A 144,179-nucleotide genomic window follows, 5' to 3' on the forward strand; every position below is an offset into this window, starting at 1 on the left:
GAACTTTAACAGAAGATTCTGCTCTGCTAAAAAGGCCTATCCTAAGATCATGAAGGAGACACTCATTATTTATTAAAGGCCTATGTTTGGCAAGTGATAAATAATTTCATGTAACTTCTACTAAAACAATATTTCTAACTCAAGAACGACTTTGTGATTTCAACAGGACATCAGTGAATGGACTGACAAGCAAGTCCACCATGGGGCATAATAGAGGGCCAGTCTCTTGGCCTAACAACATGCAACCAACCTCTTCCCTGAAAGATGAAGGTGGGATGCACTTGTGGCAGAAGAACAAGGCCCCATTTAAAAAATCATTAACTATGGATTAACAAATATTTACTCAAACATGTTATGAAGGGCAAAATACTACACACAACATGGAATTTAGGTTAATAAGTTACCTGCGCCAATCTCCAAACAAATGGATCCTCCACATCTTTGCCAGCCTCTTATGTAGCCTCTGCTTGACAGAGGCTATTACCTGAAGCAACCTGTCCCATAGTGAACCAACTTTTTGAGAACTGTCTCCCTGACATGGAACCCAAATCTGTGTCCCTACAGCCTCATTCAGTGGGCCTCATTCCACCCCTCTGAACCACAGAGCATCTTGCTCTAATGCACTAGTTGTATTCCCCTTTTTTTCCTAACCAAAATCTCCCCAAATCCTTCAAATATTCTTTAAATGTCTTGCATTTAAAATTCCTTCAGCGGGCTAGTAATGCCTCAATTTGTTTTTAATTTCAAAGTATGGCTTCTGGAAATGACAATAACATTCCAACATAATGGGACTAAGGAGAGGAAATGAAATGCCATCTCCCTTACTCTAACATTGCTATATTAACGTGTTTTGAAGGGATGGTAATTTCTTAGTTCAGTATGAAAAAATTACCAGTGTAAAGAATGTAAAGGAAGGTATCTTTCCTTCTAAACACAAATAGGCTCATGTCACAGAAATGAAATCCAAAAAGAAAGTAAAGAAAACATATCCCTCCCTTATCCCAAAATTAGTATTTAACCATACTGCTTAAATGGAACACATTTGACTGAAGGATGAGAAGCAAATGTTGTTTTACGGCTTTTAATTCTTTAGCTAAGTCTCAAAAGTATCATAGTACAAACATGTCAGGACCATGGTTGAGAAAAGTAACCAGTTGCAGTTAAAACAACAACAAAATTCTAGAAAAAAAGGAATGGCAAACCCTAGATGATCTCTCCCAGAGGCTAATAGAACAATGATCCCTAAATACTCATTACCATGAAATACAGAATTCTACAGGATTAAGAAATTAAAAAAAAATTAGATTTTTGCCTAAATGACAGGTAATAAATCTAAACTTAGGAACATTTCCTCACAGTTCAAAAAGTTCTGCCCACCTTGATTAACTTGTTTTCTGAGTACCATTAGTTGCTGGCTTAATGGAGAAGGCCATTGGTTTGCTATGCAAAAAAAAAAAAAGGAAACATTTTTTCTGATTATGATATTTCATTCATGTGGCTTGGTTTAAAGGGAGATGTTTCACTTTAGTAGGAAGACCAATTCAAAACCATTTACAACTGATATTTATTCAGTATGAGTCATGAACTGAACTTGGTGTGAGATCTGGTAGAATTATGGGCTAGCTTAAAGGGTAATATGGCAAATCATTGGCATAACTGTCACCAGTGTCCTCCCAAGGCATATATATTCATGAATGAAAGAAGTTAAGAACCCAGTCCTTTGTTAAATGTGGTGTCTCTGGCCAACAAGTCTAAATGGCTTAAAGTAAATAATCGTGATCCAAAAATCTTATTTTGGTCAATGGGTTCTACCCTCCTTATAAACTCTAAATAAGAACAGACACATTGTCAAATCAATCCATTTAACTTTCATTTTAGTTTTCTTGCCACTTTACTCAGGGAGAGATAAAAACGTGAAATGATTAAAAGACTGGGGGCCGGGCGTGGTGGCTCAAGCCTGTAATCCTAGCACTTTGGGAGGCCGAGGTGGGTGGATCACGAGGTCAAGAGATCGAGACCATCCTGGTCAACATGGTGAAACCCCGTCTCTACTAAAAATACAAAAAAATTAGCTGGGCATGGTGGCGCGTGCCTGTAATCCCAGCTACTCAGGAGGCTGAGGCAGGAGAATTGCCTGAATCCGGGAGGCGGAGGTTGCGGTGAGCCGAGATCACGCCATTGCACCCCAGCCTGGGTAACGAGCGAAACTCCGTCTCAAAAAAAAAAAAAAAAAAAGACTGGGAACAAGAAAGGCCAGAAAGAGCCCATAGCCTAATATAAGTAATCCACTAAAAAGTAATTGGCCATGCAAATTCAAAAAATATTAATATAATTCGACAGATTTAATAAAAGCATACAATGGGAGAAAAAGCCTTCTATGGGCAAAGCAGAAAATCCTTTGAGGATATAGTCTACACAAAGCCATAATGAAGTATCATTATCAGCAAACTTTTATTTCATAGATTTCCCCAAGCCTGACTCCATGACATGAGTATCATGCATTTTTCATTGGAAACTGAAAAAAGTTTTGCCCTATATTTAATAACTTTATTGAAAGAAGAAAAAGATTATACCAAAAATGGAGGAATACATGAACCCTGGTAGTCTTAGCAGACCAAAGCCGAATTAAACTATAATAAAGCAATTTCTCTTTTTTCATCCACCACTAAATGAGAATTCATTTTTATCTAAAGACTCATCTTAGCAAATATTGCCATGGCAATAAGACTGTTAGGCAAACCAATAAATTTAGGTCCTGGCCTGGATTAAGATGACTGTAATTAGTATCCTTTATTAAGTTCTACTTAAAGGAATTTCTGTTTAATCAAAAAGAGCCTCCCCCCGATCTTGGCACTTAAATATTTATTCGACTAATATTTATTGCACCTACAATATTGTCAGGGATTGTTTTCAAACTTGAGATATATTAGCAGACAAGCATCCATAAGGCCTAATCTGGAATTCACACAACTAAGAAAAAAAGAAACAAAGTCCCACATTCTCATGTGTTCCTGCTGATGGGCCATGGATGGTAAGTTATAGAAAGGTTGGGAGGAGCAACAGGGAAGAAAGAGGCCAAGACCACAGCTTTTTAATCCCATTCTCAGTCTGGCCATGGATATACAAAGAAGGCTAAACCCTAGGGAATAATATAAGTGTGGCCCTAAAAGGTGTTATTCTGCAACTAAATCAGTCCAATCTAACACAGCCATTTCCTCTAAGTTCACAAAGCAACTTTATTTTCAGCACTTGCTACTGTGAGACAAAGTTGGGTCATCATGTGCTGAGAGCACTGGATTTTTGCCCTAAATGACAGGTAATGAATCTAAACTTATTTCCTTACAGTTTAAAAAAGTTCTTTTACCCACCTGGATTAACTTGTTTTCTGAATACCTTTAGTTGCTGGCTTAGTGGAGAGGATGGGGAGGGAAAGGCAACAATTATTATAAATTATTTTGGTTTTATTAAAATGACTTTTCTTTCCTGCAGAGACTGATTCTAAAAGAAAAACAAACTTCTGGGATCCCTTTCTCTTTCCCACAGGATCAGGAAAACACAGTGACACCAACCAAAAGTTATCAGTCCCTTAAAAAATATGCATAATCCCATGTGTGAGAGACTGGTCAATCTGGAATCTGCTAGAGAAATGCTAGAAACGCTTTATGAACATCATGTTTCTACATGACTCATTTCTTTACAATTAAATAGCTTTCAAATGTCAACATATCAGGACTGAGATTGTCACCATCTACAGCAACAGTGGAATTACACATCATATCCTTATTCCATTACTCATCCCTCAGTTATGCTAAGCAGCAAGCTACAGAAACATCTGACAGCATCAACAGCATACAGGCTTAATTATTTTCCCAATTTGCATTTCTATCAGTGAACAAATTGGAAGCTATCAAAGTATGGCACTGAAGAAACAGAAACATATTCAGCAGCACACCTTCCATTTTGAGTCCTGTTTTAAAATTGGCTAAGTAAAGGCATATACACCTCCGTTTGAATTGGAGATCGCACTAACACATGCATATAAGGATGGAAGGGAAGGAAGAAGGGAGGGAGGGAGGGAAGGAGGGAAGAAGAAAAGGAGAGACCAGAAAAACAGAGGAAAAGAGAAAGAAAAAATGAAGAACGCATGGTTAAGCATCTGAGGGTAACATTATTACAAGAAGGAGGGGAAGAAATGACAGTTCGATCTGCTTCCACAAGCAGAATTTTTCTAAGGTTATCATCAAAGATATAAAAATGGGTCGTGAGACTTTTCATCTGTTGCTATTCTCACTTATCATACTAAAAAAATCTACAAAATCCTAAGCCTTGGTCTGTCCAAGATGGAGAGTACCAGGAAGTAAAAGATGTGACCTACTATCAAGGACTGTGCTCTGCTTGGAGCCCTGCACTACAGTCCCTTAATCCACAGTATTTTGGTCATATCTGGTCTGTTTCCTCATACTACTCAAAATGTCTTAGAGCTAAGCTTTTATATCAGAATATCATCAAACATTTATTTATTTTATTTTTCAGTTTGCAAACTTTTTCATTTACTTAAAGGGCTGGAGAGACAAGAGAAGAGAATGGTAGAGATTCAGAGGGGAACATAAAGGGAAAAGTATTCTCTTTTCCCAAAAATCCACCTTTAAAAGGTAGTAATGAGACTTTGAGAAAGAGTGCTGATTCATGGACTTCCCCCATTTTTTTATTTCTATATAATACATTTAAGGACGTCAACGTACTAAAACGTTTGGTCTGTGAAATAGCAGAATCATTAGCACCAAAAGGAGTCACGGAGCTTGTATACATTATTAAAACAATGATTGTTACTGTTGGTCATGGGTAAAGGTTTCATTTCATTTTTACATCCCAAAGTTCTTGAAAGTGCCTGTGGACAAGAGAAATAACACTTTGCAAAATCTCCATGGGGTCATCAAGACGTACCACAGAGACTGTACTTGGCCTTCCCAGTTTTGGTTTATCTGGTAGACAAGAAAACCAGGGCCCCCAGAAGATTACCACCGAAGCCCTAAAGAACAGCTCCCACATGCACCCACTGATGTGCAGGAGGGATCCCTACAGTACATTTCCCCCTGGACTCTGTTCGGGAATGCGCTTTTACTTGCTTTTTTAAAAAACAAAAGCAACATGCTCTGCAGATCATGGAGTGCCTAGTGCAATTTTCTCCTTGCTCCAACTCCAGACTGCAAAAGGGTGAAACCATTATATGTTCTGCTAATGCTGGCCTGTGGTCGAGGCCCTTGGCCTGCCATGCTTTTTGTAAGCTCAGGAGCCCACAGGAGTCAGAAGGTCCGAGAGCGGGAGCCACAGTCATCGCCAAATCTCCCCAGCATCTCGTGGCCCATCAGGGCAGTTGCTGATTCCTTTTGCATCTCTGTGCCTCAGCCTTTAGTTGAAATTACAACAAGTCAAATAGCTGATGCTTTTCCCTTCTCCAGGTAAGGGTGAGGATACATTGTTCACAAGTGTGTTCTGTCTGGCTTCACTGATGAGTCGGCATGCTAAGTCAAGGAAGAGTTTCTCCACATTATCAGATTCCTTGGCTGAGGTCTCCAGATAATACATGTCCTGAGCTTCTGAGAATTCTTCAGCTCGCTGCTGGGAGACCTCTCTCCTTTCAGCCAGATCAATCTTGTTGCCTGTAACAGGCGTAAAATCAAATAAAGAATCATCATTTGACTTTTTGCAGGCTGAGAAGCATCAAAATTCAACTCCAGATCTGAAGTCAAACCAGACAGATGGGCGAGTAAAGCAAAGCAAATGTGACTGTGATTACCAAAATGTTTACTTTAAAATATGAGTGCCATTCATAATGGTAAGGAACTGGAGACAACCCAAATATCCATCAGTAGGGCGCTGACTGAATATACTACAGCCCATCCACAAAACAGAGTATTTGCTGTTGTAAAAATCAGTGAGGAGTATTTCTATATACTGCTATGCAAAGGAAACACTGGGATACACTGTTAAGCAAACAAACAAACAAACAACAAAAAAAGCAAAGCAGAGAAAAGTATATACAACATGCACTGTCTATCCAAGAAAAAGGGAAGGATATGAACACATATATCATATGCATATTTTATTTCTTTATCTTTTAATAGAAGAATAAACCAACATCTTAATTTAAAAGAAAATGGTTACCTAGGAAAGGAATAGGGTTGAGGTGAAAGGAATAGAAACCAGACTTCTCTGAATATACTTTGTTGTGGAGATTTTACTTTAGGAACTTAAAAATGCTTTATTATAATTATACAATTAATTTCAAAATTAAATTTAAAAAGCAATCCCTAAAAACTGAAAGCAAAATTAAACAAATGAACATGTTCATCATATGTGGAATAACCACACAGAGTGTAACCCTTTTTTCCTTTTAACTGAGACAAGGTCTGGCTCTGTTGCCCAGGCTGGAGTGCAGTGGTGTGATCTTGACTTGCTGCAAACTCCGCTTCCAGGGCTCAAGCCATCCCCTCCCACCTCAGCCTCCTAAGTAGCTGGGACTACAGACGTGGACTACCATGTCCAGCTAATTTTTAAAATATTTCTTGCAGAGACAGGGTTTTGCCACGTTGTCCAGGCTGGTCTTGAACTTGTGAGCTCATGCAATCCACCTGCCTCGGCCTCCAGAAGCGATGGAATTATAGGCATGAGCCACCAAGCTAGGCCAACAGAGTATTTCAAGGTGTTTGAGATACAGTAATTTAACTGTGCATCCCCAGTGGTATATAGCCTAAGTACAAAAGAATCGAAGGCAAAATCTTGAACTGTTTAGGTAATCATCTTGGTGGTGGTATTGTTGGTATTACTATTCTGAGGTTGCTGTCTGTTTATTACGGGATAAAGCAAATGAGTAATTATGCTGGTATCATTGGGAACTGGGACTTTTGGCATAGGAAAAAGGAAACATAAGATTAATGAGGTTAAGTAAAATTTCTGCAGTCCTGAATTATAAATAGAAGTATCAGTATGAATAATTCATGATGTATTTTATCTTTAAAAAGTTTTCTACCTACCTTTATTCTCCAGGAAACCTGACAAAGATGTGTCAATTTTATTACCCTGCAACACTGCTTATGGTAAAAATGACACCTCATTGATAAATTACTTCCGGCCTGGGAATTCTATCTATGAATTTATAAATACCTAATGGAAAGCCATAACTTTGGGCTCCCCTGAATGTGGTGACTTCCCTGGAAGAGACTCTGAGAGTTATGATTGTGGAGTTATTATAATAAATATAGGCTCCTATGGGGTATTTAGGCTGCTAGGCCAAGGCAGATCCTCCATTTGTTTGACATGAGCCTTGTTCCCTCACACTAGAATTGTCTGGGGGTTGGGGACTGGGTAGGAGGTCCTGGAAAGGTACGTGGACCGCTACTAGGATTACTTCCACTGAAGAGGGATGCCGGATGCTGATATGCTGTTAAGCTGTGCTTCCTGTCCTGTGTCCTTGTAAGTGAACATGATGTCACATGTGGTCTATGGCAGTCTTGTGAGTCGGAACACTAGCAGAACCTAATAAGACAACCCTCTAGTGGATACTATAGAATACACCACACACATGTACACATACACACAAGCTCTGTCCACTGAAAGAAAACAATGGCCAACCCACTACAGGAGGACTCCTAACACCTAGGTTGTGGCCTCTAAATATGACTTCCCATTGAAAAGAAAGCACTTCTTGAAGAAAGGGCTAATTCAAGGTCTGGGGTAAGAAATGCACAAGATGCGGCTGGAACACTTGCCATACCAGAAAACAAAAAAATTATCCAGCATTCCTGTGGTCATGCCAAAAAGGACTCAGGAGTCCATTTGAAGAAGCTCCCACTGTCAAAGTTGGAACAATGGCTGCATCAATTATAATAATTGCAAGGGACTGAAATACCTCAAATTAATTAATTAATTTATTTATTTATTGAGGCAGAGTCTTGCTCTGTCGCCCAGGCTAGAGTGCAGTGGCACGATCTCAACCCACTGCAAGCTCCACCTCCCGGGTTCAAGAGATTCTCCTGCCTCAGCCTCCCCAGTAGCTGGGATTATAGGCATGTGCCACCATGCCCAGCTAATTTTTTGTATATTTTAGTAGAGATGGGGTTTAACCATGTTGCCCAGGCTGGTCTCAAACTCCTGACCTCAGGTGATCCACCTGCACTGGCCTCCTAAAGTGCCAGAAATTACAGGTGTGAGCCACCTCGCCCGGCCCATTAAATTTATTTAAATCTATAAACTTATAATAATATTACAAATATGAACAGATGTCAACAGTTACTCTTAGAAGATACTGGAGAACCAACTCGCTATCTTGAAAAGTGGTGAATAAAAAGAAAGAATCAAGCATTCTTCTTGCCTGTCCTATGAGAACTATACCTCAGAGTATGATGTATGTAGTGTTTTATCTAAAAAGAAAACCAAAGAAACCCTGACTCTCATCAGGCCTCTAGACTTATCTACAAATCTGCAAGAAATATAGGTGATGGAGGTGATGTCAAATGATACCTCAGGGGTGATAAAACAAAATTTAGACTTGTAAAGCCTACAGGACAAACAATGCATTAGCAATAAATTCTAAGAGAGAAAAAAAAAGGGAGTGAAATTTTCAGAAAAAAGGATGAAAAGACATAGCCATCAATTACAGCATATGGACCTTAGTTGGTGTTCTTTTTTTTTTTTTTTTTGAGACAAGCGAGTCTGGTTCTGTTACCCAGGCCTGAATGCAGTGATACAATCATAGCTCACTGCAGCCTTCAACTTCTGGGGTCACATGATCCTCCTGCCTCAGCTTCCTGAGTAGTTGGGACCACAGGTATATACCACCATGCCTGGCTAATCTCACTATGTTGCCCAGGCTGGTCTGAACTGCTGGGCTCAAGCAATCCTCCTGTCTCAGTTTCCCAAAGCACTGAAATTACAGGTGTGAGCCACCATGCCTGGCTTCTGGGCCTTATTTGGATCTTGATTTGAACAAACAAAAAAAATTCATGAGTCAATCAGGGAAATCTGAATACTAAGTTTTTAAGACTACTAAGAAATTGTAAAGATATTTTAGGTGTAAAAATGGCATTGAGGTTAGGTTTTCTTTTTAAAAATCTATTAGAGATATACACAGATATTGAAACATGAATTAATACAACATCTGAGATTTGCTTAAAAATAATCTGAAGGAGAAGGTGGACAGCATTGCTTAGGAAGAGATAAAATAAGATTGGTCATGGGTTGGTAACTGTGGAAGCTGGGAGATGTGTAGAAGGGGATTCACTATACTTTTGTGTATATTTGAAATTTTCCATAGTAAAACTTTTTTAAAGCCAATTCCTCTTTCAGATTGAACTAATTATCTCCCCTCAAATCTTCACTTAACTTCCTTAGATAAAATCCCAAGTAGTAACACTTTGACTCAAGTTCCCAAAGGCTTTCTGTAAAATAGAAGGTACAAATGCAGACCTCTCAAACGCTCCATGGCAAAGGTTCACCATTGTACAAGAGGCTTTTACAGGGAGCACTAGCTCATAGAAACGCAGATGCTTCACCCAGCAGCCTGAAGGAGAAGTCCAGCAATTTGTTACAACATAACCTATTACAGCTGGACAACTACAGGGCTTGGAGTTGATCTTACATGCTTTGTGACCTTGGGAAAAGAACTTCACCTCTTTGAGTCGTGGTTCCTGACCTGTAAATTAGGGATCATGATACAAAAAGTTCCTAGTATCGTTCCTGACACATATATACCAATTACAACACTAAAGTGTTTACTGAGCTTATTATTGTTAACCATAATTTGTAACTTAACAATGCTTCTAAGGCTCTCTACTCAAATTTCCAAAATTCAGGTATTGCTAGACTATATAGCAACGACCGTTTCTAGGAAGAAAATGTTAACAATCAAATGGTTACTAATACTTTTTCACTACAAATAGAGAAGTGTTTAATGATCTGGTCCATTTCAATGCGTATATCTGTCACCATAGAAAATCTATGGTTGTTTTATGCTTTCCCTCATACTAAATAGAGGCTTTATTCTCCTACAAGATGAAATAAACCACAGCATTTCCCTTACTGGATTCTTTGTGAAACACAGAATTTCTCAAATCAGCCCAAATGTTAGGAAGTCTAAATGTTAGGAAGGAAGAATAACCAAAATCCATTTTTTAGGCAATAAACAATTGCTTCAATAATGAATTCCTTATCAACTTAAAAGATAGTTTTCTTCTAGAACAGCCCTTTCTGTCATCTTGTAATTAGACTTTTAAAATTTTTAGCAGCTCACATAACTTTCATGGCCATCCAACTTCTTCCCTAGAGCCTACGTTGATAGAAAAATCAATCAGCAATGTTTTCTACTTTATTTTTCTAAACCATCACCCTGGGAAAGGACCTATTTCATTTTCTCTTCAATTACAGAAGAACTGAAGGTTGACTGCATGAACTATTAGCTATGGACTATATTCTTGGAAGGTACCAATGTATGAGCTTTATGTGATTATAAATCCTCTGATGCCCACAAATCAATTTCCCTCCTCTTTAGCCCTTACTTACCCACTAACACAGTGATGACCTTGTTGCTGGCATATTGTTCTATCTCCCGCAGCCACTCAGGAAGGCAACGGAAGGATTCCTCACAGGTAATGTCATAGGTGAGGATCAAGGCATTGGCGCTTCGGTAATAACTCTGGGTAATGGACCGAAATCTCTCTTGACCTGCTGTGTCCCAGATCTGTAGCTACAAAGGCATAAGAGAAGAATCAGGTAGAGAAGGATCAGGTTGGAGAAAAAAAGAAAAAAAAGCTTTGCCTTGTTTTAGTTTGGAAATGGGAACACCTTTACCCAAATAATTTCATGGTTATTTTCTACCCTAAAATAAAAAAAAATTTTTTAAAGCACTTAAAATTAAAAAAAAAAATTGTTGGGTGTGTTTCTGGTTAGGGAGAGGGGCTTATTTTGTTTTGTTTTGTTTTTTCTTTGTTAAGAGTTTCCTTTTTATTCTTAAAAAAAAATAAAAATAAAAATAAAATTCATCAAGCCTTTATTATGTGCCAAGCTCTATTCTAAGCATTTTACCTCACTTATTCCTCAAAATAACCCTATGAGGTGGATACTATTACAATACCCATTTCTTGCATGAAGAAACTGAGGCACAGTGAGATTAATTAACTTCTTCAGCATCTCATAGCCAGTATGTCCCAGAACCAATTCAACCAGGCATTGTGATCCCAGAGTCCATGTTCTTAACCACAATGCCTTATTACAAAAGGCACGATACAGGGCAAGCTGTTATCCTGTGACTGCTGGCATTTAGTTAGCAACTGGAGGGAGATCCAGCCTCATCACTTTTCCAGTTCAGAATTCAAATGAATGTATTAAAGTATTATCTTTGTTAAAGAAAACAGGAATAATGCCATGGCAGACAATATAATTTCCCTTCAGGTCTCTAAAGCTCTATGACTTTGGCCAAGTCACTTAATCTCTTTGGGCTTTGATAATTTCTTTACAAAAAGTGGTTACTAACACACAACCTGCTAAAGGTTCACTTTGTCTGCAGTTGTCTACCAGTTCTAAGTCCTAATAACTAATAATTCTAATAACAAAGAAGAAGACAGTACTTCTTAATTCTCCCTGAATTTCCCTGCACAGAGTAGACAACTACCGAAAACAACTATCCTCCAGAGAGGCTGCTAAGTGTAGAGCAAATCACAAGGCCTCGAGAAATAAGAACATCAACGAAAATAATAAGCTTTCCTTCTAACTGCACAAATTTTGCAGGTCTCAGGTGTATTCATGTTCAGGGACATAAGACTGCTTCCTCAGGAGGGCATTCCAGAACCTTCAGATTAGGCTAGGTTCCCCACCCCCCATCCCACACAGTCTCTCTTGCAATACATCCTGTCATTGTCCCTCATGGCACCTGACACGCCTGAATCATTTATTTGTAAAATTTGTAATAATTTGTTTAATAGCCATCTTTCCCACTAGACTGAAAGCTTCATGAGGGAGATGTCATGGTCCATTTTACTCATCAAACAGAGCACCTGACAAACAGGAGGTGATCAAATATTTATTGGCAGTCTCATTTAATCTTTACAACAACCCAGTGAGGTAGGCAAGTATACACCTCCCCGTATTAATGGAAACTCTGGTTCCTAACTAACTGGTTACACACAAAGCTAGGACTTGGCGTCTAGGCCTTCTATTTCCAGTTGAGGACTCATTCCATGCTCCCACGCTGCCGTTGCCACCAAAGACTAATTTAAATGTGCATCTGTATCCAAAGAGGATGGAATCTGTTGGTGTCACCCTCTGCTCATAACAGCTTAGCTAAAGAGACTGCTGAGTGACCCGCAGTCCCTGCCATGAATCAGCAGCACACAAACGCTCTCCTTGATCTGAAGTTGCAGCTGCTCTTTGATGATATACATGAAAGCCTGTGTATGCTAAAGGCCACCATACAGATGTTATGGTTTTTGCTGGGACAAAGGCGATTTCTCTTCTCTGCCTCAAACCTAGGGACATGGTTCCTCTCTGCCAGATTGTGTCTTAGAATAACGGACTATTGTTTGAAAGCTGCACTGAGCCCCTAAAACACTTGTGATTGCGATGTAGGTACTGTTCGGCATTAGAAATCAGTGTGTTCTCACATCTTGAGAACAACTTTGAGGGTTAAAGCCGCTGAAATATTTTCTAGAACAGTGATTGTGTGACCGTGACAAGATATGTTACCTTCTCATAGGGGGATGCCTGTTTCTACCTAACAGTTGATTATTGAGGATATTCACATTCTACTGCCTTTGTTACTCAGCTTGGTTTTGCCATTCTCTGCAATTCATTTGTGTGTTTCAGCATGTATAGGACATTAACATATGCAAGGCACTGTGCTAGGCACAGGGAGTATAAAAAGATGAATATAACACAGAGAGGATATAAGGATGAATAAAATCATCCCTGATTTCAAAAAGCTCATAGTCTATAGGAAGGAAACACACAGTTAATTGACTATAGTAGAATATAAGACGTTCTATTAAAAAGGAAGAAAGTGTCCCCTGCTGTTAGTCTCATGCCTGTCAATGTTTTCAGTGCTGCAGCCACGGGCTTTCTGACCACTCTCGCCTCTAGCATGGGGCTACATTGTCTACTGTCTTCTTCACACCACTACTTAACCTCCATTGCCTCACCGTCACAATAATGTACCGCAATCATTGGCTTACTACTCTACTACTGAGTTCTTTGAGAGCAAAGGCTGTCTTCTATTTGACCTTATGCCCCCCGTACCTTCCTAGCATAGTACCTAGTATGGGGTAGAAACAGTTGAACGATGGCTAACTAAATGAACAAAGGATTGTGGAATCACAAGGGAGGAATTGATCAATTTTGCTCAACAGATTAGTAGGGTATTAAAGAAGATTTCACAGATGGAGCTAGATGTTAGTAAGTTCCTAAGGGGCAGTGATGCTTTACTACCGCAGTGCTTGGCACAAAACATTTACTACAATACAGGATGAAAGAATGAATGGATGGACAGATGACTGAAGAAACAAATATATACTTTCCTGACTCCTATCTATGAACATAGATCTGATTGGAGAGAGAGACAACAGATCTTCTATTTCTATTATGATTAACATCCTAAGGTTAAAATGGTTTAAACTGAGTTTAGAGTTTTGCTTATTACTCTAGACCAAGGCAGAAGGATTACTTGAGCCCAGGAGCGATTAACGTGGCAACATAGTGAGACCCCATCTCTACAAAAAATAAAAATAAATAGCTGAGTGTGGTGGCACACACCTGTAGTCCCAGCTACTTGGGAGGCTGAGGTGAGAGGATCACTTGAGCCTAGGAGGTCAAAGCTGTAGTGAGTTGTGATTGCACCACTGCACTCCAGCCTAGGCAAGAGAGCAAGACTCTGTCTCAAAAAAAAAAAAAGGATGACAATAAAACAACAACTGTGCAGTTTTTCCCTTTTCTAAGAAAGGATTAAATAAGTTATTCCTCAGGCCAGGCGCGGTGGCTCAAGCCGGTAATCCCAGCACTTTGGGAAGCTGAGGCAGGTGGATCACAAGGTCAAGAGATCGAGACCATCCTGGTCAACATGGTGAAACCCCGTCTCTACTAAAAATACAAAAAATTAGCTGGGCACGGTGGTGCGTGCCTGTAATCCCAGTTACTCAGGAGGCTGAAGTTAAAAAAAAAAAAAAAAAAAAAAAATTATTCCTCATATGCCTATATGTTAATGAAGCCCTTAAATCAATGTGGCTGAAGAGGGCCATTCTGTATCTTTATTTTATATATTCGGCTTGAAAGAATCACAGGCAAGTGGATTTGGACTGGATTTGGGAGATGAGCCAACTGTCACTTTTTATAGATAAAGTTCTAGAAGCCTGAAGAGGTACTGGAGACAGCAAGTGTGCTGTGAATACAAATATAAGTATGACACAAACCTTGCTCTTGGGAAGCCTGTGGCCTTGTGGTGGAGTCAGATGTTATAAAAAGATCAATTTTTGCAGAATGTAATAAGGACTAAGCACTTTAAAATAAGGTTTGCAGAAAGTAGAATAAATGGAATATCTATGCCTGGGAATTCAGGAAAGAAAAATAAGCCTGTTCTTTAACAGTAGGGACCATTCCTTATTCACCCTTATTTATGGCCAGTGCCTCGAAGGTAGTAGGCACTAGTATTTCTGATAAAATAAATGAACTCTCTCTCTCTCTCACACACACACACACACATACACACACACACACACATATATGCATTTTATATATGCATTCATATATATGAATGGAAAACCAAAACATCTGGAAGTAAAATGCATGAAACAGTAGTTATCTTTACCTAACTTCCTGGGTAACTAACTCCCCTCCACTGGGATAACAGAACGCTACAAAAGACGCTTCCCCTCAATCCTGAGCACGCTCTCCTTCCTGTCCCCACAGCCTACCTAGTTCCTTCTCTCCACCACCCCCCACTATTTTTTTTCACTTTCTAGTTAGCATTTACATGGATTTCATACCCTGCTTTTATCTTCCAGCACTCCTGCTCCCCATTTACTGCTGTATTTGGTGTGGATGTCTCTGCAGTAGGAGCTATTTTAAGGAGTCAGGGCTGGAAGAGACACTGAGAGAGCTTCTGGCCCTGACTCAAGGGCCTCCCCTGTGATGGCAAGTATCTAGAAAATGCTGAAGAGCATTATGGAGCTTCTCTGCTCTTCCCAAGGCACTCAAAGGAAGGAGAGTATGTACGTATGGGAGAAGGATGCAAATAAATGGACCCAAACATAGGATGCTTAGGTTGGGAATAAGGTAGAACTCTAAAATGCCAGTTTTCATTGTGCTGCTGATGTGCTATCCTTCTTATCCTTCCTTTCCTTCCCTCCCTCCCCCACCTTCCTTCCTTCCTTCCTTTTCTTTCCCTTTCCTTCCTTTTCTTTTTCTTTCTTTCTCTTTCCCTCTCTCTCTCTCTCACACACACACACACACACACACACACAGATAAAACTGCTCTATCACCCTGACTAGAGTGCAATGGCACGATCATGGCTCACTGCAGTCTTGCTCTGTCACCAGGCTGGCATGCAATGGCACAATCATAGCTCACTGCAGACTCAACTTCCCAGGCTCAAACAATGCTCTCACCTCAGCCTACCAAGTAGCTGGGACTACAGGCGCACGCCAGCATGCCCAGACAATTTTTTGTCTTTTGAAGAGATGGAGTCTCACTATGTCTCCAACTCCTGGCCTCCCAAAGTGTTGGGATTACAGGCGTGAGCCACTGTACCCAGCATGGGGTATCACTTCTTGCTGTAAGGCTTAGCTCTGAAGAGTGCATGGTGGAATTTCAGCAACTCTGAACCACAGGTAGATCACAGTGCTAAACATCAGTACATCTACCCTCCTTCCAGGTGATTTAGTCTTGCTTCATGTTTCTTTCCATCACCTTTCTCCTTTCCTTGCTCCAGGTGATAGGCCTAGTGTGCCTTTCTTCCCGTCTTCTTTCATGGCAAGGGAGAGACCCCAGAAAGGCAGTGGGGTGTCCTGGTTGGTGAAATGGGTTTAAATCCTGCCTGCCCACCTTCCTATACTTATCTATGTGCAGCCATTGATAAGTAAGTTCTTTAACCTCTCTGAAGCCAGTAAAACAAGGATAATACCACTTAGCTCACAGGTTTACAGTAAGGACTAAGCTAAATATAACACATGTAAAAGCACCCAGCAGAGGCACTGACTGATCACAGGTACTCAGTAAACTTTCTCTCCTTTCTCCTGTTCCCGAACACACCACACTTCTTCCAGGTACCAAACCATCCAGGAGCCACAACGGCTGGAAGGGCAGGAAGCAGGGGGTAGAGAGCATGTATCCTTTCCTGTATCCCTCATTTAGTGTCTTTCCTTTTCAGAGATAAGAATATGAAAAAAAAAAAAAGAGTATGATAGGAGACGGGATCATTTAAATAAGTGATTCAGAATGAAATGACCCATAACAAAACGTAGAAATCAGGAGGCTCTTTCGTGGGGCTGCAGTTTAGAGGAGGTAGCACCTGCTTACTGCGCCAGCTCAAGAGATCCAAAAAGAAGTTTCTTCCTTGTCTTTATGTCACTTGTGACATGACAGGAGACAGGATAAACTTGCCTTAGCCATTCTCTGTCTTCTAATCTGTATACACATCATTCAAAATTCTTTCCTTCCCCCATAAAAAAGACTAGAAGAACTGTTTGAAAATAAGCTATTATGGCTGAGTGCATTGTTTCAATGTGGGTTTCAATTAGGAGATTGAATAAACGTTACGAAAGCACTACTTTCCCTAACCTCTCACACGGCACATGACCACCTTAGTGAATAGTTAGCACCTTACCTTTACTTTTTCACCATTAATCTCCACTGTCTTAATCATAAAATCAACTCCAATTGTGGCTCCTTGACCTGGGGGGAAAAGACCCTGAAGAAGAAATAATAGAAAAGAACAGCTAAGCAAATACTTTAATTAAATGAAATTCTTTCTCCTCTTCCCCAGCACCACCCATCACCAGGTCCTTCCTTCAGCTGAGCTAACTGGGAGAAGAGATAACTCTGGCTCCTGTCAAGGGAGTCCCGTGCAACTTTGTATGTATGTCTTGAGGGAAAGAGAAAGGAGGGAGAAAGTGGGAGAGGAAAATTCTGAAAGAAGAGGAAAGAGATGGGGGACAGGGAAAAGGAGAGAAAGACAGGTGAAGGAGAAAATTGAGAAAGGGCAGGGGAACGTGATTTTAAGAATGAAACAGAAAAATCGGACATGAGGATAAGAAGGGCATGCAACCACAGGGATGAGATCAGAATTGGAAGGGTGGGGGCAAACAGATAGGTTCTTTCTAAGAGGGAAAATCAAGGATACTTAAAACTAGTTATCAGTCCTGAGCATGGACAGCTGCAGGAGTGGGCAACAATATGAAAAAACAAAAACTCAGCATGAGTAAGACAGGAATAAGAGAGTTTTGGGATCTGTCTTTTTGGATCTCCTGAAGCTTCTGAATTTTCCTTTGCCTCAGGGTGATCACTATTTTTCTCAGTGCAATGTACCATGCATATATAATTACATGGGATCAAAGCCAATGACACTGGGAAGATAATCTAAGAAAATTAAGTCATCAAGGAGACAGTGAGGTAGAAACAGCACTAAACCAGGAGGCAGCAGCCTTAGGATCTCTTTGTAACCTCAGACACACCACTCACCCTCTCTGGGCCTCAAATTCAATGAGTTTGAGGCTGATGTAAGCCATTTTAAACCAAATAAACAAAATGCTTTACTTCAAACTGGAAACTTAACCAGAAAGATGGGATTTTAACAAAGTCACAAGTATAATTTATGCAATTTACTGTTACATAATTGTTTCCTACAAGCTTAGGGAGGGAGTTGGGGGTAGCAAGAAATTCTATCAAAAAAGAACTCTTCACCCAATTTCTCCAGAAATTAAAGTAAAATGGACTTTATGAATTCTGGCAACTATGACTCAGACACCTTTAATTAAGAGTTCTTTAATTAAAGTTTTAGCTTAAACGATTGACCTTCAAACCAAAAGAAAATGTTCTACTGCATGTCTGCAAAAGTTGTAAACATAAACATTCATAACTTTACTTTCAAATATTGAACCAATTTTCTTCTGTTTTGGCTTGGCTCAGATGCAAAAGCTGCCAAGCTTCAAGTTTATAGCTCCAGATGTTTTGCAGCTCAACAAATGCCAAAAAATTAAACAAATTCTTCCCTTCCCCAAACCCTTGTGCCTAAAAAACAGCCAATTCATTTTAACTGTCTGCTAAATAACAAAAACAAACATAATTCTGCCTCTGAAATAAGAGTTTATGGTGGAGATGAGGGGACAGGAGGGGTAAAATGTAGACACAAAAGACAAATAAGAAAGAAGAAAAATGTGCTTATTGGCAAAAATTACTATTGAAAATAGAGACATTTTCATATCTAATGACAGAGTTTATGCTTCTTTTTTTGGAGACAGAGTCTTGCTCTGTTGCCAGGCTGGAGTGCAGTGGTGTAATCTCGGCTCACTGCAACGTCCACCTTCTGGGTTCAAGCGATTCTTCCACCTCAGCCTCCGAGTAGCTGGGACCACAGGTGTGTGCCACCATGCCCGGCTATTTTTTGTATATTTTTAGTAGAGGCAGGGTTTCACCATGTTGACCAGGATGGTCTCGATCTCTTGACCTCGTGATCCACCCACCTCGGCCTCCCAAAGTGCTGGGATTACAGGTGTGAGCCACCGCGCCTGGCCAAGTTTGTGCTTTTAAAGAGAATGGTATCAGAAGTTAGAATGTATAGGAGACAGAAATGATCAGGCTGAAAATCTGGAATCCAGGTTCTAATCCTAGCCTTGCCACTCTATCTAATCTCACAATATGAAATCCTAAGCAAGGCATTTAGCCCCTCTAGATCTGAGCTTTTCATCTATAAAGTGAGAGAGGTAGGTTGAATAATGGAGGTAGGTTGAATAATCTCTAAGTGACCTTTTACTACTAAGACAAGGGCAAGGAAACTTTTTTGATAAAGAAACTGAAAACTTCGCTACAGCTTTGCAGTCTTATACTTTTGTCAAAAGCAGAAAATATTACTAATGTTAGGTAGAAGTAAAACCCAGTTGGAGTTTCCAATATATCTCCAAGGTGGCTGACTGAGCCCAGATGCCTATTAGCTTGTTACTTTTGATTTCACGAGGCCAAGGCTTAGTAAGAAGCATGGGTTCTGTTCTGTGTTCACGTATCAGGGAAAAACCCTGATATTTCCAAAGTGACTCTAGGCCCTATAGCTGTTTGTTATTCAATCTGCCTCTCTCGTTTTCCATAAAACCACAGACTGTCAGAGCTGGAAGGGGCCTTGGAGCTCACCCAGCCTCTAATGTGCAACAGGGAGTCCCAGGAAAGGGAGGTAACTTGCCCGGGCTCACAGAGCAAGCCAGGGGCAGAACCAGGATTAAGACCCACGTCTCAACTCCCAAGCCAGTGCTCTTTCCACAGAACCAGGCTATCCTATGCCTTAGATAGAGGAGCAAGTCCCAACTTGCTGAACAAGTACTTTATGAAAGTTCAAGATACATATGTAGTGGTCCTAAAAAGGGTACCATTCATATTTTTCAGGGGAAAACATACAAAAAAGGTCAACTTTGGAATGATTTCTCACTCATTTCTATATAAAAGCAGTATATATTCTCCACCAGTGATTCTCAAAAGGGCAGTCCAAAAGGGAACTTGTACTTTGATCATATGATAAGAATTCAATCCAGAGGGACCGCTCAATTCAGTTCAGATAATTCTTCACTATTCTCATTTCATTCCCACTGAAGAGATTTAGAAAATTGGCCTATTTGGTTCTAAATGAAAATGATTCACTCAAGTTTCCTGGGAGGATGCAAGGGGGCACAGACAGAGATTGGACTGGTTTAATCTGTATTAGAGTTTTAAAAAATTTAATAATAGGTTCAGTTTGATGTCCAGATTCATTTGTTTCCACCTGGGGATTATTAACTAGTATCTTACTTTTATGTAATAATTTAGTTTTGATACTGCACACTGACAGCAAAACCACTTGCCTCTGTCATTAAAGGAAGCAAGAAGAGGCGTGGGAGGGTTGGTGGAGACCCCCAGGGCCATGCTCTCTTGAAGTGGTTTTAAAACCCCTTGTCTAGGCCAGAAAGCAGATGCAGCTTTCAAAGGATGAATTAGGAACTCATAGCTAAGATGCTGGCATTGGGACTGGTCATCCATCTTGACAGATTCCCCCAGTCCCTCAGGCTAGACTGAGAAACCCAACCCCTCGGGCTTCCCGGTTCCCTTACCTGAGTGAATCTTCGGACGAGGCACGTCTTCCCCACACCAGCGTTGCCAATTAAAACAATTTTGAACAGGAAATCATAATCTTCCATACTCATTTACACAGCTGGAAGGCAAACACAGGCAAAAGTGAGAGGGGTCCAGACAGACTTGCCCACAGAGCTCCAGCTGCACCAGCTTTGTCTCCTGGGGAACAGGTCTGACTCATTTAAAGAGCAATTTAAAGCTCCCCTCCGGTGACCCTGCCAGTGAGAAACACAGATGTTTGGTCACAGACGGACTTTATTCCTTCCCAGCTACCTCATGCCACAGAGACTAAATGACGCAGATGTCCTTTCACCTGGTAACCTTTATTCCTCCAAGCTGTCATGGCTCAGGTTCCTCCTGCGATAAATCTGTTTTCTTTTAGCATGAAAAGGAGATTACAAATCTATGTGCAGGCAAGCTGGGGTGCAAAGAAGCAAGGACAACAGCGAGCCCATCCATAGTTTAAAGGAAGTTTATAGAATGAGTATGACTCTGGGAAGAAGTGCTAGTGACTAAAAGACTGAATGAAGGAGAATAAAGAGGAAGGAACTATGAAGGGCCCTTTTAGTCTCCTGCTTCTGGAAGTCTTAGGGTCTTACCAATGGGAGTCATAGCCACCTTTCCCCTCTACCTCCTACACATCTCCTGCCAGCTATGCTGATGCTACAGAGCCTCCCAAAGTGCCTGTCTGTTTCCTCCTCTGGGCTTTGCTATGTGCCATTTCTTCTGCCTGGGATGCCTCCCCTTCCATCCCTTCTGAGTCTTGAAGTCTTTGAAGGTCCAATGCCGGCATCTCTTTTTGAATCTCTCACTGATCTTTGCCAAATAAAGTCCAACACTTTCACCATTCCTCTGTCCTAAAACTTCACTTGCTGTATACAATTGTTTGTTCAAATATCTGCCTCATCCTTCAGGGATGGGATTATGCCTTTCAGCTCTATTTCCTTGCCCCTGAGACAGAGTTACACTTTGTAAATGTCTATCCTATGGAAAGAAAAAATTAATCGGCATGTTGTTTATGTGTAGGCTTTAGTTTTTCCAATTGTGCTAAAAAGACTATGACTAAAAGGGCATACTAAAAGAATGCCCTGTCTAATTCAGTGTCCTGCTATGAAGATTTTTAAAAACTTTCAAAAGAACCTTATACAAAAATTACCCACATGTGGTGGCACATGCCTGTAATCCCAGCTACTCAGGAGGCTGAGGCACAAGAATTGCTTGAACCTGGGAGGCGGCGGTTGCAGTGAGCTGGGAGATCACACCACTGCACTCCAGCCCAGGTGACAAAGCGAGGCTGATACCCATAAAGCCCTATCCTGGTAAAAGTAATTGTAATCTACTGGGTGCCTACTATAGTACTCTGCTATCACCATAAGAAATACAGAGAAAAGACAATGTTGCCCTCCAGACCAACATGAGAAAAGTTAAATAACACTTTGAGCCCACAGTGGAGCTCTTTTCTTAAGGTGTAGGCAGAACAGGCCCAGTAGACTCTGGAGAGAAAGGAAACCGGCAATTAGGGAGCGCATGACGGGGAAGAGTGCTTGGAAGAGTAGAGAAGCCTCAGGGTCACTCCTACCAGCAGACTCAAATGCCTGCAGGCTTGCAGGGCAGAGAGCAGAGCCCAATCAGCGGAACCTGTCAAGTAGCCAGGGGAGTAAATTCCCTGTGTGCAAAGATGATGTCTGTGTAGATTTCAATTAATCCTTGGAAAAATGACTGACCACCAAGCCAACATGTAGGTGGCAGTTCATGGGGTTCCATCCCAGTTCATTGGGACTGTGAAGGAAAAACATTTCTCTGTATAAGAATCTGGGTCCATAAGCAGTGGTAGCACTATACTTGGCCCTTTATGTATATTTCAATTTGTTTCTACAAGTATATAAGGTTTATATTTACTAACATATTATCTATTTTACAGGTTAGTGAACTGAGGTTAAAGGATATTAAGAGGGTGGCCTGAAATCATAAAGCTAAGAGCCAGACTTCATGTTCCAAAGGCATATGGTATCACAGCAAATGGAGCCAGAGAGACCGAGGTTCAAATCCTGGCTACACTGACCTTCTAAGCCTATGTCTTTGGACAAATGACAATTTTTCAAAACCTCAGCTTCCCCGTCACCAAAATGGGGCTAATAACACCTATAGCACAGAATTGTCATGCTTGAAAGAAAGAATGGGAGCCCCTAAGGACAGTCCCTGGTTCTTTGTCACCCAAACTCCTTAAAATGATTCTCAAGTTTTCCATGACGTGGTTCCTGCTGTCATTGCCAGCTCTATCTCCTACTACTGTCCTCACAATCCACAGTTGCTTAAACACCATGGGATTGCTTTTCTCCTCAGACCTTCACATATATTGTTCTGTCTGCACAGAACACAGAACACAACTGACCCTGGCACCCTCCCCACCACCCCAAGCCTCCTCTAGATCTCAACTTCAACATGACTTCCTCCAGGCTGCTCCTCTGACTACGAGGGGCCTGGGCTTCCCTGCTCTAGGCTCCCACAATGCCCTCCTCCTCTCCTCTGTAAACTCACCATATTACCTATAATTAATTATTCACATATTTCACACTCCGGCCCCATCCCTCAGCACCTCAGCCCCACACACATGCACACTCATGAGGGCAATGAGGTGTCTGGTTCAGTCCAGATCCTCACCCCTCCCCATCATCATCATCTCATTCTATATTACTCATTTAATCCTCAGAACGACTCTATGAGATGGATGCTACACTATGTGTATCCCAACTTGGTAGAGGGGGGTGCTGAGACACAAGAGAATTTAAAAAAGCAGTCATAAGGTCCCATGGCTGATAACCAGTGGAGCTGAGATTCACACCCAGTTAACCTGGCTCCCGCATTCATGTCCTTGAACCACTACCCAAGTGTCTTTCACAATGCTGGCTCAGAGCAACAGCTCAAAAAAGATGGATGAATTACATGATGAAGGACAAGCACTTAACTAATGTGATTGCCCTTTCCTTTTTCCCTCTGGCTTCAAATACAAAACTCTACCACCCTGTAGGAGTTTAAATAATAATCAAAGTCAAACTCCTGATAAACACTCACAGACACGGTATGTCAACTAAAATTCAATAAAGCTATTAGAAAGAAAAAGAATAAACTCACGGAAAGGCACAAGGACAGCAGGAAGACACGAGGCTCTGCGGACCACAGCTCCCTGCTTTCACAAGCCCATAAGAAACAGGAAACACGGGACTGGACTGCATTCTTTTTCTGTGCCTAGACTGTTTGACACACACTCGTTTCTACATCTTTGCTGGAGGTCAAAAAACCAAAGCAGGAAATCCAGAGGAGAGTGACAAAAATACATACTTTAGAAACAGGGCTCCTAAAAGAGGTTAATAGTGCCCAAATTATGCACCTTTAGAAAAAGAAGGTGAAAAAGAGGCTTTGTCATAGTGAACATTATCACATGTGGTTACCACCTAGAGCAAGCCTCAGAATAAAAGTTAAGACACTAACCCTTTCTATAAGAAATTACTCAAGGTCGGGCGCGGTGGCTCAAGCCTGTAATCCCAGCACTTTGGGAGGCCGAGGCGGGTGGATCACGAGGTCAAGAGATCGAGACCATCCTGGTTAACATGGTCTCTACTAAAAATACAAAAAAAAATTAGCTGGGCATAGTGGCGCGTGCCTGTAATCCCAGCTACTCAGGAGGCTGAGGCAGGAGAATTGCCTGAACCCAGGATGTGGAGGTTGCGGTGAGCCGAGATCGCGCCATTGCACTCCAGCCTGGGTAACAAGAGCGAAACTCCATCTCAAAAAAAAAAAAAAAAAAAAAAATTACTCTAATGCTGTTGAACGTTTTTGTTTGTTTGTTTTGCTTTCTTTCGAGACAAGATCTTGCTCTACTGCCCAGGCTGGAGTGCAGTGGCATGATTATGGATCAAGCAATTCTCCAGCGTCAGCCTCCCAAGTATCTTGGATTACAGGTGCAAGCCACTGTGCCCAGCTAATTTAAAAATTTTTTTTGTACAGACAGGGTCTCACTATGTTGCCCAGGCTAGTCTTGAACTCCTGGCCTGAATCAATCCTTCTGCATCAGTCTTCCAAAGTGCTGGGATTACAGGTATGAGCCACTATGCCAAGATTTGTTGGATATTTTTTAAATGGAACTCTGGGTAAAAATTGTTCTTTAATAACGCAGACTGTCTATGGCTAAAGCTGGACTGTAAACTCCAGGTTATCTGTTGTAGTTACTGTTTTGCTTCTAATGGAACGAATGAAAAGATCACAAGATTATCTGCAAACTTCTACTCTTTGAGGAAGCCCTTCTGTTTGGTCCATAAAATAACAGCCCAGACATTACCAATCCCCATGTGATGAGATAGCATTTCCTCCTGAATGAGAGAAACCCATTCAGAAGCATTTACGGTCAGCCCTAAATTAACAACAAAAGTCATACCTCATCTCGGGGGAAGACATGCCACAAGATATCTACTGACCAAACACTACTGCAGCATTTTATATTCTATTATTGTTAACAATGATAACAGCTGGCACTTATTCAGTGCTTGTTATGTCCTGGGTACTCTTCTACATGTACTCACTCATTTAATCCTCATAATCCTATGATGTAAGTACTCTTATTATTTTCCCTAACTTGCGTAAGAGGAAGCTGATACAGAGATATCATCCTAAAGTCACACAGCTAGTTAGTCTCAGGACCAGGATTCAAACCTAGATTCATCTGACCCCAAAGCCTAGCTCTTTCTGCAACAGGATGCTGCTGCCCCCTGACTTGTAATTGACATTGTCTCTCTGTCATGAGGGCTAGAGGTTTAGTTGAATGAGTCCCCGGGTCCCTTTGAACTGCAGTGTTCTAGAATTTCCCCGCTCTGGAAGCAACACACCCACACTGATGGGGCCACACACTGACTTCAGATTACACAAGCACTGCTCCTCACCGTGAGGTCCAGCCCAGGACTCTTTCAGGAGCTGAAGTCAGACTTCAGCTGTATGACTCTCACAATTCAGTCATCTTTCTTCCCTGTAACTAAGTACCAGGCACAGGGAATATAAACAGGAACACAGATGAGCAAGCAAAATCCCCAGTATCATCATCACCACAATAGTTCTAAATAAATGGATATAGGGATAAGATTCAAACTGGAAAAAATCAATGAGCAAGATGAAAAAATGAATTTTAAAAACATACAGGAGATGAAATCTAGTATGAAAAGCTGAAAAAGAAAAAAAAACATTCTAAGCAACATGAATTTGGCAACATTTAAGCCATTCTTTAAAAGTGGCCTTTATCGAGCGTGGTGGCTCATGCCTGTTACCCTAGCACTTTGGGAGGCTGAGGCAGGAGGATCATTTGAGCCCAGGAGTTCAAGGTTGCAGTGGGCCATGATCACACCACTGTACCCCAGCCTGGGTAACAGAGTGGAACTCTGTCAATCAATCAATCAATCCATAAGTGGCCTTAAAAAAACCTGTATTCACTGGTGCATTTTTCCTCTTCCTCTTTGGGGCTCAATATAACAGATAAAGTCAGAGGCCAGATCTTCTCCCCAACTTTCTGACACACCTCCAACCCCAGTCCCCTAAAATATTTTGGTGCCTTGTCCTTATTAAAAAACCGTGTGTCTCAGGCAGGTCCTTTTCACTTTCAGGGCCTTCACTTGGTCTGTAAATGGAGGGACTGGGTAAACAGGCAACAAAGCCCCTTCCCACCACAGCAACTGTGGTTGTTTTTTCGTAACAAAGAGGCAGCATAGGCAATGAAGCCAAGAGAGGCTGGGTCTGTTAAAGAGCACTGTGTAAAGTTTCCTTATCCACAAAATAGGGATGATATTAGAACCCATATCACTGAGTTGCGTGAGAGGCAAATAAGATAACACAGGGAAAGGTACTCCTTTTAAAAATATGTAAATGTTTTTTCCCACCATTCTGACAAAAGTCATATATACTGATTGCAGAAAATACAGGCAAGCAAAAAGGAAAAGAAAATTATCTATCATCTCTCCCTACCCAGACCTTCTCTTGGGATTACTTACAGTTAGCACTGTGGTATACATCCTTCTAGTCTTTTTCCTTATATACACTCGTGTCTATGTGTACATTTTATTACAAATCTATTAATTTTAAAAACAAAAACAACATTATAGAATTATATAAATTTTTTCTACAGAATGTTATTTTCCCAAAACCCAAAATCAGAGCTCATGGTCTGCAAATAGAACCGACTACCAGAAACCCTTAAAATTCATTCAACATTGTTCTTATGACCCTAGATACTAAGTGAGACGTGTAGAGGATAGCTTCAAGTAACATAACTTTGAGAAATACTAAATATTACCCAATCTTGGAGGTTTAAAATGTTCTGAAAATTCCCATAATGAAGGCCAGCTAACTTCATTTAATCTAGGATTTACCAAACATAATTTCAGTTGAGAATTCTTTTTTCATATAAAACAACTTTTCTTTTTTTTTTTTGAGACGGAGTTTTGCTCTTGTTACCCAGGCTGGAGTGCAATGTCACGATCTCGGCTCATCGCAACCTCCGCCTCCTGGGTTCAGACAATTCTCCTGCCTCAGCCTCCTGAGTAGCTGGGATTACAGGCACGCGCCACCATGCCCAGCTAATTTTTGTATTTTTAGTAGAGACGGGGTTTCACCATGTTGACCAGGATGGTCTCGATCTCTTGACCTCGTGATCCACCCGCCTCGGCCTCCCAACGTGCTGGGATTACAGGCTTGAGCTACCACGCCCGGCCAAAACAACTTTTAATATGCCTTGCAACTAGGGCTCCATTAAACGTTAGCATGGTAAATACTACTATGTTTTACAGCATTTGAAATAAGAGTTTCCCAGGTAGGGTTGCCAGACACAGTTTTGTTTTGTTTTTTAAGTAAGAAATCCAGGTCATGTCACCCTGACCATGTCAAATTTCAGTTTCAGATGGTTAGATGGCAAGAAATACCTTTTAATATAAATTTGTTCCAAATGTTGCATGAGACATTTAAAGTTTGTTGTTTATCTGAAATTCGAAATGAACTAGACATCCTATCTGAGTACTCAGGCCACAGTAGAAATGGAGGCCCTAGGCATAATACCATGCTTCCCCAGAAGCTGTAGAGGGCAAGGGGCAGGACGTGAGAAACAAGATATCCCTGATAAATCCAAAACAACCGAACAGAGGAATAAAAAAGGGCAAGTAAAATTTCAAGAAGGCATCATAGATCTGAGGGTCTTTAGAATCTGGGCCAGCTCTGGGGGTGGGTTCAGACTGACACAGGATGCTCAGCAGGCGAGTCTCACCCTCTTCGATGATCCCAGAGCACTGTGGACCTTCCTCCAAGTATATCCCCACATGTGCGTCTACCTCATGGAAGGAGCCATGCTCTACGTGTCTCTCACTCCTACTATCCGGTTTTTTTTTCTTTTTAAAAAAAACAGGGTTGGCCGGGCGCGGTGGCTCAAGCCTGTAATCCCAGCACTTTGGGAGGCCGAGGCGGGTGGATCACGAGGTCAAGAGATCGAGACCATCCTGGTCAACATGGTGAAACCGTCTCTACTAAAAATACAAAAAATTAGCTGGGCATGGTGGCGCGTGCCTGTAATCCCAGCTACTCAGGAGGCTGAGGCAGGAGAATTGCCTGAACCCAGGAGGCGGAGGTTGAGGTGAGCCGAGATCGCGCCATTGCACTCCAGCCTGGGTATCAAGAGCGAAACTCCGTCTCGAGAAAAAAAAAAAAAAAACAGGGTTTCACCATGTTGGTCAGGCTGGTCTTGAACTCCCGACCTCAGGTGATCCGCCCGCCTTGGCCTCCAAAGTTCTTGGATTACAGGCGTGAGCCACCACACCCAGCCACACCCCTACTATCCTTAAGGACAAGTACGGTACCTCAACAAGACACCTGTTTCGGCTTAACCCACTGCTGTGTTCAGTAAGTGTACACTGAATTGAAAGCCTTTGATCCATCTTTCACCCTAACAAGATTCTGTCCCTGGAAGCTCATTATTGCTTAATTACTAGGAGGCAATTACTAACCATTACTATAATCAACTGCTCCAAGCTCACTTGCTTTACATCACCTGCTAATTTCATGTTATTGCAAGTTAATTATTCTCCTTGGCCACGAATGTCAAACACCCACCTGGGCTGTGGTTGCTCCCTATTCACCAGATGGTAAACTCCAGTATTTTTACATGGCCCTTTACAGTTTACAAAATTCTTTCACAGACATTATCTAATCTGGACCTCTCAACAACCTCAAGAGAAAGCTCTAATCATTCATGCTGCCAGTCAGGAAACTGAGGGTTTAGGTGACGAAGTGACTGACAAACTCTGACAGACTGGTGAGTCACAAGGTGGCCTCTATATCCTGGCCACCTAGAATTTCTCCTTTGCCTGAAGACACGATGTGTTCCCAGGTTCCTGGCCATTTGGACCATGATTTTAACACACTGTGTGCTAGGAAATGTGATAAAAAATATTTTCTACATGTAATCTTATTTAATCTTTTCAATAGCCCATCAAATGGGTATTAATATTATACAGATAAGAAAATTGAGGTTCAGAGAGATTAATAAATTAGTTTAAAAATCAAACAGCTAAAGAGTAAAAGTACCTGGATTCAAAACCCAGGTCTTCCTGGAAAAAAAAGAAGTTGGAGTTCTGTCTCACTCCTTATATTAAAATAAATTCTGGATGATTTCAAAGTTTAGAGCTAAAAAAAATGAAGGCATAAAAGCACTAGAAGAAAACATTATATATATATATCCCACTGTGTGTGTGTGTATAAAATACACACATATATATATAAAATCTTAAAGTAAAGAAGGCTTTCTAAGAATTACTCAAAATCAAGACTATAAAATAAAAAGACTGACAAATTTGACTAAATGTTTCAAAAATTCTGTATGGCAAAACAATAAAAATGAAGAACTGACTAAATGTCTGCAATATATATTAAGTTCTAATTGATTACATACATAAAAAGCTCCCACAAAATGAATAAGAAAAATTCAATAACCCACTAGAAAAAATAGGCTAAGGATGAACAGATAATTCACAAGAAAGGAATAAAAATAGCACTTACTTTTTTTTTTAAACTGATCAACTGTACCTTACTCTTAAGAGTTAATTCAAACTATAATACATTTATAATTATAAATTATAATTTTAACTATATATAGTTATAATGAGGCCATTTTTCATCTCAGATTGGCCAAGTTCATTCTGTACTGGTGACAGTGTGGAGAAATGGGGCACTTATAAACTACCGGTGGGAGGTAAATCAATGCAACCTCTATGGAGAGCATTATTGATTTAAAACTAAAAATGCTACGACAAACCCTCTGACCCCGCAATCGCACTTCAAGGAATCTATCACATTTATACTCACACCTGTGTACAAAGGGACATGTAGTAGGAAATTTATTACAACAGTGTTTGGGATAGCAATTACAAGAACAAGCTAAAAGGCCATCAGCAGGAAAACTGTTATACAGATTAAGTAACCATACAGCAATGGACCACCACACAGCCTGTGAAAGATATAAGTAACCATACAGCAATGGACCATCACACAGCCTGTGAAAGATGTAAGTAACCATACAGCAATGGACCATCACACAGCCTGCTATGGATATCTGAAAGATGTATTAAGTGAAAGATGTAGGTAACCATACAGCAATGGACCACCACACAGCCTGCTATGGATATCTGAAAGATGTATTAAGTGAAAGATGTAAGTAACCATACAGCAATGGACCACCACACAGCCTGCTATGGATATCTGAAAGATGTATTAAGTGAAAGATGCAAGGCGAAGAATGCTGTGTTTATATCATGAAGAAAGGATAGGGGCACATGATCCTATATCTGTATGTGCACAAGATATTTGTGTAATAATACAAAAGAAACTGGCAACAATAGTTGCCCTTGAGGAGGCTATAATATTTAGCTCTTTCTAGGAAAGAAGATAACCTCTAACTCTTAAATTATATTCTGCCCTTTTATTAAGTCTATAGTAGTGCTTCAAAAGAAAGACAGTTTTCCCAAAACAGGGAGAGGCCCTGTTTAAAAAAAAAAAATCTATTTGGGGTATTGTTTCAATCTTTCTGTCTGCCCAGCTGCACCCCTTCATGCATCAGGGACCCCAGGAAGGAATGTCCCACCCAGACTCTGAAGTTGCTTTTCCAGTTCATTGTGTGGAACATTGCTTTCTCTAAACCATGTCTCAGCATAGTGAGTTTCTACAAGGAGGATTCATTCTTTCAGACTAACTTCCCTCAAAACCAAGTATCCACAGTATGGCAGCCAAAGCCAGTGGCTCAAACAATAGCTTGCTTATGTCATGAATAAAAACAAAAATTCACATTCATACAGCTTAGAAATGACCCTCACTGCATTCTGACACAGAACCTTTCTGAGAAACCTGAAGGAGCTCACCTTTTTCTTCCCATTTTACAGAGATGAGATTTGAAACCAGGACAGTGACTTGCCTCAGGCCAGAGCAACAGAGCCAGAAGAGCAAACACAGGTCCCCTGACTCCAAATCAGAGCTGCTGCCAGGACAGATAAGATCTGCAAGTACCAGTCCCTACAGGGCAAGGCCACAGACATAACTGTCAGGGGTGGCTGGCATGAACACATGCCATGGATTAGGGGTCGAGTTAGGAGGAAGGAGCTCAGAAGCAGCCCTTAGAATACTTTTTAAGATATGCAAAAAGTAAAAATAAAAATGAAAAATAAAGCAAGCCTGAGACCTCTACAATACTATTTTCAAAAATCAAGACAATCAAATATTTTATCTTATTCTTTGCATATTATGTTTGATATTTTCCTAATTCTTAAAAATACAAAACAGATTTGGGATTCCAAACATGTAAGAAAGATGAGAATAATTCTACAAAGCAGCATTTCGTCAGCAATTAACCCAAGCAAACACCTAAATTACCTTCTGGTGCTCTTTCTGCCATAGTGAGAAGGCTGGCCATGGGGAGCATCCCTGCACTAAGCACAGATTTGATATTCCAGATAAGTGAGAGGAGAAGGGAGGGGCCCACCACTTGAGACCCACTCAGTTAACTCCCCAGGGCTAATTTGTTTTGTACCACAGCACCTGGGAGCAGGTGCTTGACAAAGAGCCTCAGATGTGCCTGGAAATACTAGCACTTTGTTTCCTGGGGGAAGAAAAAGGATACCCTTCCCACTCATCAACGCCTTTCCAAGTTGGAGAACCTCTGTCTGCAAAACATGTTTGTGAAACTGCCCTTAAAAAGGCCCTTGCAGACCCAGCTTGCTGTTTCTGTCTTCCCTCTGTTGCACAAGCAGACAGGGCTCCCTCTGTTGTCCTCCTCCAACAATAAACAATACCACTGCAAAGAGCTCTGGGCTTTGCCCCACTGCCCTCCCTGTTGTATTCTCTAAATCAAGGACCGTTTCTAATCTTCGCTCTGCAGAAGCTTCCCTGCGCCTGCTTGGCTGGACCGGAAGAACTTTCTTATCGGCTTCTTCAGTCTCCTCCCCAAGACTGAACACACAATGCAGCCTGGCCAAGTAGCCAGACAGAGGTCAGGGCCACGGCTCAGAACTGGGCTCAAGTCTTTCCCATGACAGTCCTCTCCAGGAGATCAGAGGCCTACCAAGAACAGAGATGTCTTCTCCCTGTTGGAAGACGCCACACCAGGCTGGACCCCTCCTCAGCTGTTCAGATTCCCTCCTCACTGGAAGCAGGAGAAAAAGTGAGAGGGAAGCAAGTGTCCCCATGCTCAGCGACCCAAACAGATGAAGACGAAAAAAGAACTCTCCCAAATTTGTCTCCCAAGTTTGTGACAGGTCCTTAGTCAACCAGAAGAATGACTACTTGTCTAGAGCCCGGGTGCTTTACACACAAACGGCCATTATCACATCCTTGAATCAGCCCCATGGGGCAGAATTTCTTAGGCACTGTTACCATCAATATGTTTTTACATCTACAGAGCACTTTTAGTTTGCTGTTTCCAGCGCATTATCTTATCTGTATCATAGCAAATTCCCATGTAGAAGACATGGTACAAATTTTCCCTCAACAGGACAGGGACACACACATGCACACACAGCATACCATAAGCTATCTGTCACCAAGGCCTGCTTGAATAGGCCCCTGCTTAACCCTTGTACCTACTGCATCAACATGACTCAGGGCCTCATCGGCTCTCCCCGACCCAGGCTACTGTGGACTTCTAACCAGGTTCCCTGTGGCCAGTCTACCAAATGTTTTCCCAAAAGTGCCAACTAATTATCAGCCTTTCGGATGCAGGTAAAATTCTTAGGTTGGTGGAACAAGGCTCTTTATAATCTAGCCCAAAGTCACCTCTCTCCAATTCCCATATACCTTAGGCTCCATCACATACAAAGAACTCTGAGTTCTTTAAACTTGGATTCAACAAGTATTTATTAAAGAAATGGCCAAGAATCGGGAATTTTATTTTATTTTATTTTATTTTATTTTTGAGATGGAGTTTCTCATCACCCAGGCTGGAGCACAATTACAAGATCCCAGCTCATTGCAACCTCCACCTCCTGGGTTCAACCGATTCTCCTGTCTCAGCCTCCCAAGTAGCTGGGATTGCAGGCACCCACTATCATACCCAGCTACTTTTTGTATTTTTAGTAGAGACTGGGTTTCACCATGTTGGCCAGGCTGGTCTCAAACTCCTGACCTCAGGTGATCTGCCCGCCTCGGCCTCCCAAACTGCTGAGATTATAGGCATGAGCAATCATGCCTGGCCAGAATTTGGAAAATTTTTAAGCCAAAATAAGTAGTCTCTTTCAAAGAGTTCTAGATTTCAAAATGTCTATGAAATCAAGAATTCTGTAACCATGCTTCAGGGTACAGTTTGAAAGCTGGGTGGAAGATGTGGGTGTGTAAAATTTACCAATAGGTGGAACCTGAGGGAAATCCTAAAGAAAATATAAATTCTGGGATTTTAATCCCAGGAACAACATGCCCAGGGACCCCCTCACAAAAAACAAAACAGAAAAACAAAAAACAAAAGACCACAGAGTTCCAAACTGATTTCAGGATAAACAGATAAATAAATGGCCACTAGCGTTAACCTAGTGAAAGCAGGGATGGCATTCAAACATTAACAGGTGAAGTAGAAAGAAGCACAACTTTCCTCAATAGCAACTTTTCAATACTCATCAAAAGCCTTCACAAGGTCCACACTCTTCAACCCAGCAAGAGGAAAATTCTGCTTCTGGGAATTTTCCAGCAGAATGCCTCCTAAATGTGCACAAAGATTTATTTATTTACTGATTGTTACTTTTTGTAGAGATGTGGTCTCACTACGTTGTCCAGGCTGGTCTTGAACTCCTGCCCTCAAGTGAGCCTCCTGCCTTGGACTTTCAAAGTGCTGGGATTACAGGTGCGAGCCACCATGCCTGGCCAAGATGACCCCCAAGATGGAGGGTGAAGTAAAACCTCTATACAACAACAATAGAGAAGGGCTAATAGAGAAGCCACATGATACAACATTATGAAATGCATACTTGGACTAGGTGTGGTGGCTTGTGCCTGTTATCTCAATGCTTTGGGAGGGCAGTTCTTATATAGCTTACTAAGATCTGGGGAGACATACCCTCGGCCCACCATGAAGATGATTTGATCTCGGTTGTTAATGTGAGAGTGAGGAAGCTCCCCTTTCATCAGCTCATATAATACGATGCCATAGGAGTAGACATCTGACTGGAAGCTGAATGGGTTGTTATCCTGCATTCGGATCACCTGTGGAGCCATCCACAGAACAGAGCCGGTAGGTTGTTCAACCTGCTGAGAACCACTCCAGCATGACTTTACTGTTGCCAAACCAAAATCTCCAATTTTCACTTCATGGAGAAATACATTGTTGGATTTCATGTCTCTGTGGATGATGTTCTTTGCATGCAAATAGTCCATTCCCTGAGCCGTGGCCTTCATGGAGAAATATATTGTTGGATTTCATGCCTCTGTGGATGATGTTCTTTGCATGCAAATAGTCCATTCCCTGAGCCGTCTGCCGGGCAATGTCAATTAGCTGGAACATCTGAAACTTGGTCTCCTGGACATGCAGGTGTTTGTAGAGGCTGCTGCCCTCGCACCACTGGGTAGCAATTGCCAGGTTGTCCTTTGTCATGTACCCCATGAAAAGCAGAATGTTCACATGCCATGTTTTGCGCAAAACAGCCACCTCATTCCGAAGGCCTGGAACTGCTCTGGGGTTGGGTCGACAACCTTTAGGATCTTTACTGCAACATCTCCGTGCCATTTGCCCTTATAAACAGTTCCAAAAGAGCCTGACCCAATCCGAGTGGAGAGCATCACTTCACTGGCTTCTATTTCCCAATAACAGCTTGAATCTCTCTGTCCACAAGGCCTAATTAAGGAAGGATCACTTGAGGCCAGGAGTTTGAGACCAGCCTAGGCAATATAGCAAAAGCCAACCTCTACAAGAAATTTAAAAATTAGCCAGGTATAGTGTCATGTGCCTGTACTCCTAGCTACTCAGGAGGCTGATGTGGGAAGATTGTTTGAGCCCAGAAGTTAGGCATTACATCATGCCATTGCACGCCAACCTGGATGACAGAGTGAAATCCTGTCTCTAAAAAGCAAAACAAAAATAAGTAAATAAATACTTAGAAGGAAATGTATTTTTAAAATTGTTACCTCTGGGTGGTGAGATTATGAATAGATTATTTCCTGTTTTTCATATTTACATCTTTTCTAAACTTTCTTCAATAAACACGACTTGATTACAAGGTACATTATTAAAATATCTTAGGGGCTCAAGAGTGGGGAGGGCAACATGGGACAGGAACACACATATGAAGCCAGTGACCATCCACATTCAATGGGCTCTTCCAGAAAGCAGGGTCTTACTTGGCACATACCAAAAGCCACAAAAGAGTTCAAACCATTCATGCAGTTAGCTCACTGCTGAGACTTCACTTTAAGGAAATGACTGAATGAACCCCAAATGCCAAATGAACAAAAATACTCATTACCCCTTATCTAAACGAGTGAAGAACTGGAAACAATCCAAATGTCCAAAGGACAGTCCTGTATAGAACATCAACACCAAGGAATGCAAGGCAGCCATTAGAAACGCCAATTATGAAAGCTATGTAGAAAAATGAAATAATGTTGACAATAGGCTGTAAAATGAAAAGAACACACAAAGCTGCATTCGTCAGGACTACAGCTACGAAAAATACGTGTGTATACGAACAAGGGCATTTCAAAAGTAAAAATATGTTGTGCTAGAATTATGAGATTACAGAGAGTTCTTATTTTTGAAGTTTGTTCTTTTTTTTAAAAAAAGTTGTTAATACTTTGCATGTATTATAGACACATTTTCAAAACTTTAGAAACACAGAAAAGAGAAAAATAAAATTGCCAATATGAACACAATCACTGTCAGCATTTTGATGTGTTTCTCCTAGTTTCTTTTTCCTATGTACTGGCTGGTTTGGTTTTGTTTTGATCATTGTTGTAATCACATCAACACTTCTTTAAAGCAGTTACAAAATCATTTCAATTTGAGAAACCAGAGAACTTAATGTAAATCATGTGCTGTAACACGGCGGTGGCTACCAAGAGACCTCATGTAATGTCAGTTTGTAAGGAAAAAACAGAATACTGTACCACTATGACAAAGAGATGGACAAGGTTCCTAACACCTGCAGATGACTCTTAGGCCTATTTCAGTAGCCATAAGCCAAGAGCATGAAGAGTATTATGTATTAAAGCTGCGGTGTGTATAATGTACTTGGAATTAGAAGGGCATTTACCAGACTGAAAACAAAAGATACAATGATGTACAAAGTTTTCAGATCGGAAGAAAGTTGAAGGAAACTAATTTAATTGGTCTTTAGGTCCAGAATATTTAACTTTCTTTATATCTCTCATACCTGGCCTCCTGCCCTGTATAGAACATCAACACCGTGGAATGCAAGGCAGCCGTTAGAAATGCCAATTATGAAAACTATGTAGAAAAATGAAATAACGTAGACAATAGGCTGTAAAATAAAAAGAATGCACAAAGCTGCATTTGTCACAGAAAAGTCACTGTCAGCATTTTGATGTGTTTCTCCTAGTTTCTTTTCCTATGTACTGGCTGGTTTTGTTTTGATCACTAATCGCATCAACACTTCTTTAAAGCAGACTCTGGTACCTGGGCAGCAGCTGCTGTGCTCTGCTTATTTTCCCTGCCTTCTTCCCACCTCCTCACTTGCAGGCTGTCCCTCTTGCACTCTGCTGCCAAATGCGACGCAGACCATCACAGGCCTAACAGGCATCCATATCACTATGGACTCTTGTTAGAGAGAAAAACAGGGGCAGGGAAAAACACTATCTAAGCAATGCACAGGCTTGGCCACGCACTAAATGAGGGGAGGTTGCGTCTGTTGTCACCACTGAGGGGCTCAGTTTCTGCAGGAGTGTGATGCTTTTGTGCTTTTCAAACAACAGGGTCCCTCAACACAAACTGATGATTCATCTATTGTACACGTGTCTTCCAAAGACTCTGCCCTCTGTTCTAAGGATAGAGGAAAAAGCTGCCGTGTTGGGCTGTCTGAGATATGGTATGCAACCACTAGCAGAACAAACATTACTCAGAGGCAAGGAGAAATGGAACTTGGCATTTTTTGCCTTCAATGCTTTTAGAAATGAACCCTTGTACAAGACGCAATGCAACTCCACTGCAGCCTTTCCAAAGAGCTAATCTAATCATATCATTCCCATACTTAAAAGTCTTCCAGGGCTCTGGCTGCCCCCCAAAAGCTGTCTGTAAGAAGTAGTACAGTACCCTCGTTAAGAGGACAAACTTTGGGGCCATGCTGCCTGAGTCTGAATCCTGTCTCTGCTCTTTATGAGTTGGGTGACCCTGGGCCAGTTCCTTGTCCTCGTGGTGCCTACATTTATTTATTTATTATTATTATTTTTAAGAACAAATTCAATACCTATCCTATGTTTATTTATTTATAAATAGGGATAATAACAGTACTTACCTCATACAACTGTTGTACAGATTAAAGGAATTAATACAATGAAGTACAAAGAAGAGGGCCTGGCATATAAGAAGTGCTCAATAAATGTTAGGTGCTGCTACCGTTATTGGTATTGTGGGCGAAAGTTCAAATTCCCCGGCAGTGCATGCAGAGCCCTCCATGGCCCAGCACCTCGCATCTTTCAGGCTTTGCTTCTCATGATCTCTGTCACTACTATCACTGCCACTATGATCACACAGCCCTGCCAAGTTCCCAGAGCATGGGCCCCTAGACAGGTTCATCCCTTCACACCTTGACTCACAGGGCTTATCTCTCTTTGTTGGGTGGTAAACAACCACCTATCTCTCAAACTGTACCCCCCTCCTCCATGTGAATTAGTTACTCCCTTCTTTGTGCCTCCTCTATGTTCTGCAGACTTTTTCCATAGACATTTTTTAAATTTTTTTTTTTTTTTTTTTTTGAGACAGAGTCTTGCTTTGTTGCCCAGGCTGGAGTGCAGTGGCGTGATCTCGGCTCACTGCAACCTCCGCCCTTGGGTTCAAGAAATTCTCCCGCCTCAGCTTTCCTAGTAGCTGGGATTACAGGCATGTGCTACCACACCTGGCTAATTTTTGTATTTTTAGTAAAGACAGGAGTTTTGCCATGTTGACCAGGCTGGTCTCAAACTGCTGACCTCAAGTGATCTGCCTGCCTCAGCCTCCCAAAGTGCTGGGATTAGAGGTGTGAGCCACCATGCTCGGCCAGATACTTTATATTCTTGTTGGTTTATGTATCCTGTTTCCTCCACTTAAGGACAGAGGCTTCTGCGAATTCCTATCTGTATTCTCACTGCCTGACATTTCAGTAGACTAAATATTAAGTAAATGCAACATAAAAACTGATCAGTACAGACAAAAGTTGAGAGTGCTTTTCAGAGAAACTAAACACTAGGATGAGGAAATCAAACCGCAAAACACTTTGCTCTTAAGGAGAGTTAATTGGCAAAGATCATATAACCAAAGAGAAGAAAACTATAATTTCCCAAGAGAAAGTTAAACCTTGTTACAACTCAGTGTCTCTGTGTGTGTTGGGGGAGTGCACACTTTGGAGTGCAGGTCAATTAAATATAAAATGGTGCAGGAGATCCAGACTGCAGGAAAGAAAGAGAACTAACCTTTGTTGAATGTCTAAAGCCAGATATTTACAAAACAATACAGTTTCTATAAACACAATCTGCTAAACACAGACCTATCCACTTTACCTGCATTATCAAATCAGATAATGCTAGTCCTCAAAAACTCTGAGACATAAGTATTGGTCTCTCCATTTTACAGGTGAGAAAAACATTCAGTCACTTCATACATATGTACTAAGCACTACTATGTGTAAGTCACATATCCAGAAGCAGGGGATACCATGATGAGCAAGCGTAAAAGGTCCCTCTCTCATACAGCAGAAAAATAGAGCAATGAATGAATGAATGGGAAAAGAACTGTATACTTAAATAAACAAGAAAAGTATCAGACAATGATAGGTGCTAGTAGAGAATTAAAATAGGAGGAAAAGATTTGGATAGCTGTCACAGAACTCATCTCTGAAGTGGATATATTTAAAATTAGAATTGAGTAAGAAAGAGCCAGATCAGGCTCAGTGGCTCACACCTGTAATCCCAGCACTTTGGGAGGCTGAGGCAGAAGGATCACTTGAGCCCAGGAGTTCAAGATCAGACTGGCCAACACAGTGAGACCTCATCTCTATCAAAAATAAAGAAATTAGCTGGATAGTAGTTAGTAGTCCTAACTACTCAGGAAGGCGAGGCAGAAAGATCCCTTGTACCCAGGAGGTCAAGACTGCAGTGAGCTTTGATGGTGCTAGTGCACATCAACCAAGGCAACAAAACAAGACGTCTTTCCTCTTGAAAGGAAAGAAAGGGGGAGAGAGGAAGGAAGGAAAGTAGGGAGGAGAGGGGAGGGGAGGGGAGGGGGGGAGGGGAGGGAAGGGAAGGGAAGGGAAGGGAAGGGAAGGGAAGGGAAGGGGAGAGGAAGGAAGGAAGGAGGGAGGGAGGAGGGAGGGAAGTAAGGAAGGAAGGAAGGGAGGGAGGGAGGAAGGAAGGAGGGAGGGAAGTAAGGAAGGAAGAGGAAGGAAGGGAGGGAGGGAGGAAGGGAGGGGTGAGTTAAGCACAAGAAGAATGGAAGAAATGCATTTCAGGCATAGAGTTCGGCTAGTATAGGGGCCCTATAGTGACAATGAGCTTGGCATGTTCAAGGAACTGAAAGAAGGGACACTGAGACTAAGTACAAGGTCAACAAGAAGAGAACTGAGAGACTGCTGTGGGACAGGTCACATAGTCCTTGGAAAGCCAGGGCAAGGAGTTGGGATTTCATTCTGAGTGCAATGTAGGCTCAGAATGAAAACCTGGAGGCTTTTAAGAAATGTGACACAAACCAATTAACATTTAACAATTTTTTTTTAGTCTTTATAATGGAGGGTATTATGGTGTGGATACCAGCAGAAACAAACCGACTAGTTAGGAGGCTACTGCAAACAGTCTAGGTGAGAGATCATATGGCTTGGACCAGGGTGCTGGTAGTGGAGATGGAGAGAAGGATATAAATTTGGGAACATTTCTGAAGATAGAGAAGATAGAACTTGCTAAAGGATTGGAAGAGGATGGGAAAGAAAGAAAGAAATCAAAAGCAATACCTAGATATTTGACTTGAGCACAAGGCGGGATAATGGCACCACTTTGTGAAGCTGGGAAGATTGGGAAAACAGCGAGATGGGAGTGGAGTTGAATCAAGAGTCCTCTTTTGGCCATGTTAAATTTGAAATGACTGTAAGACATCTATGTGGACATGAATCTGAAGTTCCAGAGAGAGAAGTCTGAGTGAGGCTAAAGATACAAACGTGAGGGTCACTAGCAAATTGATGTTATTTAAAGCCACTGAATTATAAGAGGATATCTATGGAGAGTGAATTAATAGAGAAGAGAGTCATTTCAGAACCTGAGCATATCACCATTTAGAGATGGAGGGAAGAAGGTGACTGAAGAAAGCCCAGAGAGGTAGGAAGAGAATCAAGAAGTAGAGTGTCGGCCCCGCGGTGGCTCAAGCCTGTAATCCCAGCACTTTGGGAGGCCGAGGCAGGCGGATCATGAGGTCAAGAGATCGAGACCATCCTGGCCAACATGGTGAAACCCCGACTCTACTAAAAATACAAAAAAAATTAGCTGAGCATGGTGGTGTGCATCTGTAATCCCAGCTACCTGGGAGGCTGAGGCAGGAGAATTGCTTGAACCTAGGAGGTGGTTGCAGTGAGCCAAGATTATGCCACTGCACTCCAGCCTGGCACCTGGTGACAGAGCAAGACTCTGTCTCAAAAAAAAAAAAAAAGAAGTAGAGTTTCAAGGAAAACGGTGATCAGTTCTTGTCAAATGCTGCTAAGAGAATAAGTAAGATTAAAACAAATAAGTGGGCTGGGCATGGTAGCTCACGCCTGTGACCCCAGCATTTTGGGAGGCTGAGGCAGGCAGATTCCTTGAGACCAGCAGTCTGAGACTAGCTTGGGCAACAAGGCGAAATCCTATCTCTACAAAAAAAAAACAAAAATTAGCTGGTCATGGTGGCACGAGACTGTAGTCCCAGCTACTAAGGAGGCTGAGACAGGAGGATCACTTGGGCCGAGGAGGCTGAGACAGGAGGATCACTTGGGCCAGGGAGGCTGAGGATGCAGTGAGCTCTGATCATGCCACTGTACTCCAGCCTGGACAACAGAGTGAGAATCTGTCTCAACACAAAACAAAACAAAAACAAAGAAGTGGCCTTAGATTTGGCAACATGAAGGTCACTGGTTGACAGAGACAAGGACAGTCCTGGTGGAATGAGAGGAAGAGATTAGAGTTGGGGGAGTGGAGGGGAAAGTGAAGCCAAAACTATGGACAACTTATCAAAGTGCTCCTGAGAAAAGGGGAAGGGGAACTAGGAGATAGCTATAGGGGGATATCATGTCAACAGATTTTTAAGTCTAAAAAAAAATTTATTTTGCAATATTTAAGAGACAAATTTAAAAAGGTTGTAGGAATTTGGGAGGGTTGGCTTCTTTCCAGATAAGACATATTAGAGTATGTTTATTTGTTACTGAAAATGATTCAGTGATGAGATAAATTTAATCATGGCAGAGAAAGGGGACCTAATTATAAATTACAGAAATCTGTAAGACTTAATCTTAAAAGCTTAAAAATGTGCCCAAGGTTAACAAATACATTGGTAGACAGAGAAGCCAGGACACTAATCCAGGTCTGTTTTGACTTGTAAGTGCATTCTCTTTCTACACAACTGACCACAAAATATACAGCAGCGTTTGCAGAAGGTCCCAACTCCAGGCTCTGAAGATAATCAGAACAGAATTGGAAGCAATCTTCAGAGAACTTAGGAGAGCCAATGCAAACACACACCCTCTTCTCACTTCTGTGTAAGCAAGCTCTGTTCCTCATACAGACTTCTATTATTACATTTTCACTCAAATGTCACTTATGTTTGCACATCTGGCTGGGGTCCTACTGGCTGCAGGACCCTCAGTACTTGCCCTTTCATGTTCAGAGTGAGTTGGAGGGGAAGATGGGGACATGAAAAAAATCAGTGCAGTGTCAGCAGAAAAACTTTAGGGACTAAACTCTCCAGTGACTTAATAAGGTATAAAAGCTGGGCATGACAGGGCCGGGCGCGGTGGCTCAAGCCTGTAATCCCAGCACTTTGGGAGGCCGAGGCGGGTGGATCACGAGGTCAAGAGATCAAGACCATCCTGGTCAACATGGTGAAACCCCGTCTCTACTAATACAAAAAAAAAATAGCTGAGCATGGTGACGCGTGCCTGTAATCCCAGCTACTCAGGAGGCTGAGGCAGGAGGAGGCTGAGTTGGGCAGATCACTTGAGCCCAGGAGTTTGAGACCAGCCTGGGTAACATGGCAAAACCCCATCTCCACAAAAAATACAAAAATTAGCTGGGCATGGTTGGCACATGCCTGTAGTCCCAGCTACTAAAGAGGCTGAGGTGGGAATACCATTTGAGCCTGGGAGGTAGAGGGTGCAGTGAGCCGTGACAGTGCCAGTGCGTTCCAGCCTGGGCAACATGAGTGAGACTCTGTCTCAAAATAATAGTAATTAATAATAATGTAGCAAAGAGGTTTTTTAATTTCTTTTTAAAAAAATTTTTTTATTTAAATAGTTTTTGGGGAACAGTTTTTTTTTTTTGGTTACCTGGCTAAGTTCTTTAGTGATAATTTCTGAGATTTTGGTGCACCCTTCACCCAGGCAGTGCACACTGTACCCAATGTGTACTCTTTTATCTCTCACCCCCTCCCACCTTTCCCCCCAAGTCCCCAAAGTCCATTATTCTTATGCCTTGGCATCCTCATAGCTTAGCTCCCACTTATAAGCGAGAACATAATGATATTTAGTTTTTCATTCCTGAGATATTTCACCTAGAATAATGGTCTCCAAATCCATCCAGGATATTGCAAATGCCATTATTTCATTCCTTTTTATGACTGAGTAGTATATCATAGTGTATATATACCACATTTTCTTAATCCGCTCATTGGTTGGTGGATGGACATTTAAGCTGTTTCCATGTTTTTACAATTGTGAATTGTGCTGCTATAAATAAGTGTGTGCAAGTGTCTTTTTCATAAAGTGACTACTTTTCCTCTGGGTAGATACCCAGTAGTGGGATTGCTGGATCAAATGGTAGTTCTACTCTTAGTTCTTTAAGGAATCTCCGTACTGTTTTCCACGTGGTTGTACTAGTTTACCTTCCCACCAGCAGTGTAAAAGTGTTTCCTTTTCAGCCAGGTGTCGTGGCCCACACCTGTAATCCTAGCACTTTGGGAGGCCGAGGCAGGTGGATCATAAGGTCAGGAAATTGAGACCATCCTGACCAACATGGTGAAACCCTGTCTCCACTAAAAATACAAAAATTACCTGGGCATGGTATCACGCACCTGTAGTCTCAGCTACTCCAGAGGCTGAGGCAGGAGAATCACCTAGTGAGAGAACCAAGATTCCATCTCAAAAAAAATAAAGTGTTTTCTTTTCACCACATCCATATCAACATCTATTATTTTTTTATTTTTATATTATAACCATTCTTGCAGGAATAAGGTGGTATCTCACTGTGGTTTGAATATGCATTTCCCCTGATAATTAGTGATGTTGAGCATTTTTTCATATGTTTGTTGACCATTTGTTTATCTTCTTTTGAGAATTGTCTATTTGTGTCCTTCAATCACTTTTTAATGAGATTATTTGTTTTTTTCTTGCTGATTTGTTTGAGTTCCTTGTAGATTCTGGATATTAGTCCTTTGTCAGACGCATAGTTTGTGAATATTTTCTCCTACTCTGTGGGTTCTTTGTTTACTCTGCTGATTATTTCTTTTGCTGTGCAGAAGCATTTTAGTTTAATTAGGTCCCATCTGTTTATTTTTGTTTACGTTGCATTTACTTTTGGGTTCTTGGCTATGAACTCTTTGCCTAAGCCAACATCTAGAAGAGTTTTACTGATGATATTGTCTAGAATTTTTATGGTTTCGGGTCTTAGACTTAAGTCTCTTTGATCCATCTTGATTTTTGTATAGGATCCAGTTTCATTCTTCTACATTTTGCTTGTCAATTATCCCAGCACCATTTGTCAGGGTGTCCTTTCCCCACTTTGTATTTTTGTTTGCTTTGTCGAAGATGAGTTGGCTGTTAAGTATTTGGCTTTATTCCTGAGTGTAAAAAGTTTTTTTGTGTTTTTTGTTTTTCATTTTGAGACAGAGTCTCACTCTGTCACCCAGGCTAGAGTGCAATGGCACAATCTCGGCTCACTGCAACCTCCACCTCCCAGGTTCAAGCGATTCTCATGCCTCAGCCTCCTGAGTGGCTGGAATTACAGGCATGTGCCACCATGCCCCCTAAGTTTTGTATTTTTAGTAGAGATGGGAGTTTTGTCACATTGGCCAGGCTGGTCTTGAACTCCTGACCTCAAGTGATCCATCTGCCTCAGCCTCCCAAAGTGCTGGGATTGCAGGCGTTGAGCCACCACCCCGGGCCAAAAGGCCATGTCATTTTTTTAAAAATAAGAGTTATGTATTTATGTTCAGCAGAAGTGAAGATGGAAATTAAGGTACAGATTATTTTGTTAATTTCCCCTTTGCCTGGCTAACTCAGGAAGCAAGTGGCTAGGAAGTGACCTTTTGTCACCGATTTTCCATGCCTACTATGTTTACCATGTGCCGGCACAAACCCCCACTCCCCTGCCCCATCTTTCTCTCACCTAGCTTCCTATTAACTGTTCTAGTTTGCTTCTTCCTTCAGGGCAGCAGGGATGCCATTTCCCCCATGAAGTCCTCCCTGATCTTTCCATCTCTGAACGTTTATAACACTAAGTTACTAGTACACACAAATTTAGCTCTTAATCATATTTGGTCTCACAATCATTCTCTGATTCAAATATCAGAGTGGGAGCAAGAGTACTTTTTTCTGTAGGAATTTCAACACAATTGTTGGCCATTGTTACTTACTGTGAGAGGTAGCTTAGTAGCATGATTCACATAGATTTGAGTTGAAACTGTGGCTCTGTTCCAACTCTCACAGACTGAATGACTTTGGGCAAGTCATTCCCTGAGACTCAGTTCCCCTAACTAGAAAATGGGAATAATACTACCTACTGATGACAGTGGTGAGCTGTCTAGATTAGCCACTGCCATCACACTGCCTGCGGCAGAAAGGCATGGCTGGGGCTTCATGATCCCTGGAGCCAGTGAGAGCTGGGGACAAGCAGGAGATCTGCCCCCTCAGAATTGGGGAGGGAGATACCCAGGTGCCACTGCAGCTGCCCAAACCATGGTTGTAGACACAGGCCTCCCCCTCCATGGAGCAGGCAGAAGCCTCCCCCCAAATCCTGGCACAGCTGCAGCCACCCAAACCACAGCTGCAGACCCAGGCATCTCTGTACTCTTGGGAGCCCAGGAAGGCCCCCCACCCTGCCTTGCCCTTGCAGGCTCAGAGGTGCCTGCTTCCACTGCCTGGCCTCGCCTTACTCCTTGTGCCTGCTGTAATCTCAGAATAGGGTTGGGGTCAAGCTCGGGCACTGTCACAGCCTGGCTGGGTGTGCTCATGCTAGGACCCTGCTGCCTCAGTGGACAAGCATGGGGAAAAGCCAAGATGGGGGCTGAGGGCGGCTCAGCACTGGCCTGCAGTTGCCCATTGGCACGAGTAGCCTGGACACCACAACTGAGGCAGGAGGCAGACAAGCTCCTGGACAGAAGGGGCTGGGTCCTTGTTGAGGCCCCAGCTTCAGGCCAGGGAGGGCCTGAAGACTGGGAGCTGAGCTGCCAGTCCCACAAACCAGAGTGGAGATCTGTGATGCCTTTTTTGGCCTGCCCATGGACCAACTGCATGCACTTCTTCCCTTCGGAGACCAATAAAAACCCTGGGCTGAGCCAGAGCACAGAACAGAAAGAGGATGAGACAACCAGCTGTAGAGAGGAGCTGCCCTCTCTGCCAAGAGCTGCAGACAATGGGACAACCTGCTTGCAGAGTACAGCCACCTACTTTAGGGTCTCCTCTCTGCTGAGAGCTACAGAGAGGAGCCACCCACTCTAGGGCCTCCTCTCTGCCAAGAGTTGCAGATGACAGGATGACCAGCTGCAGAGAGGAGATACCCTCTCTGCTGAGAACTGAACACTTGTGGGAACCACCTGCCTGCAGAGAGGAGCTACCCTCTGCTAGGAGTTAAACACTCATCAGGACATCCTGGCTATGGAGAGGAGCTGTCCACTGAAGGTCTTCTCTGAACTGTTATATTGCTCAATAAAGCTCCTCTTTGTCTTTCTCACCCCTCCACCTGTCTGCATATTTCATTCTTCCTCATCATAGGACAAGAACTTGGGACCCACTGAACGGCAAGGCTAAAAGAGTTGCTGTAACACAAACAGGGTTGAAACATGTCCCTTGCTTGCCAGGTTACGGGTGAAGAGGAGAGAAGAGCTGCGGCCCTCCAGGGAGCCCAGACCTGGGAGCTCCCTGATCCAGGGCTGTGACTCCCTCTTTGGGGCCCTGTGGCTCCTGGCACCTCCAAGCTTCCAGGCGCCACTTCATTTCCCAGTGCCAGTTGGGAAAGCTGCTTGTAGTGTGCCTGGTTCAGCTGCAGCCTTGCAGGGAGCTAGCACCCATGCCGGCACCTTGGGCTGCCCATCCTGCAGCGGTAGCTGGCATATCTGGCTGTGCAGAGGCCGGACACCATGCTCACTCACATACCTCTCACTGCTCCACACCTGACTCCAGTCTCCCTTGGAGGCATGGGATCCAGGCTGGTAGCGTGAGCTGAGCGCAGCCTGCCAGGCCAAGTGAACAGAACAAGCCCAGAAGGCCTGAGCAAAACTGGGGCAAAGGCGCTACCAGCCACAGGTTTCCAGCCAGAAAAGTGACACCCCAAAGATCCCATGTCACTACCTCAAGGGCTGTTGTCAAATTTAAATGAGATATTTTTGTAAAGCACCTGTCACAGTACCTGGCATATAGGAAGTGCTCTATAAATATTGATTCCCTTCCTCCTAATGACTTTGTGAATGTCACTTTTATCTCTCCAACAAGACGTTCTTGAAGACAGATCACATATATTATATATTTCATCAGATCATCCACATTCCTGGCACATAGCTCAGTGCACCACAGGCACTTAATTAAGTACTTCTTGGTTTGATCACAGGTAAAAATCATGGCTGTAGGTATGCCTTACAATAGACCAGTGTTTTCTAAACGCTGGTACCAGGTGAACTATATTAAACTCATCCAAAGAGCTTCTTTTTTTGTTTTGTTTTGGTTTTTTGCGGGGAGGGGCAGGGAACAGGGCCTTGCTTTGTTGCCCAGGCTGGAATCCAGTGGCACGATCATAGGTCAGTGATGCCTGGACCTGCCAGGCTCAGGTGATTGTCCCACCTCAGCCTCCCTTGTAGCTGGGACTACAGGCACATGCCACCACGCTCAGCTAATTTTTAAATTTTTGTAGAGACAAGGTCTTACTATGTTGCCCAGGCTGGTCTTGAACTCCCAGCCTCAAGTGATCCTCCTGCCTTAGCTTCCCAAAGGGTTGGTATTACAGGTGTGAGCCACCACACTTGGGCCAAAGAGCTTCTTAGAAGTAAAAGTGCTGGATCCCTTCCCTAGATATTCTGATTAAGAAAGTATGTTCCATTAACTTCCAATAATTGAGAAAGGTCTTCCAATTTTTACTTTAGATCTTTTTATTAGACATTTTGCATTGCTTGAATTTTTAAATAAGTATCTTTTATTTTATAATTTTAAAATAATGACAACTTTTAAATAAAAAAAGAAAAACAGACCAGAATCAGAAGTGGAATCTAGAGTACTACAAAAAGTTTCTTTCATTAGTAATGCACAATTTAAATATAATAGTAATGAAGTAAAAATATCCCCTGGTCACAACTGTGGAAATATGAGCATGGCCTGATAGCAGATGATCATTTTGTTTTTTGTTTTAGATACAATAATTATGTTGTGTCAAATGTCTTTATACTTAGAAGACACATGCTGAAATGAGAATTTCAGATGAAGTGTTATAACGTCTGCTACTTTCAAATAGTCCAGCACATATGTATATACGCATATGTACATGAGAAATAAGGTAAAACGTTAACAATTGTTTAATTTAGTTGGTGGGTATTTGGGTGTTCAATTTATTACTCTTAAATTCTCAGTATGATTAAAATTTTTCATAAATAATAGTTGGGGAAAAAATATTATTAGTTGATTCTGGTGACAACCTAGCTTGGGAACCACTGCTTTACCCAATAGATTTGTCCCTGAAGTTATAAAAATAAGAATTCTGAGATACACAACATATAAATGCTCTGAAGGCAATAGTATTTAAAGAAATTTCATGTCACAATCTCCCCAAAGAACACTGTCTCCTAATTAATTGTTCATAAACCTACATTTCACATAGGATTTGCTTAAGGTCAGCGCTCAGATAAGGCAGCCTTGAAACGTTGCTTAAGGGAAGAAGAGACATGCACAAGCACAAAGCCTGAGGATTGTACTTGAGCCCTGTCTGCTCCCTAACTCTTGTCTTGGTGATTTTACCCGCTGAATATTTATTAAACCAGTCCCCTCCTCTCCTGCACTCCTGCTACTGCCCTGGGTGAGACTTCATCCTATCTCCCCTTCACCAGCGCTGAGAACCCCAGCTGATGTCCCTGTCTTGGGTCCTACCCAGCTCAGATTTATTTCCACTTTGGCTAATATATATCCAAAATACATGCTGGCTAGTCACTCTCCGACTGAAACCCTACAATGGCTTCCCATTTCAAAATCAAGTCCAGAACTCTTCAACCTGTTTATAATATCCTCTCAACTTTTCCAGCCTTAGTTCTCACGAAACTCACACTCTATAGCCCAGAAAGAGTGTATTTCCCATGATACGTCTCACCTCCATGCTTCAGTCCCTGCATTCTTATTCCACCTTGCGCAGGCATCACTCTCCTTCTGAAAGCTTTCTTGGACTCACCACCTGCCATGCTTTCCCTCCCATCTCCCATATAGAGGTTAGAGTCTCCTATTTGGTTCTCCCACAATACCTCCACAGAGCTTAGGCACTGCAGTGACCGCACTGCTCACAAGTATTTACTTATGACTATCTACTCCATATCCTGGGGCCTCTTGGGGAAGGACTGGATTTTATTCATCTCTGTAGCCCCAGTACTTACTTCCGCTTTGCCTTTCCGATGCTCCATTTTCTCATCTAGACAATCAGAAGAATATCACCAACTTGAAAGTTTAAGTATTCAAAGCTTACCACAGGCATACAACAGGCCTTCAGCACATTTGATTAATATTCTCAGCATCTCCTGTTTTTTGCTTTCCAATTCTGCCCTTCAGGACCAGCCTCTTACACTGGCTCTGTGTCCAGCAAGGACACAGCAAGTGAGCTCCCCAGCCATCTACACGCCTAAAGAGTGAGGGTCTCAAACTCCAGATCTGTCTTGGGCTTCCCCACTCTACCGGTGCCCTCTGGACTCTAGGATGACTCAACTAAGGAACCAGCGCAGTACTGCAAACATTTCTTGAGCAGTTTTATGCAAGGCAATATCCCTGCTGCAGTGGAAAGTGATATAACATGTACAAAAAATGTATGACGTATTATAGGGTAGGAGAAGGGTGGGAAGACAATTAGACAAATGAAGGCAGTACAATTCAAAGAAGGAAAAGGTTGTATGTATCTGGGGGTAGGCAGAAAAGCCTTAGAGGAAGTAGCATTTGAACTAGATCACAAAGGATGGATTAACCTAAGAGGCTGTTTCCAGAACACAATACCCAAATGCTCCTGCTACTCAGAAGAAAAGTAAAGTAAATTTAGAAAATGCTGCCTACTATGTACCCCTTTAGATTTGCAATGCACAGTAACAAGCTCTGAGAAGTCTTGAAGTAAGGAATCCTACTTAACTGTGTTTAACCCAGCATCCCAAGTTTGTTTGACTACTAGTTAGTTCCCTATTTCTTTCCTCCTGGAGGAGAGATTTATAGCATCTTTTGAGCTCTGAGATGTCTTGAAGTCAGGAACCCTATATAACTGTTAAACCCAGCATCCCAAGTTTGTTTGTACACTAGTAAGTTCTCCATTTCTTTTCCTCTGGAGGAAGATGTATAGCAACTTGAAGAACATACTTTAAGAAACTACAGGTTAAATGTTACCCTTTCAAAGTTATCCATTTGCATTTTATTGGGACTTCACATTGATAATACCTTAACATCTGATTTTTTAACAAGACAATCAGCAATTTTTAACATTCTCCTGACATTCTGTCAGAAGAGAAAAAGCAATGGAAGATACTGCAGAACTAAGAAGTTTCTCTTGTGAAGCACAGTGTAGACCACAAGGCTTTCTATCAAGTGAAGGAAACAACACATCTCTGACTGAATCCATTCATTCTTTGTTAGGATGTTTACACTCTTATAGCTGCCCTCACTCCCTCTGCAACCTGCTGACTGGGTAAAAAAATACCAGACTTGAAAGCAAAGGGAACAACATTGCATAACAACAAGCCCACAGGGCATGCTTTGCTCTTTATATTTACCAAACAGTTGTGCTTGTAAAAGACAAGAAGGAAAGAGGCATTGCAGCTCATCTGCCCCCACTCCTGAAAGTACGATGCTGAATTAGCCAGTCAGAATTAACATGTTTACTGGGAATGAGGCACTGTGCACATGATACAAAGAAAAATAAGGTATAGTCCTTACTTCACAGGCCAGGACAAATAGGTAAACAAACTGTAATGCAGCCAAGTGCAAGCAAACACTTTGATAATAAGAGGGGAGTACACAGAAGCCGGGACTCCTTACTTTTGCCTGGGCTTAAGGTCAAAAGAGAGGCATGTTAAAATAAGGAAAAATTCCTCTTTGTTCTTAAAGAATTGAAAAGGAGTTTTCCAGGCAAATAAAATACATAGATAGGTATAGATATACAGATACAGATAGATGTTATAGATATAAAGCCAGGCATGATGGCTCATGACTATAATCTCAGCACTTTGGGAAGCCCTTGCTTCAGCCCAGGAGTTTGAGACCAGCCTAGGAAACAAAGTGAGACCCCCATCTCTTCAAAAATATTAAAAAAAATTAGCCAGGCATAGTGGTGTGCATTTGTAGCCCTAGCTACAACGGAGGCTGAGGTGGGAGGATCACTTGAGCCTGGGAGGTTGAGGCTACAGTGACCTCTGATCATGCCACTACACTTCCACGTAGGCTACAGAGCAAGACCCTATCTCAAACAACAACAACAACAACAACAAAAACCCACAAAAACACAGATATAGATACACACACACATATATATATATATATATAAAAGGCCATATGGCTGAGTAGAATAGGATATGTGATATGATTTGGATGTTTGTCCCCTTCAAACCTCATGTTGAAATGTAATCCTCAATGTTGGAGCTGGGGCCCGGTGTGAGGAGTTTGGATCATGGGACGGATCCCTCATGAATGGTTAGCACCATCCCCCTGGTAATGAGTGAATTCTGCCTCTAGTAGTTCATGTGAGATCTGATTGTTTAAGAGTGTGGCACCTCTGTCTTCACTCTCTCTTGCTCCCACTCTCACATGTAACATTCTGGCTCTTGTCATCCTCTGTCACGACTGTAAGCTTTCTGAGGTCTCACCAGAAGGAGATGCCAGCACCATGCTTCCTGTAAGCCTGCAAAACTGTGAGCCAATTAAACCTCTTTTCTTTATAATTTTTCCAGCTTCAAGTATTTCTTTGTAGCAATGCAAAAACGGACTAACAATAGGATAGGGTATGATTGAAAAGAAAAAAAAGAGCAACCAATCTGGAGAAGGTGTCATACTGAACAATGGCTTCTAATTTCACTTATTCCAAATGCCCCACAAAAATTCAGTTAAGTACTTTCTTCTTATTAACTAAACCTTACAAGTACAGAGAAGACAAGAGAAGACAATGGTGTCACATTTTGGAAGCTTGGGAAGCAGATAAATAAGTAGTAATTGACTTAGCATACTGAGAAAATCTAGAACTCAGCTTATTAAAACCACAGAATCCTTAAAAAGCACAGGAACTGACAGTACCTTGTACTCCTAGAGCAGGTGTATGGGATGCTAGAATAAAGAACACAAGATAGAAAGCTACTCAGGAAGTTAGATACCTAGATTCCCCCTCCTCATTAACAAAACTCCAAAGGCTTGTCTCTGGAGAGCACAAAACAGAAATATCCAGCATTTGCTTGAAATAATCTGAGAAAGGGGCTTGGGGGATACAGAGCAAACTAAAATATCCATCAACTGAAAACTAGTGAACCTGAATGATGGGTACATGGGGATTCACTGTATTACCCTCCCTACTTTTGTAAATCATTAGCATTAGCCATAACAAAAATAAGAGTGTCTCTGGCCTGGCAGTATCCAGCGTGGTTGACAGGGAAACATCATAGATAAGGAACAATGTCTACAGAAGGTAGAGTGCAAAGTTTCCCATATTCCTTCTCTTGAGTACCAAAGCATAGTCAGGTAGAACCCACCATGCAGAAAAGAGTGAAAGACTTCTTTGGTGAGAGTACACAAGGGAAAACTTGAAGATGCTAACATCCGGGGATCCCAACAAACAGCCCAACCAGATCACCCTACCATGAGGCTCAGAGCCAATTATCTCTATTCTGTATTTAGAGTTTCCTGATGGCACTTTTTAAAAACAGCTTTATGGAGATTTAAATCACATACCATATAATTCACCATTTTAAAATATACAGTTTTGCTCTAGGAATTAAGTAAAAAAATAAAATAAAATGTACAATTCAATTTTTTTTTTTTAGCATATTCACAGAGTTGTACAACCATCACCACAAACAATTTTAGAACATTTTCCATTCCCCCAAAGAAAATTCTATACACGTTAGTAGTCACTCCGCATTGCCCCCACTCCCCAGCCGTAAGTAAATACTAGTCTATTTTTTTGTGTATAAAGATTTGTCCATTTTGACCATTTCATATAAATGAAATCCTACACTGTGTGGTCTTTTGTGAGTGGCTTCTTTCATTTAGTATAATGTCAAGGTCTTGACAGCTTTTTTTCCTTCCTCTCTTAATCAGGAGCAACACAGTCAAGGATCACATTTTAGAGTGACATCTTGGGAAAGCCTCTAATAAAGATACAGACCGTGGCAAACACACAAAAAAGCAACTTGAAGGAAACAGATACTATGCAAGGGCAGAAATACCACTAATATTCTCATAAAAATGAAATAAAACTGCATCTATGAAATGAAAATAGGGTGCTATATAAAGGAAACACAGAGAACAAAAAGAGCTCTTAGATGTTGACAACATAATAGCAGAATTTTAAAAAATCTTCAATAAAAGGATTGAAAGATAAAATCAAAATCTTCTAAAGAATAAAAGCAAAAGACAAAGATATGGAAACAGCAGAGAGAAGTTAAGAATATTGTAAAGGTCCAGTACAGGAAGTCTTATACCCAAATAAGAGAAATTCCCAAGAAAGAAGAGAAAAAAGAAAAATTATAACAATATAATTCAATTAAATTTCAGAGAACTGAAGGATGCTGGCTGCCAGGTTGAAAGAGCCCGGCACACCAAGCACACTGTGAAATTTCAGAAAATTGCAGACAAAGAGAAGATTTTACAGACTGTCAGAGACGGAGGGAAACAAATAGGTTATATATAAAGAATCAGAAATCAGAACCCTTCCAACTTCTCTATAGCAACAATAAAAAAAACAATAAAGCAATGACTTTAAAATCTGAAGGAAAATGATTTTCAACTTAGAATGCAATACCGAGATAAACTATCAATAAAGCATGAGAATAGAACAAAGGTACTTTAAAGTATATAAGACTCAGAAATTCATATTCCATGAACCGTTTTATAAGATGCTCCTACTTTAGGAGGCTAAGACAGAAGGATTGCTTGAATGCAGCAGTTTGGGAACAGCCTGGCCAACATGGCTAGACCCTATCTCTACAAAAAGTAAGAAAGCCAGGTGTGGTGGCATGCATCTATGGTCCCAGATACCCGAGAGGATCACTTGAGTTCAGGAGTTCGAGGCTACATTGAGCTGTTTCACATCACTGCACTCCAGCCCGGGTGACTGGGTGAGACCCTGTCTCAAAAACAAACAAAAAAAAGCTCCTGGAAGTATACAAGTGGTATACAAGAAACAGTTAGAGATCTAGTCCAAAGACAAGCAACAGAAGACCCCAACGTGACTACCACAGGAAGTAGCCAACCAGACTAAAGACATATAACTTAAGAGACAGACACACTGAAGACAGTCATCACCAACAACCCCGCTGCCATTAAACTCTTTTGTGTTGTGTTCAAATATTTTAAATATATGATACAAAGTTTTCAAACATATATAAAAGTAGAGCCCCTATACTCATTACCAAAATTCAACAATTACCAAGATTTTGACATGTTAATTTAATCTATCCCGTTTTCCCCCTTATTTTTTCTTTGTTTAAATATTTTATTATTATGTTTTTTGAGACAGGGCCTCACTCTGTTGCCCAGGCTGGAGTGCAGTGGTGTCATCACAGCTCACTGCAGCCTCAACCTCTGGGATGAAGTAAATCACCTGCCTCAGACTGCCAACGTGCTGGGATTATAGGTATGAACCTCTGCACCCAGGCTGTTTAAATATTTTTAAACAAATTCTATATCATACCATTTTATTCTTATATACCTCAAAAGTCATCTCTATATTATTCATCTTCTTACATTATACTACCATTCTCACACCTGAATAAAAGCAATTCCTTGATATCATCCAATACCCAGTCCATAAAATTTCCCCCAGCATCTCAAAAATGTCTTTTTACACAGCACATGCATACTTGTAGCAGCACAATTCACAATCACAAAGATATGGAACCAACCTAAATGCCCATTGACCAATGAGTGGATAAAGAAAATGTGGTATAGATACACCATGGAATACTATTCAGCCATAAAAAGGAACAGAATAATGTATTTTGCAGCAGCTTGGATTGAGCTGGAAGCCACTATTCTAAGTGAAGTAAATCAAGAACGGAAAACTAGATACTTATTTTCTCACTTAAGTGGGACCTAAGCTATGAGGACACAAAAACAATACAGAGCAGCATAATGAAATTTGGAACCTGGGGAAGGAGTGGGCAAGGTGGGTAAGGGATAGAAGACTACATATTGGGTATGGTGTACACTGTTTGGTGGACAGGTGCACTAAAATCTCAGGAGTCATCACTGTACAATTTACCTATGTAACCAAAAACCACTTGTAACCCAAAAGCTATCTTAAAAAAATTTTTTTAATGTCTTTTCAATGCCAGGTGTGGTGGCTCGTGCCTATAATCCCAGCACTTTGGGAGGCCAAAGTGGGAGGATCGCTTGAGCCCAGGAGTTCAAGACCAGCCTGGGCAATGTGGTGAGACCTCGTCTCTTCAAAAAATAAAAAAATTAGTTGGGTGTGGTGGTATATGCCTGTAGTCTCAGCTTCTTGGGAGGCTGAAGTGGGCGGATTGCTTGAGCCCAGGAGGTCAAGGCTGTGGTGAGCCGTTTTCACGCCACTGCACTCCAGCCTGGGTGACAAAGTAAAACACTGTCTCAAAAAAAAAAAAAAAAAAAAAAGTCTTTTTTTGACTGGGTTCAGTGGCTCACACCTGTAATCCTAGCACTTTCAGAGGCCGAGGAGAACAAATCACCTGAGGTCAGGAGTTCAAGACCAGCCTGGCCAAAATAATAAAACCCCATCTCTACTAAAAATATAAAAATTAGCTGGGCATGGCGGCACACACCTGTAATCCCAGCTACTCAGGAGGCTGAGGCAGGAGAGGAGGCAGAGGTTGCAGTGAGCCAAGATCGTGCCATTGCACTCCAGTCTGGCCGACAGAGTGAGGCTTCGTCTCAAAGAAAAAGAAAAAGTCTCTGCAATTAAACTAAATTGTGTCCCCCCACAAGTTCATATGTTGAAGGCTTAATTCCTAGTGCCTTAGAATGTGACTGTTCATGTATTTGGAGATAGAGTCGTTAAAGAGGTAATTAAGTTAAAATGAGGTCATTAGGGTGGGCCCTAATCCAATCTAACTGGTGTCCTTATAAAAAGAGGAGTCTAGGACATGTAGCAGGACACTGGGAGTGTGCATATACAGAGCAATGACCACGCAAGGAGGTGGCAAGAGGCAGCCATTTGCAAGCCAAGGAGAGAGGCCTCAGAGGGAACCAATCCTGCCAGCACCCTGACTTTGGACTGCTAGCCTCCAGAGCTGTGAAAATATCAATTTCTGTTGTGTAAGCTACCCCGTGTGCGGTATTTTGTTATGACAGCATTAGCAAACTAATACACAGACTATCCTAAGCCAAACAAGGTTCACACATGACATCTGGTTATAATTCTTAAGTCACTTTATTATTTTTTCCATGTCACTGACTTGTTACAGAAGCCAAGTCAGTTGTCTGACAGAATGTTCTACATTCTAAATTTTTCTGTTTGTTTCTTTAGAGTGAAATTCAACTTGTCATGCTTTCCCCCATCTTTCCAATATATGAAAGTTAGCTCTAGAGGCTTGGTGAGATTTTAGGAGTCAACGTTTGGGTAAGAATATTCCAAAAGTGGTGCTAAAGTGGTGCTACGTGTTCTCTCTCTCTTTTTTTTTTTTTGAGACAGAGTTTCGCTCTTGTTGCCCAGCCTAGAGTGCAATGGTGTGATCTCGGCTCACTGCCACCTCCGCTTCCTGGGTTCAAGAGATTCTCCTGCCTCAGCCTCCTGAGTAGCTGGGATTAGAGGTGGATGCCACCACACCCAGCTAATTTTGTATTTTTAGCAGAGACGGGGTTTCTCCACTTTGGTCGGTCTGGTCTCGAACTCTCAATCTCAAGTGATCCGCCCACCTCAGCCTCCCAAAGTGCTGGGATTACAGGCGTGAGCTACCACGCCCAGCCTGCATATTCACTTTTTAACATGACAAAAAATGCATAGGTAAACTTGGTCCAGGTTCTTTTCCGCCTCTATTTGTCTTAACCATGTGCTGATGAAGCACCTGCTCATCTCCTCCACACTATTCGTTTGGGTTAGTTGGTGACATTCACTTCCTACAGAAGAGTTTTGCTTTGACCTGCTCCTTAAGAGTAGAAAGGAGGCCAAAGAGAGACTGGAAGTAGAAAAGACAGAGCCACCCACTCTCTGTGACCATATTCCTACCAGATGTCCAGTGTCTGCCCACACCACCACCCTGTCAGATGTCTCAATAGTAGTGATCCTTATTTCCTAGGATTCACTCACATCCTTGCCCACTGACTTCCCCATTAGAGTCTTTTAAACCCCCTGGAAATCTAAAGCCAGATTATGAGCCAGAGTTTATATCTAAAAGTGACAATAGTAACTTAAAAAGCTTGCTAGGTTTGTGCTTGCTTCTTGCTTTAAAAAAAAAACCATGTTTTAGTAATACAAACACAGGTAGTTAAACCATACAGAAAAGAGAATGATGAACACAAAAGTCAGGATATCATTATGTCTGTGAGGAGGAAACAGGGTATGATTTCAGGGCAGAGAGTGGACAAACAGCTTCTAGGGTACCAATAATGTTCCATTTCATAAATTGGATGGCAAATTCACAATTTTCTTTCTTTCATTTTTTGAGACATTGTCTTACTATTTTGCCCAGGCTGGTCTTGAACTCCTGGCCTCAAGCAATTCTCCAACCTCAGCCACCTGAGTAGCTGGAATTGCAAACATGTGCCACTGCATCTGGCCACAATTTTAATGTTCTTCTTTAAATTGTAAATATGCATCTAAAACATTCTTTCATATGCACTGTATGTTTCGCATTAATTATTTTTATGTAAGCAGTCCACCATAGCTAGACCACAGGGTTTGAAGAGTAGAGTAAAAGGAAAAAAGACTGGAAAAGGAGTTTACTCTAAAGGCAAATAGCAACCTTAATGATCCTCTCCTGGGAGTAACATCAGGGAACATTTATACACAACATCAATTAAAATGGCTTTCTCATGATCTATCCAGCAAGAATGATAGAAAAATCCATTTTTTTCCCATCTTCAAAAAAAAAAGAAAAATCCATTTTTTCTAAGTTACCTAGATACAAACTACGCGACATCTTAAGCACCTACTTGGGAAACATAATAATATGGTTTTGGTGTATTTTTCCGGGGAAAGGAGCTTCAGCCTGCCCTAGGGAACATGTTTGCTTCTAATTCTTTTTTTTTTTTTTTTGGAGATGGAGTCTCACTCTGTCGCTCAGGCTGGAGGGCAATGGCACGATCTCGGCTCACTGTAACCTCTGCTTCCCAGGTTCAAATGATTCTCCTGCCTCAGCCTCCCAAGTAGCTAGGATTACAGGCACACACCACCATACTCAGCTAATTTTTGTATTTTTAGTGGAGACGGGGTTTTACCATGTTGGCTAGTCTCGATCTCCTGACCTTGGGTGATCTGCCCACCTCAGCCTCTTAAAGTGTTGGGATTACAGGCGTGAGCCACCGAGCTCGGCCTGCCTCAAGTTCTTAAATGATACAAAGCTGGGAGGGATGCAGAACAAATGTTTTACAGGACAGAATTGGAATACATCTTGGCAAGCTGGAGTGACAGGTTAAATCTAGGCCAATTTATAATAACATCTCCCATTTGTTGAGAACACTCAATATGCCAAGAGCTTTACATAATTTATCTCATTTAATCCCTACAACCACACTGTGAAGCTGAGATCCAGGAAAGTTAACTTGCCCAACGTCATAAAGCAAGTTAATAGCAGAGTCATGATTTGAACCTAGGTTTGCAGGTTTAACTTTTAGTCTCAAGTGAGATTCTTACGGCCACCAGAAATTAACATTCCAAACTGAATCCTCTGCTACCACATTGGGAATTAAGAAAGCAATAATAAATAAATAAATATCTCAAACCTCTTTTATTCACCCTGTCACCCTCAGAAAACTGCATTGCCCAACCCCAAACCCCTTGGGCATATGAAGGTATCAAGTACTTCCAAAGAATGATCAAATCAAATGAAAAAACAAACAAACAAACAAAAACAAAAAAGAATAATCATATCAGGCCATTTTCATTAATGTAACACTTGGGGACTCCCGACAGCTGCCAGGAAACCTCCATCTGTCTTCAAGAGCAAGTCTGTCCTCAACAGCAAGCTGTAACAGGATTCTCTCTGCAACCCATTCCCAGCTCAGCCATGTCTGCCTCCTCAACTGTATTTAAGACTTTGCAAAACCCAAGCTCTGCAGTTATAAATAGAGGCCCCTTACCACAAAGATTACTGAGCAAGACCCCTCAGCCAGGCTATTCCCTACCTTCAATTTTCTCTCGTCCTCAGGGGCACTGTAATTTGATGGGTGTGTATAGCTGAGAGAACAGCACAACCGGCTCCAGTGCACAGTCATATCCAATGGAGCTATCCCGAAAGACAGCCAGAGAATTTTAATGAAAACCAGAAAACCCCTGGCCGCTAAGTCCAACTGCGGTTCAGGCCTGCCAGCCCCTCCCCCTGCAGCTAAGAATCTCTGAGCCAGCTTTGCCCCAAAGAGCAAGGAAGAAAATCCATTTTGTATTCAGTAAATCCTTCCATAGCAGCCACTTCCCAGGGTCATTTAGGTTAAAGGTGAGGCATATGATAACTGCAACAGGACCCAGGGACCCTGAGAGGCACAGGGTGTGGTAGCAGCATTTGAGCCAACAGATTATGAAACAGTCATTTAAAAAAAAACAAAAAGTCTTTCCTTCTGCCAAAGCTCTCTGCCCACAGCTGCATACAAGGCTAGTGAGGAATCTTAACAAGCTTAAAGGGACCGTAGTTCAGATACTCGAGAACCAAAGGGAAGGAAATAAGTGTTTTGAGCACTTACTACGTATCAGGTGCTCTGATCTTATTTTATCCTCACTGTGAGATAGGAACTGTAAACTGCATGTAACAGATGAGAACACTGACTCAGAGAGGTTCCATAACTAGTCCAAGGCACACAGCTAGCAGCTTCCCCTAAGCAGGACTGAAAGTTCAGTGTAGGTAAGGTTCATCAGAAGTACCAAACCTTTTGTTCACAGAGGGCAGAAAAAAATAAATAAAAAGAAAAAAAGAAAAAGAAAAAGAAATACTAAACTCAAAATCCTGAATTATCCTGGCTAATAAAAAGAATGATCATTTACTGAACACTGGCTATGTGCCAGGCACTAAGCTAATATTTTTGCAGGCACTATATCATCTAATCCTCACAGCAACTAGATAAGATACAGGTCATTATTACCTCCATCTAATAATCAGCGAACTATGGCTAAGACATTAAATAACTTGATCAAAGTCACTTCATCGCCAGGATTTGAACCCAGGGCCAGAACTATCTAATTCTAGAGTCCTCACCTTAAAACACTCATCCAAACAGCATTCAGAAGGGAGCCACCTAGATCATCATGCCAAGCACGCAGGTTGCAGGGAGATTTCTGCTCCCCTCCCCAGCAGGTAATGCATATTCCAGACTTGCCTTTCAATTCCTCCCAACACTCTTGAGTGGAGGCACAGAATCACTGCCACTGGGAAAGCTGATAGCTATGTTTCCACCTTCCCATGCACCACGGATTCTGCTGTCCCGATATGAGTGAAGAAGAAGGCCACCACCATGATCCAGAGATTCCCATGAGTATAGAAGCAGACAGCTTCTTTCCCCAGGCTCTGCTCCATAGGTCCATGCAACCTCATGGAGCAGCCTCGCCCTCAACAGCTCACAGGCCTGTTTTGTATTCTTAACAGGAGACCACGTGCCTCCTTTTAGAGCAACTGTGATTTCCCAAGGGAGATAACTGTCTAGACACAGCATCTATCTTGACAACCAGCCTGGGCCACACGATGTTAGGTTTGATCATTTAGATTTTAGGGTCTGTGTTCAGTTCTGCAGTGAAGGCTCTGTGCTTGGCACCTCTGGGTAATCAGATTGAGTATCACTCAGTGCAACAGCTGACACCCTGGGTTAGAACTGTCTTCCCAGCCAGGTAAGTGTTACCTGAGGGAAGTCACAGGCATCTTATGGATCACACACACACAGCACAACACACAAACAGTTCCATTAATGAGGCTGAAACTTGACAGAACTCTTCTATGCATTAAGTACCTGGCTTTGACTGGTTGTGGACTGAATACCTAATATGTATCAGGTATGGTGGTGGGTACATTCACAGCCAATATCTTAATTGACCTGCACAACATTCTGTGATGTAGACAGAATTGCTATTATACGGATGAGCCAACTAAAGCCCAGTGAGATAGCATAATTTGCCCAAAGTCATACAGAAATGGCAAAGCTCAGGTTCAAATTTCCCTTTTTTTTTGAGATGGAGTCTCGCTCTGTCTCCCAGGCTGGACTACAGTGGCTCGATCTCAGCTCACTGCAACCTCCGCCTCCCAGGTTCAAGGGATTCTCCTGCCTCAGCCTCGGGAGTAGCTGGGACTACAGGCAGGTGACACCACGCCCAGCTAATTTTTGTATTTTTAATAAAAACAGGGTTTTATTGTGTTGGCCAGGCTGGTCTCGAACTCCTGACCTCAAGTGATCCGCCCGCCTTGGACTCCCAAATTGCTGGAATTACAGGCATGAGCCACCACACCTGACCTCAAATTCATTTTTAATATGACTCCAACACCCTTTCAGTCAATTATGAGTCCATTCATTTATTTCTCAGATAGTTATTCAGTTCCTTCTATGAGCCAGCTACTGTGACACTTATAGAGGATACAATTGTTAATGTAAGGTAGGTCCAGTCACCAAAGAACTAATGTTCTCGTGAGGAGAGATGACAATGCAGATAGATAATTACACAATGATAAGATGGGGCCTTAGATGAGTGATGGGGTCAGGCCTCTCTGAGAAAGTGAGATGTCAACTGAGATCTGAAAGATGAGAATGAGCCAGGCATTTGCAAAGCTAGGGAAAGAGTGCAGGCAACAGATACAAGAAGTACAAGGTTCGGCTGCAAGAAAAGGCTTGGCATGTCCAAGGAACACAAAAAAGAACAGAGACCAAGGCTGGGTAAGCAACAGGGAAAACAGAACGCTTGAGATGAGACAGAACCTTGTTGACCATGGAAAACACTTTGAATTTTGTTCAAAGGGCAAGGGGAGATCAAAGAAGAGTTTTAATCAGGGAAATAATGTAATCTGATTTGTGCTTTAAAGAGAGAATTCAAGCCAGGCACAGTGGCTCATGCCTGTAATCCCAGTACTTTGAGTGGCTGAGGCGGGCAGATTATGAAGTCAGGAGTTCAAGACCAGCCAGGTCAACATGGTGAAACCCCGTCTCTACTAAAAATACAAAAATTAGCCAGGCATAGTGGTGTGTGCCTGTAGTCCCAGCTACTCGGGAGGCTGAGGCAGGAGAATCGCTTGAACCCGGGAGGCGGATGTTGTGGTGAGCCAAGATTGCACCACTGCACTACAGCCTGGGCAACAGAGCGAGACTCTGACTCGAAAAAAAAAAAAGAGAGAGAGAGAGAGATAATTCTGGTTTCTCTGTGGAGAAGGGAGTGTAGGGAGCAGGCAAGACTTAGGAATTGGGGAGAGAGAATGGTGGCCTGGACTAGCGTAATGGTAGGGGAGAGGATTTTATACTTGGGGATAAGAAAGAAAATACTTGAGGTGATACTTGTTTTTTTTCTTAATAAAATTTTTGAAATTTAATTACAATTAAAAAAATAAAAAGACAAATGAATTCTATATTTATTTTTTTATGAGACGAAGTCTTACTCTGTTTCCCAAGCTGGTATGCAGTGGTGTGATCTTGGCTCACTGCAACTTCTGACTCCAGGGTTCAAGTGATTCTCCTGCCTCAGCCTCCCTAGTAGCTGGGATTACAGGCACCCTCCATCATGCCTATCTAATTTTTATATTTTTAGTAGAGACAGGGTTTCACCATGTTAGCCATGCTGGTCTCGAACTCCTGATCTCAGGTGATCTGCCCACCTTGGCCTCCCAAAGTGCTAGGATTACAGGTGTGAGCCACCACACCCAGACAAATAAATTTTTTAAAAAAGAATGAAAATATTTGCTGACGAATGGTATATGAATGGTAAAGGGAACAAACTCCTGGGTTTCTAGCTTAAACAACTGGCTAGATGGTGGTACCACGTATTAAGAGAAAAACTGGAGGAGAAGCAAAATGTTCATGACATAGTCAACTATATCACACTTAGAAGAAAAATAGTGAACCCCCGTTGTGTTTGTTCAAGGGTAGCTAGGAATTAAAGGCCTGAAACTGCTACCCTGGTGAGGATAAAGTGTTTGGGGGTTATGATAGAGAGTAAAGTGCAAGAATCTGAACGGATGCCCTAGGAAACAGGTTCCACTTACTTCAGACATAGGGAGGGAGTTCAGTCTGATGTAAGGAAAGGCTATCTCATGATTAGAGTGAGCTGCCCTGGGAGTGGGAGAGGGTGAATGATGACTTCTCTGTCATTGGAAGGGTTAAAGAAAAAACCAGGCCAGGTGTGGTGGCTCACGCCTGTAATCCAAGCACTTTGGAGGCCAAGGCAGGCGGATCACCTGAGGTCGGGAGTTCAAGACCAGCCTGACCAACATGGTGAAACCTCGACTTTAAAAAAGAAAAAAGAAAAAACCAGATGACCCCTTGACTAGAGGGATAGAGAGAGAATTCAGTAATTGAATAGAGTAAATGCTACATAAAATCCTTTTAAACTCTGGAATTCTGTGGTTTTAAGATAAAATCTTATTACTCTAACCTTCAGGACTGGAGTTTCTCCAACAGGCCAGAACTCCCTTGGTATGTCCTACCTCTCAGAAGGCAAATGAGAACGTTAGCTAATTTTAGTCACTATAAAGTCACTCCTAGTTCATTTCTAAGTGTCATACAAGATGCCGAAAGCTTTTTGGTGTAGGTAAAAGGGACAAGCTATGGAATTGGATATCCCATATCAGCAATTTATTAGCTCTGTGTCCTCTGGCAAATTATTTAAATCCTCTGAGTCTAAATTTATTTCTTTGAAATAGGGGGAAAGCAATGCCTACTTCAAGATGTTTACTGTGAGGACCAAAACCTAGCACCTGATACATTCTATTAAGAATAATAATGAGGCCAGGTACAGCGGCTCATGCCTGTAATCCCAGCACTTTAGGAGGCTGAGGCGGGCAGATCACCTGAGGTCAAGAGTTCAAGACTAGCCTAGCCAACATGGGGAAACCCCGTCTCTATAAAAATACAAAAATTAGCCCGGCATGGTAGCAGGCACCTGTAATCTCAGCTACTTAAGAGGCTGAGGCAGGAGAATCCCTTGAACCTGGGAGGCGGAGGTTGCAGTGTGCTGAGATCGCACCTCTGAACTCCAGCCTGGGCAACATGAGAGAAACTCCATCTAAAAAAAAAAAAAAGAAGAATAGCTAACATCTATTACTACAGATCTATAACTATATGCTAGGCATGTGTTAACATGCGTTTTTTAAAAATCCAATCCTTACAACAACCCAGAAAGTAGCCACTATTATCTTCCCTGTTGAAAAACCAGAAAATTGATTTCTGAAGGTTAAGTGACTTATCCAAGAGTCATATAATTAGTAATTGCCCAAATTAGGAAAAACAAATTTCAACAGAGGTTGAGAGAAAAAGACAAAACAAACCCCACATTTAGATAAATTGAAAAAAAGGAATCTACCATTGAATTAACAATTCAATTAACTAACTAGTCATTTAGTAAACATTTATTGAACATATAAATAAATAATTGAATGAATGAATGATTCCAATGAACATTTATTGAGTTCCTGCTAGGCACAGCATCAAGAAACTAGGGTGCAGAAAATGTACATCAATTTAATTTAGAGTTTGCCATTAACACTACAATCTTCAAACTGCAAATAAATTGCCAACATAACAACACTTAGACTATGATAAAAGGTCCTAAAAAATGCGATTTTCAGCTAAGCGCAGTGGCTCACAACTGTAGTCCCAGCACTTTGTGATGCCAAGGTGGGCAGATACCCTGAGCTTAGGAGTTTGAGACCAGCCTGGGCAACATGGTGAAATTCCATCTCTACAAAAATTACAGAAGTTAGTCAGGTGTGGTGGCATGTGTCTGTGGTCCCAGCTACGTGGGAGGCTCAGCGGGGAGGATCACTTGAGCCTGGAATGTGGAGGCTTCGGTGAGCTGAGATCACACCACTGTACTCCAGCCTGGGTGACTCTGCTCTTTTTTGGAGTAGACAAAACTCTTAAAGGAGAGCTCCGAGCAGCAGGCAAAGAACCAAGAGCACACAGCAATGGAAACTGAGGAAGGAGGCATTCTCAAAGGGAAGATGGGTGAGGCTTCCAAAGGAAGCAAAAATCTAAAAGAACAAAGGCTAAACAAATGGCTGACTTAATAAGTAGGAGTTTGTCAAAGGAATTCTCTGGAACTGTGGGGAAAGAAACCAAGTTTCAAAGGGCAACTGGATGAATGGGTTAAAGAGGAAGAGGAGGGAGTCTTTTAAGAAGTTTGGCAATAAAAGGAAAGAAAGGGAAAGAAAAGTAAGTAGCCTGATGAGAAGCAGCAGCAAGACTGTTAATAAGAGTATAAGGGGAGGAACAAGAGATAAAAGAAAAGGAAAAGCTGAAGATAGAAGATAGATGGAGAAGATGCAGGAAAGAAACAGTAGGACCAGACCCTAGCACCTCAAGAGGGGAGAGGATAGAACACACAAAGGAAAGGCTATCCTTGGAAAAGAAGTCACCTTCTGCTCTAAGACAGAAATGAAATAAAAGAGATTTTGACAATTGGACATGCCGAAAAGTTACTCTGAATCAAGCCTGAATACAGTACAGAGTGATCAAATTGAAAAACACTATTTTGAACTTAAAATAATACTGATTTTCTTGAATCACTCATAATTTGGCATTGAAAAGGACAATGACCATTTGGATATAAGTTCCATACAGTTAAAAATCAGTATCTTTTTTTTCTGGATAGGAAGGAGGACTTATTGGTGGGCATTAGGAGGGAGCAGCACAGTGGAAGCCCTCGTGAATGCAGGGTCTGCTACTTGCCCAGAGGGCCATGACTGGGGATGTATTTGACCCCACAGTCATCTGGGCTGAGCCGCTTCTCATCCCAGAGCCACCATGTCTTCAAATTAATCTTCACTGGCTGGGCATTGTGGCTCACGCCTATAGTCCCAGTATTTGGGAGGCTGAGGTAGGCGAATGACTTGAGGCTAGGAGTTTGAGACCACTTGGCCAGCATGGTGAAACCCCGTCTCTACCTAAAAAATATAAAAATTAGATGGGGGTGGTGGCATGTGCCTGTAGTCCCAGCTACTGGGGAGGCTGAGGCAGGAGGATTGCTTGAACCCAGGAGGTGGAGATTGCAATGGGCTGAGATCGCACCACTGCCCTCCAGCCTGGGAGACAGAGAAAAACTCTGCCTCAAAAAAAAAAAAAAAGGCTGGGCGCAGTGGCTCACGCCTATAATCCCAGCACTTTGGGAGGTGGAGGCAGACGGATCATCTGAGGTTGGGAGTTTGAGACCAGCCTGATCAACACAGAGAAACACCATCTCTACTAAAAATACAAAATTAGCCAGGCGTGGTGAGGCATACCTGTAATCCCAGCTACTCTGGAGACTAAGGCAGGATAATCGCTTGAACCTGGGAAGCGGAGGTTGCTGTGAGCCAAGATTGTGCCAATGCACTCCAGCCTGGGCAACAAGAGCGAAATTCTGTCTCAAACAAACAAACAACAAAAATCATCTACATGGAATTTTGTAAAGTCCCACTTCTTTCAGATGTGAATCTTCTGGTGGACAGGGAACTTGAACTTGGCCCTGCGGAGGGCCTCAATCACATCTCCTTGATGTGGATAAACATGATGACCTGGCCAGTATGAAGCCTGGCCATGGCTCCTTGAGGGTTTCCAAAGGCACCTCCACTGTTTGAAGCCTGCACTGGGGACAGTACAAGATCAGAGACATGAACGTACATTGAAAGGGCTGTCTCCAAGATCCCTTAGAGCAATTCATACAAGAAACAGGTTGCATACACTACCAAGGAAGCCACTGTTTGCAGCTATTGCACACCAGGCCCCAAAGAGGAAAGGAACTGGGTCGGCTTGACTGGCTGCAAAAAAATTAGTCTTACTGAGATGCTGGTTATATTCTGTTTCTTAATCTGGGTATTGGTTACCCTGAAGTGTTCAGTTTGTATACTTAATTAAGCTAAAGAAAAAAAAAGTTTTCATAAACTTTTTAACTTTAAAACTTTTAAAAAAATGTTTTTAACCTAGCGATGGCTTATGACTGTAATCCCAGCATTTTAGGAGGCTGAGCTGGTAGATTGCTTGAGGCCAAGAGTGTAAGATCAGCCCGGCCAACATGGTGAAACCCTGTCTCTACTAAAAATGCAAAAATTAGCCAGGTGTGGTGGCACACGCCTGTAATCCCAGCTACTTGGGAGACTTAGGCAGAAGAATGGCTTTAACCCGGGAGGCGGAGGTTTCAGTGAGCCAAGATCATACCACTGCACTCTAGCCTGGACAGCAGAGTAAGACTCTGTCTCAAAAAAAAAAAAAAAGTTTTTAACTTAGAATCACCATTCTTCTACTATTTGTTCAGTCTTTAAAAGAGTGACTCAAGAAAACTATATATTTCTTCAGAAGGGAACATTCCTTATCATTCTTTAAGATCCCATAGCACTGAATCAGACTAGATATGCAATAGGTATCTCATGAATATATGTTGGTGTGATTGGAAGAATGTTAACACCGAATGTCCAGACTTAAAACAAATCTGTCTCCAGGAAATGGCACCTTCATGACTACAAAATCTGGCAGACCCCCACTTCAGCCGGTGATTGTACTTAGCGTCATTAATGATCTGGACAAACTAACATCATGTGTCTCCTTTTGTGATTAAATGGGAAATGTACAACCTCAGCTATTTAGAATTCTCGCCCAAAATATTTAACCTGTATATAATTATGCAGAAATAATTACACAAATTCAGATTGTGAGATATTGTTAAAAAAAAAAGCCTGGAATCTTTTAAAAAAATCATAAAACATAAATAAGGGAGGAGACTCCTAGACTAAAGATGCATAACAACGAAATTTAATGTGTAATCTTGTTTGGATCCTGGATTAAAAACAAACTGACAGTTATAATGATTAACATTGTTATTAACAGTATTTGGACAATAGGGGTATGAGAGATTGCAAAAATGGCTATGATTGTTCATACCCCTGTATCCATGCCCTTGAGCAATATGACTTTGCAGTTATTCCCATCAAGAGGAGCTTGTGACTTGCTTTGACCAAAAGATTGCAGAAGCAACACGGTGCCAATTCCAAGCCTAGGCCTTAAAAGGCTTTACACTCTTCCACTCGCAGAACCTGCCCATAAGCTATGGGAACAAGACTGTTCTTGCGTGCTGGAGGATGAGAGACTCCTCTGGAGCAAAGACAAGCCATTCAAACTGAGGCCGACTTAGACCAGCCAGCAACTAGTCAGTCCAGCAGCTGACTCCAGAGGTATGAAGGAGCCCAACTGATCAGCTGAGCCTAATCCACACTAGAAGAACCACCCAAATGGCCCACGGAATTATGAGCACTAATAAACTGTGGTTGTTTTAAGCCGTTAAGTTTTGACATGATTTGTTTATCAGCTAGGTGATCAAAGGCAAAATTTAAACATGGACCCTATATTAGATGACATTATGGAATCAATATTAAATTTCTAAGGCATGATAATGGTATTGCGGCTATGAAGAAAAATATCCCCCTTACATTTAGAATACTGATAAATTTAGAGATAAAGGATCATGATGTCTGCCCCACCACCTAGTATAAATATGTATTTATAAAGAAAGATTAACCAAATGTGGCAAAATATTAGCAATTACCAAACCTAAGTAAAGGGGTTTTTGGTTGTCCTTTGTACTAATATGTTTGTTTTAAATTTTTCAAAATAAAAAATTAGATAGAAAAAAACCCACACACCTCTATTTACCTGGTAACACAGCACGCTACCTTGCAGTGAACCGATCCTTTCCATCCCCCCCCCCCCCCCCCCCCCCCGCCTTCCCCTTTTTACTGGAGGCAACACTACTATTGCTGAGAGGCGGGGGGAGTAGATATAAAGTGCAGTAAACCAGGGTTATATTCTGACATAGTTAAATGAAAGACTTAATAGTTAAGAAATGTTTAAAGGTAGGTGTTAACAGCAAGCAGCCATTGAGGTTTTCTTCCTGATATAATCAGAAGAAAAAATTGTGTAGGATTAGATGGGGCTTGAAAAGAACAAAGCTTTGACAAAAAACATGGGCAGGTCTTTGAATTATTTTATGTTGGAAAACAAATATTCCTGTGTTTCTCTATTTTAAGAGATCTCTCAAACGCCTGCAAATGAGAAGGGTATCTTGTATTCATCTCTACCCCCTGAATATCCCTAAAGAATCTTACCAATATAACCTAAATCTGTTTATTCATAACCTAATGAAAGCCTTCTTTATTTAATTTGGAATTTCTCCCAAGTGATATCCAGCAATTATTAATGCTGTATATTGACTTACATGAATAAACCCAGAGGCCTAGGTTCAAAGGATACATCTTTCTGAACTGAAATCTAAGGACTTCAGCTTTACTATGCCATATAGAAAAATTCTGCTTAGAGTGAATGGCAAACAAAGCCCATTCTCCCCATTCTCTCTATATAAAAACAAACAAACAAACAAACAAAAACCAGTAATCCAGGTAGGAAGATTTTTTTTTTAGAACAATCTCTACAAATCTGTTCAAGGTCTTTGACTTCAAAAAAGTCCAGTAGAGCAATCCCATGTATTACCATTGTCAGATGATTAAAACATTCAAGTTATATAAGAAAGGGAAGAAAATATTGCAAGATACTGTACATTAATGAGTTGGTTGTTCTCATTCATCATGTATTACCATTGTCAGATGAGAAAAACATCCAACTTATATAAGAAAGGCAAGAAAACATTGCCAGGTACTGTACATTTAATGAGTTGGTTGTTCTTGTTTGTCAGAACTGAAGAATTAATGCAGCAAAGACATTTGTTTTAGGCATCATTTGAATGAAAGCCAAATCCATGCCTCATTTTTCTTAAAGAATTCCTTGATTCTCTAGCCCATAAACCCCAGGATGCTTCAGAATATAGTTTGAAACTACAGTTTTAAATTAAAATGGCTGTGCAAAAAGAAGCTACCACATACAGAGAGAATCTTCCAGTTCCCTCTACAAACATCATCAGATTCAGAGAAACCACGCAGGCTATCAGGTCTTCAAGGAAACTCTGATGTTCAAAGAGAATTCTACTGTACACATTAATTCCCAAAAATGTTCAGGGGCACTGTAAAACAGCTGTAGAGCAATAGGCTTTCCTAGCCCAAATCTCCACATTAGTCTGTCTCATGAAAGGACTAGCCATCAGCAGATGAGACATGGTCTAACACAGACATTGAATTCCCCTTCACTCATCACCAAAGTGTCAAATGTTTAAAGAAGCATGAATTGATTAATTTATTCTGTAAACATTTTTTTTTTTAATAGAGATGAGGTCTTGCTTTGTCACCAGCCTCCCCAGCAACTGAAACTACAGGCATCCACCACTGTGCCCATATAACTGTTTTTTTCTAGAGATAGGATCTTGCCATCTTGCCCAAGCTGGTCTTGAACTCCTGGGCTAAAACAACTCTTCCACCTTGACCTCCCAAAGTGCCGAGATTACAGGCATGAGCTACGGCACCCTGTAAACATTTATTGAGCAAATGTTATATGCCAAGCCCAGAGGAGGAAAACACAGATGAAAAGGTCACCCTTCTTGCCCACCAGGATGTCAGAAACTAATGGAGAAGCACAATCCAAGCACTTAGTCAAATGGGAATAAAGAGCTTTGCCATGGTTAAGCCCTTGAGCCTAGATCCTGACTCTACCATTTATTGGCCTGGTGGCTTTGGACAAAATTGACTTAACCTCTCCAAGTTTTGTTTCTTCAGCTGTATAATGGGTATGGTAAACCTATTATATTTATTATATTGAGTTACTATCAGAATTGAGATTATATATATGACTATACATATCATAGTAACTTTAGGTAAATGTCAGCTATAATTATTAATCTTTGTTATTATCTGAGTGGTTATACTAGGTTCTATTTGTATCTAAAATCCACCCTGAGATTCTAATAATTAGCTGTGTGACCCAGAGTAAGTAATTTAACATCTCTGGGCCTCATACCCTTTATCTGTTAAATGAGAGGTTATAGGCCGGGCGTGGTGGTTCATGCCTGTAATCCAAGCACTTTGGAGGCCAAGGCAGGCGGATCACCTGAGGTCGGGAGTTCAAGACCAGCCTGACCACCATGGTGAAACCCTGTCTTTATTAAAAAAAAAAAAAAAAAGAAAAAGAAAAAAAAGAGAGGTTATAGCTAAGTGATCTAAAATCCCTTCAAGCTCTGGAATATTAAAAGGCTCTATGATTGATCTTATATGGTTTCATATGTGTCTCAGTGACACTGCCCAGATAAATTGGTGAAACAAAGCAACTGCCAAATAAATCACTTTTCTTCAGTAGTTGTCTGAATCTTTCATTTTAGTTTCTTTAACCTCATTACTTACCCAGGCATATATAAGTATCAATCCCTAAAGAAAGAAACAAATAACTGGGAGAAGCCAGATCCTGATCTGTCCCATTCCTTTAGGTGGGGCAGATGCTTCCAAAACATAAGTGGGGGTGGGGGTGGGGATGTGTGTAATGAATGAATGAATTCATTCATTCATCCACAGAAGCATCCCACTCACTTCGGGAGAAGTGCCTGGCTGTGCTTCCACAGTACCTGCTGCTTGTCTCTGTATGCCACATTCCACACAGCCATCTCATCTGCCTGCACAAACTAAGCTGACTAAGAGCTAAGTCTTCGTTGTACCAAACTGTACATCCTTAATCCCAGACACAGTGCCTGGAAAGTGACAGGCACCCAGTGTCTTAAAATTAACTAAGATTCATACTTCCCTTGGGACCAAAGCTATACATATGCAAGGTGACTTGGCACTGTGAAGTATGGGCCTGACCTCTAGGGATCCTTTTCTAAGTGTCACCACTTAGAAAAAGGGCTGGGGGTTACTTTACCCTCTGGCCTTCAGTTTCCTCATTGTTAAAATGAGAGGAATCTATTTGATCACGGAATGGCAAACTATGGCTCATGGGCCAAATCTAGCCTATATATCTACCCCCAGCCTAGAATAATTTTTACTTTTGTTTTTTAAGAGACAGGGTCTCACTCTATTGCCCAGGCTTCAGTGCAGTGGCGTGATCATAGCTCACTGTATCCTGAACTCCTGGGTTCAAGCCATCCTCTCACCTTAGTCTTCTAAATAGCTACAACTACAGGTGTGTACCACCACACCTGGCTAATTTATTTTTATTTTTGAAGAGAATGGGGTCTCACTTTGTTGCCCAAACTGGTCTTGAACTCCTGGCTTCAAGTGATCCTCCCACCTTGTGATCCCTCCCTGCCAAAGTTCTGGGATTACAGCTGTGAGGCACGGCATCCAGACAATTTTTACATTTTTTAATGATTGTAAAAACAAAAATAATATGCATCAGAGACCATATGTGGCCTGCAAAGCCTAATATATTTACTTTCTGGTCCTTTTAATAGAAATAGCTTGCTGCCCCTAGATTAGATTATCTCTAAAGTCCCTTTAAAACCTGATATTTTAGCATTCTAATGGGTTTCCTTGAATTGTCTGATTCTGGCTCTTCACGCAGAGTAGTACCAAGTCTGAAACAATACCGAAGGCACAACAGGAACTCAACTGCTATTTGCTAACTGAATAAATGAATTCTGCAGCAGCAACCCTAAGAACTAAATCCTCTACGAAGGGGGCAAGTCAGGTCAATGTGTATCAAGTGACTGCCTAATAAATGCCCCCAGGGTAGACACCACGATGAGAGGAACAATCCACTCTATTGGCCTTTTGGATGACAGTGGCACCTGTAAGGGCCTGGAGCTCAAATAACTGGATTAAAACTCACCTTGTTCCACCAAATAAAAAATACATGTAGCCATCCCCTGAATAAACCCCTTGGGCAAATTATAAAGCTATCTAGAAATAGCTATCAGAAACACAGATCATCTAAACTGATAATCTTAATAGCCATGGACCCATGAGAATAAATCACATCCACAATAAGGCATATAAAATAATTTAGCTAGCAACATTATTTCTTTTTCCTGCTATTGTTGTTAAAAATACATGATACCAAAACAAGGAATTCAAACATTTATGTCAGGGAAACAAGCCAAGGAAAGTCTTGAATATATGATCCTATTAACACTAATGGAAGATAGTGCAAAGTAAAAGAAAAAACAATGCTCCGTGCCTCAACTCTGACTACACATACTCTCCCAAAATAAACAGCCAGCAATTATTCTTTTAATGTTCCTCCTCTGTTCACCCATAAATCACTGCTATGTATAAAACTCTTGCTGATTTCAAAGGATGGGTTTCTTTTCTTTTTCTTTCACTCTCCCTCTTTTTTATTGCTAACGAGTTCTGAAAAGGGCTGAGGGTGCTTTTCCACCATCCCTCAGTAGAGCATCTCCATTTACAAGTACAGTACACTCCAATCACACACTTCACTGTCATACTGTTACTTATAAATCACAAAGTTGACCTAGAGATTCCATCTTTTCTCCTTCCCTTTAAAGAAGCAACTTGGCTTCTTTAGAACCATACGAGCTGGGCACGGTGGCTCATGGCTGTAATCTAAGAACTTTGGGAGGCCAAAGGGGGTGGATCACCTGAGGTCAGGAGTTCGAGACCAGCCTGACCAACATGGAGAAACTCAATCTCTATTAAAAGTACAAAATTTGCCGGGTGTGGTGGTGTATGCCTGTAATCCCAGCTACTCAAGAGGCTGAGGCAGGAAAATCACTTGAACCCGGGAGGCGGAGGTTGCAGTGAGCCGAGATCGTGCTATTGCAATGCACTCCATCCTGGGCAACAAGAGCAAAACTCTGTCTCAAAAAAAAAAAAGAAAAAGAAAAAGAAAAGAAGAGACAACTTGGGGCTGGGTACACTGGCTCCCGTCTGTAATCCCAACACTTTGGGAGATAAGAGGATGGCTTGAGGCCAGGAGTTTGAGATCAGCCTGAGCAATAAAGCAAGACTCTGTCTCTACAAAAAAAAAAAAAAAAAAAAAAAAAAAAAAAAATGATGGGTGCTCACCTCTCTCCACAAGGCTCCATATGCTCAATGATGAGATGGCATCACAAATTTCACCCTCTCCCCAGGCACCCTGCTCTAGACATACTGGCCTAGAAGGTTTAAAAAATAAAAATCCCACCTCTAATCCCAGCACTCAGAGGCCAAGGCAGGAAGATCGCTTAAGTACAGGAGTTCAAGACCAGCTTGGTAACATAGTGACATCCTGTCTCTACAAAAAAAGTAAGAAATCAGCCAAACGTGGTGGCTCATTCCTGTAGTTCCAGCTACCCAGGAGGCTGAGGTGGGGGGTCACTTGAGCCTAGGAAGTCAAGGCTGCAGTGAGCCATGATAGCACCACTGCACTAAGCCTGGGCAACAGTGAGACCCTGTCTCAAAAAAAAAAAAAAAAATCCTGAATATCACAATGCTTATTTTCAAGCTCTTCATAAACCGGAAGAGAGATGAGTAGTTTAAATTTGGATTTCTTCCCTGACTCAGTAGGTAAGTTTTTCTTTTTCCAATAGCCAGAGGAGGCAGATGAACACTGGCCCTCTGCTGACCTTTCTATGAACCTCAAAAAAACTCTTTACTTCCCAAACCTTGTGGTTGTCTTCGCATGTTTTCAAGCCAATAAAAATGAGTTTAATGTTAGCTTGCATCCTTGTTTGAGAGGTAAGGATCCTGCACTAGGTTCATGCTGTCTGAGCTCTGCAACCCTCTAATGAAAGGTCCTGCCATGGCTGCTCACTGATTCAGGCCCAAAGAGCCTCCAAATTCCATTGCTATAAGCCCTGCTGCTGGGCCACAGCATGGCCCTGCACTCCACCCTTCTTGGATGCTCTGCTTATCTTCTTGCTGGAGCATGTGATCTGGAGCATCCACTCAAGCTCGAAAAAGAACCACAAGGTTAAAAAGAATCTTTTTAAAGTAGGTAGATAATTAATGTAAAGAAGGGCAGACTGTCTCTACACTAAGATAAATCTGATAATGCCTTCCTTTGTTGCTGTAAAAGTCCTTGCAAACTATTCATTAACGTTTGCAAAAAGAAAGGAGGCCAACATGCCTGCTTTTTTGTTTTTCTGAGACAGGGTCTCACTCTGTTGCCCAGGCTGGGGTACAGTGGCGTGATCAGAGATCACTGTAGCCTCAACCTCCTGGGCTCAAGCAACCTTCTCATCTCAACCTCCCGAGGAGCTGGGACTACAGGTGTACACTACCAAGCCTGATTAATTCTTTTTTTAAATTCTTTGTAAAGACGGGGTTTCACTACATTGCCCAGGCTGGAACATGTGCCTTTTGAAGGTAAAATTCATTAGAAAATTTGAGGTGATTCAAGTTGGTTTTTGGAAAACACCTTGGCCTACTTACTGATTATTTACTGATAATAATCAGTAAATAACTACATCTTTGGAAATAACTACACATTAATTCTCCAAAAAGACTATTACTCTTTTAATAGCGTACAATCATCTTAACAGTAAGTATTCTCACTCCTTGTTTTTGGGGCCCTTCCTTTTGGGGCCCACAGTACCCTATACAGATTTTACTAATGGGGCCAGGCATGGTGGTTCATACCTATAATCCCAATGCTTTGAGAGGCTAAGGTGGGAGGATCACTTGAAGCTAAGAGGACCAGCCTGGGCAACGTAGGGAGACCTCATCTCTACCAAAAATAAAAAATAAAAACAATTAGCTGGGCATGGTGGTGCATGCCTGTAGCCTCAGTTACTTGGGAGGCTGACGATTTCTTGAACCTGGGAGGTTGAGGCTGCTGTGAGCCATGATTGAGCCACTGCACTTCAACCTGGGCAACAGAGCAAGACTCTGTCTTAAAATAAATAAATAAATAAATAAATAAAAGAAGACTTTAACAGGACCTGAACTCCTTTATTTACTCATTTGTTCATGTGATTGTCTCTCGACACCCCGCTGCCCTTACTACCCACACTATAACAACCTTGAGGACAAGGACATTATCATATTTTTTTGTTGAGCCCTAGTGTTCAAAAGACTGCCTGGCACACAGCAAGTTCTTCATAACAGGATAACGGAAAAGGAGGAGAGGGGATCACTGAAGATGAAAAGCAGAGAAGCAGTAAAAGTTAAGAAGGCAGAAGCTGAATTTGTTTTATTCATTGTTACCTGGTCTACAAATATTTTTTAAATGGCCTGAAGAAACAAAATGAGCAGTGGTACCAAGGCATGAAAATATAGAACTTTGCTTTAAAGTAATAAATATGATCCTTCATCAATTCTAAAAATACTTTTTCTTACTTTTTTGACAACTTGAAAACTAGGGTGCATTTTATAATGAATGGTACCTTAGCATTTTGTGACAGTTTATTAGGAACCTCATTTTCTTTTTCTCAGTGGTACATAAAATAATTGTACATGTTAGAATTGATGGTGACATAGACTCAATGAAATGCAATCATTTGGTGTGGCTGTGGTAATAAGGGTTGGAGAAAGGACTATAAAATTGGGCTAAATTTTCCACAAGAGTAGAAATAAGAGGAGAGGTTGAGCCCTTTTAGTGGATGGCAAATGGGGTGACTTTTTTTTTTTAAAAAAAGATAAGGTCTCACCCTGTCACCCAGGCAGGACTACAGTAGCATGAACATAGTTCACTGCAGCCTTGAACTCCCGGGCTCAAGTGATCCTCCCACCTCAGCCTCCTGAATAGCTGGGACTATAGGCACATCACCACACCTGGCTAATTTTTATTATTGGTAGAGACAGGGTCTCACTATGTTGCCTCGGGCTGGTCTCGAACTCCTAGGCTCAAGTCATCCTCCTGCCTTGGCCTCCTAAAGTGCTGAGATTACAGGTGTGAGCTACCACACCTGGCCAAATGGGACAACTCTTTATCTCACAGTGATTCCCCTTCTCTAACAGCAGCCCAAGAGGAGCTCCCAGTGGCCACATCTATACTAAATCACCCTGTTCTTCTGGCCACTGCTGATAGATCTAGGGGTGGTCACAGGATCCAAACTGGTCCAACCATTACTGATTGAGATTTTTTTACTGGGAGCCAGTGTGAGTGTGAGTCAGTCCTCTCTGGTGGTAACCACAGTAAGACTTAGTGTTCTGGAACAATCTGTGGCCATGCTCCTTGCAATGTAGGAGAGAAGCAAAGGCAAGGGACGAAATCCTAACAATTTTTGAATCCCTGTGTAGTTCAAGCTGGCTAGGTGTTCACCAAACCCATTTTGTTTTCTTCCTGGGCAAACAGGCCTTTCTCAGTCTCCTTTACTGGGTCACAACTAAATTATGGGGTCACAAACTAAATTACAGTTGATAGAATGAGGGTAGATATAAGTGATAGAAGCCACTTTCAGACCTGGCCCATGGAGATCCTTCAATCTCCTTCTCCATCTGCAGGTTAAAAGGAGAAAGCTCTAAGAACAAAGGTGTCACAAGAGAGAAGCCTGGGTGCCTGAAACATTACAGATGGTCTAGTCAGGAATAACCATATTGAACTGCTATATGCACAAGAAATAAACTTCATTTGTATTGAGCCACTGAAATTTGGGGGCTGGTAGGGAAGTTATCTGCTCTAAAACCTTCTGGTTCTAGCTGTGCCTGTTCTTTTCATGGTTACATAAAATACCTCAGTATCCTTCCCACAAATTCTCTCTTTCCCAGTTGGAGTTGGGTTGTTTCCATCCATAACTTAAAGAGTTCTAACACAGCCAGGAAGAATAAAGAGCTATCATTTGAAGCGGCAAGAAGGTGGAAGTAAGCAACGATCTCTAAGTCTCTAGGGAACACAGAAAATTTGTCAGAACAGGGTAATAATTCCAACAAACTGATGAAAATCCACGAAAGACCCTTTCACTTTCCAAGGGCTTCTAGCTTCAAACTCATAAAGCACTAACAGTAAAATAAACACCCTCTTCCCCACTCTCATTTCATTCCCAGAAGCACATATGAAGTTGCAATAGCCCTGACATAGGGCTTACCTACTAAGATACCCTCAGGAGTTCTCAGCCATGCAGAATTCTAGCAGGTGAGATAACCTCATTTATCATACATAGCCAGCTCTGCTGTCCCAGAATTTATTGGGAAATGAATCACACATAGCTCTAAGAATTCAAATAATTACTCTGGGGTAAACAGTTCTGGGTATGAGTATACAACCCTGGCTAGAGTTTTCAAAGGTAAGTATTCAAGAATCACCAAAGCTTCTGGTAGCATTTACAATACTATAAATGAGATTACAAAAATAAACAGGAGAATGATGCCACAAATGCCTCCTTGAGCAATAATCAGGTTTGCCAGGAACTGGAGACCAGTGATGACACAGCAGGCCTCCTGCTCAATTTCCAGAAACATTTCTCTTTTAGCCAAATTTGGTCTTTAAGAATAAGCTCTGGCATCTGTAAAACATGCTACAGGCTTGTTATAAAGCCCGTTTATACTATATATTGAGTTATGTGACTCGGAACAGTAGGATGAAGCTGGGATTGTCATCAGTCCTTCATTTACAGCTATAAAAACAGGCTCAAACAGGTCAAGTGCTCACAGCCCCAGGATCTGGGACTTGAGCCAAGACTTGAGCTCTGATCTCCTGACTTCAGATCCTCTATCCATTTCACTATAGCCCAAACTATGGAATATCAGGGAAGAGAAATGGCCTGACTAGAGGAGACTTTTCCACGCTGCCATAATCCATCAACCCATGTTGGAAGCTAGTTTTCCATCTTGCACACAGCCACGTGTGGGAACTTAACAGCAAGTGCTAAAGGACCGGAGAGAGATGTCTGGCCTGCCTCCAAAGCCAGCTGGGAAAACATTCCCTGACAAGACACCATGCTCATAGGGGACCTTGAGAGAAGAAGGAGGCTGAAACAGAAGATTAGAAGTGCTGAGACTTCCATGTGATCCTGTCATAATCTTATAGTTCAAGGCCTCTAAGAACCAGATGACAAGGTCTCTCAGAGCCGCAAAGATAGAATCTGGAGCGAATGAGCTGAAGTTTTCCTTCACTGGGGAGGGAGAGGGGATCCACTACAAACCTAGCTGACTTCTATCAGCATTCTCTCAGTTCACTTTTATGAGCTGCTTCTAAAAGACATATTGCCAAGATCAAACACTCATACATTGGCTGGGAAAAGAGACAGTGGGGGACAAGGCAGTAATAATATATTAATGTTTTAGTAAAAAACATTTATCCCTGGGAGCTGGTGATCTACCACCTCAGAAGGAAGACACAGGGAACTGGAGCTGTCCTTCAGTGTGTTAGAAAAGTTGAAGAGCTGGCCTCCCCCAACTATCATGAATTCCCTGGGCTCCATAGATGAAAGGGAGGTATCTATGCCCTGTACCCTGTTGTAGTTCATCCGGAAATAGAATGTCTAGTGTTTTGAAGGAGCATGAAGCAGAAGAAGGAGCTTGGAACCATTGCTTAGTCTCCTGCCAGCTGTGACCTTAAAAGCTAGTCACAACCTCTTTGAGCCTCTGTTTTTGCACTTATAAAGCAAGGATAAGAACAAGAACACCTATGTTACAGGATTGTGGGGAGGATGAAATAAAATCATAAATGCAAAGGGCATAGCACAGCTGTTCAATAAATGTTAGTGCCTAACTTTTGCCCCTCAACCTCCACTTCAATTTATTAGTATTGAAATTGTATATTTAGTAATTCCAGTCCTTAGTAATTACTAGTACTTAGTAATTTTGAGAAAGTCACATATCTTACCCAGTGTCTTGGCAATTTCACTTGCTTTCTGAAGCATAACCATCTGTGACTTTAGTTGTAAGCATCTTCAATAACTCTGGACCCTTGAGTCTCTTATTAATCTGCTCTATGCTTCCCAAATTCCTTCACAAAAATCACAGATCTCTTTTTAACCTTATAATCTTTCTCTAATCTAAAAGAGATTCTAAACCTTATAGGTATTTGGCACATTGCTGGACACTTAACTGTCATATATAACTAAATTTTCCACAAGACTTAAAAAGTTTGCCAAAGCTGTAATGGATTTAATAAATGGCTCATGCCCATAATCCCAACACTGTGGGAGGCTAAGGTGAGCGGATCACTTGAAGTCAAGAGTTTGAGATCAGCATGGCCAACGTGACAAAACCCCGTCTCTACTAAAAATACAAAAATTAGCCTGGAGTGGTGGCGTATGCTTGTAATCCCAGCTACTCAGGAGGTTAAGGCAGGAGAAATGCTTGAACCTGGGAGATAGAGGTTGCAGTGAGCCGAGACTGTTCCACTGCATTCCACCCTGGGTAACAGACAGAGGGAAACTCTTTCTCTAAATAAATAAATAAGTAGCATGTGTATGACCATAGGGACAACAGGAAGGATAAGGTTCTTGTGGTCTTCTTCATTATCTTCCCGGAGTCATTTCCTCTTAACATCCTCTCATCCAAGACAGGGTCACATGTCCCTCCTCTATGCTCCAATAGTTATCTGTATGTACACTGCCAGTATTATGACCATACTGTATGATAACCATCTCTTTTACATCTCTTTTATTAGCTTCCAATCTCCTTATAGTCAAAAACAGTGTGCTGCCAGCCGGGTGTGGTGGCTCACGCCTGTAATCCCAGCACTTCGGGAGGCGGATCCTAGCACTTCGGTGGGTGGATCACCTGAGGTCAGGCATTCAAGATCTGCCTGGATAACATGGTGAAACCCCATCTCTACTAAAAATACAAAAATTAGCTCGGCATGATGGCATGTGCCTGTAATCCTAGCCACTTGGGAGGCTGAGGCAGGAGAACTGCTTGAACCTGGAAGGCAGAGATTGCAGTGTGCTGAGATCATGCCACTGCACTCCAGCCTGGGCAACAGAGTTTAACTCTGTCTCAAAAAACAACAAACAAACAAAAACAGTGTACTGCGAAATCTTGATTGCTGCCACCCATGAACACAATACCTGGTATATAATGCAGATAAAATTAGTGTTTGATGAATGAATAAATTAGGTTTTTAGATCTGGGAGAAACTTCAGAAATAATGTGATCTAATATAGGCCTTCATTTTACAGATAAGAAAGCTGAGCCTGTCCCTGGTCATCTAGGTGGCTAGGAAAAACAACATTAACAACAACAACAAAAAAGAAAGTTGGGGCCATGCATGGTAGCACACATCTGTAGTCCCAGTTACTGGGGAGGCCAAGAAGGACGAATCACTTGAGTCCAAGAGTTTGAGACCAGCCTGGGCCACACAGTGAGACCCCATGTCTACAAAAAAAAAATACAAAAATCAGCCAGATGTGGTGGTGTGCACTGGCCGTCCCAGCTACTCAGGAGGCTGAGGTGGGCAGATTGACCAAGCCTGAGAGATTAAGGCTGCAGTGAGTTGTGATCATGCCACTGCACTCTAGCCTGGGTAATAGAACGAAACCATGTCTCAAAAACAAAAACAAAGAAAGAAAGCAAAAGAAAAGAAAGCTGAGCCTCAGAAATGTAAAGTATCCTTAAAAGCAGCAAGAAGATGGCAAGTGGTGGAAGCCAGGTGCCATTTTGACTGTGGTTCAAAAGCAGACATCACTTGGCACTCACCCCTAAGGAGAAGTGTGTGGCTTAGTGGACACAGCATGGACTCTACAGGAAGAGTCTTGCTTCTGCCACCTACCTGTCATGTGATTTTTGGACAGGTTACTTCCCTCTCTGAGTCACAATTTCTGCATCTGTATCTGTTAATTGGAGCTATTAATAGCTCCAGAGTTGTTAGGGTATTAAATCTGCCAACATACATAAAGTGCCTAGCATAACACCTGACACTGTGTGCTAAATAAATGTTTACTGAATGAATCACGAATGAGTACCTGTCCAGCATACCACAGCTTCATGAACCTGATGTAGACTTTGCTTTTAGGTCTCTGACCACAGGGAAGATGGCTATGATACCCATCTTTATAGAATCATGTACTTGAAGATTTGTTCCTTGCAAGAACTGGACTTTAAAGCATTTCTATAACTTTGCTCACTGTTCCCTTCCCCTGAGTTGCCCTTCTCACCTTCCTCATTGACACACAAATTTTATCCATCTTCCATCATGCAGCTAGAACTACCCTGTCTTGGAGGTCATTTCTAACACTTATTACTTCTCAGTCCTTCCTGTCTTACTGATTACTTTCTACCAAGTAGTAAAGGAATGCTATGATTTGAATGGTTTGTGTCCCTTTCAAAATTCACGTTGCAACTTAATCCTCAATGCATCTGTATTAAGAGGTGGGGACTTTAGGAGGTGATTAGACCATGAAGGCTCCATCCTCATGAAGGGATTAGCACCTTACAAAAGGGCTCGAAGGGGCGAGTTGTCCTTCTGTCCCTTCCACCATGTGACCACACAGCAGTTATGCCCTTTAGAGGATGCAGGAACAAGGCACCATCCAACAGGCACAAAAGTAGAGAAGTAGAGGGTAGCCTTCACCAGACACCAAGCTTGCCAGCACCTGGATCTTAGACTTTCCAGCCTCCAGAACTGTGAGAAATAAATTTCTGTTGTTTACGAATTAGTCTCAGGTATTTTGTTATAGCAGTACAAATGGACTAAAACATAAGGTGTTATCTGTTTGGTTTTTTTAATTGTGGTAAGATATACATAATATAAAATGTACCATCTTAATAATATCTAAGTATACAGTTCAGTAGCATGAAGTATATTCACCTTGATGTGTAACCAGTTTATAGAACTTTTCATCTTGTAAAACTGAAACTCTACACCCATTAAACAGCTTCCCACTTCTCTCCTGCCCACAGCCCCTGGTAACCACTATTCTATTTTGTTTCTTTGTGTCCAACTACTCTAAATATCTCATATAATTAAAGTCATACAACATATTTTTTTTGTGACTGGCTTTTATTTCACTTAGTATAACGCCTTCAAGGTCATCCATGTTGTGGCATGTGTCACAAGTTCCTTCCTTTTTAAAGCGGAGTAATATTCCATTGTATGTAAATACCACATTTTGTTCATCCATTAGTCCATCATTGAGTACTTGTGTTGCTTCCATCTTTTGGCATGGTGAGTAATGCTGCTATGTGAACTCCTTAATCATAAAGATGTGTTTCAACCATCTCTAGAGTTCTCAAGGTGCCTGACATGTGATGGGCTCTCAATAAACACCTATCAAGTAAAAAATGACTCAGCTTTAAAGATTATAAGGTGAAAAAATCAATCATCTTCCACATAAAACTGCAAATTGTCCAGCAGAAAAATCACACAGCACAGGCTCTGCAGTAAGACAGTCATGATTTCTGGTCCTGGATCTGCCTCTTAGCTAGTCATATGATCTTAAGCATGCTACTTAAGTTTTCAGAGATTCAGTTTTCTCATGTGGCTTTTGCCAAAATTAAATGATATAATATGTTAGCATAGTACTTGGCAGGTCATAAACTAAAAAAAAGTTTGCCAATATTATTATTCTAAAGTTATAGAATGAAAGTAACTTACTATACTTGCAAATATGCCATTTTGCTTCCATAATTTTAAAAGCAAAAAGCATGCAGAATTCTAAGACCAAACAATTTATGGCAGGTAATAGTCAAAACAGGACAGTTCCACAGCAGTAACAGTGAATACAGATTTATATCATTGAATTTGGAATCCTGAGTTATATGGCTGTAGCTCCAGGAGGTAGAAATTTTGTCACTTCAAGGGACAGGCGTAACTGTTACACTAAGGAACTTCTTACTTAGCAAAATAGCCTGTCTGATATCTCAGAAATGTTTTAAAATCTGGATTACTTGAGGGTTTTTTTTTTTAGTGCTAAATCTATTTTGAATTTAATCATTCATATTTTCAGGCTTCTTGCAAAAAGATGAAAAAATAAATAGATCTTTATTACTATTTCAGACAGAAGTATATATTTTAATCTCTCTCAAAAGAAATTGAGCTCTCTATCCCACTCCTGTAGGACATGAATTCCTTTTCTGGCTGCTACCTAAATTTTCCAGGCCAGAAACATTCTTTCCAAAGTTAGCTCTTATAGAAAGCAAAGTTCTTGAGTTTTGGAAGGAAAGGCTTATTCAAGTTTCTTTTGTCTGCCATAACAATTAACGTTTGACATGGCTAATTAAAATAGCTCTCTGTGACAACATCAGAAACTGAGCATTGGGGTGAGGGAGAGGAAAGGGAAAAAAAGGTGAGATAATTGCCCAAATGCTAGTACTGGCCCCAAAATGGCCCAGATGGAAAGTGACCATTACCCCTAGCTTTCCTAGGACAATTACAACTTCACATAAATTTAACACTATACTAAGATGATTTGTTAAGTGGATAACAAAATGTGATTTGATGTGTGTACTTTTATAAGACTTTGCAATTAAATGAATTTATAAATAAGGGAGAAAATTATTCATCAGACCAAGAATTCCAATTGTGGATTCAGAACAATACTGTCACCATATGCCACAGGCCAATTTTAATTTGGCTCCCACATGATGGCTAAGAGCTACTGTCAGCTTTGCCCATCCCACAATGCCAGCCTGTACTGGGAAGCACACCAGATGACAGGCACTGTGCTGAGACCTGAGCCTTGTTTCACCCTTGCAACAAACCCTGTGCTCCAAGTATTGGCATCTCCCCTCTCTCCATCTTTACCTCTTTAATTTTAATTTAAATTAATTAATTTTAATTTTAATTAATTAATTTTAATTAATTTACAAAAAGCTGCAAGAAAACTATTAATTACCCTTCACACAGATTACACAAATATTAATGCTTTACATTTTCTTTATCATTCTCCCTCTGTACATAAACACTTCTTTACCCTGAAATACTTAGCATTTTCTAGAAAACAAGGGCAGTCCTTGCGCTTCCACGGTATAATTTTTATCAAAATCAGGAAATTAACATTCATCCTATACTATTTTCTAATCTCAACCCTTATTCCAACTTCATCAATTGACCAAATAATGGCCTTCATGGAAAAAATAAAATAAAATTTCTCTAATCTGAGATCCAATCCAGGATCATATGTTGCATTTGGTTTTTAATCTAGAACCATTCCTCAGTCTTTGTTTTTCATGACCTTTACCTTTTTGAAAAGTACAAAAAATACTGTGTAGAATGTTTCTCAATTTGGGTTTATCAGATATTTCCTCAGCTATTTCTGATTAGATCAGGTTCTGTATTTTTGGCAAGAATGCCACATGAGTGATATTGTGAACTTCTCAGATGTTGGTTTGTCCCATCACTGGTGTTAACGTTGATCACTTAGTTAAAGTGGTATCTGCCATGTTTCTCCACTGTGAAGTTACTATTTTCCTTGTAACTTGTAATTTCCTTGTAACTATTTTCCTTGTAATAAGTACCTTGTGAAGAAACACTGGAGAGTAGACATCCCCTATTATAGATGAAGAACCTGAGTCTCAGAGCAGTTGTGACTTGCCCAAGATCATGCAGCTTGAAAATGCCATAACACAAATTCAAACTCCAGTCTGTAGGCTCCCACACTTGGGATCTTTTTAGAACCTCCCTCTGCCTCCTGACCAGCCATCAATGGCTAAAGCAGCCTTCTCTAATGTCTTTTTGAGACAGTCTCACTCTGTCGCCCAGATTGGAGTGCAATGGTGCAATTTTGGCTCACCGCCTTCCAGGCTCAAGCGATCCTCCTGCCTCAGCCTCCCAAGTAGCTGGGACTACAGGCACATGCCACCATGCCTGGCGAATTTTTGTAATTTTTGTAGATATGGGATTTTGCCATGATGCCTAAACTGGTCTCAAACTCCTGGGCTCAAGTGATCTGCCTGCCTTGGCCTCCCAAAGTGCTGGGATTACAGGTGTAAGGCACCATGCCTGGCCTCTTTCCAGGGTTTCTGTGTGCAAAATTGAATATATTTTCTTATCCCCAACTTATTTCACAAGTATATACTGGCCTGCATCTTCCTTCTTTTAATATATCCTCGGAGATTTTTTCATATCTGTATGTAGAGAACACCCTAATTCTTGTTTGCAGTTTCATAGTTTTCCCGTGTGTAAACATATAAACATACCCATTTATTTAACCAGTTCTCTACTGGTACACACTCAGGGTTGTTTCCAATTATTTGCTATTAGTAACAACGATACAAGGATTGTGCTTTCTTTTTAAATTGGTTTCAGCAGGTGACATTCTGTTCCGGGATGCAGTGCGGAGTAGCAGGAACCAATTAGCAGGACCTGCTTGAGTTGAACAAAACTGGGTTTGCCTCTGGCCACCCCTGCTAACTAGGTATATGATCCTGGTAAAGTGACTTGTAGTTTCTGAGCCTTCATCTCCTTACTTGTAAGTGCAAAATCTTGCCTACTTTATCAGATTGCTTTTGGGACCAAATAGATAAGATAGGCTCACAATGGCTACATTTGGGACAATTTGAACATCAAAAAGCATAAGATGGGGGAAAAAAGCAAGAAGATTGGTAATAGATTATAACACATTGTGAGAAAAAGAAACCATGAGTCCGAGTGATATTTTAAAAAAGGGGGTTGGGGCCAGGCAAGATGGCTCATGCCTGTAATCTCAGCACTTTGGGAGGCCGAGGCAGGCGGATCATTTGAGGTCAGAAGTTCGAGACCAGCCTGACCAACATGGTGAAACCCCATCTTTACTAAAAATACAAAAATTAGGCTGGCATGGTGGTGTGCTCCTGTAATCCCAGCTATTCCTGAGGCTGAGGCAGAAGAATCGCTTGAACCGGGGAGGCAGAGGTTGCACTGAGCTCAGATCACGCCATTGCACTCCATCTAGCCTGGGCAACAAGAGCGAAACTCCGTTTCAAAAAAAACCTGAAGGAGGGGGAGGGTTGGGGCTGAAAGCTAATCTATCAGATAATAAATATAGAAGGAAAGAGAGAAATAGAAAATCATCCTTCATAAATACCAATTGACCTAAGCCAGGATATCAATAGATGTTAAAACTTTTGAATTAAAGTAACTGAGGGACAGGATACTCAATCTCAAGATATCACCTCACAGATAATTTTATTAATTACAAAAGGAAAAGGGTGCCCTTTCAATGGAAAGATATGGCAATACCACCTCAACCAAATGATCAAACCTCACGTCACCAGTGATGTTACAAACTGATATTAGGTGTCACCTATGATATACGGGGAGGGGACAGAACATCACCTATGAAGAATTCTTACCACAAGTGTTTAACTTGAATCTAATAATGAGAAAACAGACAAATCCAATTCACAATCTACAAGACAACAAACTTGGAATCTTCAAAAATTTCAATGTCATAAAATGCAAAAAAGGCAAGGGTATTGTGGTGGTTCATTTTAGGTGTCAACTTGACTAGATTAAGAAATACCTAGAAACCTCATAAAGCATTATTTTGGGGTGTGTCTGCAAGAGTGTTTCCAGAGATTAGCATGTCTCAGTGGACTAGGTGTGGAAAAACCACCACCAATGTTGGTGGGCTGGGGTCCTGGAGAAAACAAAAGCAGAGAAAAGGCCACTATGTCAACCTGTCTGCTCGAGCTGAAATACAGCTGTCTTCCTCTCCTGTCCTTGGACAAACAACTCCAGGCTACCTGGCCTTTGGACTCCAGGACTTAACACCAGCAGTCCCCTCTCCATCACCCAATCTCTCAGGTCTTCAGCCTCAGACTGAGAGTTCCACCATCAGCTTTCCCAGTTCTGAGGCCTTTCAACTTGGACTGAATTATGCTACAAGCATCCCAGGGTTTCCAGCTCATAGACAGCCTGTCATGGGACTTCTCAACCTCCAGAATCACATGAGCCAATCATCCTAACAAATCTCTTCCCATCTCTCTCTCTCTCTGACTATCCATCCATCCATCCATCCATCCATCCATCCATCCATCCTATTGGTTCTGTCTCTAGAGAACCCTGACTAATACAGGTAATATGCTACACTAAAGCAGACTAAAGAATACAACTGTATTGTATAAATAGTCTTGTTAAGATCCTGGATCAGAAAATTTTTTTAAAAGTTATAAAGGACATTAGAATGACTGAGGAAATCAGAAAAATATTATTGTTTCCATGTAATGGTGTTGTGATTACATGGGAGAATGTCCTTGTTCTTAGGGGATAGATGCTTAACTGCCTAGAGTCAAAGTGTGGTGATATTTGCAACTTATTTTCAACTGGTTTAGAAAAAAATATCTGTAGACCGGGTACGGTGGCTCACGCTTGTAATCCCACCACTTCGGGAGGTCGAGGCGAGCAGATCACGAGGTCAAGAGATTGAGACCATCCTGGCCAACATGGTAAAACCCCATCTCTACTAAAAATACAAAAATTAGCTGGGCATAGTGGCGTGTGCCTGTAGCTCCAGCTACTGGGGAGACTGACACAGGAGAATCGCTTGAACCCGGGAGGCTGAGGTTACAGTGAGCCGAGATGGCACCACTGCACTCCAGCCTGGCAACAGAGTGAGATTCCCTCTCAAAAAGAAAAAGAAAAAATATCTGTGTGTGTATATGCATGTGTGTGTGTGTGTGTGTGTGTGTGTGCAAAGACAAAAGCAAATTAATCCAGATAAAAGGTGCATGGAATGGTTTTGTTTATTTTTTAGGTGGGATTTATTTTTTAAGATGAGGTCTTACAATGTTGTCCAGGCTGCTCTTGAACTCCTGGGCCAAGCATTCTTCCCATTCCTGACTAGCTGGGACTACCAGTGTGCACCACTGTACCTGGCTTCACTGCTATTTTTGCAATTGCTCTAAAGGTCTGAAAGGTTTCAAATGAAGTTAGAAAAAGAATCAAATAAAACATAAACCACCTGGCACCCAGTAGATGCTATGACAGTTCACATTATGGATTCAGGGAACTCAACAGGTCTACAGAAAACTCTTGCCCTGTGCCTGAAAATAATATAAACCATATGAAAGTAAATGCCACCATACAGTCCTGCCTTCATGAAGCTTATATTTTCAATCAGAAGGCAAGGCAAGAACAGGAAGTAGCTAGAGAAACAGTATATGTAGTTTTGCTTTCAGAAAACCTACCTAGGGTCGACATCTGCATTTTTGAAAGTGGAAGGGGTAAGTCATGTTGAAAAACAAAATAAGTTTACTTAAACTTACTAAAAATTGCTTCCTCATTTGTATGTAAAAAATTGAGCTAAATTCTACTGCCTAGAATTGAGAGACTAAGACAGCATCCACAATACACCTTTGTTGAGCATCTTTTATTGAAGACCCTCATTAAAAGATATTAGCTTCCTACAATAAAAGTAGTGAAGAAGGAAAGGTCCCAGATGGTTCCATCTTTTGTTTTCCTATCAGAATACCCAGCACAGGACCTTGCATTTAGCACACAAACCTGACTGAAGAAGTAACAATTAGAGAACATGAGACAGAATTCCTTAAAAAAACTCTTTCAGCCTACAAAGGCCACTGGAGTTAAAGGAAAGACTAGTGTGAACTGGTTCAGTTAGAGACAGGAGTCCTTTGACAACAGCACATATTTATGTGCACATAAATTTGCCAAAGCCCTTTTATACACATCATCTCCTTTGAGCCCCACAATAATCCCCATTTTATAGATAAAGAAACTAAGGCTTAAAAAGATAAGTTGTCCGTGTAGCAAAGAGTTCAAATTTTTTGTTTGCTCCACCCAGTCACAATGGCTAAAAGGGTGAAAATAATTCATGGCTGCAATCCTCACAATCTCTTCCCCAGGGTTCCTGTTAGGGCAGAGTGACTCATTGATAGGCACTCCTAAGCTCACACCTGCTTTCCTTAAAAAAAAAAAAAAAAAAAAAAGCCAAAAATCTGCCCTTTGAATGCTCCTACTGAAATTCAGAAAAATGAACACTCGGGCCTTTTAACCACCTGCTTCAGATATTTTAAAAGCAGAGCTCAAATTCTCCCTTTGCAATGTGGTTGCATGACTGAGATGTAGAGGAAGTAAGCAGAAGACATTATTTTCATTTCACGGTTGATGATGTCCACATTTTAGTGAAGTTAACTAACCATAACTAAAAAGTAAAATTTTTCTGCAGAAGTCTCTGGGGGAACCTCTTGGCTGCTTTATTGTTTCAGTTCACTTTTTAAACACTGTACTGTGTTGCACGCAGGGACAATGTATTTCTCTCTTCCAGAGATTTCTACATTATTTACACATCAACCTTTATTATAGCCATTATAAAAACCAGCAGGAACTCTAATTCAATTTTTGCCCCTGTTCTGTTCACCCTTCACAACTAGCTTCCCTTAGTAAGAGAGTTCAGCCCAAATAGCTAATGAACTTGGCAAAGGTATGTAGAGTTAGCCCTCACAACATTGCTGACAAGAATTTAAATCAGGGGGCAATACTAGTGCCGTTGGACTCAGTATTTCTACCCGCTGAATGATGTCTTACAGAAATAGTCCCACAAATTCATAACAAAATGAAGTACTCAAAGGCTCACTGTAGCACAGTTCCCAACAACTATTAAAAGAGGTAAGTTGGAGCAATATGCAAATACATAGGGGAAATGCCCAAAATACATTAAGCAAGAGAGAACAAGCAGAATTACATGTATTATAATATTGTTAGTACACATATGGGGAAAAATGACCGAAGAATATATACCAAAATCTGACAGTTGATTATCTTTGTAATCAAATTGTAGCACCATTCTAATTAAAATATTACCCTGGCTGTTAAGTGGAGAAGATTGAAGGAAAGACTTGGCCAGAGTGAATATATAGAGAGCAAGTAGCAAATAATTTTTGTAGAATTAAAGAGGACTTTCCCTATACAGTCCATGTGTTTTTCTGTAACAAATTTTGATTACTCTTATGTTATTTCTTTCTTGTCTTTTCTTTTTTTAAGACCAGGTCCCACTCTGTCTCTCAGGCTGGACTGCAGTAGCATGATCAGGGCTCACTACAGCCTTGACATCTGGGGCTTAAGGGATCCTCCCGCCTCAGCCACACCCCACCCCATAGCTGGGACCATAGGTGTGCGCCACCACATCCAACTAATTCTTTGTATGTTTTGTAGAGACAGAGTTTCACCATGTTGCCCAGGCTGGTCTCAAACTCCTGGACTCAAGCAATTCACCCACCTTGGCCTCCCAAAGTATTGGGATTACAGGCATAAGCCCCTGCACCCAGCCAATCTTATGTCAATTCTAGAATCAAAAAACAAATTTAAGATATATATTTATGCACCTTTTCCCTTCAACTTGGAAACAGCTAATGTTCTACCTGCATTACTCCCTCTAGTTATGTCAAGCACAGAGTGCCAGATGTAGAAGTTTCCAGTCACAGAATACAGGATTGTATTTAGAAAGGATATAAAAAAATCACTTATAATATCCCAAAAAGTAGTATCCCAGCCCATAGGCTGATTAAATACTTGAAATGACCAGGAAAAATCACTACCTTCTGAAGCAGCCCTTGATGTCTTCTAGCTTTGCTATGACATTCCTGAAGACAACATTCAGGAACGCCAACTGATCATACACCAATATCTACAACATGTCAGGTTAAACAAATGGAATCATTATCACATCCAGAAAACTAACATTGTTACTGATTATCTAATATGTAGCTCCTATGCGAATTTCCCTAATTATCCTGAAAATGTCTTTTGTAGCTTTTTAAGTCCAAGATCCAATCTACGATTACATGTTCCATTTAGTTGTCATATCTCTTCAGTCTCCCTTAAAATAGATCTGTCCCTCATACCTTTCATTTTGTTGTCTTTCATGCATGACATTTTTGAAGATCACAAGTCAGCTATTTTGCAGTATGTCCCACAATCTGGATTTGTCTGATTATTTCTTTGTGGTTAGGGTTTTTTTTTTCTCTTTTAATAGAGATGAGAGCAGGACATGGTGGCTCACCTTTGGGAGGCTAAAGTGGGAGTACTACTTGAGACCAGGAGTTCAAGACAAGCCTAGGCAACATAGCGAGACTGTGCCTCTACAAAAAACATTCTTTAATTAGCCAGGCATGATGTTGCACACCTGTGGTCCCAGCTACTCAGGAGGCTGAGATGGGAGGATCCCTTGAGCCCAGGCAGTAGAGAGAGGCTGCACTGAGCTGTGATCATGTCACTGCACTCCAGCCTGGGCAAAAGAGTGAGAGTCTGTCTCAAAGATAGATAGATAGATAGAGATAGATAGATAGATAGATAGATAGATACACACAGGGTCTCACTATGTTGCCCAGGGTAGTCTTGAAATCCTGGGCTCAAGTAATCTTCCTGCCATGGCCTCCCAAAGTGCTAGAATTCCAGATGTGAGCTACTGTGCCCAGCCCCATGGTTAGATTTAAGTTAAGCATTTCTGGCAAAAATTCTACATCAGTGATGCCGTGTACTTCCCATTGAATCAGGTTATGTAGTTACACTAAGTTACCTTTTTCTTCATTTTGTCACTGTGGATACTAAACAATCATAACCCAATAAATAAAATGTTTAAAATGATAAATAACATTAAAAACAGCTACCATGAGCACCAGCTATACCAGGCATAGTGTCAGACATTTAAAACACATGACCTTATCATGTAAACCTCACAACAATCTTACAAAAAAACAGAGGTTCAAAGAGATTAAGTAATTTGCTCAAAGACACACACATACCAATAAAAAAAAAAATTTGCACATACATATGAACTCCAGCACATAAACATGCACACGTATACAATTTAACATGATCTCAAAGGTTCATGGTCTTCCTGAGAACCTTTTAGGGATGAATTAAGAACTGCTGGAGAGAGATCCAAGATGGCTGATCACTAGCAGCTCGGGCTCCTAGCTCCCAGTGAAAGCGCAGAGAACGAGAGGATGCCACACTTTCAGACGAATATTTGTTGCTCACGGACCAGGAGATTCCCAGAGGAGGAGCCCCACGTGTCGCCAGGGTGACTCTTGTGGCCGGTGTGGCGGTTTTGCTGGTGCCTTAGCGTGCCAGTTTTTGGTGCAGAGTCCGGAGATTCCCGGGCAGAAAAGCACCATCAATCTTAACACCGCTATTTTGGCCGGCGCAGTGGATTGCTCAGATTTCGGCGCTGGGAATCAACAAGTTGGACGTCTGCTCAGAGACCTAGTTAGAAAGTTGGTAATTACAAAGACAACAGACGGATAAATATATAATGAAGGGAAGAAATCAGCATAAAAAGGCAGAGAATACTCAAAATCAGAATGCCTCTCCCTCTACAGGGGATCGCAATTCCTCATCAGTAACGGAACAAGGCTTAATGGAGAACGAGTGTGTTCCAATAACAGAAGCAGGCTTCAAAACATGGGTGATAAGAAACTTCTGTGAATTAAAAGAACTTGTTCTAACCCAATGCAAAGAAACTAAGAACCTTGAAAAAAGGTTTGACGAAATGTTAATGAGAATGGACAATTTAGAGAGGAATATAAGTGAATTGATGGAGCTGAAAAACACAACACGAGAACTTCGCAAAGCATGCACAAGTTTAAACAGTCGAATTGATCAGGTAGAAGAAAGGACATCAGAAGTCGAGAACCAGCTTAGTGAAATGAAACGAGAAGACAAGATTGGAGAAAAAAAGGATGAAAAGGAATGAGCAAAGTCTCCAGGAAATATGGGACTATGTGAAAAGACCTAATTTACGTTTGATAGGTGTACCTGAATGTGATGAAGAGAATGAATCCAAGTTGGAAAATACTCTTCAGGATATCATTCAGGAAAATTTTCCCAACCTGGCAAGGCAGGGTAATATTCAACTCCAGGTAATACAGAGAACACCACAAAGATATTCTTCAAGAAGACCAACCCCAAGGCACATAATTGCCAGATTCATTAGGGTTGAAATGAAGGAGAAAATACTAAGGGCAGCCAGAGAGAAAGTTCAGGTTACCCATAAAGGGAAACCTATCAGACTTACAGCAGATCTCTCAGCAGAAACCCTACAAGCCAGAAAAGAGTGGGGACCAATATTTAACATCCTTAAAGAAAAGAACTTTCAACCCAGAATTTCCTATCCAGCCAAACTAAGCTTTATAATCGAAGGAAAAATTAAATCCTTTGCGAACAAACAAGTACTTAGAGAGTTCACCACCACCAGGCCTGCTTTACAAGAGCTTCTGAGAGAAGCACTATACATATAAAGGAACAACCAATATCAACCTTTCCAAAAATATATCAAAAAGAAAAGAACATTAACACAATGAAAAATTTACACCAACTAATGGGCAAAACAGCCAGCTAGCATCAAATGCCAGTATTAAACTTATATATATTCTAATTGGATAAAAAGTCAAAACCCATCGGTATGCTGCATCCAGACCCATCTCACATGCAACGATACACAAAGACTCAAAACAAAGAGAAGGAGGAAGATTTATCAACCAATCAGAGAGTAAAAATAAACAAATAAAAAGCAGGAGATGCAATTCTCGCCTCTGATAAAGTAGACTTTAAAGTAACAAAGAGCAAAAGAGGCAAAGAAGGACATTACATAATGGCAAAAGGATCAATGTAACAAGAAGAGCTAACGATTTTATAGATCAACGAGACAGAAAATTAACAAGGACATCCAGGACTTGAACTCAGACCCGGAACAAGTAAACTTAATAAACATTTATAGAACTCTCCACTTCAAATACATAAAACATACATTACCACCTCACACCTATTCCATAAGTGACTACATAATTGGAAGTAAATCACTCCTCAGTAATCGCATAGCATTTCATAGGTTTAAATGAAATATTGGTTGGCTGCTCGTTTGTTATTTTCTTCCCTTATTCCTTCCTGTTTACATCAAGTATAATTATTGGTATAAAAGAGGTTTTCAATACCCATTACTAAACTGCATTCTAGCCTGGGCAATACTCCCATTCTCTCTCTCTCTTTCTCTTCCTTTTTCCTCCTCTTCTTTATTCTTTTTCTTTCTTTCAAAAAAAATAAAAATAAAATAAAATAAAATAAAATCACCACCCAAGAACTTGTCTGTCCTTGAATATGTAGTTTTGTGTTTCTTCTCTCTCTTTCCTTCCTTCCTTCCTTCTTTCTTTCTTTTTTAAAAAATAAAAAAAAAGAAAAAGAACTGCTGTGTTAGGCTAATCTTGAGGAGGCCTATCTAGTTCTCAAAAGTTGGCTTCCTGGTTCTTAAAAAAAAGAAAAAAAAAAAAGTTGGCTTCCTATAGGGAAAAAGCTAAAAATAAATTAACTGTGGTCCATATTAAATTCCTCCATACTTGGAAATGCTCTTATTTGCAGATGGATCACATTTCCCCACAGTCAAGAAAATAGGGCAATGGTTCCCTAAATTATTACACTATTCTGATGTTTCATTTCTGCAACAAAATGAGAAAAAGACGATGTAAGGAATTTTTCATAAAGTTAAATATATTTTCTATGAGATAAAAGTGAGAAGGCATTTTTAATTTACTATAGAAAAATAACTATTGTTCACAGTACACTCAATTTTATTTTTTGTAATTTTACTTATCTATATAATTCAAAAGTCTGAGACACATTGATTTAGGGAACTCTATGCAATTAAAATGATTTTTTGAGAAACTAACTTGAATAAAGGAAGTTCAGTCGAAAAAGAAACCAGATCTTAAATATTTCTGAATTTCCCTAAAAGTCATCACAAAATATCTCAAAGGCTGAAGGTGTCAAGAATACTTTTTTTTTTAGAGACAGAGTCTCACTCTATTGCCCAGGCTGCAGTGCAATGGCACAATCTCGGATCACAGTAGCTTCCACCTCCCAGGTTGAAGCGATTTTCCTGCCTCAGCCTCCTGAGTAGGTGGGACTCCAGGCCTGCACCACTACACCCAGCTAATTTTGTATTTTTAGTAGAGATGGGGTTTCACCATGTTGACCAGGCTGGTCTCAAACTCCTGATCTCAGGTGATCTGCACACCTCAGCCACCCAAAGTGCTGGGATTACAGGCATGAGCCACTGCGCCTGGCCTAGAATACATTTTAGTGGGTCTCTTAAAAGCATTTTACATCTGGCGTCTGTATTATTACTCAGAGTTCTCTTCCAATGTATTGATATTTTCTGCTTTTGAATAAATCGTTAGTGACTTAGGTTAATTCACTCACTCAACAAACATTTAAAGTCTCTGATTTGTGTGAGGCATTCTATTAGGTGCCTGGAAACATAGACTGGAGAGATTTTGCTTGCCTTCATGCCTAGACTCAAAGGTGTGGATGCCTCCCTAATCCCTCACCCCCACCCTCCAGTCTAGTATTGCCAAGTACCTCCTTGTTAAGTGATTATTTATGTTTGTCTCCCTCACCTGAGTGAATTCCTCCAAAGCAAACAGTATCTTATTTGATGTTGTTTTCCTACCATGGTGCATAGAAAACTGTTATAATATATAAGTAAATTGAGTATACTGTTGTTTTCCATATTGGGGATCAGCATAAATTTGTGGAATACATACATTTTACAGATGAGGAAACTAAAGCTCAGAAAAGAATGTGGTATGTCCAATATCATACAGCTAATAAGCAGTGCCCAGTGTAAGAAAGCCTCATCCAGAGCTCTCTTCTACTCCAACATGCCACATCCTACACATGGACAGGAAGAGTGAACGATCTTAGATGTCTTCCAAAGGTCCTCCCTTCTGGAAAACAAAATAACCTGGTTCCCATTCAGTGTTCCCTTTCTCTGAAAATGTCATCCCCAGTTGCTCAAGAAAAACTCAAGTCATTTAATGACTCCCTTTTCTCCCTATACCCCCATCCCGTCAATCAACAAATCTTATCAATTATAATTTTCAAACTTAAGGTGTCAGCTGGGCGTGGTGGCTCATGCCTGTAATCCCAGCACTTTGGGAGGCTGAGCCAGGTGGATCACCTGAGGTCGGGAGTTCGAGACCAGCCAGGCAAATATGGTGAAACCCCATCTCTACTAAAAATACAAAAGTTCGCTGGGCATGGTGGCGGGTGCCTGGAATTCCAGGTACTCAGGAGGCTGGGGCAGGAGAATCACTTGAACCTGGGAGGTGGAGGTTGCAGTGAGCCGAGATGGAGCCACTGCACTCCAGCCTGGACAACAAAAGCAAAACTCTGTCTCAAAACAAAACAAAACTTAGTGTCTCTCCAGTCTCTTCCATTTTCTCTAAACCCTCTGTCACCACCCTAGATCTAAGCACCATCATCCCTCATATGGACAACAAAAATTATTTGCTACTTGCTGTCTATATATTCACTCTGGCCAAGTCTTTCCTTCAATCTCCTCCACTTAACAGGCAGGGTAATATTTTAATATCATCCTACATATGCCGTTCACCTAGTTTATTAAAGCTGGGCTAGGTTCTCGTTACTCTTAGAATAAAGACCAAAATTCACCTGTAGCTCATACTACTGCCTACTCTCTAGCCTCTGCCCACCTCTCCAGCCTCATTCTTCTTCATTCTAGTCTTTCTTCTCTTGCTCTGTCTCTGACTAACCTCCTTTCAAATCCTCATGTTCACTACTCTTCCCTTTGAACTTTGAACATGAAGTTCCCTCTGCCAGAAAACTTCTTTATTCCAGTACGAGCATCTCCCACTGCCATCCTGAATTACTACTTCCGCTTACCCTCCAAGTCTCTTGAAGTGTCACTTCCTGTAGGAAACCTTTCCTGACAACCCCAGACAAGGGGAAAGTACCATGTCAGGTACTCCTACCCAGCCCTTTTGGAAATGGCATTCAACACACTTGCAATTATTTATTAAGTATATCCCCTATTAGAATATAAGCTCCATGAGGTGAGGGGAAGCATTTCTTTTCACTGATATATCCACAGTGCTTAGCACATGGTAGCTGCTCAATCAATATAAGTTGTCAGAATAATAGGTTGGGGCCAGATTATAGAGGGCTATAACATCAGTAAACCAAAGAGCAATGATCAATATCCCTTTGCAAATAAGTAAACTGAAGCAGAAAGAAATGAATAGTTATTCAAGGTCACAGAGACAGCAGTGATGGGGCCAAACCTAATGCTGCATTCAGCCCATTTCTCCTCAGAACAATAAAAGAAACCTTGGTAAGTAAGGAAGTATTTCAAAAGAAGAAAATTAGAAAGGAGAAGGTGGTGCATGAAAAGTCTAAGAGGACGGCTTCTGAATCTGCCTGTCATACGAGTTGCCTCCAGATGGATAGCAGTTAGACTTTCCATACCTAGAGAAGCACTGCTGTTATGTAAACAAATATAACAAACTTCTTCCCTCCACAAAGGAAAAGAAACAATGGGGGCGGCGGGGGGTGGCGCAAGGAACTGTTGTTCTCCAAGTATCTTCAAAAAACCAAATGGGCAGTTTGGCTACCTGGATTGCTCCTCAGCAATCCACAGGGAACAGGAAGGAAGGGAGAGGGGAAAGAACAGCCTTCCCACTACCAGCTGGAGCAAGGATAAGGAAAAAAAAATGTATTATATAAGGCAAGCCATTTGAAGACTACTTATTCTTTGGGAATTATGAGAACATTTCATGTAGAGCATTTAAAAACCTTGCTAACTCACAGGCTGTTCTTAATACAGGTGCCAGTGAAAGGAAAAGTGGCATGAGCCCAACTGCAGCATATCATTGTTCACATGCTGCTGGGGCTAAATTATGTCTGTCACAGAAACCACAAACCAGACCAGGGGTCAGGCTCATTGCTGCTCATCCTGCCAAGCACAGACCACAAGAAAAAGAAAAGGTAAAGAAATCCTCTTCAAAGAGGACTCTGAAAAAATGTTCACATAGTCTACATCCACCCAGGAGTTCCTAGGTGAGGTGGAGGAGGAGCAAGGAGGGTGTTCCGAGATTGGAGAGAGTTGGAAAGAAAGAGATGTGATATGATGATGATAAGGGAGAGATTATGAAACAGAAAGGACAAATGTAAACTGCAAATGGAGAGATAGGGAAAGAAACAGAATTTCAAGAGATGTGGGGGTGGGAGGGATAAAGGAAAGTACAGGAGAGAAGGGTAGGTGTCCAGAAGAGCAGAGTCATCAAAAGAGAGACGGAGAGGCAAAGGCTGACTGTTGATCTTTTCCCAAATCCAAAAGCTGCTCATTGGCATCCCAATAAATCACTCTACTACAAAGCTCATACAATGAACTGTCCTTTGCATTCAGCATCAAGAAGCTTTTAACGACATATCACACAGTTACAACTTTGGAGACCTAAGGATCTTAATTTAAAATGAACAAAATTGGCTCAGCAGCAGAAGACAGCCAGTAAAGACTTTCCCCCATGTCTGACTCAGCTATGAAAAGGTTTAGCATTCTAAAGTTAAGCAAATTCTCTGGCATTTCTCCTTCTTTTGACATTCCAAGAGGGGGTGTGGTTGACCCCAGGTCCATTCATTTCCAAGGCTGTAGATCTCCCAGCTAAGACTGGTCCCATCTGTTGTAAAGCCAGCCAGCTGTTTATCTCAAAGTAACAGATTTATTGCCCTAATCATCCCTATAACTCTTACAGGAGCATCATATAAGTTAGAATCCTTTCTGTTCTGTTAAACGTCAGTTCGTTCAAAAAAAAAAAAAAAAAAGGCAACAACAACAGTAACAAAAAAAAAACTACTATGCTCCTTGGTTTCCCTGACCAAGATCACTCTTCCCATGGGCACTTTTCAGTAATGGCAAATGAAGGTTAGCAGCGCTTCTAACTTTGCCTTTCTCTAATATGTTAAAATGAACCCGATTTCCCTAATCGATCTCTTCAAACCGTTATTTGTGAGTAGTGACTATGCCTCAGGAAACAGCAGCTCATTATGGTACCATTGTCAGTGGCAAAGAGCCTATGCAATGTAATTTAAAACACACAAGCACAAATCTGTCGGCTCCACTTCCAAACAATCTTGAATCCAGCAGCCGGAGAACGGAAAACACTTAACAAAAACGCTGCTTCCAGCAGCCTCAGAGAATCTTCGTCAGACACGTGAAATGTTTCTGACTGGCACGGAGTGCACCATTAAAGGACACTGTCACCTCAAATCAGGAGAAAAGGCGAGACAAACGACATAGACATACACACAAAATAAATCCTACAAAACTTAAGCACGTTCATCTTAAAAATTAATAACGTGTGCTCGTCCAAGCGACACACAAACGTTCTAAAGTAGTGCGACCACATTAAATCACTGTCTCCATTTCTCCCCACGCATCACCCCTTCCCACTCAAACCTCAGCTCTCGGGCCGTGTGTGACAGGACTGCAGTCCCCCACCTCTGCCTTCCTCTGATTTTCCAAGAGCACTCCCCAACATCATTCCCAGCCCAGCCCCCTCTCCCCGACTCAAAAAGGTTGAGAGGAGTTGTGACTAGGGAATTGGCAGGCACCCGTCCTCTGGCGGGGGAAGGTTGCTGGAGTTGTTCTTTGCAGTGACCCAAATTGCACAGAGCTTTTCCCCTCAGCAGCGCCTGCGAGCATCTCCCCAATCCCCCCCACCTCACCACCGCTCACAGCTTCCCAAAAGAAAGCCTTGAGAACTAAGCGGGAGGAATAACTTGGTAGAAGCATTTGAAAAAAATCACTTCAACTCACCTGGTTTGGGATTTTTCTCCCCACCCCAGGCATAAACAGAAATGATGTGCGAATGAGTCACGCACGCAAGGGAAGGTCTGCGATGTCCTGAGTCCAAGGGCTGGAGTCAGTCCCTGCCCTGGTGCTGCTGCTGCTACTCTCAGCTTAGCTGGAGCGAGCGGCAATCGCAAGCCCAGCAGCAGGGGGTGGAGAGACCGTAGCACAATGAATGCAGTGAGGCTTTTGCAATGACATCATCCCTCTGTCCAAACGTCCCCAATAGCCATGCTCGGAAGCGGTGCTTTCTGGGAGCTGTAGTCTTCTTACGTCCTGGCAGGATACCGAGGCCATCGCCGGAACTACAATGCCCAAAATGCTCCAAGACGGACGCGCCCAGAGCGAAGGAGCAAAGGGGACTCGGCCGCCATGTTAGGAGTACTGGGAAGATTCCGCGGAGCCAGGCAGAGGTTTTAGGGGTGCGCGGGAGTCGAGTGGTGGTTCAGTAGGGATGGTGAGGTGGAGGACGAGCTGGTCGGATAGCTGCGGGCATGAACCTGGGAACCAGAGGGTGGAGGCGGTGCTGGGGACTGATGTAGGGCGGGACTGACTAGAAGCGGTATCCAGAGGCCCAGTGAGCCGCGGTCTCAGTTCCTGAAGGTGTTGCATGGGGCCCTACTCTTCTTTCTCAGTTTTTTAGCTAAGAGATTGAAAGAGTCGGTTTACTTCTGGGCTTGGAGGATCATTTAGATCGGTTAACAGTACAGTTGAGAGAGTTGGTGTTTTTGTTGAGGTGCGGGGAGCCTAGGTGGCGACCCTCGCCTTTATTCTGAGAAGCCCACTTCCACCCAGAGTTGTGCTCGTCCTCCCAAATGCATTTTTGTCTTGCCGTTTGTTTTCCAGCCCTCCTTCCCTTTCCCCAAGGTTTCAGATTCACTGATTTGTCATACAGGAATGATTAGCAAAGGCGTCCGAAGAAATCGTTGTTTGAAGGTAGCCAAGCTGGAAAGAGACGTTGCTTTGGCCCCGCGAGTAAGAAAAGAGAAATCGCAGCCTAAAGGAGTAACACTAGATTTAAAATGATGACACTTTTCCACCAAACAGCAAAAGCAGATGTTCAAAGGGGATATTGGCTCGGTGCAGTGGCTCATACCTTTAATCTCGGCACTTCGGAGGCCGAGGCGGGGGGGTCGCTTGATCCTAGGAGTTCAAGCCCAGCCTGGGCAACATAGGGAGACACCGTACCAACTCTACAAAAACATTAAACAAAAAAATTAGCTGGACATGGTGGCGCACCCCTGTAGTCCCAGCTACACTAGAGGCTGAGGTAGGAGGATTGCTTGAGCCCAGGAGGTTGAGGCTGCAGTCAGCCTGGGTGATAGAGCCTGTCTCAGAAAAGTGGGGAGAGGTGAGATATTATTGATGATACACCTGCCTGACGTCTGACAGTAGGTTCCAGAGTAACATGGGTCATGGATAAATTTTTTTTAAAACTAAGTAACTGAAACCAAAGTTACTTGTCTTTTGAGTGATTTTGCACAGAATCTCAAATGAACTGTACTTTTTTCTTGTGTCACTGAAACAATGCTGTGTGTTCTTTCTCAGAGTCTGCTACACTATGACAACATGGGAAATTTCTTTTCCTCCTGAAGGTGTCTGATGTGTTAAAAATACTGATATACTTTTTGCTGTTTCCTCCCTTTTGCACATTATTCTGAAACAAAATTAGCTAGTTACTTTGGGTTATTGAAGGTATGCACTTCCCCTCTATGTTAGGAGTGAATAAAATTAAAAATAGATCCTCATATCAAAGAAAGTCTAGATAGAATAATTTAAAATGACCAAAAACACTTTCGAAAAATGATCTTAATATGTCATGTTTCTGGGAACAAGTCAAGATGCATGGGTTTGTTTGATTTTTAAGCAAAAGTAGTATGTGTTGTCATCCATGAATACAACAATGAAAAAGGCTCATACAAAGTTTTTGTTATTCAGAAGCACTTCTCTAAGTAATAATGGTAAGTATAGGAAAGGAACAATATACTATTGTAATGTTGTAAGCTTAATAGAAATTTACATTTAGGCTTAATTTCAAGCTCTTCAATTATTTTCATATGAACTGTGGCTTTGTATGTTCAGTTGTTTTTAGTGGCTGGTGACTCAGGTGTATTCTCGTGTTTTATGTAAGCTTATGAATCTTGTTCATTTTATAATATATTTCTTTATTTAAGCCATAACCTTGTCAGTTCGAATTATACAGAAGACAAATTGTAGGGGAAAAGAGCAACAAATTACTCAAAAGCCTTGTGTGTGAGCTGGGCATGGTAGCGCATGCCTGTAGGCTTAGCTACTTGGAAGGCTGAGGCAGGAGGATCACTTGATTCCATTAGTTTGAGGCTGCAGCGAAGTATGATTGCGTCACTGCACTCCAATCTGGGCAACAGTGAGACCATGTGTGTTTTTTAAAAAAAGAAATCTTGTGTGTGAAAAGTAATACCTATAGAATAGAATGATTTCTGTAATTTGTCATGCGTTTGGGTAGTTAGAAGTTTTTCTATCCTTACATCTAATGGACATCTACACATAAAGATGGAAAAAATCCTCCACTCTTTAGAAATTTGATTTACAAAATTAATATTTGAGGAGTTGAGGAGGCCAGCTTTTGAAAGAATAACCTCAGTGTCCCAGAGAAACACTGAAGGTTAGGAAAACATTGTTAAAGTGTAATTAGCAATATCTAGAGGAGATAAAGCTTTTCATCTCTCGAAAGAGAATTAGGGCCAGGTGCGGTGGCTGACATCTGTAATGCTAGCATTTTGGGAGGCCGAAGTAGGCAGATCACTTGGGGCCAGGAGCAAGACCAGCCAGGCCAACATGGCAACACCCCTTCTCTTCGAAAAATAGAAAAGTTAGTTGGTATTATAAGCTCAAGCCACCACATCTGGCTAACATTTTTACTTTTAGTTAACAATACTCTGAAAACTAAAAAGTGTGTTTTCTAGTCTTAGCGACCCAACTTGAGTTTGAAACAAATTTACATAATTTTAGTTGCTTAATATGCTGCTGAAGATAAATGCGGTAAATATCCCAAGGTCAAGATTTGAAATTCAAATGTTCATAGTAGCGATTAACAGGAAAAGAAAGCCCTCATTATTTTATTTCTCAATTTTTACCAGGTTTTTTTGTTGTTGTTTTTGGTTTTACTATCTCCAGTGATAGGTATAAGCAAAACAGGTTTGTATAATTAAGGGAACACCAGAAACCTTTTTTTTTTTTTAAACGAAGTCTTGCTCTGTTACCCAGGATGGAGTGCAGTGGAATGACCTCGGCTCACTGCAACCTCTGCCTCCTGGGATCAAGTGATTCTCCTGCCTCAGCCTCCCAAGTAGCTGGGATTACAGGCATGGGCCACCACGCCTGGCTAATTTTTGTATTTTTAGTAGAGATGGGGTTTCACCATATTGGTCAAGCTAGTCTCGAACTCCTGACCTCGTGATCGGCCCGCCTAGACCTCCCAAAGTGCTGGGATTACAGGTGGGAGCCACCACACCTGGCTGAAAACATTTCTTTGCAAGAATAAATATATGAAGATGAACTTACCGAGTGTAAATATGTTCATGAATGCAGCCACTGAAGGAAATTCAAATATGCAGAGATGTTCAGCTGTGTGCAATTATGTAAGTAGGTACATATTTATGAAGCTTAATTTGATGTAGAATCTGAGGGTTCTGCTTATAAACTTGCTTAAAGGTTCATCAAAGTCACCCTCTTACACCTAACTCCTGATTTCATGACTATAGCACACAGGTGCTTATCAAACAATACCATGGAGACTTGAGCTGCTCCAGCACCAGAAGATAAAGTTTAGTAACTATGATCCTTTAGATAGCTAAGTGATGCTTTTTTAAAAAAGACTGAGCCAAAATAAAACAGCTTTCCTCCTGCCCTGCCCTCTCCGACCAAACTTTTAGCCATTTTATTTATTTATTTGAGTTAGGGTCTAACCATGTGGAGTGCAGTGGCTATTCACAGGCATGATCATAACAAATGACAGCTGCAGAATCCTGGGCTCAAGCGATCCTGCCTCAGCCACTCAAGTAACTAGGACTACAGGCGCATACTGGGGCTTCTAGCCATATATGCAGTATTAAATGACAACTTCTGTAGTTTCGTAGTACTTGTCCCTGTAGAACTGCACAGTGTGTATTCTCTTGGCTCAATTATTAGCATATGTAGAACCATTTCCTTGTGAATGTTTTGTATTTTATGTAAGGAAACCAGGAAAACCTAAATTTTTAAACATGCCGAAATTAAAACAACTGAAGTATTTTGCTTTTGCCTTTAAGTGGTAATGCATAGAAGCATACTATTGCAGATACACTTACAGTGCTTTCACTGCAATTACAGTATTGCAGCTAACTAGCATGTTCCGTATGTGTTATCTAAATGACCTATACTGGTCATGTGCTATTTCTATGGAATACTAACAGTAGTATGGTACATTTATGCAGTCTCAACAGTTTAAAGTATTATTTTGGTGATAAACTGCTTACATTCATTTGTTTTTACATTTGGCAGTCTAAATGCAAGAGTCTCCATTTCAGCTCTGTTTACTCTGTATATCTTTAATGTTGGGCATTATGCCTCTTTCTTGAGTTTCAGTCCTATGACTATTCCATTTTCAGTATTCATGTTTATGTGTCTTTCTAAAATTGTTTTGCTTCTGTTTCTTGCTGCTCCTGAGACAATTTATGGGCAAATTTTGTTGCTTTTCAACTGGCAGTGTATTTCCCTGTGAGGAGTGGCTGGATTGTCTCATTTTCCAGATAGACTGAATTAATGTAGTAGTGAGGAGAAGTGAATGAATGGGAGTGAGAAAAGAAGTGGGTACTGAAAGTAAACTTCTTTTAAGAAGTTTGGCTCTGAAAAAGGCGAGAAATAATGGATTAGAGAGGGCAGGGTTGCAAGGATTTGTTTAAGATGGTAGAATAGGCATAAGCATATTTAAATTTCCCTACTTGAGGGTAAAATCATACTGTAACTCAGTTCAGTCCGATAACTTTTTAAAGGAACTTGACACAAAGTTCTGTCCTGCCCTGAAATCCAGCCAGGAGTAAGGAAGAAGAGCTCTGAAGTAATTTTTAAACTTTTTTTCTACATAATAATTGATTTTCGTTTGATTATTTTTCTTTCCCATAGCTCCTGTTTGCCAAGTTTTTCATAGCTGTCTATTTAACCAAACTTCTACTCCCAAGAATGGTGGATATTTATGATTCTAATTCCAAAAACACATGGCAGTGATCACTCTCAGCTTCTTTTGAGAAATTAACTTGGTTTGCTTTTCACACCTATGTCATTAATAACCTCCTTGCCAAACCTAACTAGGATCCTCACCACCACTCTTAGAGAAAACTGATGCTTGGTTGAACCAGGATGTCAAGTGTGAACAGAATTTTTCTGTGTTTATCAATATACATTACTTGGAGGAACAGAAATCTGAGATAATTGAATTCATTCGATTACTTATGTGAAGAAGGTTTAATTGTATAAATACAGAAAAATGCACAAGGAAAGGAAAGAAACTAACACCTTAAGGCAACAAAGCCCTCCATAAAAAGTAACCCAATTCTGACAATTAGGAACTAACATCCATTAGCTGAAGTCCTTCTCATTACCCAATAACATAAGTAAGCTGCTTTCTGTCTTGAGAGATTTAACTGACAGAATAAATGGAAAGAAGTTAGTACAAGGAGCAGTTGGCCAAGTGTGGTGTCTCACACCAATAACCCCAGCACTTTGAGGGGCCAAGGCAGGCAAATCACTTGAGGTCAGTTTTCAAGATCAGCCTGGCCAACATGGTGAAAACCTATCTCTACTAAAAATGCAAAAATTAGCAGGACTTGGTTGCAGGTGCCTGTAATCCCAGCTACTCAGGAAGCTGAGGCAGGAGAATCACTTGAACCTGAGGGCAGAGGTTGCAGTGAGTCGAGATTGCACTACTGCACCCCACCCTGGGGCAAGGCTCCATCTCAAAAAAAAAAAGGCATGGTAACGTGTGCCTGTCGTGTTAGCTACTCAGGAGACTGAGGCAGGAGGATCACTTGAGCCCAGGAGTAGTAGGTTGCAGTGAGCTATGATGGTGCCATTGTGTTCCAGCCTGGGTAAGAGAGTAAGGCCCTGTCTCAGTAAAAAGAAGTAACCAAGACAGGTAAGGATTCAGTAAAATAAAAGCAAAACTCAAAATAAGTTGATTATTGCTAGAATCTGGCACTGTAACCTGGAATGTGCAGATGTGATCTAATTTGCTCTCATGAGATATGCACCAGAAGGGATAAGCTGAGCCATTTCAAAGAAAAGACAAAATGTGACTTGCCAGTTCCATTACTCTGCCATAAGTTAACACATTTTGAACTACAGTTAAGAACAGGTCCCATACATCCAGTGTGACTTCCAAAATCTCAAAAATTTAGGCTAAAACCTAATTTTGTGTCCAATGCAGTCCCTGTTCCTGGTGAATGTAAAAACTTTGAGTCTAGCAATCTCCTACCTCTGGAGAGAGGGAGAGATACAAAAATAATGTTTAATGGTAATTGTTTATTGTTATGGGCCCATATTATACCCAGATTTAGAGAACTATTTGACACACCTGTAACCTAATGTTAATTATTAACTTAATATCTGCTCAGTCAGATAAGAGATGAAACTTCATACAGGTCCATTTAATGTGCCTAAACCTAATTGGAAACACAAAAGCTATGTATAGTCTCTTGTTGCTTGGGATAACACTAAATTTTTAGAGTATAGCTTGGTACTGTGGTAGACTTCATTTAAAATCATTCACACGGTGTTTATCCTGCTATACATTGTGATTAATAAAGCCACTTAAGATCGTTATGATTATGGGAAGTTGGTTTAGTCATTAAGAGCTTGGGTTTAGTAACAAAAATCTTGAGTTTGACTCTAATTACATGATTTTGAGCATATTCATCATTCTGAGATTAAATAAAAAAGAATTAAGAAAATACATGAGGCCGGGCGCGCTGGCTCAAGCCTGTAATCCCAGCGCTTTGGGAGGCCAAGGCGGGTGGATCACGAGGTCAAGAGATCAAGACCATCCTGGCCAACATGATGAAACCTGGTCTCTACTAAAAATACAAAAAAATTAGCTGGGCGTGGTGGTGTGCGCCTGTAGTCCCAGCTACCCAGGAGGCGGAGGTTGAGATCACACCACTGCATTCCAGCCTGGCGCCTGGCAACAGAGCGAGACTGTCTCAAAAAACCAAACCAAAATGAAAAAAATACATGAAAATGCTTAATAAGTACTCAAAAAGGTAGTATTGTGTAGCAACTTAGAATGTAAACTTCAGAGCCAGTTAGCCAGGATGGACATCACGCTTCTGCCAATCATGGTTGACTATAAGCAAGTTATGTAACCCTGCTTCAGTTTTGTCTGTGAAGTAGGGATAAAACCTTCCTATTAAGTACTATCACATGTGAGATCACTGTTTGAGGCCAAAAAAAATTTTTTTTTAAACTAGGATTCAGTGAAAATACATCTCTTAAAAAATTAAAAGATTCTTTATCATGAGAAGTACGATTTTCTGTACCTTAGGTGTTATAAAGCAATGTCCCCTCAGTTTTAACTTAACCAAAATACTTACCTTAGTAAGTGATGCTATATATACCAAATATGTATGTATATAAACTTCCAACAAACTGTCTGCTTCTATCACTGACACTTTAAAAACAAATAAGGTAAGTATTATCTGAGTAATATAACCATTTTCAAGATTTGGTCTGCAAATAGCTGAAGTTCAAGCTCTGTGTCCCACTTAAAGACTTAGAACTGTAAGTACTCCAAAGGCATAGCTAAGAATTGCTTTAGAGTCAGGTGTGGGTTCTGAATTCTTGTTCTGATAGCAACTATAATGTCTGCTTCGGCAAATTCAGGTTTTGAAAGTGTTTTCTTATCTTTAAAAAGAGGTAACATTTAACAGAGCACCAAATACAGAGTTTTCCATAATAGTTCTGTAACATGGTCTGGAAAATTCCATCATCAGAATTTCCTGGGATATATGCTAATGGAGATTCTGATGTCCCAACCAGAATACAGTGCTTAAACATCTGAGGATAAGTTCTGGGAATCTGCATTTTGTTCTATGAAATGTATGTATTAGAGTTCCCTGGAGGGACAGAACTAATAGGATATATATACACAAACATATATATATATATGTATATGTGTGTGTGTATAAAGGGGAGTTTATTAAGTATTAAAAGATCACAAGATCCTACAATAGGCTGTCTGCAAGCTTGAGGAGCAAGGAGAACCAGTCTGAGTCTGAAGACAAGAACTTGGAATCCAGTGTTTGAGGGCAGGAAGCATCTGGCATAGGAGAAAGATGTAGGCTGGGAGACTAGGCCAGTCTTGCCTTTCCATGTATTTCTGCCTGCTTTATATTCGCTGGCAGCTGTTTAGATTGTGCCCACCAGATTAAGGGTGGGTCTGTCTTCCCCAGCCCACTGACTCAAATGTTAATCTCCTTTGGCACCACCCTCAAAGAAACCCAGGATCAGTACTTTGCATCCTTCAATCAGGTTGACAGTCAGTATCACGATGTATGATTTTTTAAATCTGCATTTTTAATAAGCTACCAGGTAAAATTTCCACCTAATTTAATCCCTAATTTGAAAGCACCAAGGTAAACAACTTTCCAAAGTTAGTCTTCTAAATGAAGGCTCCTTCTTTGTGTTTTTCTACCTAAATCGATGTTCTTTACATTGTGCTCCCGTACACCTTATTCTTGTTGCAATTCCAAAACAGAGATGCCAAAATTTTTATTGTTTTCATGTACATAGTTATCAGCAAAGAGGCCAGGTGTGGTGGCTCATGCATGTAGTACCAACACTTTGGGAAGCCAATGTGGAAGGGTTGCCTAAGCTCAGGAGTTTGAGGCCAGGCCTGGACAACATGGTGAGAGCCTGTCTCAAAAATACATTTTTGGGCCAGGTGTGGCAGCTCACACCTGTAATCCCAGCACTTTGGGAGGCTGAGGTAGGTGGATTGCTTGAGCTCAGGAGTTTCGAGATCAGCCTGGGCAACATGGCAAAAGCCTGTCTCTACCAAAACTACAAAAAAAAAAAAAAAAAAAAAAATTAGCCAGGCATGGTGGCATGTGCCTGAGGTCCTAGCTATTGGGAAGTCTGAAGTGGGAGGATTACTTGAGTACAGGAGGCGGAGGTTGCAGTAAGCCAAGAGCATGCCACTGCACTCCAGCCTTGGTGACAGAGTTAGACCCTGTCTCAAAAAATGTTTTTTAAGATAGTTTTAAAATGATACTCAGTAAAGAATATAGTCCAGCCACATGAGCAAGTATTGCTTACATAGAAAGATGTATAATAAAGTTCTTTTAGGGAAATAAACTATATATGATCTATTCCATGTTTAATCTAAAGCAGGGATGGCCAATCTGGCTTCTTTGTGCCACATTGGAAGAATTGTCTTGGTCCATACATAAAATACACTAACAATAATGATAGCTGATGAGCTTTAAAAAAAATCATAAAAACAATGTTTTAATAAAGTTTATGAATTTGTGTTGGGCTGTATTCAAAGCTGTCCTGGGCCACAGGTTGGAAAAGCTTGATCTAAAGCATTTGATTTTTATAAAAAAAAGTTTTTAAATAAGAAGCAGCCCTACAGGACTCTATTACAGACATTCAAAGTATTAATATTTTGGGGGCGCAATTTCAACCAACTTTAAATTATTTCATTCTGTAAGTATGTGTTGAGTAAATACCAAGTATAAGACCCCCTAGAGGTACAGATGGCTGTGGCCATCTAAACCATTTTACTCTTAACTTTTTTAGTGTCATGGACCCCTTTGTCTTTTAGTGAAGTCTACTGATCGCTTTTTAGAAGCCTTTAAACGTTTAAAGTACAGTACATTGAATTACAAAAAAATCCAGTAATATTGAAATAGTTATAAAAATTTGATACAGAAATAATATATGTGCTTTATTAACGAATAAGATCTAGCAGTGGCCCTAGTAATTCAACACAGTAATGTGGTGAGCATAAATATTTCAAGTTACTTGCAACAGTTGTAATGTGATATGAATATATCAGTTCAATTGTGACGGTCACATTTATTGCTAACACTATTGTGATTTGGTTGGCTGTGTTTAAATTTTATTAGAAATTATTGAAAGCAGGCCGGGCATGGTGGCTCATAACTGTATCCCAGCACTTTGGGAGGCCAAAGTATGTGGATCATTTGAGCCCAGGAGTTCAAGACCAGCCTGGCCAACATGATGAAACCCTGTCTCCACTAAAAATTAAAAAATTAGCCTGGCATGATGGCAGGAGAATCACTTGAACCAGGGAGGCAAAGATCACTATGACTCAAGATCACACCACTGCACTCCAGCCTGGGCAACACAGCCAGACCCTGTCTCAAAAGAAAAGAAAGATATAGCAGACCCCTTTAATTAATCTGTGAACTCCTAATTAAGAACTCTGGTTAAAAATGTTAATAGGAGCTTGTCCTTTTCACTGCTGTATCCAAAGCTTGATTGAAATCAGGAAGACACCTAAGCAATGAAAAATTTGTGATGCCTTACCCTATATAATTTAAAATCAAAATATTTACACTATAAGATGAATTTAAGGAAGATCTCATTTTTCTCATGATGAAGACTATGATACTCTTTCAAAATTACTCAATTTCCCATTTGTTTCATCAGGGATGAGGGTGGGGGAAGATGTAGCTCTTTTTAAAACATCTGAATGTATAGGTTTTAATATCCAAGCTTGACTATATCCACTACACTTGGTACACAATAGAACAAATGAATGAACATCTTCAGTGAGTTCAAAATTTTAGAAACAAATTTATCAAGGGACAACATGAAAAATGAAATACTATATATACAGTTAAACACTATTTGCTCAATAAATGAGCAGATTGGAGGGATTATTTGTAACCTAAATAATGTCCATTGTAGATAGAATTCTACAATTCAGTGATACTGTATTCTTCACTGCATCTGTTGTATTCCCAAAGCCTAGGAAATGCACGTGTTAAAATGTATAATAGTTTAACAGCTTTATAGGTAAGCTATAGTTTATGCTGCAATAATTATGTCTGCTTTGCCTTCACATCTTTTCTGCTCTACCCTTCAAGAAACACATTTCAATATTTTTGTGTTTTGTATTGGTAATTTATAGCTAATAGAGTTTTCTAATGCCTCTTCCCCCCACTTCATCAATAGATACGTTTTCATATAGCTTTTTTAGAAGGAATTAGAACAGTTTAGGCAAAAACATTGTTTGGACTGAGAAAAGGCTAATAAAGAGATATTTCCCAGCCCTTCTGATCCACAAAGTTAGCACCAGACCAGTATCTCTATATTAGTGCATGATACAGATAATTTCAGTTCTGACTCAGCAGTCATGTTTGTCAATCGATAACTTGAAAAAGTTAAAATAGAACTTCATTTTACAGATAAGGAAATTTAGTACCTGAGAAAAAAAAAGCTGGCCTGATATGTATTGATGTGAAGCCATTTATAAGCTTTACTTATTTTACTTACTGTAAACATTCATCACTTCATTGCATAGCTATTGTTTGATCTTAGTACGCTGCCTCAGACCCTATTCGGGACATTCCCTTATAAACAGTATATGAGCTTTATTGCCATCCTCAACTCCAAAGATTTCTGAATTCTGGATCACACCTGCTCCCAAGGGTTTAGGATAATGAACTGTTGACCTGTCATTTCCTTTCCAGAGCAGTCATTTAGGTCATTTAATGCTTAAACTATAAATACATTGATGATATGTCCCAGACTTTAGTGAACAGTTTTAATTCCAAATTTTTTTTTTAACTTGCAGTCTTCATGCAGGTTACATGGCCCAATTTTATGTTTTTGATAATAATTATCAATGAACTGCATAACATCGCTGAACCTTGAAAAGGTAGAACCTACTAATTGTAGGTTAATGAATAAAGTTAGAAAACCACCTTTAAAATTTACGACGGACTGTTCCTGGTGGCTCACGCCTGTAATTTTAGCACTTTGGGAAGCCAAGGCAGAAGGATTGCTTAAACCCGGAAGCCTGTGACCTGCTTGGGCAACATAGGGAGACCTTATCTTGACAATAAATTTAAAAATTAGCTGGGTATGGTGGGACGTGCCTGCAGTCCTAACTACTGGGGAGGCTGAGGTGGGAGGATCACTTGAGCCCAAGAGGTTTGAGGCTGCAGTAAGCCATGATCATGCCATGGCACTCCAGTCTGGGCTACAGAGCAAGAGCCTATCTCTCAAAATTTAAAAAAAAAATTCATGGTGCTCCCCAAAAGCTGATTATAATATCTAAGAAACAACTTGATTTTACTTTCTCTCCTTTCCTTTTAGCACAATGCTGCAAAATGACTGGTTCATAAACCACTAAGCTGCCTTGGCAGCCACATGTTACTGTTAGCAGTAAGTAGTATGCTATTTTCTTCTGCTTGGCACATACACAGTAGGCATGCAGTAATTGTTTAATAGATAAATAAGTTGCTAAATTATAAGACTCTAATGGATTGCTTAGTCCTTTAACAATTAACTTAAATCCCCCCCACTTACTCAATTCTTTTGTGACAGATTTTGCACTAGCAAAGTGCAGTTTCAGAAAATCAAGGAATATAACATTTCTTGATGAAATCCTACTTTGCCTCAATAGGAGACTGAATTGGAGTCCTCAGTTCTCAGAACATCAGAACTAGTCTATGAAAGCATCAGGAGAGAGGATCGTAGTATTTGAGAATAAAATATTATGTATTGATAGTTGAGCTTTATGTATCATGTAGTTAATGCTGTGACCATAAAGCCATTACTGTAACACTTAAGTTTATCTTCTGAAGGAAGCCTGTGAAATAGCTCCAGAAAGCCTTGGGAATTTTTTCTGTTTGTTTTTTGTTTGTTTGTTTGTTTGCTTGCTTGTCTTTTGGCGGGCGTGGGGGGCTGGGGTTTTTTTGTTTGTTTTTTGAGATGGAGTCTTGCTCTGTCGCTCAGGCTAGAGTGCAATGGTAGGATCTCGACTCACTACAACTTCCGCCTCCCGGGTTCAAGTGATTCTCCTGCCTCAGCCTCCAGAGTAAGCGGGACTACAGGCATACACCACCATACCCAGCTAATTTTTATATTTTTGATAGAGACGGGGTTTCTTCATGTTGGCCAGGCTGGTCTTGAACTCCTGGTCTCAAGTGATCCGCCCGCCTCGGCCTCCCAAAGTGCTGGCCACTGCACCTGGCCAGACTTGTTTTTTAGTGAAATAAATTGTTTTCCTTTAGCACCTTATTCTTTATGATAATAGATTCCAATAATATGCAGTCTTGTCAAAGGCTGTTTTATCCTCCGTTTCTTTAAAGTACAATTAGAACATTTTCAGATAGCCTATATTCATCTAACCTATTTTCCTGTCACCCAGTAAGGTTTTCTATCATTGGCACAAGTCTATGAAAGGACAGTAAAGGGTCTCCTGTTACGTACCCTACCACTAATGTTTGTAATAATATGTTAAGATAAATTTTTTCCATGTAATCGGACTACATTCAGTCTTTCTCTACCATCTGTCCTCTATTTACCCACCCTTGTTTGTGTCCTACTAACTATATTGACAGTACATGACCACTAAGTTTAAGTTCTAAAAGCAGGAGCTCAACCATATTTGTATTCAGTGCTTAAAACAGGGCTTTTGTTTCTTCAGCAAATATTCATTAGGTATCCACTAGGTGTCAGATAATATACAAGGTAAATTCTGGGGATACCAAGATAATAAACAGACATGCCAATGTGAATCTGACAGTTTTGGCAGGGAGAGGTGAAATCGATCTGCAAGCCAAAAAAGCTGCAGTAGAATAATATAAGTATTGTAATGGCAATAAAATACCAGAACTATTAATTTTACATTTAGTAATCATGCAATATCAATTAAATGGGTCAAATGGCTATGTTGCCATGAATGACATATAACTGAAAAAACACTTAAGAACTGCATAGAAATTGAATAAGACATAAGAGTAATATTAGTAGGAAGGGGAGAGAATACTTGATTCCAGGTAAACAATCAGGCAGGATGCTTTTTGAGCACAGCCCTGGAGTAAAATCTCTAACCTTTGAAAATAGTCAGATTTTTGTTCTTATGTAATCATTTTTATTTTTATTTATTGTTTTGGTTCTAGTTCCTCTATGGTAAAAATTTAGTGTCAGTCTTAATTCTAAGTTATCTTCCCTAGACCTTACTCCCTGATTTTCTCATCTTCATTTGCCCAAATAAGTGCCAGTCTTATCCTTGAGTAGAATAGTGGATTTCCCAACTTAGGAGGACTAAAAAGTCATTTCCAAAAACATCTCCCCAATAAATCTGCCTCAGTGACTAAATTTCTAGCATCAGAATATCATAGTACAGTGATTTGATCTTTACAAATTACATGAATGTATAAAATTATCACATATACCCAAAATTATGTACATCTATTTTGTGTCAATAAAAAAAAAATTTTGTATGCTTTTTCTCCTGTTAAAAGAAAAATCTCTTTCTTTTTTTTTTTTTGGAGACAGGTTCTGGCTCTGTCACCTAGGCTGGAGTGCAGTGGTGCAATCTCAGCTCACTGCAACCTCCACCTCCTAGGCTGAAGTTGTCCTCCGGCCTCAGCCTCCTGAGTAGCTGGGACTACAGATGCCTGCCACCATGCTTGGCTGATTTTTAGTAGAGACAGGATTTTGCCATTTTGCCCAGGCTAGTCTCAAACTCCTGAGCTCCAGCAGTCCTGCCTCGGCTTCCCAAAGTGCTGGGATTACAGGTGTGAGCCACTACACCCGACCAGTTCTTTAGAAGACCAGTATTGCATTGTGATTACCGCTGGGCAGGAAGACTAAGGGACATCAGCAGACTATGCAATTACTTTTCTCCTCTTTTAAAAAAGTCTTGTTAATTTTTAAATTTACATACAGTAAGATTCACTCTTTTTGGTATATAATTCTATGAGTTTTGACAAATGCATAGGATCGTATAACCACCACCATAATCGAGATACAAAATAATTCTGTCACCTCAAAAAAATCCTTTTGAGCCGTCTTATTTATAATTTTTGTGATTAAAAATGATTTTTTATTTTTCAAAAAGTAACATTTGGACCGGGTGTGGTGGCTCATGCTTGCAGTCCGAACACAGGAGTTCGAGACCAGCTTGCCAACATGGTGAAACCCTGTCTCTAGCAAAAATACAAAATAATTAGCCGGGCGTGGTGGCATACACCTGGCATGTGCCTGTAGTCCCAGCTACTAGGAAGGGCGAGGCAGGAGAATCGCTTGAACCTGGGAGGTGGAGATTGCAGTCAGCCAAGATCGCACCACTACACTCCATCCTGGGCTACAGAGTGAGACTCTTAAAAAAAAAAAAAAAATTTGAATGTGTCATGTACAGTTATTCCTTATTCAAAAAATATGCCTTTTTGGGTTGAGACAGTGCCTTTTCTAATAGCCTTATAGAAATATAAGCAAGGAAATGCTAAATTATACTATTATTAATCGTTAGTACCTTGGCTGGTAATTTAAGCTGTTGAAGAGAATTAGTACTCCACCTGTCATTGTGGCATAAGCCTGTAGTCCCAGCTACTCAGGAGGCTGAGGCCTGAGCTCAGGAGTTCAAGACCAGACTAAGCACATAGCAAGACCTTGTCTCAAAAAATAAAGAAAAAGAATTGGACTCAGAACTAAGGTAAAGGATGTGTGTGTTTGGTTAGAGTATGGGAATGAAGGCTTAGGGAGGAGATTAGGGCCTGAGGTGGAACAATGTGCAGTGCATGGAAGGAGAGATATGGATAGTGTGTTCTGAGTAATAGAAGAGACTTGGATTCTCAAAGATAGGGGGCACCAAAGAAAGATGAGTCTGAAGAGGGGTGACCTTCATGTAAAAAATGATCTATCTTAATTGGGAGCTACCAACCTGGGATTCTGTAGTGAACTTAAACGGAATAAGTAACTTATTCTTAAAAGGTCACTGCCCTAGCCAGGCGTGGTGGCTCGCACCTGTAATCCCAGCACATTCGGAGGCCAAGGTGAGTGGATCACCTGAGGTCAGGAGTTCAAGACCAGCCTGACTAACATGGTGAAACCTTTTCTCTACTAAAAATAAAAAATCAGCTGGGCGTACTGGCAGGCATCTGTAATCCCAGCTACCTGGGAGGCTGAGGCAGGATAATTGCTTGAACCCAGGAGGCAGAGGTTGCAGTGAGCCAAGATCCCACCATTACACTCCAGCCTGGGTGACAAGAGCAAAATCTTTGTCCCCCCACCCCCCTACCCCCCAAAAAAAGAAAAAAAGTCACGCCCTTTCTGGGCCTCAGTTTCATAATCTATAAAATAGTGAGGTTGGACTGAGCGTATGCCAAAGTCCACTTCAGAGTTCTCCAGCTAGAGGCAAAACCCTTGTGTGTATGTGTTAGTTTTTTTCCCCCTAAGGTTTTTCCCTCTAGTTTTAACTAGAGAGATACATTTGGGATGTCAATTGCCGAATTCTAATAAGCATGATCTCTTCGGATTTCATGTAATTTGATGTCAGAAGCTGTATAGCAAAGTTAAGGCTGATGTGAATTGAGTTCAAGTGGATATAGCTGTGTGATCCTCAGTCTTCTCCTGTATAGAATGACTTTTGTACTCTAAAATTCCTTGTAGTTTTCACAACATATGAGTATGAAACCTATGAAAACTTACCAGTGTTTTTGCCATTCTCACTTCCTTTGAGTCTGCAGCTGCTATTCTGATTTGATTTTTTGTTGTTTATTTTTATTAGCCACTATTCATTCAGTACCTTCTATATGCCAAAACTTTTGATATTTAACCTACATTATTTAAGGACTTTTGTACTGCTACTGCACTTTATAGGTGTATAGATATGGTAAAATCACACCATGCCTCCTACTGTGACTCTGGATAACGTATTCCTACAGCAGGATCTCATTTCAATAAAAATTAAAAGAAACACTAGAGAGAGAAAGAAGGGAAGAAGAAAAATGTGGTTCTAAATTAATAAGTGAAAGAATCTAACATTTGAGGATCTGCTATGTGTTAGACACTGTATAACATGGTATCTTCTGCTTTACTAGTCAAAAAATAACATGGTATCTTTAGATCATTGAGATAAGCAGGTAGGAAGACATCACAAAGGGAGTCTGCTTGTGTTGGTAAGAAGAAGAAAATTTCTTCATGCCATAAATCACTGAATTATTCAGAGTATTTGTTTTGCATGTTATCCTCCATTATGAAGACAAAGACAGCATAGTATCTCTATGTAGCAAGTGTTTGGTGAATATTGAATAGGGAATTTTCTCGTGTGTATAGTAGTATTTCTTAATGTTTTGGATCCTTGTACCTATAAAAATTATATAAAAGCTATGGCTACATCCAGGATGTTACCTCCATCCCCTGCCACATAGAAAAGGAAACAGCCAAGTCCCTCTTCTCACTCTATCCATTACCACAAATCATATTTGTCTAAAACCCATGATTTAAAAATGTTTGCAGCCCCTCTGTAATCCATTCACATGACCTAAGAACAGCCCTGGAAACATCTCTAGGTATCCAGGTAGACTGAAGCATAGTACCATTCATTTATAGTGCTATATGGTGCTGCCATGCTTTATTGGTCCTTTATAGACTTAAGAAAATCACACCATGCCTCCTGACCATTAACAAATGGTCATGTTCAGGCTTCCATTTTATGAGTGGAAATTGCATCCAGTTTATTTTTAGTTTCATTAATATGTACTACAACCAAAAGATCAGCATTACATACTTTTATCTTTTTGAGTTTTTTGAAGTATAAATTATGCGATTTTACAGATACAGAAATTATCTCATGGGTAGCATATGTCTGGCTTTCTAGGTGGAATGATTCCTATTTCTTTTTGTACCTCTCCTCATTCAGAAACTCACTTTGAGGCCAAGCGCGGTGGCTCAAGCCTGTAATCCCAGCATGTTAGGAGGACAAGGCAGGCGGATCACCCGCCTGGAGTTGGAGACCAGCCTGGCCAACATGTTGAAACCCCGTCTCTACTAAAAATACAAAAATTAGCCTGGTGTGGTGGCACACACCTGTAATTCCAGCTGATTGGGAAGCTGAGGCACCAGAATCACTTGAACTCAGCAGGCAGAGGTTACAGTGAGCCAAGGTTGCAGTGAGCCAAGATCGCACCACTGCATTCTAGTCTGAGCGACAGAATGAGACTCCGTCTCAAGAAAAAAAAAAAAAAAAAAACTCATTTGGAACTTTGCTAGGCCACTGTCCTCATATGTGAAATTTTATCTGGATAGAAGAAGATGAGGAAAAAATTGTCTTGCCTTTTAGTGGAGGAGAATGACATGTAAAACAAGTATTCTAAAATACCTAGTCCTTACCTTGCTGTAGAATCTTTAGGACCTAATATAGCATAACCAGAACAGCTATTTGGATGCTTGCCTAATCTCTAATACTGGTTTCCCTTTTATATATGAATGAAAAACTGGCTGTCACCTAGGTTTATGATGGAAGAAACTCCAGTTGTTTACTATTATTATTAAAGTGGGAAACAGGGAGGTCATTGATGAAATGGATTGATGTTTTGAGGAGTTACTATACACAAAGGGCTCTTAAATTTTTACATAAACTTTCTGGATGGAGAGTAACAGATTCTCCAGTGTTCACTTGCCGCAAACCATACCATTTATAGCTAACATTTGAATGCTTACTGTGACCAACGGCACTGTTCCAATGGCATTACGTGCATATAATTCATATTTCTCATTTAGTCTTTATAACAACTCCTTAAAATACCGTTAATATGGCCAGGTGTGATGGCTCATGCCTGTAATCCCAACACTTTGGGAGGCTGAGGCAGGCAGATCACAAGGTCAGGAGTTCAAGACCAGCCTGGCCAACGTGATGAAACCCTGTCTCTTAAATAAAAAAAAAAAAGATACTGTCAATATTTTTATTCCCTAATTTGTCAATAAGAAAACTGAAATTAGAGATTATACAGTTTGCCCAACAATATTGGAAAGCTGGGACTTTGAACCCTGGCTAATTTGACTCCAGAGTCTGCACTCTATTCCAATAGACTGCCAATGCTCCAGAATTAATTAGCATTAACCTTTTCTGTTGTTTATGATCTAAGTATGACTGTCCATGGCAGGGAGTCAGTGAGGGAGGCATTAATGGCGAATCACTGGGCCACTTCTGAGAGGTGGTACCTTCCCTCACAAACAGGTTTCTTGTGGTAAAGTCAGGTTGGAAGGATAAGAGAGGTTGAAGAAGGTGGAGGTGGCATGTTTGGGCCTGTTTAGGAACTGATTACATCTGAGCCTCTGGCCCTTTTTCCTGCCAACTGACTCAGAGTGGGCAGATGGGCCAAAGTCCAGGCAGGTTGATTTCACGGGCTGTATACTTCAAAGGATCTGATTCCTGGTGCTACTAAGCACATTGCTTTTGAGAAGGCACAGTCTTGTGGAGGAGGGAACAGGATGCTCTCAATGAAGTGTTTGTGAAAGCCCTAGGTAATGTTTGCTCTAATCCAAATATATATAGCTTGTTCTGGGTTTGGCAATAAAACACAGCCAGCCCTAAGCAGGGCTGAAAATTGTGCATTTAAACCTTAAGTATTCTGCAGTACAATAACAGTTAATATATGCGTCCTAGAGTCAGATAGACCTGGAATCTAATTTTGACTTCACCACTCAGCTGTAGATAAATTACTAGACCTCAGTTTTCTTGTTTATGAAATGAGATTTTAGTTTTAGAGTACCTACTTCATATGCTTGTCGTGAGGATTAAACAAAAATGAGTGTCAAGTGTATACCACAGTACCTGAGATGTAGTAAACACTCTTGAAACATTAGTCATTATTCACTTCTGAAATTTGTCCTTCAAATACTTTCCTATCTAATAGCCATTATTCACTGAAAACTTCTATTTTATAAGAGGACCTCAGCGCTTAAACAAAATAAATTGATTCATCATGATTTCGCTTAACATTCAAAAGGCATTTATTATGTATTGGGTAGACAGATGGAGAAAATAGCAGCAACTTTTGTTGAACACCTAAAATGAGCCAAACTTTTTGTCTCATTTTATGTTCACAAAAGTTCTATGAAGTATTTTCCTATGTTATAGATGAGATCATGGGTCAAGAGAGGATTAGCAACATGCCTAAGATCATGTAGTCAGCACTGTCTAATTCTGAAGCCTGTGAATAAGGTAGCCTTATCCCCACAGGAGCATGGCATTCAGCAGGCAGGCAGACACATAAACAAGTACAGCTGGCCCTTCTAGACTCAGATTCTGCATCCTTAGACTCAACCAACAATAGATTTAAAATATTTTGAAAAAAATAAAACAATAAAAAATACAAATTTTAAGGCCGGGCATGGTGGCTCATGCCTGTAATCCAAGCACTTAGGAGGCCAAGGCGGGCAGATCACCTGAGGTCGGGAGTTCAAGACCAGCCTGACCAACATGGTGAAACCCCGTCTTCAAAAAAAAATTAAAAAAGAAAGAAGTTTCTTTTATTTTTTTAAATTAAAAAAAAATACAAATTTTAAAATATAGTATAACAACTACTTACATAGCTTTTACATTGTGTTAGTTATTATAAGTAATCTAGAGATGATTTGAAGTATACAAAAAATGTCTGGACACAGTAGCTCACGCCTGTAATCCCAGCTTTTGGAAGGCTGAGGTGGGTGGATCCCTTGAGACCAGGAGTTTGAGACCAGCCTGAGCAACAAGGCGAAACCCTGTCTCTACAAAAAAATACAAAAATTAGCCAGGTGTGTTGGTGCATGACTGTGGTCCCAGATACTTGGGAGACTGAGGTGGGAGAATCACTTGAACCTGGGAAGTTGAGGCTGCAGTGAGCTGTAATCATGCCACTGCACTCCAGCCTGGGCCACAGAGTAAGACCCTATCTCAAAATAATAATAAAATAATAATAATAATAAAGTATACAAGAGGATGTGTGTATGTTATATGCAAATATTATGCCTTTTTTGGGGGGGAGACAGTCTCTCACTGTGTTGCCTAGGCTGGAGTACAGTGGTGCTATCATAGCTGACTAACCTCAAACTCTTTCCTGAACTTGAGTGATCCTCCTGCTTCAGCCTCTCAAGTAGCTGAGATTACAGGCATGTGCCACCACACCCAGCTAATCTTTTATTTTTAAGTATTTTGTAGAGTTGGGGGTCTCATTATGTTGTTGCCAAGGCTGTTATGCCATTTTATGTAAGGGACTTGAGCATCTGCAGATTTTGATACCTAAAAGTAGGGGAGGGAAGCCCTGGAACCAGTTCCCCACAGTTGTGGAGGAAGGACTGTACCTACATTCAAAGTGCTGTTGTTGAGGTTTACACTAGGTGCTTGGAAGAGCAGAACAGAATAGGTGAACTCGGGGGTGAAGTGAAAGTAGTCCCCTTCACAGGAATAAATGAGAATAATGGGGCTTCAGGTGGGAAGGAGGAAGGGAGTGTTTGCTGGTGGAGGAGTTAAGGGAGTTCTTTCTATGTTTTCCTAAGTCACACTAGAAGAAAAGGGTTAGAGGGAGGCCTTTTTGGAATTCCTCAAGTCAATATGACTGCCTCTTAGATCCAGCATTACAATTGCAGCAAATATTATAGTTTCAGACAAAGAAACTGTCTCCAGAGAGACTGATTATGTTTTTTTTTTTTTTGAGATGGAGTTTCGTTCTTGTTACCCAGGCTGGAGTGCAATGGCGCGATCTCAGCTCACCGCAACCTCCGCCTCCTGGGTTCAGGCAGTTCTCCTGCCTCAGCCTCCTGAGTAGCTGGGATTACAGGCATGCGCCACCATGCCCAGCTATATGTTGTTTACTTGAGGTGCAATGGTGGGGGTTCTATGTAAATGATATGTCTGTATCCGAATCATCTGTACTTTCTTGTGCTTTAGAACGAAACTTAATAGTAATGATGGCAACCAATTCTTACTGCATGGTCCTTAGGTACTAACTACTGCTGTGTTCACAAGCTAGAACTCTTAACTGACGAAGAGTGGAAATGTTTTGTCTAAATCAATAATCTCAAATTAAGTACCCTTAATTTAAGCACATATCCCCAATATGTGTATATTGCCTTATAAATTATATACATGCACTACTGAGCTAATATAAAATATACATTATGAAGTGTAGACAGAAATTTTGAAGGAATGAAATGAAAACAAATAAAGTATTTTATCTCATGGAAAAATACATACTTAGGTTTCTGTATCTTGTTATTAAATGGATACAAATTAATACTGTATTTCAATTAGACTTTTTAATAGTTTTCATGTGTGTTTTTTTTTTTTGGTTAGGTTGTCAGATTTTCTTAGATAATCATTGTATTTAACTTCATAATGTGACTGATGAAGGGATCATACTAAGTGAAAGTGTCAGTTCTGCCATTTGAGAGTGGGGGTAGGGATCCTCTGTATCATCTTCAGTTCACAGGGGTTTTTCCCAGCAATCCTTTAAAACAAATTATTTACTTTTTAAGATTTAATTTTTTTTAAAACTAGATTTTAAAAAGCCATAAATCCCCTTTTGAACTACAATATGTCACTAATGCTCAAAGAAAGAAACTCCATCATTTGTATCTCATCTGACATGAGCATCAAATATAGGGACAGTGTGGGGATGCCAACCTTAATCCATGTGGATTAACAGGGCTTAATTTTCTCATGATAAACATAAGTAGAAGTTATGAAAATTCTTACCACACTTCAGCAAATTGTATACCTCTAGAGTGAGCACATTCCACTTTTGATATTAGTAGTCTCAGCAACAAGACCTGTGATCATAAAGTGGGAATAAACCATCCCATTTTTAGCAATGGTTGGCCCAGATTCACTTATGAGTGACAAATGAGAAAGGTACAACATGATTTTCCAGGAAATCAGAAGAGCTAAGTATATCTGAACCTTTGAGAGTATGGCCTGTCCATAGAAAGGCAGAATCTACATTTGTCCAGTGCCTTCAGGAAATACATTCTACCAAGATATGCATCTCCACAAAAGTAAGAAAAAGAGAAAAAAAACTCAATTTATTTTTAAGAAAATCACACACAAAGTACATTCTAGTTTTTAAGAATTAATCCTAATTGTAGAAGAATGTTACAAAAAAAAAAAAAGAATCCCAGCACTTCCACCTGATTTTAGTAAAAGAAAAAAAGAAAAAAGAATAATTAATCTCATTATGCTATCTACTAGTCATGCAATTTTGGGAAAGTAATGACCTATTGGAGCCTGCTTCTCATCTCCGAAGTGAGAATGATTAATCCTCTCATGGTCGTATTGACCCCTCACTATGTGCATAGAGATGCTGAGCTAAAAGTCTTTTCAAGCATTTATTTAATCCTAAATATACTAGTGAGTAGAGGCTAAGTAGTTTACCAAAGCATTTTTCTTTTCCTCCTGAGCACACAGGACTATAGTTCCGGGCCTCCTTTGCTGTTAGGTGCAGCCACGTTGCCGTGTTCTAGCCATTGAAATATGGAAAGAAATGATCAATACGACCTCCAGGCCTGACCCGTAAAACTTTCCTTGTCATTCTTCATGCTCTCGTTCTTTCTTCATCTGCTGGAGGATTCAGCAGAACAATTACATGCACGGAGCTCTCCCTTCCTCCCACTACTTTAAATGTGCATTGAACAGTGATGTGAGCCAGGAATAAACTCTTACTGTGTTAAATCATTAAGATGTGAGAATTGTTTGTTGCAAGAGTTAGTGTATCCTAATACAGCAAGGTTTGACAAGAACCCAGGAAAGGGAGAGATAAATTGTTTACATTGTCTGCTAGATAATGTAAAATAAAATGGGCAATAAGCATCGTTAAGGAAGATGAAGATTACTGTCATGAGATAACTTATAAGCAAATGTCTGTAAAAGTCCTTTGGATAACATGTGAAAAATGTCAAGAATCACAGATTTACACTCTGCTTTCCAAAGCTTTTTGCAGACACCACAGGGGACTCTTCAATGAATGGAGACACGACCCCTTTAATATCTCGTGCTCTACAGCCTACTAAATCAGTTCACATTCCTTTGAGTTTAAAAAAAAACAAAACAGAAAAACAGGTATGAATGCATTTTTTATACCTCCTTGGAAATCCTTTCTCTACCTTAATAATGTTTTCTGTTTATTCAAATTGAAGAGCCGAAGTACGTTTAAGACTTTTTCCTCAAGTCAGCGTGAATGTAACCCATTGTTCTTTTATGCTAACAAATTTTCTAGACATTACAGCATTTAGCTGGAGTCATATTTTAAGCTTGAATCATTGTATTCCAGTTATTTGGATTACCCTTGGTAAACTAAATGATCTCATGGCATATTTTTCAACTAGAAAATATTACTGTGTTTTCCTCTTTTTCATACTTGCAAAATTGATTTCTGTTGAATTGCCTGGATAGCTAATTGGTTCATATTTTCTGCTCAAGTGCAGATGAATTATTTATTGTTGACTTTGATGAATCAGAACATCAACACAGCCTCTCAAGACCATCGGTTGCTATCACCCTTATCATGCTCCTTCCCTCATCCTATGTCTTTTTTTTTAAATTTAGAGACAGAGTCCCACTATGTTGCCCAGGCTGGTCTTGAACTCCTGGCATTAAGCAATCCACCTGCCTTGGCCTCCAGAAGTGCTGGGATTAGAAGTGTTAGCCACCACCTCCAGCCACAGTCCTGTGCTTTTGAAACATTCAGGACCTGGGCAGAGCGTTTTGAAGCCTTGATAAATGTTCATAGAAGCTTTATGGCCTAGAGGAAACAAACAGACTTCATGTTTAGACAGACCTGACTTCCAGTCCTGGCATAGCCACCAATTATGTATATATGACCTTGGCATGTTATTCAACTTCTTTGGAGTCACAAATACAATGGAAGTAGTAAAACCCACTTTGCAAGTTAAATGACATATATAGACTGTTGACATTTTTGAACCTGGGTACAAAGGTCATAAATCAAATACTAGCAAACCAAATTCAAAGTATATATTATAATGAAGTATATCAGAAATACAAGTTTCATTTAATATTTTTAAAAATTAAAAATATAATTTATAGCTGGGCACTGTGGCTCATGCCTGTAGTCCCAGCACTTTAAGAGGCCGAGGCAGGCAGATCACCTGGGGTCAGGAGTTGGAAACCACCAGCCTGGCCAACATGGCGAAACCCTGTCTTCACTAAAAATACAAAAAATTAGCAGGGCGTGGTGGCAGGCTTCTGTAGTCCCAGCTAATCAGGTGGCTGAGACATAAGAATTGCTTGAACCCAGGGAAGAAGAGGTTGCAGGGAGCCAAGAACATACTACTGCACTCCAGCCTGGGTGACAGAGCGAGACTCCACCTCAAAAGTATATATATAAAATTTTCACCTTAACTGATTGAAGTCATAAACACATAGGGTCATTTCAATAGATACAGAAAAAAATTGACATTTATTCATTAAAAACAAAACTCTTGGAAAATTGAGTGTAGATTTCTTAAACTGATAATGGGTATCTGTAAAAATACTTATGGCTGCTGGGCGTGGTGGCTCATGCTTGTAATCCCAGCACTTTGGAAGGCCGAAGCAGGTGGATCACAAGGTAAGGAGTTCAAGACCAGCCTGACCAACATAGTGAAACCCTGTCTCTACTAAAAAAAAAAAAATACAAAAATTAGCCGGGCATGGTGGTGGGCGCCTGTAATCCCAGGTACTTCGGAGGTTGATGCAGGAGAATTGCTTGAACCCAGGCGGCAGAGGTTGCAGTGAGCCCAGATTATGCCATGCACTCCAACCTAGGTGACAGAGTGAGACTTTCTCTGAAAAAAAAAAAAAAAAAAAAAAATTACGGCTGACAGAAGCAGAGCTTTGTTAATTAATAAAGAGTATCTTTTAAAAATATGTCATTATGCCGGGTGTTGTGGTTCACGCCTGTAATCCAAGTACTTTGGAGGCCAAGGTGGGCAGATCACCTGAAGTCGGGAGTTCAAGACCAGCTTGACCAACATGGTGAAACCCCGTCTTTAAAAAAAAAAAAATTAAGAAAAAAAAAAAGTATGTCATTATACTTAAAAGGATGAAAAATTTCCTTTTGATAACAAAACTTAGCAGGTTGTGGTGGTGAGTTTCTGAAATCCCGGCTACTTGGGAGGTTGAGGCACGAGAATTGCTTGAACTCAAGAGGTGGAGGTTGCAGTGAGCTGAGATCACACCTCTGCCCTCCAGCCTGGGTGACAGAGACAGACTCTGTCTCAAAAAAAAAAAAAAAAAAAAAAAATTTCCTTTTGAGACCAAGAATAAGAGACTTTATTTATCATTGTCCTGGAGATCCTAGCCAGCCTCAGTAAAGCAAAATACATATAAATAAAAGATATTAAGGATTGAAAGGGAAGAAACAAAATCTTCATAGTCTGGGGGTCCTGGACTGTTAATTTGGAGGAAGACGGGGCAGAGTATCAGGTACGGTGGAAAAAGCACAAGATTTGGCATCAGAGAGATCAGGATTTCAAAGAGGGTGCTACTCACCTGTGTGAACTTGAACAAATCCTTCACATCTCTAAACCTCCATTCCCTCATCTGTTAAATGGGAATGGCACACATACATTATATGATGGGTTATTAAAAGATTCAGTGGGTTCATGTAAGTGAAATGCCTGGCCCGTAATGGCTCCTCCTTTTCATGAAAGCAATATGGTGCTCTGCCTTTTCTGCACTCCACATTGCTTTTTTTTTTTTTTGTTAGACAGCGTTTTGCTCTTGTTGCCCAGGCTGGAGTGCAATGGTGAGATCTCAGCTCACCACAACCTCCGCCTCCCAGGTTCAAGTGATTCTCCTGCCTCAGCCTCCCAAGTTGCTGGGATTACAAACGTGTTACCACGCCAGGCTAATTTTTTATTTTTGGTAGATACTGGGTTTCTCCATGTTGGTCAGGTTGGTCTTGAACTCCCAACCTCAGGTGATCTGCCCGCCTTGGCCTCCCAAAGTGCTGGGATTACAGGCGTGAGCCACCTTGCGGCCTCTGCATTGCATTTTTATCTTTTGTGGCTTCTCTTTCCTTTTAAGCTTGACCTTTATTTGCTGTAAAACCTGTTCTTGTATACATAATAATAATAATAATAATAAAATAAAGGGAGAAGTGAGTGGACTACACGGTGTACTTTGTCCCCAACTAGGAAGCCACCTTCCCACTTCTATTCCCACACAGCCATTGTTGCTTCAAGCACACATTATAGTATCTCAAAGGCCAGCTGTCCTTAATTGTCCATAACCAAGCATTTCAGGCCGTCTCTGATTAGTACATCAAAGGAGTCCATTTGGTGCAGGTGGTCTATTTCCACATTTGTTCTTTATACCTCAGTAACTGGTCAGACTATTTAGAGGGAAAAAGAATTTTGCGAGGCAGTTGGCTCTAAAGGAATGCTGAATATTTCATACTTGGGCTCTTGATACATCAGAACAAATCCCCTTTGTCTCCTTCTGGATAGTGAGTGATGGCAATGGTACTTTATGTATATTCAAACCCTGCCGTAAGCACTGAGAAAGTTATTTTGTTCATTTATTTACATATTCCTTTATTCATTCGTTTAATAGCCATGTATTGAGCAACAACTATGTTCCAGGCCTGTGCTAGATCTTGGGGATATATTGCTGAGAAAGATAGGCAGACTTACATTCCACCAGGGTAGACAGACAAAAACATATGTCATCAAATAAGTTAACAAGAAAATTATGATGAGTACTACAAAGAAAATGTATCTGGATGGTGTAATTGGGCAGAGACGGACGCCAAGAGAGATGGGGTGGTCAGAGTGGACCTTTCTGAGGAGAGAATATTTAAACGAGTTCGGAAGAATAAGAAGCCAGTTACGTGAAGAGCCAGGAAAGAGGTTTCTCAGCAGGGGAAAGGTTAAATGCAAGGCCTCTGAGTTGGAGAAGAGCTTGATATGTTTAGAGAAATGAGAGAGGCTGGCAGAAGCCTCAACTCTCCTTTCATTTCTCTAAACGTATCAGAAGACAAATTAAGCAGGGTTTTGTAAACTAGGATTATAGATTTTACTTTAAGTACAACTCATTATGCACTCAACAAACACTAATTGAGTGCCTAATGTGTACCAGGCACTGTTCTAGATGCTGGGCATTGAGCAGTAACAAAGCATGAAAATCTCCCTCTTGAAAGTTATATCCTAGTGGAGAAGATAGGGAATAAACAAAATAGTAAAATAGGTCATAATTTTAGATAGTGCTAAGGAGACTATAACAAACCAAGGAAAGGAGTTAAGAAGTGTAGGATTGTAATTTTAGATAAGAGTGGCCAGATAAGGCTTCCTTGAAAAACTTATATTTAAGTAAAGGTTTGAAGTGTCCACGTGCTGCCCAGGAGCAAAATCCTGGGCCACTTCAATATTGAAAGGTCAGGAAGACCAGGAAAGGAGAATAACAAGGACCTTTGAGAAAAGTAAAAGAAAAATTAGGCACATGTCCTGAAAGCTGGAAAATATTTCAGGGAGAAGGAGAGCAACCATGTAAAATGCTGCAGATAGTAAATAAAGATGAGGACTGAAACATGGTCATTTGTTTTTTGTTTGTTTGTTTGTTTGCTTTTTGAGACAGAGTCTCACTCTGTAACCCAGGCTGGAGTGCAGTGGCACGATCTCAGCTCACTGCAACCTCCACCTACTGAGTTCAAGCAACTCTCTTGCCTCAGCCACCTGAGTAGCTGGGATTACAGGCATGTGCTACCACATCCAGCTAATTTTTGTATTTTTAGTAGAGACAGGGTTTCAACATATTGGCCCAGGCTGATCTCCAACTCTTGACCTCAAGTGATCCGCCTGCCTCAGCCTCCCAAAGTGCTGGGATTACAGGCATGAGCCACAGTGCCCGGCCCAAGACATCATCATTTGATTTAGCCATAGGGAAGTTATCAATGACCTTGAGAAGAGCAGTTTCACTGCTATTGTGGAGACAAACCTGGGTAGGAATATGTTCAGGAGAGAGTTAGAGAAAGAAACGAGATTCAGAGTATAGACAACACTTTCAAGGAATTTGCTGTAAGGGTAAGAGTTTTGAAATGGGTCACCGGCTGCTGAAGAATTTAAATCAGAAAAGTTTTTTCTCCAACTTTTAAAAAAATGTTCAAACTTGAAGAACAGAATACTCATATACTCTTCATCTTATTGCAGCAATTGTTGACATTTTGCCATATTTGCTTTGTCTCTAGAGAGAGGATTTAAAAAATCTGTTTTCAAATTGCTAAGTGTAATGCATATACAGAAAAATCGATAAGGCAAAAATACCTAACTCAGTAAATGATCAAAAGCAAGCACATGTAACCATCACCAATATCAAGAAATGGGCTTTTGGGTCAGGGTTTCTGTGAAGCAGAGCAGCTCCCTCACTGCGAACTATTCAATGTCAGCCTTTGGCACAAGGGTTTGTAAAGAAACAAACAAAAAACTGGTAGCATCCTCTTAGCCCCCTTGTGCCCTCTCACTCCCATCAACACATAACCATCTGGATTTTATGGTAATAACTTCTTGCTTTTCTTTCTAATTTTATCACATAAGTTCCTAAACGTGACAGTTTAATTTTTGCTTGTTTTTGAACTTTAAGAATGGAATCATTCATGTAGTAATATTATTTTACATTTGACTTCTTTAGCTCAATATGTTGTTGTGTGTTTATTGTTTCACTGTGGTGCTGTGTTGTAAAAATATGCCAGCTCTTATTTATTCATTCTCCTGTTTATAATGATGTTACTTGTTTCCAGTTTTTTGCTCCTATGAATAATGCTGAGTGCTGCTATAAGTATGCTTGTTTATATCTCTGGATGTACATGTCCATGCGTTCTTATCCAGTACATTACTAGGAGTAGAATTGCTGGGTTGTAGGAATGTATATTCAACTTCCGTAGCTAATATAGAGAGTTGTCCCCATTGGTTTTACCAATTTACATTCCCGTTAGCAATGTATGAGAGCTGTTGTTTCATATCTTCACCAACAGTTGAGATTGTCTATCCTCTTGAGTGGGTGCATAGTCATATTTCATTGTGGTTTTAATTAACATTTCCCTGAATACTGACATTCACTGGCCATTTGGATATCTTCTTTTATAAAGTGCCTGTCCAAGACTTTTGCCCACTTATAAAATTAGATGTTTTCGACTTTTTCTTATTGATTTGTAGCTGTTTTCTTATATACTAGGGATATGAGTCCTAGTAGATTATATGTGTTGCACATATCTTCTCTCACTCTAGTTTGCTTTTTCATTTTCCTAATGCTATTTCTTGATGAATAAAGCTCTTCATTTTCATGTAGTCAAATTATCAGTCTTTTCCTGTATTGTGTTTTTTTGGTTATGTTTAAGAACTTTTCATCTGTTTCAAGGTGGATACTCTCCTATGTGATTTCCTATAACGTGTATTGCTCTATCCTTCATATTTAGGAATATACTACACCTGGAGTTTTTGTATTATCTGTTCCTTTTTTAGCATTTGGATATCTAACGGCCCAGCATCATTTATTGAAAAACTCTCCTTTTCCTACTGTACCAAAGTGTCATTTTTGTCATAAATTAGATGTCCTTATGGAAGTTCATTTCTGGGCTTAGTATTCTATTCTATTGCTGTATTTTCTAACTTTGCAGCATTACCTTACTGACTTAATTACTACAGCTTTATAAGTCTTGCTATTCAGTAGGACAATTACTCCTATCTTGTTCCTTTTCTAAAATTTCTTTGCCATTCTGGGTCCTTTCAATGTTAGAATCACCTTATGGAATCTCATAAACAAGGTCCTCTTGGGATTTGGATTGGAATTGTATTGAATCTATAGATAATTTGGGATGAATCTGTATCTTTAGTGTCATTGGGTCTTCCAATTCATGAATATAGTATAGCCTCTCCTTTATTTAGTTCTTCTTATTTTTCAGGTGGGTTAGGGCAGAAAGAGCCAATTCAATGTCTAGTCTTTATTGGAAAGAGGAAACTTTACAGTGCATTTTGAGCAACTTAGTGCAGAGGCTCAGTGGGTCAACTGGTGAGGCACCAGATGATAATGGATTTCACAGTTAGGGCATTGCTGGGTCTCACCTTTGTGCAACCAAAACCAGAGGGCAGCACTGCTGTACTCTTCACAGATGCAGCCCACTATTCCCTTGTTGGTGATGGAGGAGACAAATTAGGGTCTTCTTTGGTGCCAGAAACTTCCTTGGGATTAGCGTATTGTATAGGTCCAGTCCCTTCTATGCAGCCATCATCACCCACATCTCCAGTCCAGACAACTGTCATCATCAGTAGGAACACCACCTCCAGATGTCATGAAGCACATCAAGGCTACCCCACTGGAACCATAGGCCCTCAGGGTCTGCAAGACCAATACTCTGGCTCTGTGGAGTAACCTTGAAGCCATATGCTCATGACAAGCAGTAGCACTTCTGGGAACAGGCTGCAGAGACAAGTTGAGGTCTTCCTTAATTTCTCTCAATAAGGTTTATATTTTTCTATGTACAGGTTGTGTACGTTTTCTTCGTGTGAATTTATTCCTGTTTGAAACTTCAGATGCTGTGGAAATTATATCTTTGTTTTTAATTTTCTGTTTATTGTTGGTATGTAGAAATAGAACTGATTTGCATATTGGTCCTTTATTCAGCAGCCTTCTTAAATTCACTTTTTAATTCTAATTTATCTGGAGATTCTTTTGGTTTTTCTATGTATGTAACTGTATCATTTATAAATAATTACAGCTTATTTCTTCCTCTTCTCACTCTGACATTCTAAAATGTCTCCTCCTTTCTGTAAGAACTTTAAAAATAATGATTAAATCATTTATCTGGAATTTATTTTGAGTATTGAGGATGAAGTGCAGCTGTAAACTAATTGTTTTCCCAGATGAATGTCCTGATTTTTATGTAACAGTTATTAAATAAGCCATCTTTCCTCAATAATTTGAAATGAGACCTTTATAATATAATGAATTCCAATGTGTATTTGATTTCATTTTCGTGGGTTTTTTTTTTGGATCACTGAACTCTTTTCTGTTTTAGTTATTGTAACTTTAAAATGTTTTCATATTTGGTAGATCTTATTTATTTTTGGAATATATATTTCTATTCTTATTTAATTTTTCATATAAATTTGAGAATTAGCTTATCTAATTCCAAAACAAAATTCTATTGAGATTTTTACTAAGAGAGCTTTAAGTTATAGATTCTATTTCTAAAGTTTAGCTTTCTGGCCAGGTGCAGTGATTCACATCTGTAATCTTAGCACTTTGGGAAGCCTAGGCAGTGGATCCCCTGAGCCCAGGAGGTCAAGGCTGCAGGGAACTGAGATTGTACCATTGCACTCCAGCCTGGATGACAAAGTGAGAGCTGTCTCAAAAAAAAAAAAAAAAGTTGAGCTTTCCTATCTGTGAACAAGGGCTACCTTTCTTTTCCTCTTTCTCTCTTCCTTCCTTCCTTCCTTCCCCTCTCTCCCTCCCTCTCTCTCTCCTTTCTCTCTCTCTTCTCTTTCTTTATTTCCTTCTTTCTTTCTTTTTTCTTTCTTTTCTCCTTTTTTTTTTTGTTTTGGCAGATGTCACTCTGTCACACAGGCAGGAGTGCATTGATGCAATCTCAGCTCACTGCAACTTCCACCTCCTGGATTCAACTGATTCTCCTGCTTCAGCCTCCTGAATAACTGGGGCTACAGACATGCACCACCACACCTGGCTAATTTTTGAATTTTTAGTAGAGACAGAGTTTCACCATATTGAGCAAGCTGGTCTCGAACTCCAGACCTCTCAGGTCATCTGCCTGCCTCAGCCTCCCAAAATGTGGGGATTATGGGCGTGAGCCACTGTGCCTGGCCAAGGACTACCTTTCTAATGGTTCAAATTGTTTGTGTCACTTAATACTTTAATATAGATCTTGTGCATTTCTTATCAATTTATTTCTAGACATTTATCTTTTTTGTTGGTATTGTTAATAAAGTTATTTTCTTCATTATGTTTCCAAACTGGTCATTGTTTGCTTGAATGTCACATGTTAACTTTTCTGTGAGCTAATTTTGAGTTTTTTGTTTGTTTTGGTTTGTTTTTGTTTTTGCTTTTTTTTTTTTTTTTTTTTTTTTTTGAGAGGATCTCACTCTGTTGCCCAGAGTGAAGTGCAGTGGCACGAACATGGCTGAATGCAACCTTAACCTCCTGGACTCAAGAGATCCTCCCACTTCAGCTGCTCAAGTAGCTGGGACCACAGGCATGCATCACCATGCGTAGCAAATTTTTTTGTTTTAATTTTGTAAAGATGAGGTCTCACTATATTGCCCAGGCTAGTTTTCAAACTCTTGGGCTCAAGCAATCCTCCTGCCTTGGCCTCCTAAAGTGCTGGGATTATAGGCATGAGCCACCGTCACCAGTCATTCTGTGAGTTAATTCTGTAATCCAACCACTGAACAAAAATCTCTTCTTGTTTGTAATAGTTTTTCAGTTGATTCTCTTGTTTTTATCAGGTAATCAATTTATATAATCTTTAAACAACATATAATTTTCTTTTCCTGCCTGTTTTTTATTTCACTGATTTCTTTCTATCCAGAGATTTTAAGCAGGAGAGCCCTCTGCTTAAATCTAATCTGACTACAACATTTAAAGATTACATTGGCTGCAAAAGTGGAATCAAGAAAATCTTTTAGGCGTCCAGTAACAAAAGATGGTATCTTGGGCTAAGAGAGTGACAGCAGACGTGGAGAGAAGTAGATAGACTGGAGATATATTTTGGAGGTCAAATATGTGGCAGAGAACAGGTTAATCATATTATTCTAAAGATTTGCAAACTTCTTGGAAATCTTAGAATATAAGAATCATAGTTCATTAGAAGATACCATAAATGTAATCAAGTGTCTCTAACCTGATGCATTCTCAGTTTCACTATAATTTCCTAGCTACTTCCAGTGGTAGAGAACTCACTACCTCCCATGGCAGTCATTTCATTTATTCAATTCATTCCACAAACCCTGCTCATTGTCAGGTACTGTGGGGGACCCTAGGAAACATAGATAATCAAGATTCACTCCCTTCTCTGGGGAAGCTCAGAGAAAGGGACAACTGTTTTGGAGAGTCTCTTTCCTGGCTGGGCAAGGTGGCTCATGCCTGAAATCCCAGGCATGGGAGGCCAAGGCAGGTGAATCACTTGAGCCCAGGAGATGGAGACCAGCCTGGGCAACACATGGTGAAACCCCTGTCTCTACAAAAAAATTTTAAATAAGAAAATTAGCAGGGCATGGTGGCATGTGCCTGTAGCCCCAGATACTTGGGAGGCTGAGATAGGAAGATTAATTAAGCCAAGGAGGTTGAGGTTGCAGAGAGCCATACTCATGCCACTGCACTCCAGCCTGGGTGACAGAATCAGACCCTGTCTCAAAAACAAACAAAAATTTAACTGTAAATTTATGTATGAATTCAATAAGAAATATATCTAAACCTTGCACTACCACATAATTATTTTGTGAAAAAAATGACATACTTTTTGAATATGTATACATCAAAACCAAAAAGTTAATGTTTACTTTTTTGTTTGACAACTTTTTGTTTGTTTGTGTCTTGTTTTTTGCTTTGTCTTTTGAGACAGGGTCTCACTCTGTTTCCCAGGCTGGAGTGCAGTGGCACCATCAAAGCTCACTGCAGCCTTGATTTCCCAGGCTCAAGTGATCCTCCTGCCTCAGCCTCTCCAGCAGCTGGGACTACAGGCACATCTCATGCCCGGCTAATTTTTTCCATTTTTTGTAGAGACAGGGTCTTCCTATGTTGTCCAGGCTGGTCTTGAACTCCTGGGCTCAAGCGATTCTCCTGCCTCAGCCTCCCAAAGGCTGGGATTACAGGCATGAGCTGCTGTGCTAGGTCTCTGTTAACAACTTTTTTGTTTGTTTGTTTGAGGCAGGTGTCACTCTGTTACCCAGGCTGGAGTGCAGTGGCACAGTCTCCACTCACTTCAACCTCCAGGTTCAAGCAACTGTTGTGCCTCAGCCTCCCAAGTAGCTGGAATTGCAGGCATGCACCACCATGCCCAGCTAATTTTTGTAGAGACAGAGTTTCATCATGTCGGCCAGGCTGGTCTCAAATTTATGGATTTAAGCAATCCCATAGTGCTGGGATCACAGCCTCCCAAAATGCTGAGATTACTGCACCCAGCTTTTACTAACTTTTATTATTATTTTTCTTTTTTTTTTTTTGGTTTGCTTTTTTTTTTTTTTTCCTGTTTTTTCTTTGCTTTTTAAACTTTTTGAAAATTTGTTTCTTTCTTTTTTTTTTTTTCTAGCTTTTACTAACTTATTAAGTCACTGGAGAGTTTAGTCCCTACAGTTTAATGTTGCATTTTTAGGTTTCAATTCGCAGAGGGCATTTTTTTTTTTTAAAGTCGGGGTTTCACCATGTTGGTCAGGCTGGTCTTGAACTCCTGACCTCAGGTGATCTGCCCGCCTTGGCCTCCAAAGTGCTTGGATTACAGGTGTGAGCCACCATGCCCAGCCCCAGAGGGCATTTTTTAACAAATCTTGAAGATGTACCTCTGTCCAGCTTGCCAGCCTTTTTCTGTTATTTCCTATACTGTGTTCATATATATTTGGATTCTTTCCAATTTCTTCCTGCTTTACTAAATGTTCCTTAGGATTAATTCCTTTAGTTGACAAATAAACACAAAACTTTAAATTTAATGTATACACGGTAACTAAATCCACTTTCACTTGTTCAAGTGAGTCCAACTTCTGCAACAATTCATTTCAAGAAACAGACATCATGGTCTTTAGCATATCATCCCCAACACCAATGTAATTCTCAAAGGTTGACAAATATTCATGAATTTCTACTTGAGATTAATTAATTCACCTGCCATATTCATTAATTTTTTCATTAATTTCTTCACCTGCCGTAATGACTGACTCATAACCTTCAACTCCAGTCTCCCAGAAAGTGGCCAAGCAATGATGGTATCAATTCAAACTTTCATTTTAGTTTAACGCTTACTTTCTTTTTTTTTTTTTTTAGAGGCAGGTCTCACTCTGTTCCTACTGAAGTGCAGTGGTGGAATCATCGCTTTCTGCAGCACAGAATTCCTAGGCTCTCAGTTTCCCAAAGTGCTAAGATTATAGGCATGAGCCACCACACCCAACCAAAAAAAAAAAAAAAAAAAAAAAAACCTGTCTTTTTAGGAAATTATTATATCAAGTGTATGATTAGTTTTGGAAACAATATACTAAACAACTATGTAATCAATCACTTTGCTAGACTCAGCAAGCACTTGCTGGTTACCATTACAAAAAGCATTTATCCATTGAAAAGGTTGAGAATAACAGTAATAACACATATGGAAGGAAGTTGATAATTGTTGATAAATGTTACAAGTGAAATAGAAATATGTTATGTATCCAAGATAGGCAATGATTAAAAAATCTGCTTTTGCAGACACAACTATAATATCCATTTCCAAATAATCAATCTTTTAAAAAATGGACAACAGTCTACTACTCTTCCAAAGTATTAAGTCATGTTAATTATGTGTTCAAAATCCTCATCCTATTTAACAGTCAATATATCTAATGAAGATATTATCTTCTTGGTGAGGCATTTTAATCCAACATTTGAATAGGACTGAATTCACAGTATCAAAAGTCTTAATACTATTTGATGGGTTTTCCCAAATGAGTTGCAGAAAAATGACAAGGGGAGAAGAGTGATTTTTTTCTGTAAAGAGGGTAACCCTGGTCAATTCAGAATTGGAGACAGCTGTGAATTATAATGGGCTCCTCTGAGAATTGTCATATTTAAAAGAAACTAATGATAGCTCAGGGAATAATTCCTGGTGCAAGTGTTGTGGGCATTTTGCTTCCCTGCATGATGTAAGATAATTTTTCTCCCTGAATGTTTTATTTAAATGTAGGTAATTTGAACTAGTATAAAGAGCATTGGTGGCCAGGTATGGTGTCTCATACCTGTAATCTCAGCACTTTAGGAGGCTGAGGTGAGAGGATCACTTGAGCCCAGAAATTCAAGACCAGCCTGGGCAACATAGTGAGAACCTGTCTAAAATAAAATAAAATAAAATAGAGCCGGACACAGTGGCTCATGCCTGTAATCCCAGCTCTTTGGGAGGCTAAGGCAGGCAGATCACCTGAGGTCAGGAGTTCGAGACCAGCCTGACCAATATGGTGAAAACCCATCTTTTTTAAAAAAAAAAATAATAATAAATAAATAAAACAAAATCATTGGTTTTCCTATATGACTGACTTTGAATTCTGATATGAATCTTTTTTTTTTTTTTTTTGAGATGGACTCTCACTCAGTCGCCCAAGCTGGAGTACAATGGCACGATCTCAGCTCACTGCAACCTCTACTTCCCAGGTTCAAGCAATTCTCCTGCCCCAGCCTCCTGAGTAGTAGGAATTGCAGGCCCATGCCACCACGCCCAGCTAATTTTTGTATTTTTAATAGAGATGGGGTTTCATCATGTTGGTCAGGCTGGTCTTGAACACCTGACCTCATGATCCACCCACCTCAGTCTCCCAAAGTGCTGGGATTATAGGTGTGGGCCTCTGCACCTGGCCTCTGATATGAATCTTTTGGAGAAATCTAATAGTTTTTAATCTTGCACTTTTACTTTTCTAATGTTTTCATTCTTAAATAGATTATAATATTTCCCTAATAAAGATGCTGTGAAATTGGATAAATGCAATGTGTATATTTTCACTCATTCAATTTCCATATATATAAATGTATACATAACTAACATAAACCCTTGCTTAGTAAATGTTCATGTTTAGTAGGTGTTTAGTAATATCAGAGAGCAAATTCCCTACTATGTATTCCCTTTCTCTTTAAGCCATTCATTTGCCTAAATAATTTCTGTCTGTCCTTATCTGACATTTACTGGGTCATCAGGTACTTTTGATTTGGCTTCTGCAATGCTTTCAAATTGGTTTCATAATCTTCATTCTTTCCTGAATCCTCAGTTCAGGACTGCAATGACTTTTTAACTGATTTTTTTCACTCCCTCTAGTCTTGCCACTTCCAATCCATCTTCCACACTGTCCAGAGCTTCTCAAAACACAGTTCTGATTATGAGTCAACATTTCTTGCCTAAATACTTTTAATGACCAATCTTTATATTGCAAGAATCTTGTTTCCTTCATCTTGCATCTCCACAGTCAAACAGCATGTTCCATGTTTACCACACCTTTCTATCAGCTTCTTCCATTTTCTGTGATTCGGTTAGGTTACGGCAAACTTTCTAAACAAAAGATCTATTGCTGGCTTTTTATTTAATTTTATTTATTTTGAGACAGAGGCTCGTTGGCTGGAGTGCAGTGGCACAACCTTGGCTAGATGTAGCCTCCGCCTCCCAGGTTCAAGAGATTCTCGTGCCACAGCTTCCTGAGTAGCTGGGATTACAGGTGAGCACCACCACACCTGGCTAATTTTTATATTTTTAGTAGAGACGGGGTTTCACCATGCTGGACAGGCTGGTCTCAAACTCCTGACCTCAGGTGATCCACCCACCTCGGCCTCCCAAAGTGCTGGGATTTACAGGCGTGAGCCACTGCATTTGACATAGAGAATAATTTCTTAATATTTATCAAGAATGACCAAAACTTGGACCCAGCATTTAATTTATCCTACAGAAATACACATGAAAAGATATATACAAAGAATATTAATTGAAGCGTCATAAGCATCCCAAAAGATGGGAAATAGCCAACAGAGTGATGGTTATATAAACTGCATTGTATCAGAGCCATTAAAAAGAATAATGCATGCTGGGTGCACTGGTTGACATCTGTAATCCCAGCACTTTGGGAGGCCATGGCACATGGATCACTTGAGGCCAGGAGTTTCAAGATCAGCCTGGACAACATGGTGAAACCCTGTCTCTACTAAAAATATAAAATTTAACTGGGCATGGTGATGTACGCCTGTGATCCCAGCTACTCGGGAATCTGAGGCACAAGAATCATTTGAGCCCAGGAGATGGAGGCTGCAGTGAGCTGAGACTGGGGCCACTGTACTCCAACCTGGGCATCAGAGGGAGACTGTCTCAAAAAAAAAAAAAAGATGCAATGTGTGTGTACTGATATAGAAAGATCTCTGAAATAAAGTTTAAAAGTGAAGTGCAGAGGAGTGTATGTAGTGTGTTATAATTTTTATAAAGTTAAAAAATATATATACATATGTTAAATATTAAAATATCTCTGGAGGGCCAGGCGCGGTGGCTCACGCCTATAATCCCAGCACTTTGGGAGGCCGAGGCGGGTGGATCACGAGGTCAAGGGATCGAGACCATCCTGGTCAACATGGCGAAACCCTGTCTCTACTAAAAATACAAAAATTAGCTGGGCATGGTGGCGCGTGCCTGTAGTCCCAGCTACTCAGGAGGTTAAGGCAGGAGAATTGCTTGAACCCACGAGGCGGAGGTTGCGGTGAGCCGAGATCGCGCCATTGCACTCCAGTCTGGGTAACAAGGGCAAAACTTCGTCTTAAGAAAAGAAAAAAATAAAATAAAATATCTCTGGAGTGATATATGAGTGATTAAAGGGAATGGTTGCCTTTGAGGAGGTGAGGAGGGACAAGGGATTTGGAGTGGTAGAGAGACCACTCTGGCAAAGTTTTTTCATCAGGCACATGTATTTTTTTTTTTTTTAATAACAGAGCAATGATTAAGCAAGTTATGGCAGATCACCTTGATGATATGAGTCTGGTGTATCTCATATATCAATCTTAATGTTTGTGCTGCATCTCAAAACAGTCCTATGAGATGGCATTGTTTACTCTAACAAAGAGGTAAATTTATGATGGATGAGATTGAGTATCTGGTTGAGGTCCTTTTATTGTTAGAAGCAATAGGGACTATGAACCCACGCCTATCTGACACCAGCTCCCTCCAGCCTGCCTGGAAAGAATCTCAGCTGTAAAAGATATCCCATTGTATTCTAAGTATCATTCATGCCTGTGCTGTTTCCCCACTAGACTGAAAGCTTCTTGAAGAGAAGAGCCATCCATCACTTCATCATCAGCCACTATCACAGTGACTGGCACATGACAAATGTTCAGTAAAAGTTTATTGACTTGAACAGTTAGAAGATTTTCTTTAAGCAATCAGATATTTACGATTGTAAACGCCACAACCTGCCATCTTTTCTAAAAGGTTGACTGTTTTGATTTGTGTCCTCATCGCACCAAGCAATTTAAGAAAGAAAAAACAGGATGGTGAGTGTAAAAACTGCAGCTGCAGAATTCATGAGCAGGCTCTTTTCTTTGATGGTGTTTCGTTTTCCAGGGCATGAGAGAAGAATTCAAAACTTTCTACAAACACTTGCCTCTCCACAGAACTGACAGGGCTAAGTGTGAAACAGACCCTGCAGTTTATCCTGTGAAATGTTTTACCAAATGGCTCTTATTTCTAGCTCCATTTAGACTGCTCAGAGCAGAAGTTGGCTCTAGCCTGTTTGCCCCTGGAGGATTCCCATCACATGTCAATGATGCATGTGTCCCCACTAGCTTTAGTGACCTGCCTCTGTAATGTGCTGCAAACACTACACTCAACAGCAAAGCTTCCAGCCTCTGGAAAACTGGTATTGAGAGACTTTCCAGAGCATTACAAGCTCTTAAAGGGCACTCTAAATTTACTGGGAATTTTCTAGAACAGTGCTTAAAGAAATATTTAGTTTCCTGATTCTATAAGAAAGACACTCTTTTATTGGTCTCCCCTAATTTCCCAGCTTCTCTGAAAGCATGAGTCAGCCAATGCAAGAACAGTGGGGAGGTGAATCTATTCATTTATACTCAACCTTTGGGCTTATCAACTTAGAATCTCGGAGAATTCCTTTACTAGGACCACTTGGACAAAGCAGAAAGGTGTAATAGAAATAGCACAGATAGAAATCAGATTAGCCTGAGTTTAAAACTAGGTTCTGTCAACAACCAGTCACATGACCTTGGGCAAATTACTTAACTTCTTCAAGGCGCTGTGTCCTCATTTTGCAATATTCTTGTGAAAAATTGACAGGTCATCATCAGCACAGTTCCAGGGACAATAATTTTTTTTTTTTTTTTTTTAGAGCTAAGGTCTTGTACTGTTGCCCAGACTGGAATGTAGTGACACAATCATGGCTTACTCCAGCCTCCAACTTCTGAGTTCAAGCCATCCCACCATCTCAGCCTCCCAAGAAGTTGTAACTACAGGCATGTGTCACCATGCTCAACTACTTTTCTAAAAATTTTTTGGCCAGGTGAGGTGGCTCATGCCTGTAATCCCAGCACTTTGGGAGGATGAGGTGGGTAGATCGCTTGAAGTCAGGAGTTCAAGACCAGCCTGGACAACACATTGAAACTCTTCCACTGAAAATACAAAAAGTAGCCAGGTATTGAAGTGCATGTCTGTAATCCCAGATACTTGGGAGGCTGAGGCAGGAGAATCACTTGAACCGGGAGGTGGTGGTTGCAGTGAGCCAGGATTGTGCCACTGCACTCCAGCCTGGACAACAGAGCGAGACTGTCTCAAAAAAAAAAAAATTTCTTGTACAGATGGGATCTCACTATGTTGCCCTGGCTCATTTCAAGCTCCTGGTCTCAAGTGATCCTCTCACCTCACTCTCCCAAAGTGCTGGAATTACAGACATGAGCCACCACAGTCAGCCTCTAGTAACAATAAATCTTGTTGAGCAAAATGAGTGAATAACATACTTAAGATGACTAGCATGTAGAGGAGCTTAATAAATATTAATTAATCATCTAGATAAAGGCCAGAATTTAAAAATAAATAAACAAATAAATAAATACTCATTATCTTCCCACTCTGTCCTTCTCACCTTCAGTTCAGGCTATACATTGCCCTTCGGTGAATTTTTCCTCTTCAAGGTCACTTCCAAAGGTCACCAAGACCTATTTTTAACCAGAAAAGGAAATAATAATAATAAACAATAATTGGCCGGACGTGGTGGCTCACGCCTCTAATCCAAGCACTTTGGAGGCCAAGGCTGGCGGGTCACCTGAGGTTGGGAGTTCAAGACCAGCCTGACCAACATGGTGAAACCCCGTTTTTTTTTTTTAATTTAAAAATATTAATAATATAATAATAATAATAAACAAGAATTAATGGAAGCACCAGCCTGACCAACATGGCGAAATCCTGTCTCTACTTAAAATACAAAAACTAGCTGGGCGTGGTGCCGTGTGCCTGTAATCTCAGCTACTCGGGAGGCTGAAGCAGGAGAATAGCTTGAACCTGGGAGGCAGAGGTTGCAGTGAGCCAAGATTGCACCATTGCACTCCAGCCTGGGTGACAGAGCAAGACTCTATATCAGAAAAGAAAAAACAAAAAATTATTGAAAGCGAAGAGGAAACGTGAATTGGAAATGTATTCACTTTCAGTTTCTAAGCCCCCAAAGATGGCCTTGCTTTTCTGTTTGGTCAAGAATGAACCTACCCAATGTTGTTGAACAGAGAAAAAGTTCAATTTTGATTTTAAAACCTATGTATCTATAGTGTTGCAAAATCAGTTTCAGATGAACAACAGATAGCAGCCATTGCCAAACAGTGCATTCAAAGCTTTTTATACTTTTCTTATGAAGTCACCGTGTCTCAGTAGTTCAGTACATGATGTCAACCTCTGACCAAACTAGAGTAGAGTCCAAACTTGTCACTTACTTTCCTTATAGGCTTGAGCAATTTGCTTAATCTGTCTGACCCTCAGTGTGCTCATCTGTGAAATGTGGCTAATAAGAGTACCCACCTCACGATTTTCATAAAGATTAAATGAAATAATTGCCATGCCTACTATGGTGCCTGACACAAGGTTTCCTCTCAACTAATTGTAGCTATTATCATCTCATTAATGTAAACCATGAGGTAGCTACTTCTCTTTTACAAGGGAAAAAACAGAATCTTAGATGATGAATATAAAAATATTTAACATAGCAGGGTGCAGTGTCTCATGCCTGTAATCCCAACAGTTTGGGAGGCCGAGACGGGTGGATTGCTTGAGATCAGGTGTTCCAGACCAGCCTGGCCAACATGGCGAAACACTGCCTCTACTAAAAATACAAAAATTAGCTGGGCGTGGTGCTGTGTGCCTGTAGACCCAGCTACTTGGGAAGCTGAGGCAGAAGAATCACTTGAACCTCACTGGTGGTTGCAGTGAGCTGAGATCGTGCCACTGCACTCCAGCCTGGGTGACAGAGCAAGACTCCATCTCAACAAACAAACAAACAAACAAAAAACCACAAAAATATTTACTACATCACCAAGCAAATAGTCAAAACCCATAGGTGAGCTTAAAAAACAAATTCAGCAGTCTCCAACCTGCAGATCAGGAGTACTGACCCTGTATACTTTTCAGGCATTTTGTGTAGGAAGAAGAAACTAAAAATAGCCTGTTAACTTGTCGTCTATTCTCATATTTTAGGAGGAAATGGTCAGAGTTCCTGTACAGCTAGTATGTAGGCATTGCTTGTTCAGTAAGCACTTGTTAATCAAATAAATGGAGGGGTGAGCACACAGAAGCTCTAGTCTGAATGTTCCCAGTCAGGAGCTGCACCCACACTCATTTCTGTTCCAGTACCCCTATCTTTATTGCTAGCTCATTCCTCATCTTAAAGCTTCAGGAAAATCCACACATAGTCTTCATTGGAAGGT

General features: G+C 40.8%; 1 protein-coding gene and 1 non-coding gene across 4 annotated transcripts; both read right to left on the minus strand.

The window, feature by feature from the left end:
* Window positions 1-3,339: 3,339 nt before the first annotated feature.
* On the minus strand, window positions 3,340-100,651 carry RAB30 (RAB30, member RAS oncogene family). Of its 3 annotated transcripts, none has more exons than XM_012469566.2 (5): window positions 100,493-100,651; window positions 20,326-20,426; window positions 16,863-16,946; window positions 10,558-10,741; window positions 3,340-5,660 (listed from the first exon to the last, which is right to left on the minus strand). In XM_012469566.2, the coding sequence occupies exons 2-5, from the start codon at window positions 20,416-20,418 to the stop codon at window positions 5,410-5,412; spliced, it is 612 nt and encodes a 203-aa protein (XP_012324989.1). In that variant the 5' UTR covers window positions 20,419-20,426; window positions 100,493-100,651; the 3' UTR covers window positions 3,340-5,409. The 3 variants fall into 3 exon arrangements, with proteins under 3 accessions (XP_012324989.1, XP_012324990.1, XP_064221417.1); XM_012469567.3 differs by lacking the exon at window positions 100,493-100,651 and adding an exon at window positions 59,227-59,621; XM_064365347.1 differs by lacking the exon at window positions 100,493-100,651 and adding an exon at window positions 43,341-44,999.
* On the minus strand, window positions 66,885-67,019 carry LOC135270307 (small nucleolar RNA SNORA70). The gene has a single exon (XR_010338467.1). It is a non-coding gene; the product is annotated as a small nucleolar RNA SNORA70 (small nucleolar RNA).
* Window positions 100,652-144,179: the final 43,528 nt, after the last annotated feature.

Source organism: Aotus nancymaae, unplaced genomic scaffold (assembly GCF_030222135.1).
Source record: "Aotus nancymaae isolate 86718 unplaced genomic scaffold, 86718_ANA_hifiasm-v0.15.2.pri h1tg000059l, whole genome shotgun sequence".
NCBI lineage: Eukaryota > Metazoa > Chordata > Mammalia > Primates > Aotidae > Aotus > Aotus nancymaae.

Coding starts and splice junctions, on each gene's coding strand:
- RAB30 (XM_012469566.2), bottom strand. CDS start 20,418: ATGAGTATGGAAGATTATGATTTCCTGTTCAAAATTGTTTTAATTGGC. Junction 16,947..20,325: donor TCGTCCGAAGATTCACTCAG/GTAAGGGAACCG, acceptor TTTCTTCTTCAG/GGTCTTTTCCCCCCAGGTCA. Junction 5,661..10,557: donor GGTCATCACTGTGTTAGTGG/GTAAGTAAGGGC, acceptor CGCCTGTTACAG/GCAACAAGATTGATCTGGCT.